The sequence below is a fragment of the Arachis ipaensis genome, chromosome B5 (assembly GCF_059453495.1).
Source record: "Arachis ipaensis isolate K30076 ecotype BB chromosome B5, ASM5945349v1, whole genome shotgun sequence".
Taxonomy (NCBI): domain Eukaryota; kingdom Viridiplantae; phylum Streptophyta; class Magnoliopsida; order Fabales; family Fabaceae; genus Arachis; species Arachis ipaensis.
This window is the reverse complement of record NC_142440.1, coordinates 155,708,528-155,852,706: the sequence shown is the minus strand read 5'-3', so window position 1 is coordinate 155,852,706 and position 144,179 is coordinate 155,708,528. Positions and strand designations below refer to the sequence as shown.

The 144,179-nt window shown below is 30.0% G+C and overlaps 10 protein-coding genes, 1 non-coding gene and 1 pseudogene across 13 annotated transcripts; 7 read left to right on the top strand and 5 right to left on the bottom strand.

Moving 5' to 3' along the window:
* Positions 1 to 11,407: 11,407 nt before the first annotated feature.
* On the top strand, positions 11,408 to 17,084 carry ABCG11 (white-brown complex-like protein). Its single transcript, XM_088487870.1, has 10 exons — positions 11,408 to 12,192; positions 12,641 to 12,930; positions 14,288 to 14,459; positions 14,562 to 14,684; positions 14,846 to 14,974; positions 15,111 to 15,305; positions 15,426 to 15,512; positions 15,776 to 16,048; positions 16,285 to 16,392; positions 16,492 to 17,084. Exons 1-10 carry the CDS (start codon positions 11,812 to 11,814, stop codon positions 16,846 to 16,848), a joined length of 2,115 nt encoding a protein of 704 aa, XP_088343996.1. The 5' UTR covers positions 11,408 to 11,811; the 3' UTR covers positions 16,849 to 17,084.
* Positions 17,085 to 17,816: 732 nt separating this feature from the next.
* Positions 17,817 to 20,633, bottom strand: LOC107642199 (secoisolariciresinol dehydrogenase-like). Its single transcript, XM_016345502.3, has 2 exons — positions 20,494 to 20,633; positions 17,817 to 18,766 (listed from the first exon to the last, which is right to left on the bottom strand). The coding sequence occupies exons 1-2, from the start codon at positions 20,529 to 20,531 to the stop codon at positions 17,992 to 17,994; spliced, it is 813 nt and encodes a 270-aa protein (XP_016200988.1). The 5' UTR covers positions 20,532 to 20,633; the 3' UTR covers positions 17,817 to 17,991.
* A 19,824-nt stretch (positions 20,634 to 40,457) lies between these two features.
* Positions 40,458 to 41,923, top strand: LOC148566334 (uncharacterized; annotated as a pseudogene).
* Positions 41,924 to 47,734: 5,811 nt separating this feature from the next.
* LOC107644694 (3-hydroxyisobutyryl-CoA hydrolase 1) lies at positions 47,735 to 55,488 on the top strand. Of its 2 annotated transcripts, XM_088486417.1 has the most exons (14): positions 47,735 to 47,835; positions 48,669 to 48,749; positions 49,125 to 49,193; positions 49,688 to 49,751; positions 51,375 to 51,454; positions 51,533 to 51,616; positions 51,909 to 51,993; positions 52,717 to 52,802; positions 53,143 to 53,264; positions 53,996 to 54,056; positions 54,347 to 54,448; positions 54,570 to 54,671; positions 54,760 to 54,801; positions 54,881 to 55,488. In XM_088486417.1, the coding sequence occupies exons 1-14, from the start codon at positions 47,791 to 47,793 to the stop codon at positions 55,019 to 55,021; spliced, it is 1,164 nt and encodes a 387-aa protein (XP_088342543.1). In that variant the 5' UTR covers positions 47,735 to 47,790; the 3' UTR covers positions 55,022 to 55,488. The 2 variants fall into 2 exon arrangements, with proteins under 2 accessions (XP_088342543.1, XP_088342544.1); XM_088486418.1 differs by lacking the exons at positions 47,735 to 47,835; positions 49,688 to 49,751 and adding an exon at positions 49,752 to 49,828 and having other exon boundaries at positions 48,688 to 48,749.
* A 1,342-nt stretch (positions 55,489 to 56,830) lies between these two features.
* On the bottom strand, positions 56,831 to 59,292 carry LOC107644696 (secoisolariciresinol dehydrogenase-like). Its single transcript, XM_021103169.2, has 2 exons — positions 59,192 to 59,292; positions 56,831 to 57,632 (listed from the first exon to the last, which is right to left on the bottom strand). The coding sequence occupies exons 1-2, from the start codon at positions 59,227 to 59,229 to the stop codon at positions 56,855 to 56,857; spliced, it is 816 nt and encodes a 271-aa protein (XP_020958828.1). The 5' UTR covers positions 59,230 to 59,292; the 3' UTR covers positions 56,831 to 56,854.
* A 24,880-nt stretch (positions 59,293 to 84,172) lies between these two features.
* LOC107644697 (3-hydroxyisobutyryl-CoA hydrolase 1-like) lies at positions 84,173 to 90,011 on the top strand. 2 transcript variants are annotated; one of them, XM_088486413.1, is made up of 14 exons: positions 84,173 to 84,284; positions 84,991 to 85,071; positions 86,326 to 86,394; positions 86,554 to 86,617; positions 86,867 to 86,946; positions 87,064 to 87,147; positions 87,647 to 87,731; positions 88,013 to 88,098; positions 88,526 to 88,647; positions 88,794 to 88,854; positions 88,949 to 89,050; positions 89,150 to 89,251; positions 89,460 to 89,501; positions 89,627 to 90,011. In XM_088486413.1, the coding sequence occupies exons 1-14, from the start codon at positions 84,243 to 84,245 to the stop codon at positions 89,762 to 89,764; spliced, it is 1,158 nt and encodes a 385-aa protein (XP_088342539.1). In that variant the 5' UTR covers positions 84,173 to 84,242; the 3' UTR covers positions 89,765 to 90,011. The 2 variants fall into 2 exon arrangements, with proteins under 2 accessions (XP_088342539.1, XP_088342540.1); XM_088486414.1 differs by having other exon boundaries at positions 84,186 to 84,284; positions 88,529 to 88,647.
* Positions 90,012 to 94,845: 4,834 nt separating this feature from the next.
* Positions 94,846 to 98,897, bottom strand: LOC107644695 (secoisolariciresinol dehydrogenase-like). The gene is made up of 3 exons (XM_021103168.2): positions 98,817 to 98,897; positions 97,054 to 97,111; positions 94,846 to 95,738 (listed from the first exon to the last, which is right to left on the bottom strand). Exons 2-3 carry the CDS (start codon positions 97,095 to 97,097, stop codon positions 94,961 to 94,963), a joined length of 822 nt encoding a protein of 273 aa, XP_020958827.1. The 5' UTR covers positions 97,098 to 97,111; positions 98,817 to 98,897; the 3' UTR covers positions 94,846 to 94,960.
* Positions 98,898 to 101,372: 2,475 nt separating this feature from the next.
* LOC107641472 (3-hydroxyisobutyryl-CoA hydrolase 1-like) lies at positions 101,373 to 106,706 on the top strand. Its single transcript, XM_088486415.1, has 14 exons — positions 101,373 to 101,422; positions 101,679 to 101,759; positions 102,107 to 102,175; positions 102,908 to 102,971; positions 103,710 to 103,789; positions 103,901 to 103,984; positions 104,512 to 104,596; positions 105,043 to 105,128; positions 105,273 to 105,394; positions 105,546 to 105,606; positions 105,701 to 105,802; positions 105,898 to 105,999; positions 106,192 to 106,233; positions 106,364 to 106,706. The coding sequence occupies exons 1-14, from the start codon at positions 101,381 to 101,383 to the stop codon at positions 106,499 to 106,501; spliced, it is 1,158 nt and encodes a 385-aa protein (XP_088342541.1). The 5' UTR covers positions 101,373 to 101,380; the 3' UTR covers positions 106,502 to 106,706.
* A 2,518-nt stretch (positions 106,707 to 109,224) lies between these two features.
* Positions 109,225 to 109,533, bottom strand: LOC148566333 (signal recognition particle RNA). Its single transcript, XR_015884321.1, has one exon.
* Positions 109,534 to 112,596: 3,063 nt separating this feature from the next.
* Positions 112,597 to 119,532, top strand: LOC110272164 (putative 3-hydroxyisobutyryl-CoA hydrolase 2). Its single transcript, XM_088486416.1, has 14 exons — positions 112,597 to 112,638; positions 113,181 to 113,261; positions 113,664 to 113,732; positions 114,422 to 114,485; positions 114,636 to 114,715; positions 114,812 to 114,895; positions 116,369 to 116,453; positions 117,189 to 117,274; positions 118,343 to 118,464; positions 118,603 to 118,663; positions 118,790 to 118,888; positions 118,990 to 119,091; positions 119,253 to 119,294; positions 119,404 to 119,532. The coding sequence occupies exons 1-14, from the start codon at positions 112,597 to 112,599 to the stop codon at positions 119,530 to 119,532; spliced, it is 1,146 nt and encodes a 381-aa protein (XP_088342542.1).
* A 3,154-nt stretch (positions 119,533 to 122,686) lies between these two features.
* Positions 122,687 to 137,100, top strand: LOC148566332 (putative 3-hydroxyisobutyryl-CoA hydrolase 3). The gene is made up of 14 exons (XM_088487508.1): positions 122,687 to 122,725; positions 124,778 to 124,861; positions 125,026 to 125,094; positions 125,254 to 125,317; positions 125,556 to 125,635; positions 125,974 to 126,057; positions 126,169 to 126,253; positions 127,404 to 127,489; positions 134,844 to 134,965; positions 135,057 to 135,117; positions 135,220 to 135,321; positions 136,393 to 136,494; positions 136,625 to 136,666; positions 136,960 to 137,100. The coding sequence occupies exons 1-14, from the start codon at positions 122,687 to 122,689 to the stop codon at positions 137,098 to 137,100; spliced, it is 1,161 nt and encodes a 386-aa protein (XP_088343634.1).
* Positions 137,101 to 139,901: 2,801 nt separating this feature from the next.
* On the bottom strand, positions 139,902 to 143,467 carry LOC107644692 (putative oxidoreductase At4g09670). Its single transcript, XM_016348619.3, has 2 exons — positions 142,871 to 143,467; positions 139,902 to 140,687 (listed from the first exon to the last, which is right to left on the bottom strand). Exons 1-2 carry the CDS (start codon positions 143,336 to 143,338, stop codon positions 140,061 to 140,063), a joined length of 1,095 nt encoding a protein of 364 aa, XP_016204105.1. The 5' UTR covers positions 143,339 to 143,467; the 3' UTR covers positions 139,902 to 140,060.
* Positions 143,468 to 144,179: the final 712 nt, after the last annotated feature.

Genomic DNA, 144,179 nt, shown 5'->3' with positions numbered 1-144,179 from the left:
TGATTCATAACTCCAATAAAAAATATAATCCGAAAAAGTGTTCGTATCCTCCTTCTTTATGCGTTCGCGTTATTTTTGTTCGGTACAAGTTAACGATGATGTAGCTCATCTTTTCCTTGAATTCGGCTAATTGAAATTCGAAGAGGCACATATGACTTCTGACGTTTTTTTCTTTAGCAGTTCTGTCAGAAAACTTCTCCAAAATTTTTGTTGATTCTGATTTCGTACGAAGGTAGGGGACTTCATGTTGAAATTAACTGTTTTAATTTATAAATGCCATGAAAGTCTAGTGGATATTTGTAAATAATTTATGATTGTTTGGAATGACCGAACGATAAGTTTGAATTGCATTTGTGACTGAATGTGATGAATATGTATTTGATTTCTTGATTGTTTAGGAATGTTGAGAATTCTTATTTTTGAGTTGGAAAGTCGGTTTGATTTGTTGGTATTGAACTAAAATTTGAAAATGATTTCTGATTTTGGAAATGTTTGAAAAGAGGTTGAGAATGGTTCGGTTGGGACCCGAAAAGAGTGGTAAAGTTCGAATTTTAGGGGAGATGCTGTCAAAATTTTATTATGAAACTTAAGACTTTATTTGAAATATTTAGAAAAAGGTTGGACTTGAGAAATTGTATTATTTGGCTTTTGATTTATTAAAAAAAAGATTTATGTTTGGGTTTGATTTATTAAGAAAGACTTTATGTTTTGAGTTTGATTGTCGTCCTCCCTAAAGTCTCAAGACCCTGCCGTGAGATTTATTTAATAAATGATTCTTTTAAAGAGGTTTAAATCTGAAATGATTTTGAAGTTGGGTTGAAAAAATCATGGTTAAGAAAGAACTGGTTTTTGTATGAAAGAAGAACTTGTTGTAAGTAAAGTGGTTTCAGAGGTTTGGAAAGGTTATAAAGAGAGGTGTTGGTTTTAAATAAAAATAACTTGAATCCGGTTTATTAAGTAAAGGAACCTCTGCCATAGAAGAGTAGAGAGTAGTGACTGAAAAGATACTGAGTGTTGTTGAGCCTTAGTGCCAAGTGTCTAGTGAGGACGGCGATACGTAATGCTCACTTGACACAATAGAGATGGCTCAGTGAGGATGGCGATACGTAACGCTCACTAGAGGCCGTGTGCTTTATGTGTGAATGATTGTGTGGGGATGCCCGTATGTATGGAATGGCTTCCAGGAGAAAGTGGCACATGCTTCAGCTGGAGAATCAGCGCCTGCAAGAAGTAGAAACTTGCAGAGGTTATGCCGCTAGAATGCCTTATTTGACTTGTGAGTCGGATTGCGTCGAGTGCAGGTCGAAACTGACAAATGAACTCATTACCTGCGATAAGACTAGACATGCATCACCATTGTTTGCACATTTGCATTTGATTGTGTTTGCTTATCTTGTCTCTCTGTGATTGTGGTGTTTGTCTTATTGTTATTTGTTTATGTGTTGATCTATTTCCTGTGCTATTAGTTTGTGTATTGAGGTGACTGAGAACTGAGGTTGTGATTGAGATTTGTCTTAAGTTAGGAAATTTAAAGAAGGTAATTAATTATATAAAGTAATAGTAAAAAGTATTTTCAAAAGGTTTGATAAAAATATAGTTTTATTGAGTAAAGTTAATTATTTGTATTTTATTTCATTACTCTTACAGCATTCCCATTCCTTACTGAGAACGCGTGGTTTGTCCTCACCCAAAATCTTCCACCCTTTCAGTGACACAAGTTCGAAGACCCAGTTTGAAGTTGCGGGTGATTATTAGTCTTATTTGAGTTAAGTTTATTTGTTGAGTCGCTTTTCTAGAATTCCCTCGCTTTGTTAGTTGAGATTTTATTTTATAGAGAGGGATAAGAGTTGTATCTAAGTTTCATTTGAATTCTTCTGTATGATATTTATTATTCGTACTAACTATGTGACTAGTATTGCTTGGAGATCTTTGATATATGATTTTAATTAATAGAAACAAAACTTTTTTGTTTTTTCTTAAAAATTGAGACGCGAAATCGAACTAAAGACTCAGTATTAAATAGTAAATACGAAAAACAGGTCAGTAGCGCCTCACTTTTGGTACGTTCATGACGTGCTGAAAGTTAGGTTGTTACATTTCGCAATCCCCTGATTACTGCATTTGTGGAGTGTTGGTGTCTAGAGACTCACACTTTCCACCTGCCTTATGGGTGAGTGCACCAACACCATATAGAATGTTGCATACCACCTTGGGTTACGCACGCACGGAGAAATAGTAGATGGGTGATTGCGTGACTTCTAGATATGGTACCAGCACCTGACCTGAGAGTGGGTAGAGGAGCTCCTCAGTGTCAGGCCTCCTCATACTCAATAGCAGGGGGCACAGAGGAAGGAACCATTTTCCATCAAATATAACTTCAGTATCACTGTTTCTCATATGACAATTGGGATACATACTTACAATAACATATTCACTAACACTTGCCATTTTGACTAAATTTATTAAAGAAATGGAGGAGAAGAATAAGTGAAATATTTGTAGAGAATACCAATGGTTGCAGATCCTTTTATAGCTGCTTGAAATGTATCGTACTTTATATTGTTTATAGTACAAACGAGTTAACTTCATTAATATCTCATTTATACTTTTAACGAATTGATGTTGACTGTACATGTTGATTGCTCTATTCCATGTTGTTAATGTTGCAAGTGTGAGGAGTGTATGAAGTTAGTCCTACATCAAAGAAAGTAAGGAAGAGTGAAGAATTCATAAGATAAGAGACCCATGAACTTACTACCTTAAAGTTTTGATTTAGATGTGGTGTTTTCGCATCTTTTGTTATCTCATTTGATTCCTCCCAAAAATCCTCCTGGTGGTCGAGAGCTCCCCACAGCGACCCAACAAGTGGTATCAGAACCGATGGTTAATCGGTCTGGTGGTCTTAAGGGGTATTCAAGATGAAGTATCGAAAGTCCTCCCGGCAAAGGTGGTCCGGGCGGTGTGTCCCGCGGTGTTTTACGGCAGTGTGATGGACGAATACTCATATGTGGTGGAGAACTCAGAGAGGAGTTGATGCTTGATGTGGAGGCTCACACTTGAGGGGTAGATTGTTAATGTTGCAAGTGTGAGGAGTGTATGAAGTTAGTCCCACATCAAAGAAAGCAAAGAAGAGTGAGGAATTCATAAGATGAACTTACTACCTTAAGATTTTGAGTTTGATGTGGTGTCTTCTCATCTTATGTTATCTTACTTAATTCCTCCCAGAAATCTCCCTGGTGGTCGAGAACTCCCTACATCGACCTCACACGTGATACGTGCAATGACAAACATGACTTATCTCGATTACTGTAAACGAAATAAGTAAAATAATACAAATCGATAAATACCCTACAAATGATCTACATTCATAAATAAAATATTTAAATTATTTATTTAAAAAATCCCATATTATCATATTACTAATACTTTTTAACTTAATTACTTGGATATATTTGAATTGGATTAACAAAATCATAAATGATAAAAAATAAAATTAAAAATTAAAAAAAAATTAAATATTATATATTCAACTTAAATAGACGTAACTTATTCTCAAATTCAAATGTAATTAGCATTTGGATTGACGAAATCACGAAAACAATTCGAGATTGGAACATTATGAATGCAATGCATTGTAAATAGTTGTGTAAAGGATAATTTCAATTGCAAGGACAAAAAAAATTGAGTAAGAACACCCATTATATAATTAAAAAATAAGGTTGAATTCATAAAAAAATAGCAAAATTATTATTTATACCTTTAAAATTATCAATTTCGATTAAAAGAAGAAAAATATATTATCATTATATAAAATAGTTAAGGAATAAAAGAAAAGAAAAAAACAAAAAAACAAAATACTATTGTTCAATTAAAAATCGAGCTCTTTCTTAAAAAATTAACTATTATCCACATTTTATTAGCTTGGTCATAATATCTGAATAAATTTAACTATCCTTCAATAAAATAGAATTCACTATCCCTTCATTTGAACTTTTATTTTCATGTAATTAGAATTCAGATCAATAAATGATACAACTCAATGTGATAATTAATGATTAAGCTAAGATTAGATAAAAAAAAAATTAGTAAGAATAATCATCAAATTATCAAAGAATAAGAGAATGATTGCATTAATAAAAGATTATAAAAAATTTGTAATTTTACCTTAAAAAATTCACTTCGATAAAAAATGAAGAATACTTCTTCTATGAAATAGTAAAAAAAAGAATAACAAATTAAAAAATTAAACAAAATATTTTAATTTTAAAACTTAGACTCAGAGATGATAAAAAACACTATATATAATCGTATGAAATTAATTATGAGAATATTTAATAATATATGTGTTATTAATATACACATGCATATCAAAGTTATAAATATAAATATCATATAAATGTATGATTGGCAATTAAATTAGAATGATTGACGATTAGTATAATTATTCATCAAACGTTAATTTTTATATAACTATAAAAAAATAATTTTCTAAAATAAAATAAATTGAGAAGATAGAGATCAGAATTGAATCAATTCAATTACATACTGATTCTAAATAAAACTTGGTTCGAAACGATAAAAGCAGTGTGCGGTTTGAAAGACATAATTAAATTAACTGTAAATTCTTCTATCTACTATTTTTTCGAGTATATGAAAATGGAAGTACTCTTGGCTTGACATCGCTTGTTTGTATGTATACTGATACCAAAACACACCACATCAATATTCTTGACGCTAAAATATAACCTGTTATAGAATAATATAATAATATTAAATTAAAATTAAAATTAATATATTAAAATTAAATTAGTTTTCTTTTTTATCCAACTTTGTGTAAGAGAATAATCAGACAAAGAATTAGTTTTAAAATATCAAACATGTCAAATGTTCACACAAAAAAGTTAATTAGCAAATTAACTATATAAAATATATATTAAAATATAAAATATATATAAAAAATAATTTAAATTATATATATATAAAAATAACATTTAATTTGGTGGTTAATTTTTAATATGATTATATTATTTTTGTTAAAATATACTTTATAAAAAGAAGAAATTAATTAGGTTATTTTTTAAGTATAATACGGCTAGTTAGAATTGAGAGTTAACTTGTATGAATTAGCTTGAGAGATATTATATTTAATTAATCTGTTACACTAAAACTAAATATGGTTAATTAGTTCAAATAAAAATGACAATAAAATAATTGTAGTAAGCACAAAAAAATAAATTCGTCTGTTTAAATAAATATTGGAAGATTTAAATAATGTCTTGTGTATGTAGTAATTTATTGGCCAATAATAAATTTTTAAATAAAATTTAAATTCGTAACAAATTAATTTTTGACATGACATATTGAGAGATACTTCATAAAAAAATAAAAAATAAAAAGCACAAAAATAGTAGATGTCAAATTGACTATGACTAATACCTTAAAATGGGTAAAGACGCATATTAACAGCTCATCACTTACTCTAATCAAATATGACCTAATTAAACTATTTAGTAAACTATATATGCTTACATCTATGTACTACTTTTCCTCTTACCACATGTTTTAGCCCATTTTTTCCCTTTACATATCTTTAGCACATTTTATTCATGTTTTACCTCAAACAGGGTGTATATGGAGAATTTACGCAGACATAAATAGAATTTTTTTTATTTTCATCTTTTTGTGGTAGCTAATATATAGGGCAGGCAGACTCTATCTCAAACAAATCAGACAAAAATAATGAATAGTACCATTATGGCACATGTATTATATTTAAATGAAATAAAATTTAAATGCGTTTATCTTTGTACCGAATATATCAAATTTGTTTATTTATTTAATTCTTGTATTCCTCTGTTGCTTAAACTTAGATATTGCGATATTTCATCGTACTAAGTCTAAATGTGATTGCAAGAATGTCTATACGGAACTCGGTGAAGGGAAATTTTATTTTTCTAATTGATGTGCTACTATTTTTTGAATGCATTACTAAAGTGCGAGTAATAATTGAGAATATCATATTAATCTTTTAATTATCTTCATAACTTTTAAATAACGAGTGTTTTATTTTTTCAACTTTTTATATTTTTGAAAAATAATATATATATTTGAATTTTTATTTACATAAGTATTAGGAGAATGAAGAAAATACAATAATAATTCCATTAAATTTACAAAAAAAATATAAAATTTATTAGAGATAAATACTGTTTTGGTTCCTAAGATTTAAGATCAAAATTAAATTCATCCCCAACTTTATTTCGGATTTAAAATCATCCCCACCGTTATTTTTGGTATTAAAATCGTAATTTTTAATAAGATTTTTAATTTTATTACTAAATTATTCTTAATAAAAAATATAAATTTACAAAAAAAAAAAAAAAAAAAGAGGAAAGAATGCCCCGGAGGGAGAAAGGGAGAAGGAAAGATGAGCGGGTGTTCATCACAACCCCTTCTTCTCATAGACATCTCCAGAAGAGAGAAAAAGAGAAGTAGAAACTCAGAGAGAAGGAAGCCTCACAGCACCGCGATTCAGCTTTCGCTTTTGCAGCGCTGCAACTCCCCCTCGCCAGCACCACGACTCACTCTCGCAACAATGCGCCTGGCCCTCGCCCTCCTCGTGTTCCTCGTCATCGTCGGGGAGGTGATGGTGGTGGTGGTGTTGTTGTTACTGACTTCGCTGCCACTTCGCATCCTCGTCGCTACACTTCGCCGATTTTGCTTCGGCTTCTGCTTCCAATTCGGCTTTTGCTTCTACTTCTGATTCTGCTTCTACGTCTACTTCTGCTCTTGTTTTTGCTTCTGTTATTTTTTTATTTCACTGTTGTTATATGTTGATTTTGTTGTTGAATTTGTTGTTGTTGTTTTTGAATTTGAATAATGTGTTATTGTTGGTGTTGAATATTGTGTTTTTGAATATGATTATTGGTATTTAGTGGGAGTAAGGGAGATGGTGGTGGTAGTAAATGTGGTGGTGGTGGAGGGTATTTTTGTCTGTAAAAGGTCAAAAAGACGATTATAATATCAAAAATAATGTTGTGGACGATTTTAAATCCAAAATAATGTTGGAGACGAATTTGATTTTTACCCTAAATCTTAGACCAAAATAATATTTATCCCAAATTTATTTGTTTTCTCTTGTAACCATGGATCTTTTTTGTCCTTTTTGGTATTGTAGCTTGTAAACCAATAAGCTTCTATTTACATGTTTGCCCAAAAACATTTGTAACTGAAAAAACATCATAAGGCCTAATTTTTTTGGTATAGTCCAATTAAGGCCCAGTACAAAGTCCAAATATTAGGTTTTCGTCTTTTATTTGGGCTTCGGTTTAGTAGGCTTAAACAAAAAATAGGCTAAGCTTAACTCACCATAAATAGGCCGGGTCAGTTCTCTGGCCCAAGGCCATGTCCAAAAACAACTTCACCATATATAGGTTTCCGAAGTCCTAATTAGAATACTATAGACTACCAAAAAAAACTCTAAATTTAAATCAACAAATCTTCACCCAAATACTCATCTACTTTTCACCCAAAAAAAAAAAAAAAAAAACCTCATCTACTAAAAGAAAGGGAAAAATGTCAGCGGCAAACCCTTAAATGGAGCTCAGTACCGCGACGGATTAGTCCTTGACCTGCCGGGTTGGGGGATACCGTGGAAACCAAAAAAAAGAAAGGGAAAAATGTCAAAACATACACACAGCCAATATTCAATCTATGGGGATTATTGTCAAACTTAAATTCTATCTTTCTTGAAAACCAATTGCATTGATTGTGAGAGATTAATTGGATAATAATAAATTAATAATAATGCATTAGATCCAATATTTTTCTTTTATATATTGTCAGTAGTTAGATACTTAGATACACAATCCTTGCTTCTCACTTATGATCAACTCTACTTTAGATACAATTTTTATATAAAAAATATCATTAGTATCACAAAAATATTATATGTAAATAAAAAAATAAACCAATATATATTTCTGTATATTTATATGTATTATATGTTTATTTATTTTTATTGTGTATTTTTTAATTTAATATATATTTTATTTAAGAGACTAATTAAATAATTGATTTTGTACGTGTATGTAGTATATTGTTATTGTTGTTTATTAGAGGTTTTTCATGTCTAGTATCTATTGACATAAAAATTGTATATATTCATAATGAGATATTCAAAATGTGATTAAAAAGTTGTTGTTAAAATTAAAATAGATATATATTATTAATCAGTCATATACACATTAAAATATAAAATATATATTAAAAATAAGTTAAACTACACATATATTTATACATAAATATACGATAATTAATTTTAATGTGCATATAATATTTTTTATTATCAATAATAATTAAGGAGTTATATAAATCTTTCAACCATTATAAAAGCTAGTTGATCTTGACTAATTAAGTATCTTAGTTACATATTACAAAACATGCATGTTATATTCATATATAGCTAGCCATGACAATTGACATATAAACAAATCATATTATATCCACAGTTGAATAATAATGAAGCAGATGCTTTCCTTTAATTAGAATTAAATGTAAACTAACCTCTCTCTACAACTGATGTGGAGATGGACAAGACAAATGTTAAACATCTCAATCAAATTAAATATCACTCTTTCTTTAATTTCTACAAGCAGGTTACTAGCTACTTACTAAAATCTATCTCAATTCTCAACTACACTTCTCTTCTCTTTTATCTTCCTTTCTCTTATCTAAAGAAGTTTTGGGACCACTAAATGATGTTATGACTAAACGAACCTTTCTTTTTCTCACCCCTCCTTTGCATTCATGCATCACATGGAATATAATAATATCTAAAATCTTCTCCATTTTTCTTATTAACTACACACCCATATATATCTACCCTTATGAAATGATTCAGTAAAAAGTCATATATATATATTATTGGATCAGTAATCAAAATGTCACCTTCCTAGCTAGAACTACTGTATAATAATTACAGTAGTTTGCTTCAATAATTAAAATAGCTAGTCTCTATTCAACCAAAAAAAAAAGTACTAATTAATTAAGTTATGGCTTTAGCTAAAAAAATTATCTATATAAGAACACTGGTTAAGAAAATAATATATTTTCTTTTGGTATATTTAATATATTAAAAATATAAAAAAAATATCTAATAATTTGTCTACAATCTATGATAAAAAAAATTTAAAATATTTTTTTTATTAGCAAGATCCTTTAAGTTGAAACAATGAACGACTTTTTCATGTTCTGGCTAACGAGCAAGTAGTTAGGCATACATATTGTGTCAATTCTCTAGCTATCAAATATTAATTTATTTATTTGTATATTCATTATTCATTTAATATTAAATTACTTATATGCTAAGAAAATTCCAATCATCAATCATAATTCATAACTACTTGGGCTTCAGTATGACCTTTGCCTTTACTAGCTTCTTTGCCATACCTAACTCATTACATACATGAGGCAAATGTGGTTGCCCTTCAATTGCAACTAACCCTATACATACCTATATATGGTGTTTATTACAATAATTTAACAAGTGTTTTTCACTCAAAATATACCCATATATAAAAAGTAAAATATAAATTACAAAAAAAATGTGTATGAAATAAAATGATACATATATATTATAATAATAATTTTATCAACAACACCATACAAAAATTCATGACATTTTGCTCTCATCACCATTACATATCTGATAATAAGCAGAGACACTAAAATGTGAATATAGCAGAGACATAAAACAGATAAAATATAAATAAACATATTATATTTTAAAATATTAATTAGTATATTTTGCATCTTTTTTATACAAAAATACTCAACAATTTAATTTATCTTTTTTTTTCTTTTGTTGTCATTCTCAATTTTTTGTAACTACATTTTTTAAAAATTTTGTGTAAAAAAATAAAAATAAATTAAAATTTTTTATAATTTATTTTATTTTATATTTAATTTATTATTAAATAAAATATAAAATACTAATTTTTATATTTCAATTTTTTATATCTTATTCTCTTCATGTTCTCCAAACCAATTATGCATAATATTCCTTCTTCTATATCTATCATTTATATGTGGTTGTAACACTTAACCAATTCTCGAGTCCCAACTCCTTCCAACCCTAGTTAATTACTTGAAGAACAAATTAAAATAAAAGCCTTCATACGAAGGAAAGTACGGAATTTCAAATGAAAGTGATAAGGCTATTGGTTCATTCATCAAAACAACTCGTATATTAATTGGTTCATTATATTGGCCTCACGTGGATAGCCCTCTTCTCAATCAATCCTCATCTTTCAACGATAACTGCTACATACATTTGCATACCCATAAAATAAACTAGATTAAAAAAAAAAAGAAAAAGAATGTTGGTTTCACAATCCAAAAAATAGTTGTTTTTTTACCTTTTTAACTGTTATATATATATATAATGAAATATTTATATTTTTATGACTTTAAAATTAAAAAAGCATATAAAATATTTTTAATTTACTAATAATTTACTAATAATGAGCTAGGGCATGGCAACTAGGGGTATTCAAATCAAAACCGATCCAAATTAAACCGTTCATCCAATCCAATTCAGATCGAAAACCGATTAAAACCGCACTAATTCGGATTTGATTGGATTATATTTTTTGCAAACTACTGGATTGGATCGGATTTCGGATCTACTTTTCATAACCGATCCAATCCAATCCAAACCGCACAATGTGCTATAATATTATTATTTTATTATCATATTTACAATTATACTTATAATATGTTCAATTTGTTATATATTTTTCTATTATTCATGTATTATTATTATTTAATAAATATTTTATGTTCAAAATGTTATTTATTTATTTATTTTAACTAATCTATAATTTTATTTCTATTGTTATGTTATCGTTGACCTTTTAAGATATTGCTAAGACTTGTTATGTTATTGTTGATTATTTAAAATTTGATGTTGAAATTTGTTATATATATATATTTAATTTTTTTATTTAAAAAACTGCAAATCCAAACCGATCCAAACCGTTTGTAATTGGATCAGATCGGATCGAATTTCCAAAAAAAGTTCATCCAATCCAAATTGCACCACACATAAAGTATTCGGATTGAATGACTTTTTTCCTTAAAACCGAACAAAATCGCATCGTGAACACTCCTAATGTCAGTCATAACTACCATACCATGCATGTTGATATTACACGGCACAATATTAGTACATATAGATTTATGAATTATGAATAATTATGTTAATTAGAAAGAGTAAAATGTGAACGGAGGATGGGACAGATAGAGTCATACAGATATGCTTACTGAAAGAGGGGGCGCACATACACACAGTATTATTGTTATATAGACGGATTAAAAAATATATATTAATAATAACACATGCCTTGAGTTAAATGGGGGTCGGTTTTGGCATTAAATGTTAGCTACCAACAACTAGCTGTATCCATTAATTGCTCCATAAAATGGCTCAACCTTCAGCACCTCATCATCTTCCTCTCTCTCTCTCTCTAGTTAATTATAGTGGTTCATTCATATTCATATTCATATTTGCATACCATAAACTAAACCCTTTTTGCATGGGACATCATCTCTCTTAAACCCTTCATCGCTTCCTACTCAGTCAAAGCTTCTCAACACACACAACTTTCTCATTCACCCTCACAAAACTCATGTTACTCCTTTTAGGTCTATAAACATAAACATACACTTGTAATTACCCTTTTATCCTTTTCTTTTGCTTCTATATTATATGCAGTTTCTGATCAATCGAAAGTAACTAGTGAAGTGGTTATGGAGATAGAGGCAAGTAAACCTTCGGGGAATAATAATAATAATAACAATGGAGGAGGGGTGGTTCCGGCGTTGAGTCCTCTGAGTGAGACTCTTTGGAGGGAGAAGACGGACACGGAGTTCATCGGAGACGTATCGGCCAGGCTGACGTGGAAGGATCTGACGGTTATGGTCACTCTCAGCAACGGAGAGACGCAGAATGTTCTAGAAGGTTTAACCGGTTATGCTGAGCCTGGAACCTTCACTGCACTCATGGGCCCCTCCGGCTCCGGAAAATCCACTCTCCTCGACGCTCTTTCCAGTCGCCTTGCCGCCAATGCCTTCCTCTCCGGCACCATCCTCCTCAACGGTCGCAAAGCCAAGCTCTCCTTCGGCACCGCCGTAACTATATTTCTATCATCACACTTATATATATTTTTTCTATTTTATATTACAATCTTAATTTATTATTTTAATTTTTTAAATATTAGAAAAATGAATTAAAATACTAATCATTACCCATATACTTTAATTATTACACGGCAAATACTCAATTGTATCTATCTTTGTATTAAGTTATTAATTGAGAATCTTTAAATTATTACCGTAACCAAAAACAGGCTTGTTTCGTTAGTCTTACTACTAATCATAAGTAATAATACTTGTCTTTTATCATTTTTTATGGTTTAGATTTTGTTAGGTATTGAACTTTGAGATGAACTTTTTGTTAGATTTAATCCATATCTATGTACATACCTAATAACCAACCAGCATATAATAAATTTTGACATGTGAGTTGGGTTAATTAGTTGGAACTTTATTAATTATTATTTTAACTTGGAATGATTAGGCTTACGTGACACAAGATGACAACTTAATTGGGACCCTAACAGTAAGAGAGACGATATCATATTCAGCAAGGCTGCGGTTGCCAGATAAGATGGCAAGGTCGGACAAAAGGGCATTGGTTGAGAGCACGATAGTGGCGATGGGGCTTCAAGATTGTGCTGACACAGTGATAGGGAACTGGCACCTGCGTGGGATCAGTGGTGGGGAGAAGAGAAGGGTTAGCATTGCATTGGAAATATTGATGAGGCCTAGGTTGCTCTTCCTTGATGAACCTACTAGTGGCTTAGACAGGTAGTTGGATTTCACTTTAACTGCATTTATTTTCTTTGTCCATCTGTCTATTTCTTCCTTCACAACTATTTTATGCTACAAATAATATAAATATACTTTATTTTTAAACATAAAATTACTCATCAATTCCATCACTCATATAAAAATATTGTAATTATATGTGCTTTTTATCAAGCTGGAAAAAATATTGTAATTATAACACTTAATATGTGGTCTATGTCTCTTTGAATACTAAAGCTTTAATTTGCAGTTAACTAGAGGGTTTGTTGGGAGGTTTAGGATGGGGAGATAATTAATGTAGTTGGGTTGACTAAGATACACTCCTGTAAGAGTTGAACTGGAAAGCATCAGGACAAAAACTATTATTTAATATATATAGTGAAAAATAAAAAATAGATACTCATTAGGAAGATGTAGTTGAAGATCCGTAGCCACTACTTTATTTCGTATTCTTCTTGTCCTGTTTCTATATTAGGTTATTTATTTAAACACAGGATTTCCTATTCTTGCAGAAAAGATAAAGTTGATGCAATAAATAATTAAAGGCTCATTTTAATATTTTTCTACATCATCATATCATCTATTATATATATGAAGTCACGATTAAATAGGCACATATGACATATTATAAATTCGTAAAATTGACCTTTGTCAACTAAATCATCTAACACTACTACAATGATTTCTATGGGTTTATTAATTTAGTATCTGTATTTAGTATTTATTTATATTTTTATAACCACAAAGCCATGATAATATTAAGTGGAAAAAATAAAAAATTAATTTTTAGTTAGCCAATATCAATTAATTTTAATATTTAAATTAATAATTCAAAATTTAAGATTAAAAATTTATGATTTAGAATTTAGATTTAGGATAAACAAAATAATTTAAAAAAATAATATTAAATGAAAAAAAGGTTCATTATTTAATATTACTCTAATTTATTTTCCACCTTCTTGATGAGACACAACAGTAGTTGTAAGATAAATTAAAAAGCAGAGTCTTTGTTGGTTACGATAGTTATACGATTTTAATAACAAAATTAGATTACACTTTTTACTTTATATGATTAAAAAGTAAATTATACTTTTACATTTTCACAATACTTTTTACTTTATTTTTTAAATTAAAAAATATTATCAAATATTTAAGAAACCCCAGATAAATTTTGACAATATTTTTTAAATGTTGATAAAAGTTGTATAGCCACATTAATTATAGACATAGTAGCATGCATAAAAAAAAAAGTCTGTATGTGCTGAATTCATATGTTCTCTGTTTTGATTTTCTCTTCTAATTTTGTATAGATTTTCTTATCCCAATTAAAACTTTACATGTGTTGTTGTTTTTGCAGTGCTTCGGCTTTCTTTGTGACTCAGACACTGCGTGCATTGGCAAGAGATGGAAGAACAGTAATAGCTTCCATTCATCAACCAAGCAGTGAAGTGTTTGAACTCTTTGATCAATTGTACTTGCTCTCTGGTGGCAAAACTGTTTACTTTGGCCAAGCTTCTGAGGCATATGAGGTACCAATCTACCAATAATAATAATACTATTTCTAAATTCTTAAAATTATTCATTTTTATGTGATTGATTCTGAGCATTATTATGCTGCATGCTTTCAACAGTTCTTTGCACAAGCTGGTTTTCCATGCCCTGCATTGAGGAATCCATCAGATCATTTCCTTAGATGCATCAACTCTGACTTTGACAAAGTCAAATCAACTCTTAAAGGGTCCATGAAACTCAGGGTACTATTATTCTACTCATCTTTATGCATGTCATAATCTTGACTATTGCAACATTTTAGTTTCATTCTTTTTAAGATTGTGGTTATGATCAGTCCCTATTTATGACAATTATGAATTTATATATGTTCCTTTGCTAAAATGTTTTAACTTTGTTATCTCAGTTTGAGGGAAGTGATGATCCCTTGGATAAGATCACTACTGCTGAAGCTATCAGGACTCTTATTGATTACTACCGCACTTCTCAGCATTCTTATGCTGCAATACAGAAAGTGGATGAGATATCCAAAGTTGTAAGTACAGAAAGTACATAAATTTTGTTTTTAAAACAGTATCCAAACACAGCCTTATTGCTATTGATATCAACTGCACCAAACTTAGCACTATGCAAATGAGTAATCTTTTTTTTTTCTTCATAATTTTCTGCAGAAAGGAACAGTGCTTGACGCAGGAGGAAGCCAAGCTAGCTTCTTAATGCAGTCTTACACTTTAACAAAGCGCTCCTTCATCAACATGTCTAGGGACTTTGGTTACTATTGGCTTAGGCTTGTGATCTACATTGTGGTCACTATCTGCATTGGAACCATTTATTTGAACGTGGGAACAGGCTACAATTCAATTCTGGTACTTGGTTTCTTTAGATTTGAAGCAAATTCAAAGTTGGTTGCGGTGAATAAATGATGCATGTGGATTTTAGTTTGGCAAGAAAGTTGATTTAACTACCTATGTTATTGTTTTTCTTAGGCTAGAGGCTCATGTGCATCATTTGTGTTTGGTTTTGTCACATTCATGTCAATTGGTGGATTCCCTTCATTTGTTGAAGACATGAAGGTAAGTCATTAAGCCCTATGTGGTTACTATTTCGCCACAAATATGACCTAATATAATACTCTCTCAGTTTCACAATAATCAGTTGTTTTGACTTTTCTGATACGTTCATGAATCAATGCTTTCCGGTACAAATTGCATCGAGAATTATTGATTCATGATAGTATCAGAAAATGTTAAAACAATTTATCATTGTGGAACGAAGGGAGTAGTACTAAGTAGGTATAATTTTCATAATGTGATTATATATTGTGTGTTAATTACAGGTTTTCCAAAGGGAAAGACTGAATGGGCACTATGGTGTGACTGCATTTGTGATAAGCAACACATTATCTGCAATGCCATTCCTGATATTAATAACTTTTCTGTCTGGAACAATCTGTTACTTCATGGTTAGGCTTCACCCTGGTTTTTGGCATTACCTCTTCTTTGTGCTGTGCCTTTATGCAAGTGTCACAGTTGTTGAGAGCTTAATGATGGCAATAGCTAGCATTGTCCCCAACTTCCTCATGGGCATCATAATTGGAGCAGGGATTCAGGTATGCACATGCACATTCAATCATATCCTCCCTATTAAATAAATCAATGCTCTTCTTATAAAGTTTTAAAAATACTATGCTGACATGACAATTGTATTTTATCTTATATGGAAACGAATCATGTACTTGTTCACTTACTAAACATAGCATTTGCTCAATTAATTTGTTATATAGATTCCATTTAACTAAAACTTATGGATGAATTTTCTTTTTCATGATTGATAAACTACTCTTAGGGAATATTCATGCTGGTGTCTGGCTACTTTAGGCTTCCACATGATATTCCAAAGCCAGTCTGGCGCTATCCAATGTCATACATCAGTTTCCATTTTTGGGCACTACAAGTAAGAAAGTTTGTGACACTTCAATTCTTGTGAATGTCTATTTATTATTTCTCAGTTCAATTTTTTAGACTATTGAAAGCAATGAAAAAACTCTTGCAGGGACAATACCAGAATGATCTAACTGGCTTGATATTCGACAACCAGACGCCGGATCTTCCAAAGATACCGGGCGAATACATCCTAGAGAATGTTTTCCAGATTGATGTGAACAGATCAAAGTGGATAGACCTAAGTGTGATCTTCAGCATGATTATAATCTACCGCATAATTTTCTTCATAATGATCAAGATCAATGAGGATGTGACACCATGGGTTAGAGGGTACATTGCTAGGAGAAGGATGCAGCAGAAGAGTGGAACTCAGAACACAACTATTGCACCTGATGTTCTTGCTCACTCACCATCTCTTAGAGCTTATGTTTCTACTCAAAGAAGAAATGGCACTTCCAAAAGTTGAAAACAAAAAAAAAAGAGTTTGAAATGAACAACGAATGAAATTCTTATGATTTTTATTTATATACATATTTTTATCTTTTATTACAATGTTGACATCCCTCTTGGTTAGAAGAGGGTACTAAAAAAGCTGAAAAGAAATTCGGTGTGTTTATGATTGTTATCAGAGTCTTCTTTTTTTTTTTTTTCTTTTGTAATTTTTCTGACCTAATTTATGCAATATATATGTATCTGCTGCTATTTTGATAGTGTTGGATTCAATTCTGCAGGAGGAAAATACTACCCTTTTGAATGTCAATTGAGAGGGTGGTGAAATCCATGGTGATAAGAGAAAACAATGGATAGAATGAAACTAGAAAATTATAACTTAGAAAAGGTAATTACAATGAGTCTATACAGCAACTTGGTAACTAAACCTGATTTACAATTTGTAACAAACTCAAAAGGTTCTATCTAAAGTCTCTAACACAGGGCATGGAAAGTTGGAAATGCTTATTGAGCTAACAATAACTTTTTTTTAACAAAAAAAAGAAGAAAAAAATTGTGTCCTAATGGTCAATTTGTCATCATGATGATGGCAAAGCTAATTTTAACAAATGTGAATTTAGTGATGAAACTCTCTAAGTCAAACACTTAACTGGAAGCAGAGTGTGAAAAATTCAAGAGTGATGAACTACAAGGGCACTTTGGTGGAGCAAATTAAATTAACTAGTGATCATACTCCATTGATATTGATTGATACACAAGCTTAATCATTCTTAATTCATGTTGTGGAGTATATATGAAAAATGAGTCATATCAGTCATTCTGTGCCTGTGTATCCAACTTATTTAGATGTTAGACAATCTCATTTATTAGAACAGTAATATTAGGGAGACAATAATTCGAAGTTATCTTATTTAACTTAACATCTATAATTTCATATATGTAACATTCATAATCACACACTTATTACATTTTATCAGATTCTAAGCAAAGTGTACGCTGAAGTTACGATTTTACATAGCAATGCAATAACCTAATTTTAAATCAAGTTTACTTATATGTTATTAAGTACTGCACTTATTAATTATTTCATAGAAAACCCAATTGCACGTTTACAAAGATTCCATAAACGATGAGATGACGATGAATCGAAGATTCCAATTTAAGATTGTGAGAACACACCAAAAATTGGATTGATTGTAGTGAAACCACCATCCACAGCTAGATTATGACCACTGATGTACTTGGACTCATCACTAGCCAAATAAAGTGCAGCTTGTGCTACATCTTCTTCCATCAAATGAATCCCTTTAAGATTGGAATAAACATTTAAACACCCTTCATCATCAAGTTTGAAGAACTCTTTAGCTGCATCATTTGCAATAAAGTAAGGAGACAAGCAATTCACTCTTATCCCAAATTTTCCAAGTTCAGCAGCAGCATTCTTTGTGAGTCCAATTAAGCCATGCTTGGAGCTTGTGTATGCATGAGTTGCAACTCCTCCAATGCTTGAACATACACTTCCCACATTTACAATACTACCCTTTTTCTCTGGGATCATCACTCTAGCTGCATGCTTGATTCCCAAGAAAGGCCCTGTGAGGTTAACTCTAAGAACGCGCTCGAATTCAGACACATCATTATCAAGAATGCTAGGCTTAGCATCATCTATTTGCATAGCATTGTTAACAATTATGTCTAGTTTTTGATACTTTGATATTGCTAAGTTAACTGCATTTTCAACATCATCTTCTTTAGTTACATCACAATGTACATAGGTTGCGAATTGAACTCCTATGGTATCTTGGAGGGCGAGTCCTTGTTGGTCTCGAATGTCGGCAATCACAACCTTGGCGCCATTTTTGCAGAACAGCCTTGCCATGCACTCACCAAGGCCCCTAGCGCCACCGGTAATCAAAACCACCTTTCCTTCAAGTCTAAGCAAAAATTTACAGAGCAGTTCAAATTCTTGAAAAGGAACTATAGCATCACATTTATCAAATTTATATTTCTTTACAATTCATAATTCAATAATGTACCTCAAGTCCTCAATAGCATATATTCAACTAAAGAATGCACAACATTTATTCCAAGGCGGACTCGAACTCGAACTAGATACTTATTTAAGCACGAGTGATTAACTCATTCGGTCAAATTAAATCGGTTAACTATGTTATGAATTTACTTATTATAATAGTTGGATTTAGGACAGTTAAATGGGTTTAGTCGGATTAAACTGCAAAAATTTTTCATTAAATGGATAATCCGTTTACAATTTTCTTGGTCCATTTAATTTTTTTTTGTTTTGTATTTTCAAAAAGATTCAGTTCATTTCTAATTTTTCTTTTTATCCAATTTAAAAACTCAATCCACTGCTAAAAAATAGTTTATATAAATTAGACCCAAAATATTGATTTTTTTTCAAAAAAACAAAAAATAAATATATTAGCGCGTATAACCTGCTAAACTAGCCATAATTAGTCCTAATCTAGAAATTGAGACTAATAATTGAATAAAATCTAAATGGACTTGCCTGTATACTTCTAGGTTTACACAGCCCGGACTTAAATAGGTTGGGTTGTCTCGTTCAACAATCTTAAACCCCTAATTGAATTAATTATGTTACGTGTACATTAAAATTAATTATTAAAATTAATTATAGTATAAAATAAATATTGATATACGAATAGCATTTTTATATGGCTAGTTAGATACACTACAGTGACTAGGCTAGTCTAGAATTCGAGGGCAATATGTTCAACTAAAGTCTTAGCTGTACTTTTTTTTTTGGTTCATGGAGTCTTAGCCGTACTTAACTCTATTTTATAATATGTCATTGGCTCATTGGCTGTGTTATTGTTTTGGGCCTTGACCCATTCCATAAATGAAAAAAAGGTCTATGGACTAAATCAAGCCCATATTATGTTTATGCTTTTGTTATTAATAATCTTATAAATTTAATTTCAGTCCGGTGACAAAAAATATTCAATCCCAAAAAGGGGGTTCATGTAAAATTAATAAGAGATAATATTCAATTTGGTCCCTAAATTTACATGCAAGTTTTAATTTAATCCCTAAAGTTTCAATTGCTTTTATTTAGTTCTCAAATTTTGTGAACATAACTCGTGTTAGTCCTTGACGTTAACAGAATACTGTCGTGAATAGCCGGATGCCACACTAAACTTTGTAAAATGATGTCGTTCTAGTTTTGGCACTCAAATAACTCAAAAACAATATCGTAAATGGTGTTTATTAAAATTACCTAATAAAATAAGTGATACGATGTCGTTTTTGAGTTATTTAAGTGCCAAAATCAAAACTACAACATTTTACAAGTTTTAACGTGATATTTGATAGTTTATAACAGCGCTCCATTAACGTTTTTATACTAAAAATCGTCTCAGAGACTAATATGAGGCACATTTATAAACTTTAGGGACTAAATAGAGGTAATTAAAATTTCAAAGACTAAATTGAGACTCATGTGTAACTTCATAACCAAATTGAGTATTAACTCAATTAATAATATTCTGATTGATATTCATGCAGAGATAGATTTCAATATTGAAAAAAAAAATTAAGCATTTTTGCCTATGAAAGTCACCCCAAAACAATATGCACATACACACATAAGTTAGATAACATATTAGTTCATAATTAATACCTTTTTGCAGCATGTGGGAGATGTGAAAAGCTTGCCATATTAACAAGAGATCACTACAAAATTATTGAACGCACAATCTTTAATTACAATTGAAACCATAAGCAGAACCTCTCCAACTTATATAGACAAACAAAGTTTTATCCACATGCGTGCATATACTAAAACATTTGAGTTTTTAATTATTTAATTAATTAGCACATTTATAGCTCTTAGACCAAGTATTTGCAATAATTTAATTTTAATTCATAACTATTTATTATTGTGACGTACATAAGCATCGGTATTCATTACGAGAAGGGACAATTCGATGTTAGATTACTTAACAACCAACTATTTCAAAGCTTATTATATTATCTATTTAGGGAGAAATGTTATATGTATCACTTTTTTATATATTTTTTATTAAAATTTATCGAAAGAAAGTGAGATTTTAAAAAAAAAAAATGACTTTTATATAATAAAGAAATTATGTACTGAAATATATCTAAAAGATAATACAAATATCATTTTCTTGGAAAATCTGAAAATAACTATTTGAATTAATATTTAATTTGCATGTGATCTTGTGTTATAATACGGAGCAATGCTGGTTAGTTACGTCAACAGCTGATGTCAGCTTTACTCTGAGAAAAATAGAAAACAAAATCTAGCTGCAGGTGGGAATTAATTATTAGATCTAACAACCAACATATATGTACCGGTGAAATCATCCTCAAGTTTATTATTCGGATATTATTAAAGATTTTATTATTCTATTATAATATTTTTGTGTTATTGATAGTTTATTATTTAATTAAAAGATATATGAATTAATGTAAATAAATTAAATATATATGTAAATATATGATAATTAATTTAGTAGCTATTTTTTAATATATATAATATTGTTGTTTATCAAATTTTTATTAATAATCTCATACTCAACTATCAATCTAATTATTTTTATAAGTAATTTAATGGTTTTCTTAGATTTTGAAAAGAAAAATCGAATTAATGTTATATAATATTTTTACTTTCTTTTGTTGGAAGTGTAGTATGTAGAAGTAATTGTAAAAAAAAAAAATTGTTTTATTTCATATAAAAAAAAAAAAACATCTCATAGCATGCATCAACGTTAAATTTACCAAATCTAATAATTTTCACGTGCTAATCTAATTCAGGAAAAAGAGATTGTATATAAACTAATTTTCAGTTCATACTTCTAAGATTTAACATTCCAATAGGTCAGATTTTAATTTTTCTTAACTTGTTTTTTTTTTTTTTTTTGTCTATCTTCACTCTTGGTGTTTTTTTTTTAAATTTCTCACAAGAAGATAATTTTTTTTACAAAAAAATAGACTAGTATAAAATAAAATAATATTTTCTATGTGAACTAAAAAGTATCATACCCCAGAGGCGCAGGTTTCAGAAGAAAAAGATTAAAGAGTAAAAAAAAAGGAGAGAGCAGAGTTGAGAGTGAATGGAATCTCATTGAACTGAAAATTTGAGCCGCAAGTTATAGAGAGGAAGAGTATTTATAGACAATTGAAACCTAGCACAAGGACTAACTGACTTAGCATCCTGCCAGCTCAGCTAGCATCTAACTGCAACCGACTGAAAGTTAACTAACACACATTTCTAGAAGCTTTTGCAAGTACAGCTTAACAGCAAGCAGAATAACCAAAAGCTAGCTAACTGAAAGTGGGAAAGGCAAAAATAGTGAGCCCTTTGCTTGTTGCTTGCTCCACATGACCTCTACTATTATCTCTAGTTTTCTTTTCTTCTGCTGCTCATGAAGCAATATAAGAAGGGACACTATCCTCTTACATCATATCAAGTTTCCTTCTTCTTTCTATTGCTAACAATTCTAATTAATGCTATTGGCTTCCTTGGTAACTGCTTGTTGATCATTGATATTAAGCTTGTCTCAAAAGTTAAGAAAGGCTTCTGAATGTATTGCCTTGGTGAGGATATTTGCTACTTGTACAGCCCCTGGGATATGGCTCACCTGGATTTGTTTGTTGTTGACATGATCTCTGACAAAGTGGAGGGCTATCTCGAAATGCTTGGATTTGGAGTGAAGTATAGGGTTTGCTGCTAGGAGCACATCACTCAAGTTGTCACAATAAATTGTTGGTGCTTCAGGGGTAGGTTGCTTCAACTCAACCATCAAGTTTCTGATCTAGATTAGCTCAGCCACTGTGTCTGCCATGCTTTTGTACTCAGCTTCCGTACTAGACCTGGCCACAACTATTTGCTTTCTTGGGGCCCTGATAAATCGCTATTTTACGGTTTATTTTGTATTGAATTGAGCAGATTTTATCAATTATTTGCACACCTATGCATATAAATTGCATATTTTACATTTTCCTTTCTAATTCTGTGCTTTGATTGAAAACATGCTTCTTTGGCCTTAAATTTGCTAATTTTAATCCCCTCTTATTACCATTCGATCCCGTGATATGTTTGCTGAGTGTTTTCAGGGTTTATAGGACAGGAATGGCTTAGAGGACGGAAAGGAAGCATGCAAAAGTGGAAGGAACGCAAGAACATGATGTTTTGAGAAGCTGGCAGCGATGCGTACGCGTGACTAGTGCAGCAGACGAGCGACACGTACGCGTGACCAGGTTTTTTTCTAAGCGACGCGTACGCGTGACAGAGCGTCACGTGCTGCATTACACAGAAGACGTTGGGGGCGATTTCTGGGCTCTTTTTGGCCCAGTTCCAAACTCGAAAACACAGAATAGAGGTTGCAGAGTGGGGGAATCATTCATACAAACACTTCATATAACATTAATTAGGTTTTAGATGTAGTTTCCTAGAGAGAGAGGCTCTCTCCTCTCTCTAGGTTTTAGGGTTTTTAGCTTTAGTTCTTCTCAATTTCATATTTCTATTATACTTTAATTTAGCTTTCTTCTACCTTTATTTGTCCTAGTACTCTAGTTTATCTATCTTCTCTTGTTGATTTATTTATTCTCCAATTTAGTTTATGAACTCTTTATGTTAGACTCAATTTCCTTTTTAATGCAATTTGGAGTATTTTATATTTATGATTGTTTTCTTTAAATTGTGTTATTGATGCTTGCAATTGGTTGTTTAGATTTATTATTCCTTGTTAACTTTCTATGCTTTTATTTTGTACCTTCCAAGTGTTTGATAAAATGCTTGGTTGGATTTTAAATTAGCTTTTTATGTTCTTAGCTTAGATTGAGTAATTAGAGACTCTTGAATTGTCAAAGTCTCTTGTTGGTTGGTGAATGAAACTTGCTAGTTGGCTTGAGCTTCACTAACTCTAGTCTTTGATTAGGACTTGTGAACTCAAGTTGATTTTCTCACTTGACTTACCTTCAATTGTTAGAGGTTAACTAAGTGACAGCAAAAGGCAATTACCATCACAAGTGATTATGATAATGGGAATAGGAATTCCAATTATCAATCCTTGCTAGGACTTTTCTTAATTGTTATTTTATTTTCTTGTTATTTATATTCCTTGTTCCTTATTTCAAAAACCCAAAAAGATACTTTTCCATAACCAATAGTAACATACTTTCCTGCAATTTCTTAAGAGACGACCTGAGGTTTAAATACTTTGGTTGATTTTTATTGGGTTTGCTTAAATGACAAACAAATTAAATTTGATTGAGGTTGAATTGTCGGTTTAGATATATACTTGCAACGCGAATATTTTTGTGAAATTCTTTACCGATGATTTTTCCCCCCATCAGGCCCAGGAGACTAGGTTGGAGCAAAGGAATACACAATAGCCACTAGTTGATTTTCTGTCATCTCGGTCCCCAACCCAGTCAGAATCACTATAGGCAACAATCTTCATAGCCGTATTCTGGTCAGTGTCCCTCTTCATATGTAGGCCATAGCTTTCTGTGCTACTCAAGTATCTCAGCACTCATTTTACCATTCTCCAATGAGAGTCCAGAGGAGATTGGACAAATTGTGCTAATTTGTTAACACAATAGCAAATTTCAGGCCTTGTGATGGTAAGGTACTGTAGGATTTCAATGACAGACCTGTATAGACCCGGATCATTAAAGCTTGCTCCTCCAAGGGCTGTGATCTTAGTTGTGGAAGGGAGTGGAGTGTGACAAGCTGCACAGCCCAGCATGCCAGCTTTCTTCAGGAGCTCGCCAACATACTTCTGCTGCGTGAGGACTAAACCTCCAACTTTTGTCTTGGTTACTTGTATTCCAAGAAAATAGTACAGATCCCCTAGGTCTTTGAGAGCAAACTTTGAATTTAGCTACTGTATCACTTCCTGAACACTCTCAGCTGATTCACCAGTTATAATTATGTCATCTACATATACAAGGATGTAGTTTTTATATTGGCAGCATTTCGAATGAACACTGCTACATCTAACTTTGTGGTTGTAAATCCAAGCTCCTTGAGGCCATTAGCAAGCTTACAGTACCACTCTCTTGGAGCCTGTTTCAGTCCATAAAAAGCTTTGATGAGCTTACACACTAGTGAAGGATCTCCTTGTTCATAGCCTTGGGGCTGCTTCATGTACACTTCCTCAACTAGATCACCATGTAGGAAGGCATTGTTTACATCTAACTGCCTGATTGTTGATGACTTTGATAGAGCAACTAACAGCAGCACTCTTATATAAGTGGGCTTCACCACTGGGCTATAGGTTTATGAGAAATCAGAACCTGGCTTTTGAGCAAACTCCTGAGCAACCAATCTTGCTTTATGCTTTTGCAGGGAGCCATCTATATTATACTTGTTTTTGTTCTTGATCAAGGCTTCATATTCAAGGTCCATTGCTGCCTTCCATTCAGGTACCTTGAGAGCATGTTTGACACTTCTTGGTTCAACACTTGCCAAGAAGAGTTTTGGCTTAACAATTCCAGCTTTGTCTCTGGTTATCATAGGGTGGATGTTATGTGGAACTGTTGTGGGAGCAGGTTTAGGTTCACAGCTAGGGAGGACAATTTCAATGTCATTAATGGGAATGGGGACTGGTATTGATAATGCTGCTACAGGAGCTTGTTGGTTGTGTTGGTTGGGTGAAAGGTTTAGAGATTGGAGGGTGCTAGTGGTACTATCATTTATAGGATTTTGTTGACTGCTTGAGGACTGGTTTTGTCAGGAGGGAGATTGATGGTGATTGGCTTCAGGTAAGTTTGGTGGCAGTTTTGGTAATGTTGGAATTGTAGGCATTGAGAGTTCATTCACTGAGGGTTTTGAGTTAACTGTGATGGTGTTTTGCTTACAGGGAAACTAATCTTCGAAGAACACAACATTGGGAGTAACTATGACCTTGCCTTGTTGAGTAAGGCATTTGTATCCTTTATGTACTGTTCCATAGCCAATGAAAGTGTAGGGGGAGTACCTGAAATCCAACTTATGCTTGTTATATGGTCTTTGGTGTGGGAAGCACAAGCAGCTAAACACATGCAGGTTTTCATATGAGGGCTTTCTTCCAAATAGCTTCTCTGTCGGGGATACATAATTTAGAACTAGTGTGGGAGGATATTAATCAACTTTGCAGCAGTACAAAAGGCTTCTCCCCAAAATTTGGTAGGCATAGAGGCTCTAGCTAGTAGGGTGAGTCCCATCTCTACAACATGCCTATGCTTCCTTTCTGCTGATCCATTCTGTTAGTGGATATGGGGGCAGGAGAACCTATGCAGCACTCCCTTTTTCTACAGTGTCTTTGATAGACTAATGTACTCAGCAGTATTATCACTTTGTAACATCTTAAATTTAGTGTTTAGTTGCAGTTCAACTTTTTGTTGAAAATTTTCAAAAACTATTTTCAATTGAGCTCTATATTTGATTAGATAAAGCCAGGTATATTTTGAAAATGCATCAATAAAGTTGACAAAGTACCAGTTTCTATTATTATCTGACATAGGAGCAGGCCCCCAAATGTCTGAATACACAAGTTCTAAAGGGTGGTTATACAAGGTTTGTGAAGGAGGATATTTTGCTTTTAGGACTTTAGAGACAACTAAATGGTTGGCATGGCCTAATCTAGCATGCCACTTTACAAGTTCATTCTTGTTTCTTACTGAAGAGGCATAGGCAGCTGGTGTTTGTAGGCTGTGAAGATTAGTAAATCTATAGAGACCTTTGTTTATAGTACCTTAAAGCACCACTTCTTCTATCTCTTTAGTCTTTATACAACACCTATCATCATGGAATTCAAAGAAAATTTGATTGTCACAACATAGTTAATGCACACTCATTAAATTCTTGGTAATTTCAGGAACACACAACAGTTTTCTCATGTGCAATAATCTAGAGCTCAAATTAGTCTTGAAACATGATTTTCCAACAAAAGAAATTTGCAAACCTGTGCCATTGCCGATTACAACATCCTCTTTGCCATAATATTCTTCTTTCTCCATCAGATTCTTTGCATCATGTGTCATGTGGTGTGTAGCCCCTGGATCAGGATACCAGCTGGGATCTTGCACTGTTGCTGGTGTTGCTAACATGTTGCAGAAGTTTCCTTCAGGTTGAGATACCTGATTGTTGCTGCCATTGTAGACTTCTCTTACATAATCCTCCTCTTCATACTGATCTTCATTGTACCTATACCAACAGGTTCTTGCAGTATGTCCAACTTTATTGGATAATTGATACTGTGGCCTATTTTTCCTTGCATTGTACATTCTTTGCCCTCTATTGTATTGACCTCTTCCATTTGAAAACTGTCCATCATTGCTATACTATCCACTGCTCATTCCTTCTTGCATCTGTCTCCCTTTAGAATAACTCCTTCCTCCTCTGAATGTTCGACCTCCTCTTCCTCTGAATCTGCCTCTGAGGCCTTTCCTTGCTTGATAATTTTGATCATAGTTCCTGAACTGTGCTATATTAGCTCATGAATGTCTCAGATTTTCTAAATTTTGCAAGCATGCTTTCATGAGCAAGCAACAGTGCCTCTAATTCTACCATAGTTTTGGTTTAAGATCTAGCAAGTACTGATGTATATACTGAAAAATACTCCTCAGTCAAGCCATGCAAAATTACATTAACATGATCACTTTCCTTCACTAATTTACCTACAGAGGCCAATGTATCAATCGTACCTTTGATCATCAAGACATATTCAGTAACCGATCCTTCAATTTGGAGAGTGCTAAGCTTGTTTTTCAACTGCATCACCTTAGCTTTGATCTGTGAGGAGAAATGATCTTCCAATCTCTTCCATACTTGATGTGTATACACACAGCCTACCATTCTTATAGTGAAAGGTTTGCTCATAGAAGCCAATAACCAAGACTTAAGGAGTGCATCTTGCCGTTTCTATTGTTGATAATTTGGATTAATTGCTGTGTCTGTACCATTCTCTGAAGCTGCAAACTGCTGAGGAATTCCTCTCCTTGTGACGTGACTTAGCATATCATTTTTTTCTATAGTTGAGATTGCTTGATCCTTCCACTGCAAGAAGTTGTCCTCATCCAGTTTCAGGAAGATTGGTGTTGCGACGAAGCTTTGTGCCATTGCTGATTGAACGGCTTGTAGTTACTTGTGGTGTATTGAATTTTGTGAAGCCAATGACCCTGATACCATGAAAGGTACCAGACCCCAGAGGCAGATTTCAGAAGAAGAAGAGTAAAGAGAAAGGAGAGAGTAGAGTTGAGAGTGAATGGAATCTCATTGAACTGAAAATTTGAGCCGCAAGTTATAGAGAGGGAGAGCATTTATAGACAATTGAAATCTTATAACACAAGGACTAACTGACTTAGCATCCTACCAGCTCAGTTAGCACATAACTGCAACTGACTGAAAGCTAACTAACACACATTTCTAGAAGCTTCTGCAAGTACAGCTCAACAGCAATAGAATAACCGAAAAACAGAATAGCTAGCTAACTGAAAGTGAGAAAGGCAGAACTAGTGAGAACTAGTGAGCCCTTTGCTTGCTGCTTGCTCCACATGACCTCTAACATGAACGATGTGGAAAAATATGAAGTTTCCAATTAAGAAGAATAATGTTAGATATCAATAATTTTTTTTTTCTACTTTTATTGAGGAGTGATAGGAGGTGAGTAGGTTTGGTGATTTATAAAAATTAATTAGTTATCATTAGTATTTTTAATGGTGTGAGATTATATTATCTAATTGTGTGAACTTATTTACCTTTTTTTTACTAGTTAAATATTGGCCAAATTTTAATAAAAGTGCTGACCCACTATATATATATAATGCGATAATATTAAAAAAACAAAAAAAACAACTAAAATTTGTCTTATTTAGTATTTATTAATTGTTGTAATAATTAAAAAATATTAAATAAGATAAATTATGACTATTTTTAATTAATTTTTTTATTATTAAATATTTCTGTATCATATATATATGTGGGTTGTTGTGAAATAAGATATATATATATAATAAAGATGTATAAATAGAAGACTCTATTATTATAATTAGCTCAATAATTATTATATATATATAATAATATTATATGTTGTATTGTGTATATATATACAAAGATAAGAAAAAGTATTAAAAATAAAGAGAGAGAGATTTGCATTTGATACTATCTCAATATAATAAAGATGGTTAATATTGCTATTAATATTATATGTAAAGAGTAATAGAAAATAGAATTTAAAATACTTATAAAATAAAAGAAGAGAAAGAATTGTAATAGTAATATAAGGAGAAGGGTATTTGATTGCATAAAAGAGGATTGATTTATTTGTATGAAAAGGAAGGAAAAATAATATTTTTGTTCTGTTGTTATTGTTGTTTATTCCTTTTGCCCGTACATCCTTTTATAGGTATACAAAACTAGCTTTTTCAAACCTCATTAAATCCATTCTCTCTTGAGAATGATTCCTTCAATATTGAGAAGGTGAGTCTACGTGGTCATCCATATCACAACACTCCCCCTTGGATGACCATTCAGGATTATTGCCTCGTTAAAACCTTACTAAAGAAAACCCAGTGGGAAAAAAACTTTAGTGAAGGAAAAAGAGTACAATATCCTTTAGTGATGGGGACTGCCTCATTAAAAACCTTGTCAAGAAAAACCCAATGGGAAAAAACCTGACCAAGGGAAAAAGAGTACAGTCTCCCCCTCTTGTCGACATCATTTAATATCTCGAAATCGACGCATCCCAATCTCATGTACCAATCTTTCAAAGGAGGATTTCGGGAGTGGCTTTGTGAATAAATCTGCCAGATTGTCACTTGAACGGATCTGTTGGACATCAATTGTCCCTTGATTTTGAAGGTCATGAGTGAAAAAGAATTTGGGAGAAATATGCTTTGTTCTATCACCTTTGATGTATCCGCCTTTAAGTTGAGCAATGCATGCTGTATTATCTTCAAACAGGACAGTTGGAGCTATCTTATGATCAATCAGTCCACATGATGACATAATATATTGAATCAAACTCCTTAGCCAAAAACACTCGCGACTAGCTTCATGAATCGCTAGTATTTCAGCATGATTAGAGGAGGTTGCTGCAATCGTTTGTTTCGTGGACCTCCATGATATAGCTGTACCACCATATGTGAACAGGTATCCTGTTTGAGATCTCCCTTTATGTGGATCAGACAAGTATCCAGCATCTGCATAGCCAACTAATTGTGACTTGGATCCATAGGGATAAAACAAACCCATATCAACCGTCCCATGAAGATATCGAAAGATTTGTTTGATTCCACTCCAATGTCTTCTGGTTGGAGAGGAACTATATCTTGCTAGTAAATTCACAGCAAAAGATATGTCAGGTCGCGTATTATTAGCAAGATACATTAGCGCTCCAATGGCACTAAGATATGGTACTTCAGGACCAAGGATATCTTCATTTTCTTCTTTAGGACGGAATTGATCCTTTTTCACATCTAAAGATCTTACAATCATTGGGGTACTTAATGGATGTGACTTATCCATATAAAATCTTTTCAAGATCTTTTCTGTGTATGCTGTTTGATGAATAAAGATCCCACTTTTTATATGCTCGATCTGCAGGCCGAGACAAAATTTAGTTCTTCCAAGATCTTTCATCTCAAACTCTTCCTTTAGAATTTTTATAATTGTTGGAATCTCTTCAGGAGTCCCAATGATATTTAAATCATCAACGTACACAGCAATTATAATGAATCCAGAAGCAGTTTTCTTTATGAAAACACACGGGCATATATCATCATTCTTGAAACCGTTTTTGGCCAGATACTCAGTAAGACGATTATACCACATTCGTCCAGATTGCTTTAGACCATATAAAGATCTTTGCAATTTGACTGAGTATAACCTTTGCGAATATTCATTGGATGGTTTAGATATCTTTAGTCCTTCGGGGACTTTCATATAGATATCCCGATCTAATGAGCCGTATAAATAGGCTGTTACCACATCCATTAAATGCATATGCAGTTTATGATATGCAGATAAACTGACCAAATAACGCAATGTTATCGCATCCACTACTGGGGAATACGTTTCTTCATAATCTATACCGGGCCTTTGTGAAAAACCTTGTGCCACAAGTCGGGCTTTATAGCGCACAACTTCATTTTTCTCATTTCGTTTTCTCACAAATACCCATTTGTATCCAACAGGTTTTACATCTGCAGGTGTACGGACTACAGGTCCAAAGACTTCACGTTTTGCAAGTGAGTCTAATTCAGCCTTCATGGCTGCTTCCCATTTTGGCCAATCACTTCTTTGTCGACATTCTTCGACTGATCTTGGCTCAAGATCCTTACTTTCATGCATGATATCTAATGCCACATTATATGCAAATATTTCATTGACAATTGTCTTATTTCGGTCCCATTTCTCTCCTGTAAAGACATAATTTATCGAGATCTCGTCATTTTCACAATTTTCAGGTACCTGAACGTCTTCTGGCGTTATATCAGAATTTTGGACAACTGCGGGTGTCTCTACTATGTCTTTTTCAACAGGAATAGTATTTACCTCTTTTCTCTTTCGAGGATTTCTATCTTTAGAACCGACAGGCCTGCCACGCTTCTGGCGTGTATTTGCTTCAGTGGCTATTTTTCCTACTGGGACATCAATTCGAATTGGGACATTTTCCGCTCTGCCACGCTTCTGGCGTGAATTCGCTTCAGTAGCTACTTGTCCTACTGGGACATCAATTCGAATTGGGCATTTTCCGCTGGTATATAAGATTTGGTTATCCTCTTTGTATCGGAAAATGCATCAGGCAATTCATTTGCTATTCTTTGCAAATGTACAATCTTTTGAACTTCTAGTTCACATTGCGCTGATCGAGGATCTAAATGCATCAACGATGATGCATTCCAATTAAGTTCCTTTTCAGGAAACTTATTCTCTCCCCCTAATGTTGGAAATTTTGATTCATCAAAATGACAATCGGCAAATCGGGCTTTAAACACATCACCAGTTTGTATCTCAAGATACCTCACTATAGAGGGAGAATCATATCCAACATATATCCCCAATTTTCTTTGGGGTCCCATTTTGGTGCGATTAGGTGGTGCAATGGGAACATATATCGCACACCCAAATATTCTTAAATGGGAAACATTTGGCTGCTGGCCAAAAGCTAATTGTATAGGAGAGAATTGATGATAACTCGTTGGCCTCAAACGAATAAGTGCTGCGGCATGTAAAATAGCATGCCCCCAAACCGAGGTTGGGAGATTTGTTCTCATAAGTAAGGGTCTAGCAATTAATTGGAGGCGCTTAATAAGTGATTCTGCTAACCCATTTTGTGTGTGAACATAAGCTACTGGATGTTCAACACTTATTCCATTAGCCATACAATAAGCATCAAAAGCTTGGGAAGTAAATTCACCAGCATTATCAAGACGAATTACTTTGATTGGATTTTCTGGAAATTGTGCTTTTAATCGAATAATTTGAGCCAGTAATCTCGCAAACGCCAGGTTGCGAGAAGATAATAAGCACACATGTGACCATCTCGAAGATGCGTCTATTAGGACCATAAAATATCTAAAAGATCCACATGGTGGATGAATAGGCCCACATATATCACCTTGAATCCTTTCTAGGAATTCAGGGGACTCAAATCCAATCTTTACTGGTGATGGCCTTAAAATTAACTTCCCTTGAGAACATGCAGCACAACAAAATTCACTAGATTTAAGAATCTTCTGGTTCTTTAGTGAATGTCCATGAGAGTTTTCAATAATTCTCCTCATCATGGTTGTTCCCAGATGACCCAATCGGTCGTGCCAAGTTATGAACTCATTTGAGCTAGTAAACTTCTGGTTTACAGTGGCATGTGATTCAATTGCACTAATCTTGGTATAATACAACCCAGATGAAAGTGAGGGTAATTTTTCTAATATAACTTTCTTATTTGAATCATGAGTTGTGATACATAAATACTCATGATTTCCCTCATTCATCGTCTCAACATGATATCCATTTCGGCGAATATCTTTGAAACTCAACAAGTTTCTCAGAGACTTGGTAGATAATAGTGCATTATTTATTATAAATTTTGTTCCTCCAGGAAACAAAATTATAGCTCTTCCGGAGCCTTCTATCACATTGCCTGAGCCAATAATAGTGTTAACATATTCCTCTTTTGGCACAAGATGGGTAAAATATATATCACTTTTGAGAATAGTGTGTGAACTTGCACTATCCGCAAGGCATACATCTTCATTACATATCCTTGCCATTCTTCAAAAATAAATAATAATAAAATGAGTAGTATGCATAGTTAAATTGAATACTTGATCATAATTATTTTTCTAAGAAACACTGTACATAAAATAATGTCATATACTGAAATTTTATTTTAAAATTTGACACAATTAATAATTTCAAAATTCATAAATATTAATATTTCATTATTTATGTACATCACATTTGAAACTTAAATACATAGAAAATAAAACTTAACAATAAGTTCTTTACATTATTTATTTACATATATACTTCACAATCCCACAGATTAAACTATTCCATCATTGATCAAATGACCAATATTTCCTTCAGGATCCTCAAAGAAATCAGATACATCATAATGAGTGGTGGAGTTCTCAGCATCATTTGAAACAAAATTTGTTTCCTTTCCTTTGTCGTTCTTTTTCAAAGATGCCTGGTAAAGATCGACTAGGTGCCTTGGGGTACGACAGGTACGTGACCAATGGCCCTTTCCACCACAACGGAAACACTTCTCCTCGGTTGATTTATTCTGCCCGATATTCCTTTCTTTGTCCCACTTCTGGTGAGATCCTCTCTTTTGAACATAATTCTTTTTCCTTCCATAATTTTTCTTATTGTTAAAACCTTGCCATTTACCTCTTCTGGGGTAATTTGCCACATTTACTTCAGGAAATGGGGCAGCGCCAGCTGGGTGCGCTTCATGATTTTTCAATAACAACTCATTGTTGCGTTCAGCAACAAGAAGGCAAGAAATTAACTCAGAATATTTTTTAAATCCTTTCTCTCGATACTACTGCTGCAGGAGCACATTCGAGGCATGGAAGGTTGAGAAAGTTTTCTCCAACATATCATGATCAGTTATTTTTTCCCCACACAATTTCATTCGTGAGGTAATTCGAAACATTGCAGAATTATATTCATTTATAGATTTAAAATCTTGTAAACGCAAATGCGTCCATTCATACCGGGCCTGAGGAAGTATCACCGTTTTCTGATGATTATACCTTTCTTCAAGGTCTTTCCAAAGATCTGCAGGATCTTTTAATGTAAGATATTCATTTTTCAATCCTTCGTCAAGATGACGACGGAGAAAAATCATGGCTTTAGCTTTATCCTTCTGGGATGCATTATTTTCAGCCTTAATGGTATCTCCAAGATCCATTGAATAAAGATGGATTTCAGCATCTAATATCCATGATAAATAATTGTTTCCAGATATATCAAGAGCATTGAATTCAAGATGAGAGAGCTTCGACATAATGAAAATTTGTTACCTGAGTCTTCCTAAAAATTTGATCAGAGTCTCGTGCTGATAACGTGTTGTGAAATAAAAGATATATATATAATAAAGATGTATAAATAGAAGACTCTATTATTATAATTAGCTCAATAATTATTATATATATATAATAATATTATATGTTGTATTGTGTATATATATACAAAGATAAGAAAAAGTATTAAAAATAAAGAGAGAGAGATTTGCATTTGATACTATCTCAATATAATAAAGATGGTTAATATTGCTATTAATATTATATGTAAAGAGTAATAGAAAATAGAATTTAAAATACTTATAAAATAAAAGAAGAGAAAGAATTGTAATAGTAATATAAGGAGAAGGGTATTTGATTGCATAAAAGAGGATTGATTTATTTGTATGAAAAGGAAGGAAGAATAATATTTTTGTTCTGTTGTTATTGTTGTTTATTCCTTTTGCCCGTACATCCTTTTATAGGTATACAAAACTAGCTTTTTTAAACCTCATTAAATCCATTCTCTCTTAAAAATGATTCCTTCAATATTGAGAAGATGAGTCTACGTGGTCATCCATATCACAACATGGGTGTGCGTGTGGAAAAAATTTAAGAATACTCCTATTTATTAGAGAAGTATATACACTAACAACTATTAATTATATTTAGTCGTACAAGTTAGTATATAAATCCTGTTAATTTTGTAAAACACTTTTCTTGTTTATCACTCACATATATATATACATATATATATATATATATATATATATATATATATATAGAGTAAACTATATATAGTTGTGTCTATTTATTGTTATTGTTGTTACTGTTTTCACATTCTAATAAATGCTGCTTTAATTTATTTTGAACGTGAAAGATACATAAAAATTGATAGTTTACGGAGAAAAGTTAAAAAATATTATGGTACACATCATCATTAGAAAGGATAATGAGAGAATCAAGACAGCACACTACTTGCCGACTGTCCTAGGACCAATAGACGTTAGACACCAGAGTTAATACTTAATAAGAATAAAATAATATAATTAAAATTTGTGGACAAAAAATAAATAAAATCGAACAAAAATATAAATAATAATAAAAATAATATGATAAAGTAGTAAAATTATAATATTTCACAATATATAAAAAAATTTATAATACTCTCTTATATATTATGAAAATTTATGTAAAAGATTTCACATATAAAAAATTTTATTATTTTTTTCTTTAAGTTTCATTCATTAATTCTGTGTAAAACATGACATCTATTAGTAAATATTGTAACTCTTTATATAGTATTTTATGGAAGTATATTTAATTTATAAGTTGATTAAAATTGTACATAAATTATATATATAATGTGTACTAGAGTCTTCTTTGACATTTATCATTATCAAATTGTATGACAAGTTGATAAATATCAACTTATGTAACAACTCATTTTTTGATTAAGTAAAAAATTGTAACTAAACTAATACTTTCAAGTTGCAAATTTTGACTAAAACTTTGATTATGCAAGTTAGACAACTTTTAAATAATTTCATGCTGACTCTTTTAATTTGATAAAAACCATTTACATCATACTTGATCCTAGACCAAATTTAAATTGTATAATATTCTTTAATTTTTTTAAAATTTTATTATGCTCCATTTGTATCACTTGTAATCTCTAGTCATTTTTGTTAACTTCAAATTAAAAGAAGAATTTTTAAAAGTAAACATTCAAATATAAAATTTTTATTATAATACTATATATCCAAATTTTTTTTATTAATAATCAAGTTAAGTTAAATTGGTCTAACATAATAAAAATTATTTATAATTAATATTATTTTAAATTTTATTTTTTTAATTTAATTAAATTTAATTCATAAAATATATATATATTCTTTCCACGCATTGTTAATATGAAGCTCATGAGACATAAATGTAAGGAAGAAAAAAATATAATAAAATATTAAAGAATAGTGCCTATAGCCGCTATAGGTTCTTAAAAGGTATTACCAATATCTCTAACTTTTAATAATTGCATCTAGATGGGGATTTTTTTTAGATTTTCTACTGTATTTTTCAATTTATTATCATAAATCTAAATTTTATTTAAAAATTTATTATTGTCAATAAATTATTATATACATAAGATAAATTTTAAATTTTTAACATTATTTGCTTAAGCAAACAAGTGAACTAATCTTTTGACTAATTTAAATTAATTTGATAGGAATTTGTTTATATATAAATAAAATAAATAATTTATTTAGTACTATACATAATTCTTAGACTATTTACGAATTTAAATCCTAAAAACATCTCAGATATAATGGTTTCAAAATGAATAAATACATATTTCGAATGTACTACATTTAAAATATGAAAAAAAATTGAATGCATATTGCATAGCATTTGAGATGTATGTATTTTAGATATGAAAAAATTTAGATAATTACATCCAAAATCAATATATTTTGTTACAATTTGAGTTCTTATCGATTTGATTTTTATTTTTTTATTTAATCCAATTGAGTTGCGGTTAATTTACACTTAAACATGTTTATTTTCTATTTTTAAAATATGATATATTTTAATTTATTAGTTATTTAATATATCAATAATTAATTGTGATGATATAAATTTGCAAAAATCAGTAATTAGTAACTGCTATATCCTCAATCATAATTAGCGGTGAATAAGTGAATAACACACTTCAGTTTCAATTCGGTTACGTTTTCTTAGTTATTCCAACTCATAATTTACACATGTTTATTTGATTAAATTAAATCATTAATTTAAAAAAAAAAATACCATTTTCCTTCCTATGAAATACTAAAATGACATTCTCCTCCTCTCTATTTATAAAATATATATTTCCCTTCTTATAACTTTTAAAAAATTTTCTCTTTAATCCATTTTAAATTAAGTATTAACATATATACGTAAATTTGTCTAGTATTACAAATATTGGTATTCAATATGACTTCTTATTATGTTTATATTTTCGAATTTAATTTTTATACAATACAATGAAACAGGATTTTACAAAGTCATTTAATAATTATATTTATCACATAAATAAATATAACTAATTTTAAATTTTTAATATAAAATATTATTTAAATACATGAATTCGATTAGATGATTATGTAATTTTTTTACACTGTTAATATATTAAAATTAAATTTTATATAATTAATTTAAGTTAGCTTAATAGTTAGTTTAATATATAATCCGTTCAAATAAGTGTTGGATTGAAGAATAAATTGGAAAACCAAAAACTTAAACTTTATATTCTATTGGGTTCAACAAAGAATTTAAGGAGTATTATTTTAAGAAGTCATGCGGGGATATATATATATATATATATATATATATATATATATATATACTTGGGTACAACTGATTCTTTTTATCTAAATAATTTTTTTATTTTAAATTATTATGGAAGGAATTATATTTTATATATTAGTTTTTAATTTCGCAAGTAGTTTAATTTTACATGGTGGTGCCAGTAAAATTAAAGTAAATTGAAATTTGCACTCACAAATTATGAAATTAGAAACATTTTTGTTTACCTCAAATTCACATCCACTACTAGCAAAATTGAAAAATAATAACGTAATTTCATCATTAATGTCAGTAAAATTAAGAAAGAATATTTGTATAATAATGACTTTAAAGTAGGTCACCTTAAAAAAAATTGTTTACAATTTTGCAGCTAGTGAATGCAAATTTGAGTTGTTACGAAATTAAAAGATAATATACATAAACATAATTTTGTCTACAATGATTCAAAATAGAAAATAAATAAAAAAACGCTTACAACTACCCGCTCATTGTCGTTTTCCAGTTAGACCCGACATAATTTATCTACAATGATTTAAAATAGGAAATAAATTTATTTATTTAAATAAAAATAAAACGCTTACAACTTAACTACCCGCTGATTGTCGTTTTCTAGTTAGACCCAATACAATTTTATCTACGATGAAAATACTAAATAATAGGAACAATGAATAGATCGAATATTTAATTTACTAGGTGTACAGATGATTATCCTAATATTAAGATTTAAGTGGATAATTTAAAAATATAGTGCGTTTTTATTTTATTGGGCCAATTTTAGAGCTTATTTTTTACAAAAGTCAACACACAATTTCACGTTTCGGCATCCTCTCTCCGTGTCGGGTTTGCTTCTCGTCCAGCACCAAACTTCATTGTGTAGAATTGCTACGCAAAAACGCAGAGCCGCCGGAATCGCCTTTTCTGCTGCGATGCTGCGTTCAAGATTAAAGAGGCTCTTTTCTTGGTCCTGAATCCCTTGATTGCAGCCCAATCCAATCCAATGGCCCAATCTGAATAGAAAACTATGGAAGATGGAGGAACCCTAGCAGACTAACAGTAAATTTTCTAATCTCTTAACCTTTCTCACTTTACAGTTTATCTCTATGGCCAAAATTTTAAAATTTCACCTTTCTCAAGTCTCTCAATCTCCGACTTTCTTTGACTCTATCTTTCTAGCTATCCCTCTGAAGTTTAAATTTCGGGCGACCAAAATTCTCAATTTGGAGTGTCACCGACTCGCCGTAAGGTTTGCTATCGTTGTTGTCGAATCAGACTGGTGGTGGCTGGACTGTGTGAGCGTCATTCTGAGATTGCGATTTATGGGACTCTCTGACTCTGCCTCTTTATCTCTGGTTCTACCTCTGGAATCATGATTGCTAATGCTCTTCTCCTCTCCTTCACTGGTAGTTCAGGTAAATTAAGACCTCCTTTTTAATTTTTATCCTCTTCAATATTCAATCTGTTGTTGTGCTTGTTTAATTTATTATTGATTATGTTGCAGGTTGAATTGCTATTGCCTATCTTTGTTGGCTTATTGATTATATTGCAAATTGATTATATTGTTCAATTTAGAATATGGTTTTATGTGAATTATATATAGGCTTTCAAATTGAGGTTAACTTATCTGTTCATGTTTATTGCAACCATGTATTTCATATTAGTATGTATATTATATAGCTTTCGCATTGTTTATTGATTTTTCTTCTTTGAGATCTGCAATTTTAATGATTTAGTAATTTAAAAATAGTATTGTAACTGTTTTTGCTTTATGTATTAAATAATCTTTGAATTTTTTTTTGTTTAGTTGGTTCATTTTAGATATGGAATATGAAACTCCTATTGTAAAAGTCAAGGCTCATTTTTTCTTGATTTCACCTCTTAGCCTATTTTAACAGTTATCATTTGATATGCTTCGGTTACTTTTTAGTTAAGGATAGTTCAATCATCTTTATTTTACATTAAAGAATGAAATCCAATTTAGTATTTCTTTTAAACAAAGGTGCAATTCCATTAAAAGTTATTCTGCTATCAAGATAGAATTTTCTATCAAGTATCAACACATAAAAGACATGAGGTATCAAATTTAAAGGGCATTATGTGAATTAAAAAGAAATAATAAAACTTATAAATTAAAAAAAAAAGTAAGTCTGCCTAGATAGAGGTTCAGAATTTAAATTGATTGCGTTTTATTAAGAGAAAAATAAGAAACAGTGAGAAAAAGAAAAAAAATAAGAAAAGTGCTCCATAAAAGATTTTGAAAACAATCTGATACCTTCTATTGCACTAATAGATAAAAAGTGAGAGGTGATAAGATATTTAAAAATATTGCTATACATGCTAAGAATTTGTAAATTGTTACTCTTTTATTTAGTTACTTTTTTTATTGTATTATTAATATTGTTAATGCTAAGAATTGATGAAGTATGGGTTGAACTGAACTAAAATAAATAATTGAATCTTTTAAAAAAAAATTTGTTTTGTTCTATTTTATTCTAAATTACTTAAAATACTTTGTTAATTTTTTTTGGTTGAATTTCTTTTAACTGAATGGTTAAATTGTTGTTGTGGCATTGAAGACAATTTTTGAATTTTTGTTATGTTCATATTTTTTGTTCAGATTGGACTATTAAATTTTGTTGTTGAACTTGGATAATGATTGTAATTGGCATTAAACATAATTTTGTAATTTTTGTTAAATTATTAAATTTTTTATGTGATACTGAACTGACTTGTTAAATATTTATTGTTTGATTTTTTTTAATAGAAATGGCGGCGAATCAAGCTAATACAAGTGAAAATTCGACTAACAATTCAACTTCTCAATCAGGAAGTACAACTAGAATTACTAGTAAAAAAAAAGTTATTAAGGATGCTCTTGGAAGTAGAACTGATATAGGATGGGAGCATGGGATATATGTTGGAGAAGATGAGAAAAAAATACAATGCAAATATTGTCATAAGATTTTTTCAGGAGGAGTTTATAGATTGAAACACTACTTAGCGGGAGCTCAAAAAAATGTTGGAGCTTATACAGCTGTTACTGATGAAGTTAAAAAGCAAATATGGGATGTTGTAAGTGGATTGCAAGTAAATTTGATCAAGAAAATAAATATGGGTGGAGCAAGTCCAACTGGAGCTACTGCAAAAGGTGACATTGGTGTTGAAAAAAGAAAGAGAAAAGAATTGGAGGGCAACATATTCAAGAAAATGCACATTAGTACTCAATCAACAATCAACAATATATTTAAGAAGAATTTTAGGGAGGAAATATGTTTAGAGATTAGTGCTTTTTTTCTACAATAATGGTATCCCCTTCAACGTATCAAAGAGTGAGAAATACATCAGAATGTTTTAGAAAGCTGTAAAATATGAAATAGGATTCAAGCCACCCTCCTATCATGAAATAAGGGTTCCTCTTTTAAAAAAATATATGAAACTTGTTCAACAATCACTAGAGAAACATAGAACATATTGAAAGCAAGTTGGTTGTACAATAATGACCGACGGTTGGATAAATAAGAGAAGATGGACCATTTTAAATTTTTTGGTTAATAACTCTAAAGGGACTATATTTTTGAAATTTATTAATACCTCTCATATTACTAAGACAGCTGGCAAAATTTTTAAAATGATAGACGATGTGGTTAAAGAGGTTAATGAAGAAAATGTCATTCAAGTTGTCACCGACAATGCGGCTAATTACAAAGCTGCAGGAGAAATGTTAATAAAAAAGAGGAAAAAGTTATTTTGGACGCCTTGCGCAGCATATTGCATTGACTTAATGTTAGAAGACTTGGAGAAAAAAGCAACACTTCACAAGGACACGATTTATAGAGGTAAAAAGATCACTACTTACATATATGCTAGGACTGCTCTCATTTCACTACTACACATCCACACCAAAGAAAAAGATTTGGTGAGGTCGGGTATGACCCGTTTTGTAACTTTCTACCTTACTTTGGGATGCCTCAATGACAACAAAACTTCCTTAATAAGAATTTTTTTTTTCTGATCAATGGACTTTTAGTAAGTTTGTAAAGATAAAAGATGAAAAAATAATTGCAAGTGTGGTGTTGGATAAAATGTTTTGAAAAGAAATGGTGATTTGTTTGAGAGCTGTCTACCCTCTTCTTCATGTGCTTCGTACGGTGGATTTAGAAGAAAAGCTGGCAATGTGGTTTATTTATGAAGAAATAAAAAATGTAAAGAAAAAAATACGAAATGCATTTTAAAGAGTTGAGACAAGATAAATTACTTAATTATTTTTTTTATTTTATTAATGCATGAATAATATTTTTTATTTTGTAATTAATTTATTAATTTTTTTATGTGTTAGTTACATACCTATTTGAAATATTATTGATGTAAGATGGGGCAACCAATTTCATAGGTTATTGTATGTTGTAGGCTATTATTTGAATCCTCAAATTCATTATAATTCTGGTTTTAAAATTGCTTAAGAGTTGAAGTAGCAGTTTTATGATTGTATAGAAAGGATGATAGAAAATCCAGATCTAATTACTAACATGGATGTTCAACTTAAAAATTTTAAGACCCGAAAAGAACTTTTTGGTCGTAAAATAGCTCAAAATGCAAATTCTACTAAAACTCCAACTCAATGGTGGGATTCTTGTAGGATCAGCATCTAAAACTTCAACAATTCGTAATTCGTGTCTTGAATTTGATATGTAACTCATATGGATGTGAATACAATTGGAGCGCCTTCGAGATGGTTAGTATTTAAATATAGTTTGTATTTTTTCTATAAATTTGGTTGTTAGTTCTTTATTTCTATCTTATTGTTTGACTAATGTTTTTTATATACTTTTGAAAGGTTCACACAAAAAGAAAAAATCGTTTGAAGGCTAAAACCATGAATGATGTTGTGTTTGTGATGACAAACTCAAGATTGACAAAGAAAAAATAAATTAAAAAAAGTCTTGATTATGACGATAGTCTTGTTGAGTTAGACTCTGATGAAGATTAGATTGTTGCTGATGAGGATGGAGAAGAAGAAGATTTGGATGCTCTGATTTCAGATCCTGATTTAAATAATGGAATAAATGGTAATAAAGTTGTTGGTGCTTATAAGGATCCTTTAGCAATTTCTTATCTTGACGATGATGAGTTTGAAGAATTTTTCCAAAGATCTCCTCCTCCTGTTCTTGAAAATGAAGATTATAATGCGAAAGATTTTATGATTAATGAAGAATAGAATGATTATTAAATGACTTATTTAGACTTTAGTTAATTAGTTGTTCATTGCTACTAGTTTGGTTAGTTTATTTGCTATTTGAATTTCTTTTGGTGTCGTATAAATTCGTGAGTTGTGAATTTGTGTTTTGATTTGTAAGTTGAGTTGTGAATTGTAACACCCTAATGCTTTTAAACTGAGTTAAGCTTTATTTGGGTTATACTTAGTAGCTGATATTCAAAATCTTGCGAAATTTTTCTTTTAAAACAAATGTGAAATATTTATATAAAATAATTTATAGATAAAAATATTGAATAACTAGTTTTTATTAGAATATTTACTAGTTGAAAAATATAAGTGGATTTGAAAATACTAACATGAAAAATCGGTGTGCTAAACTATGAAGGCACAACAATGACAAGCTTTACTCATACCAAATAAAAAGGGAAACATAATAGTTACAATTGCAATAAGTCAATAAGGATAAAACAAGACACATATGAAATCCTAATTTTCTTAATTTGTTTAACTATAGCTAAAACAATCGCATATTCTTCCTTTTTAAGGTAAACGTTTAATGTTTTGTATCTACGTCCTCGATGGCTTGCTCCCACTAGTGCACCTGTCTTTTCACCTCAACTGTATTACTTCGTACTACATCGTTCCTGAAGATGGTACGGAGAGAGGGGTGAGAAACAAAAGTTTCTCAGTAGTTTTTATCTATATGGTGTCATCGTATCCATCCCCAGCCACTCCGAGTTTTTAAAATAAAAACAGTGATGATGCAATGTTGTTCAATTATTATTTTTAAAAGTTCTTATTTATTCGGAGTGGTGTGACTTTTAGATGCTTCTCGTTTACTTATGTTATGACATGTGTAATGCATACAAAATGCCTATAGCGTTAAAACATATAAATGTAAACTCATAAACCTTGGTATGATATTCTCATAGGCCATAAAGCAAGGCAAAATAAATAATAAACAAGAGAAGAATAGTAACATTGCCATAGGTAAGTCAAACAAAATAGATCTGAATAAAATAAAGACCTTAAACAGTATCATACATCATACAAAAAGGAACTTTGGATAAAGAAGGATCTTTGAATGAAATAATAAACATAATCATAAATTAAAAAGGATAAAAGAAGAACAATCATGATCACACTTTTCATTGCACTTTTCATTACTTTTTCTCATAGCTTTTATGGAAGGTATTGAGCTCAAACCGGTATAAAAGGTGGGAGTCCCCTTCCCTTACCGAAGGTTCTTATCCCAAACGTTTTGGCGATCACCTTCCCTTACCGAAGGATCATCTCGATCGATCACCTTCCCTTACCGAAGGATCATATCGATATCTTGTCTTTGGGGGTCACCTTCCCTTACCGAAGGATCATTCCCTCAGTTCAATTTACAATCAAGGTTATTTAGACATACACAAGAAAAGAGTTATATCAACAAAGGTATCTTTATTATATAAAATTGATGGGAGTCCCCTTCCCTTACCGAAGGTTCCCACAAGTTTGCCGATCACCTTCCCTTACCGAAGGATCATCTCGATTATCTTGTCTTTGGGGGTCACCTTCCCTTACCGAAGGATCATTCCCTCAGTTCTTTAATGCACATAAAATTGTTATTATAATACATAATGCGTATGAAGGAAAGAGACATTCTACCATGACATGCAAATAAAGCTAACATCTATGTTCGAAAACATTTAAAACATGACATATAAAAATTAGCACAAAAATCCCCTACCTCGAGTGAAGTTCCGCTAGGTATTCCGATGTAAATAGATGCAGTTTGTTAGTGAAGAGAGACTTGTTTCATGGCTAGACTTTGTGTATACTAGAATATTTTTTATAGAAAAAGGGAATAGAATGAGAAGGGAAGGATTAAATAGCTCTCAGGTATGTGCAGATTATGTTAGGAGGCATTTAGGTGAAATCTTCAATCTGGATCGTCACTTTGTGAGCCCTATAATTTTTTCTACGTTTGGAATTTGGAATTAGCTATTAGAGACAAATTTATAGAGAATTGAATTAGCTTTAAAACGAATCTTAAACGAAGTCAATCGGATAACCACAGCTTGAGATATTCTCGAAATACTGTTAGTATGTCAGGCTGGCTGATAAGAGCGCGATTTTCTACTCTAAACTTGTAACCGATTTATCTACCTAATTTAATTTAAATTTGATTTTATACTGAACTTAAGGGATAGAGCTAGTGTTCTTATCTTTTCATATAACTAAATATCATTCAAATATAATAAATATAGAATTAATTATGGCTATATTTTAAAAGGTTGTTTATTGTCGGTTAGAGATTTACTACCACTAGTGCTTTCATGTGTTTAAATTTTAAATTCAAATCTTAAATCATTACCATTTTAATTAATTAATTAGTTATTAAATAAATGACTTGATTCAAAAAGTTGGGATGTTACATGAATTTATGTTATGAGTTGTGACTTTTAACTTGTTATAGTATATATAATATATTAGTTATAGTCTTTTAGATAATTTAGTTTATTTGAGATTTATTTTATTATCTGTGAAATTAATTTTTGCTATCAACATTTTCATAATTTTTATATTTTATGAGTCACATTTACGTTCCGTTTTACGATTCAACGAATTACGATTCTGAACTAAATTAACGAATCGAGATAAAAACTACTATTTCATTACCTTGTCTACCTAGCAAAATTTTAAATTTACCATTTTAAATTAAAAGAAAAAACGCTTACAACTTAACTACCCGCTGATTGTCGTTTTCTAGTTAGACCCATGCAAGCAATTTGATGATATATTTTTCTTTTTCTTTAGCTTTCATGGCTTACTCAATACTCATAGCTTTCTGTATGTAAGTTCCCACCATTTAATTTTATATTGCTTGTGTGTTTGAGTGTTGAACTGGTAATAAATATCAAAGAAGAAGCTTACTTCTATTTTAATTTTTTTTTCTTTAAATAACAGACAAAAATCATTCATAAATAAGTAGTTTGTCGGCACTTCTATATTAAATTTGATTTAATAAGAATCAAAGCATTCTAAATTCTAGACTAATTAATTAGTCATTTATAACTATTCCTTGTTAGCAACAACATACATACATATACTCATTTGTGTGCACGCATCTAATAAATAAATTAAGAATTTAAATTTAGTAGATATAGTTACTCATAACATGGTATCAAATAAAACTTATATATATGACAAAAAAAGTCTAATATTTAATTATTTTTAATTTTTTTTTCCTGAACTATCAATAATATCTATATATCTTTCACGTCAAAAAGTCAGAAATTTTTAAGAGCTAATAATTTTTAGTAATTTTGACTAATATTTAATTAAAAATCTAAAACAAACATCAAATTATCTTTAATAAATAAATTTTATTAATTTATATATATAAATTTTAGTAAATATAAATACAAATTATATTAATTTATGTGTACAAATTTTGATAAATATAAATATAAATTATATATTTTTTTATATAAATTTCTATAAATATAGATGCAAAATATTATTAACTAAATACTAACCTAAAATAATAATATTTATTTGTTATATATCATTGCTAATTAAAAAGTAGCACTTATAATGTTAAAATGTCATAAAATCTCTTTTTTTTTTAAGTTTAAATCGAAAAAAATATATAAATAATTATATTTTTAATATGCTAAAATTTATTTATTTATAATAATAAGAATAAACTTTAAACTTTTCGTTTATAAAAAATTTACGAAAATATTTGGTAACTAAAGAAAATCAGCCAAAAATAACTATAAATTGCTTTATTTAGCATTCATAAATTATTGTGATAATTAATGAATGCTAAATAAGACAAATTTTAGCTGTTTTTTTTTTTTTTGTCTCTTTAACATTACCCATGAATGCTAAAAATTTAATACCATGTGTATAAGATAATATAACTTATTCCGCTTTAGAATTACTCACGCGGTATTGAAATTAAAGAAAGTTGAGAAAATGAACCACCAGTCATCCATCCGTTACTTTAGTAATCCAATATAATTCAATGCAATTGAATCAAATTTATTATATTAAAACATAATTCAAACACAAGTTTAATATGCATATGATACACATTAAAAAAAATGAAATTGAAATATAATTTCTAATAAAATAATATGACAATTTTTTTGTGAGAATAATACACCATTATTAAAAATTTGGTAAATTACCATAGGACGAATACCTTTAATTTACTAATAATATCTCCATTTCTATTTATTCACCGGGACAGATTTCTGTCCTATAAAAATTTTATGAATCTTCATATCCGTTTTTACAGATATTTTTTTGCCATTCCTATTCAAGTAATTTAAGAACAAAATATCTCAAAAATAAAATAATTATTAAGGTAAAATCATTCAAAAATCTTAGTTTCTTTTTATTATATATACTTTTTTTTTTCCATCTTCGTTAATTCTATTATCTAGGACCTCTAGAAACAAAACTTAAAAAACGAAGAAAATAATGGAACATCAAGATAATACATTCTCCAAATATAAATTAAAACACAAAATTAATAAATAAAATAAAGATCAGAAGAAGCTAAGAATAAGAAGGTTCGTTGCACGTGACTTATAGCTAGTGCATTGAATCTTTCGACGGTGTTCTTTAATTTAATTTTCTCATCAACCAATAACGGTTCATATCGTAGACAATTTGAAAGCTCCGATCCATTGAAGCCTTGTTATTTTATATTTTTATTTATCGTTTTGCGTGTTAGTTCACGAGCGTTTTTTTCATTATTATTATTATTCTTGTGATTATTTATAGAGATGGAGAGAGTTGTATTGTGCTCAAACATGCACTTCTCTATATATCACATTCACAATTGTCTCATTATATAGAACAGAACTAAATTATTGCACCATGGCTCTCATGAGTTTTAAGTTTGATACACAACCAATAAACCAGGTTGTTTTTCTCTCTTCTTCTTCAAGTCTTTTGTTTTGAGTAATGTTATTAAGAGTTTTTTTTTTAAATATTTTTAAAATATTTTATTTATTTTAAATTCTAGATCTTAAATGATAATCTCTTAATTCTAGATTATCCTAAATTATAATTCTTAAAATAAAAAGTTAATATTGATTAATTAAAAGTTATCTTTTCTTTCCTATTATGATATTCCTATTACCATATGTTGTAATGGTTAGAACCCTGGATAAGATATTAGAGATTAGAAAATGAAAAAATATCTATGTATTTACTATATGTATCATAAGTTACAAACTAATTATACATATAAATTCAACTATAAATTAAATTTAAGTATCTAAATACTATTTTAATTAATATTTAAATAATATTTCAACAGTAATAATGATTGATTAAATTGTTCTTATAGTCACCAAAAAAAAAAAAATTGTTCTTATGATTTTACTAAAGAAAAGTATGAGGAGCCAATAGAATATTTGTATAATGTGTACAATGGAGGTTTATAGAGTATTAGAGATATAATCATTAGTGCTACATTTTTCCATCAGCGGAAGCTTTTGGGATGAGTGGTATCATGACATGATATTAGAGTTCTAGATCCAAAAGGTCAAGAGTTTGATCCTTGGTGAACAACAACTATTTTTTTTATCTTCTCTATATAAAAAAATTTTACAAAATAAATTCAGTTATGCGTTTTATATTAATAAAAATATTTGAGTCAACTATATCTATAGAAGTGTAAGTACACATTATGAATTCTGTAATTTAGTGATATATAGTTCAACTATATGAATATGCATGTCTCCTTGCAGGTACTTTCCGCTGGAAATTCTGCTGTGAAGTTGGTGATACTAAATAGGCCTCACAAGTTAAATAGCCTTAACTATGAAATGGTAAGTAATTTAAATATTAATAATTTGCAAATAAGTATACTACATCTACACGTATAATTTATAACATATATTAGTATTTTCTTAACCATCAACATTCGTTTTTTATTAATTAAAAAATAATTTAAATACACAAATAATTATAGCAATTCATATTATATAATGCACGAAAGTGATTTTAATTTGCGCACTCTCTCCTTTTATTATTAGACCTCAGTACTTGGGAACTAATATTTTGCCTGTGATTTCTAACCCTTCAGCAATTGAACTATAAAATATTTTTTTCATACTTGTCTTTTCGTAACACTTTGGAGCCACTATATATTGTCTATAGAAAATAAATATAATAAGGGTATCTTTCATTTTACTATTTTTCAGGTTTCTCAAATTTTAAAGAATCTAAGGATGTATGAGACTGACTCCTCAGTTAAACTTGTAATATTGAAGGTAATTAAATCGTCATTTAAAATATATATGTACTTTCTTGTTATTAATAATTTGAATAAAATATGTTTTTTATTCATAACATATGTATGTAATTTTCTTTAAAAATATTTTTAATATTTAATTATATTTAATTTTATCTTTAATATTTTTAATTTGTATCAAAATTATCTGTAGATGCTAGTTTTATCATCTAAAATATTATGAACAACATAAAAAACGGCTAAAAATAATTTTGACACAATTAAAAAATGTTAAGAATAAAATTAAAAAATTAAAAATATTAAGGACAAAAGATTAAATGAAATTAAACATTAAAAATATTGTTTAGAAAATTATAAATGTTAAAAATAAAAATATATTTTACCAGTTTATCCTAATAATTTTATTATTATGTTTACTTTTATAATTCAAATTAAACAGTATTTGCCATTTATATATTGATGGTGGACTTATATATATGTTTTTGTATTAATATATTTCCCAATGGTAATTAGGGAAATGGAAAAGGATTTTGTGCCGGAGGTGATGTAGTATCTGTAATTTCTTCCTCACTCACAGGTATATATAACTCACCTAGGATCTACGGATACTGACACGCGAGATGGGATATGACACGATACGGGATACGCTAACACGTAAATTCTAAAATCTTATAAGATACGGGACACATATATATAAAATATAAAGTATTTTTTAGATAAATCGTAATAATATTTTGATATTTTATTGATACTAAAATATAAATTAATTTTTTTAATTATTTTTAATATCTTATTTTAATTATATCAAGTATTTAAAATATTTTTTATTTTAATAAATAATAATATATACTATATCTAAATTTATTTCAAGAATATATGTTAAGAATAAGATTGGACACGCTGACACGTGATGGTATTTAGGTGTATTCAAACGTGTCTGGAGAAGAATTTTTTACTTTTTATTAAGACACGGTTGGATACAGCAGACACGCGTGTTAGACGAGTGTCGTTTCCAAAATGTGTTCGACACGCGAACACGACAACTCAGCAAAGTATTCGTACTTCATAGTAACCCACAAATAAAAACCATCAACATACATACATAATCAAAATAGGTAAAATTTCGATTTAATTTTTGATATTATGATTTTGATTAAATAAGACGGTTTTCATTTATTTTTTAAATTTTCAAATTTCAATTTTAACCATATTGAATATATAACGTATAGAACAAAACCATTTTTTTACAGTCAAATTGAATAAATACTAATAAACTCGACTCTTATTCATTTTTTTTAAAGATAAAACGATTTTTATAAAAAAAGATACTTCGGTCTCTAAAATATTATTTTAGCACAATACACTTCCTTTGTTAAAAAAATTATTTAATAATAACAAAAAGTAATTTTTTAAAGAATTTTATTTATAATTTATGAGGGTTTAAACTCCTCTCTCACAAATTTTTTTAAAAACTATATATTAACAATTACCACCTTCTACATCATTATTATTATTATTATTATTTTTATCTTTATTATTTTAATTGTACAATCATATCTTGTCATTATTATCGTTATCTTTTTTACTGCCATCAATACTAATATTAATACCATAATATTTGTTTCTTTCATTTTTTTATAATGCTATTTTTTCTTTTTAAAAAGTATGATCTTTATACTGTAATTATTTTTTTTTTTTGACATCACTGACAATAATGATCTTTCTTCATTTAAACATTCTTAATAAAATAATTTTTCAAAAATGAATTTATATTAATAGTTTGTTAAACTCAACATATTATAAATAAAATCCCTACAAAATTTCTAATTATCTAGTAGACTTTTTTAACAAAAGATTTGCATGTCCTAAAATAATAAAAAATATTTGGTAATCAAAGAAAATCAGTCAAAAAAGCCATAATTTACCTTATTTAACATTCATTAATTATTGCGATAATTAATTAATACTAAATAAAGCAAGTTTTGACTGTTTTTTGTGTATACCTAGCATTACCTTAAAATAATAATGCTGTAGGCTAAAGTGTCCCTTTATTTTAGATAATATCGCTGTGTCTTTCTAAAAAATAACAAAGACCGAGTTTGATCTTTATTTTAGTGAAATTCATAATGAATTATTAGGTGGTTTAAATTTTTCAAGAGATTATATTATTTTGTAACCCTTACTTGTTGAATCTAAGCAGGACACTGGACCTATCCTCTGAAATTTTATGGAAAACAACTCATTTTGGACCATTTGGCAGCGACCTACAAAAAGCCTCTAGTGAGTTTTTAATTATTATTATATATTCTTCTCCTTATTATTAATACACTACATTTTTATATTCAATTGTTGAAACAGGTATCTGTGATTAATGGAGTGGTTATGGGAGGAGGAGCGGGTCTTTCCATGAACACAACCTTTAGAATTGTAACTGAAAAAGCTGTATGTTTCTCTAGAAGATAAGATCAATTTCAGTCCACTTACACATTCTTAAAATTTTAATACAAATATAATAAAAAGCTATATAAACCTAAACTAAAGTTTCACTAATTTAACTTGGCATTGATCTATAAAAAAACATGTATATATTGACATTTGATGATGACGACGATGATGATGAACTATCTTAGCATTGATCTATAAATAAATGTAATGACATTTGATGGATGGCGATTATTATTATTATTATTATTATTATTATTATTATTATTATTATTATTATTATTTGTTGTAGGTATTTGCTATGCCAGAGACATATATCGGCTTTTTTCCAGATGTGGGTGCAAGTTACTTCTTATCTAGGCTTCCTGGCTATTTTGGTAATTAGAAGCTTACATGATTCTCATTATAAAAAATTACCTGAATAAGGATTGATTTTTTTTTAAATTGATTATTAAACTTTTAGAGACCGATTGTGGTCGCTAAGCTTAAAAATAATTAGCGACCGATTTTTGTCCAAAACTACTAAATTAGCATCAAACAATATTGATTACTAAATAAATTAATCACTATTATATTACTTAGTAATTGATTTAGCGACTAATTATTTGCATGGAACAATATCTTTTTAGTCTATTTTTATGTTGGTTGCAAAATTAATAACTAAATTAAAAATAAAAATCGATTTAGCAACTGATTGACCCGTAGCCTAAAGTTTTTTTTTTAATTACTAATTCGGTCGCTATGTTAAAAAAATAGCAACCAATTTTAGTGACCAATTAAAATCGATCACTAAATCGGTTGTTAATTTCTGTTATAGGAATTAATTTGACTATCAATATTTTGTTGGTCCTAAAAAATAAATCAATTGTTATTAACGATTGATCTTATTGATCATTAAAATCGGTCCCTATTTTAAATATAATTCATATATCTATATATAGTGGATTATAATTCATATATATGTGTAATATTGTTATAAAATTACTCATTTCAAAAGTTTAGAAGGATAGGTATAAAATGTCTACAATAATTTTTAATTTTTAATTATTTTGATTAATGAAAAATTTTAATTATTTATTTTGCCAAATTATTATATGTAGGGGAGTACCTAGGATTAACTGGAGCTCGTTTGGACGGAATAGAAATGGCAGCATGTGGATTAGCTACACATTTCATCCATTCTACGGTGAAATTATGAGTTAAATTAGGAAAAAAATTAGTTAATATCAGTTAGTTCTTTTTAAATGATTATTTCTTTTATGCTAAATTTTAAATTCTAAAAGTAGTCTTTTTTTTACAATTTTTTTTTTACTTTTAATCAAATTAAAAAGTATTTTTAAATATTAAAAAAATACTTTAATTATTTTAAATTCTTTTATTTCAAAGCTTCTCCAGAATGGAAGATTTGCCTGTAATTATTGGATTCGTAACGTAACCATATATTTATTTCAATTTTCACATTGTAATTTGAAGTATCATATTTTGTCATCAATGCTATATTTTTTGTTTTTTATTCTATGTAATAGAAGCTTAATGCATTGGAAAATGCCCTACAAGCTATTACTTCTTCAAATGTATCAACGGTTTCTGCTTTAATAGAAACTTTCACAGAGAAACCAACTGTGAAAAAAGATAGCCCTTTCAAGAGGTAATTAATTAAGTCAACAAGAAAATGTTTATTCTAGTTTTAGTTAAGATATTTGAGAATTGATACAATGCATGTTAACCGTTAGAATATATTCAAGATAAAAATGGTTAATTGCACATAAAAAATTAGTAATAAGATCAGTCACAATATATTTATATTTAAATATACGTGTATATATGATTTTATTTATTTTTAATTTTGTAAGTAATTTTAAATTAATTTTTTCATAAAATAAAAAAATTGAATATTCTCTATGACTTATAACACTTGTTTAATTATTATTAAAAAAATTTAAATATATTATCGTAATGATAATACAATTGAGTTTTTTTAATGACAATTGAATAAGTAGTTATAGAAAATACTCAACCTCCTATTTATGAGACAGTTAATTAAAAATTATTTATTCTATATTTCAATTCGTATTTTATATGAGTAACTAATTAAGTAAATAATTTTTTGTGTACATATAATATAATTATTTTTTAAGATATTATAAATTAATATAATTTCTAGATATATTTCATATTAATTTCATGTTTATTATTTAGTTTGATATTAGGATGATTTAATCTTTATGATCAAATTATATCATTAACTTATAAGTACATACTTTATTTTTTATTATGCATTCAGACAACATCTGATAAATATAAATTTAATTTATTATTCTTGAGTTATTATTATAAATTCTAATATGTAATGAATCCTATTTCTACTATGAAAAATAGATTGGAGATTATAAACAAATGTTTCTCAAAAGGGACAGTAGAAGATATAATTCAATCTTTGGTAAGTACAGTAAAAATATTATCGGTATACTAAAATTAATCATTAATTTAATTAATTTATATATAAATACATAATTATTAATTCTATTTTTTGTGAGTAATTATTTAATTCTATTTTAATATATATTTTATATTTCAATGTATAATTTATATAAATAATTTATTTAATGGCTTTTTTTAATCCTTAGCATAGTTGATTTATAATACATGTGCATGTATATTATTTAGTATATCTGTTACGTTGAAATTAAACTTGGAACGGAACTATAATTTTTAAAATTATTTATATAGGAAAATGAATTAGAAAATGGAGCAGAAAAAAAGTGGATAACAAATGCATTAAACTCTATGCGCTCTTCAAGTCCCATGAGTCTCAAGATCTTCTTAAAATCTGTAAGTATATATTACGAGAAAATATTATATCCAAAATAAATTCTTTGTTATTGAAATTTTATTTTTTGCACTAACTATTAATTAGTGACTGAAATCATGAATTTGCATTGATATTTTTCAGATCAGAAAAGGTAGAATACAAAACATTGAACAATGTCTTTACAGGGATTATAACATTGCTAGCCATCTCTTTAAAAGAACAGTGAGCAACGATTTCTACGAGGTGAATATTTGAACAATTTTCCCGCTGAATAAGCTAAACAATTCTCTCTCTCTCTCTCCAATTTATTCAAATTAAAACATGTTAATAGGGTTCAAGAGCAAAGCTGATTGACAAAGACAACAAGCCTAAGGTATTAGATAAATAATTACTTGGCTTATAATTTTTTCCTCCCTTATTAAGCTAAGTGTGATTTTCATACTTTGAACTAGTGGGAGCCTTCAAAGTTAGAGTTGGTTAGTGAAGAAATGGTGGAGCAACACTTTACAAATATCACTGATGATGATGCATGGGAGCCTTTACAACTTCCTCAAAGATTCCATTCTCCAATCATAACTGCCAGCAGATTATAATTATTAAATTCAAGATATAAGCTCTGGTGGGTGAAGGTTAAGTGAGAAAAAAAAAAAGGGATAAAAATTGAAGGTTAATTTTAGTTATATCCAAAATCTTGTGCTCATATAAACTAAAGCAATTTATAATACCATATGATAACAAGTAGAATGCTAGGAAGCCAGTAAATTTTGTGATTTGTAGCCATTAATTAATTATTATTGGTGATTTTTATGGTGTGAAATTTTATCAAAGGGTGTGAGATTACTCACTTTGCTTTTGCTAGTTAAGTGCTAGCCAAATTTCAATAAAATTGCTATCTAAACTTTTTCTGATAATAAAACAGTATACTATAGATTGAATTATGCAACTAATTGATAAAGTTACGTTGTTGTTATATATATATATATATATACTTCTTTTATTCATCTTGGGGCTCAATTTTATGGAAATAGAACCTATATGTGCGCTTTTCATCGATATGGAATCAAGGGGGGCTAAACATGTATGTGGGGCAGATTTTTGATAGCTTTTGGGAGAAGAACTCGGACCGTCCGAGTTCTTCGTTAGTGAATTTCTCTCTCCGAAAACGCATGGTCCGATTTGGGATGGTGGAGAAAAAAATTTTGGTGCATATAAATCGGACCCTCCAATATGCTTGAGTTGGAAGATGAACTCGAACGGTCCGAGTTGCATGTTGAGAGTGTGAGTTGATGAAGACTGAAGTCGGACCGTCTGTTTTGACTAGGGATGGCAATCTTCTTCATGAACCGGGATATGAAAACGCTGGAACTCGGAGGGTCCGAGTAGTGAGACCCCTGACACCACACCCTGGTGAAGTCCCTCCCTACCCCATAATGCTGTCCAACTCCACTCGAGCTCCAATAACGAAAATAAAAAACGTCATCTTGGAATGTGAATTATATATATAATACTATTGAAAAAATTATTTTTAATGATTATTTATTTATTTTTAACTGTAATAAAAATAGTTGTTAATATATTTACTAATAATTAGATATTAATTATTTTATATTTTTATCATTAAAAGATTTTAACGATAATTATACAATTATTAGTAAAGATTTTTTAACTATTGCAAAAAATATATAATTTTATTATAACATGCAATAATAATGACAAATATATAACTATCACTAAAATATACATTAAATAAAATATACAGTAATTATTATGTTATTGTCACTAAAAATAATATTTGTTGTGGCGTAATATATATATAAGTTTTTACTTGATTTCTAATGTAATGCATTAGTTTAATAATATTTAACGTAATAAATAGATAGCTATTATAAAGTGTTATATCCGTTAGAAATAAAAGTAAGGATATTGTCACTGTTAGAGTGTTGAACAAGAAGGTAACTATAACACAACACTCTACACAGAGCACCAACTCTCTCATTCCTAAAGATCTGCAACTGGCTAACTTAACCACTCTCGTCCAAGATAGCTTGAATATGATCATCTTCTTAAAAGAGATAATCAATTACAAAGAGTGAATCAACCAATTTTCAAATGGAAGACTAATATTTAGCAATGGTAGAGGTTTCTTTAACTTATTTAATTTTAATTGAGTTTTGAGATCTGAAAAATATAATTAAGTAATTTGAGATTAAGCACCAATACCCTTCATAAAGATTAAACTAACTATGATATAAACATAAAATTTACTTAGTGCCAGGAAATATGAATATTAAGTAGCTGGAAGCAGAGACAATAAAGATTTCATAGGAAGAGTGAATCAGTTATTACATTATTGACTGACTCATCAGAACGACATTAGAAAGATATATATTTCATAAAAGAGATGACTATGAATTGAAGATTCCAATTTAAGATTGTGAGAACACACCAAAAATTGGATTGATTGTAGTAAAACCACCATCCACAGCTAGATTATGACCACTGATGTACTTGGACTCATCACTAGCCAAATACACTGCAGCTTGTGCTACATCTTCTTCCATCAAATGAACTCCTTTAAGATTCGAATATACATTTAAGCACCCTTCCTCATCAAGTTTGAAGAACTCTTTAGCTGCATCATTTGCAATAAAGTAAGGAGACAAGCAATTCACTCTTATGCCAAATTTTCCAAGTTCAGCAGCTGCATTCTTTGTGAGTCCAATTAAGCCATGTTTGGAGCTTGTGTATGCATGAGTTGCAACCCCTCCAACGCTTGAACTTACACTCCCTACATTTACAATACTACCCTTTTTCTCTGGAATCATCACTCTAGCTGCATGCTTGATTCCCAAGAAAGGTCCTGTGACGTTAACTCTAAGAACGCGCTCGAATTCGGACACATCATTGTTTATAATGCTAGGATTACGATAATCATCTATTGTTGCAGCGTTGTTCACAATTATGTCTAGTTTTTGATACTTTGATACTGCTATGTTAACTGCATTCTCAACATCGGTTTCTTTTGTTACGTCGCAGTGTGTATAGGTTGCGAATTGAGCTCCTATGGCATGTTGGAGGGCGAGTCCTTGTTGGTCTCGAATGTCGGCAATCACAACCTTGGCGCCATTTTTGCAGAACAGCTTTGTCATACACTCACCAATGCCTCTAGCCCCTCCAGTAATCAAAGCCACCTTTCCTTCAAGTCTAAACAAACATTTACAGAGCTGGTTCAAATACTTGAAAATAAACTATGGTACCACATCTACCAAATCATGAACTGGAAATACATATATAAAAGATAATAAATTTGCCATCATGATGACAACACACTCCAGAGTAAACTCTTATAAACCAATTTGGAATACAAACGATTACTTAAATTTGATTAATTTTATGCTCCAACTCTCATCAGCCTAAAATAGTAATTGGCTCAAGAACGTCTCTCAGATGTATGCTAGTCTATAAAAGATATAACTTGGATCATATTTACGAAGGTTTTTAGATGAATTTATTCAAATTCTTCATCCAAATACTATAAATAAAAGACTTAATATATACACTATATAATCATAATCTTTATATCTTTTGGGCCTTAATTTGATCTTTAGAGTCTTTACACAATTCGTCTTAAGGGTGCTCATGCAAAGACCCAACCCAAACTTAATCGATTTGAATCAAATCTGATTTGAACTCATTCGAATCTAGTCAACCATAAAACTAAAAAAATTGATTTGGCTAAATCATTTAATTAGATTAGGGACAAAGTTCAGGCCACCGGATCACATTCAATTAAATGGCCAAAAATTAAAAAAAACACAGATTAGGTCTTTCGGGAGTTAGGTTAAAATTAATTATATTTTTTAAAATTATTTATTTTAACTAAATTTTAATTGGTATTGATATTTGTGTTAATTCAAGTGAAAAAGAAATTAAGCCCACATTTAGGGTTGAAAATGGATCAAGCCAGCTCGAGCTCGACTCGTTAATAGCTCAATAAGCTAAATTTGTGAGCTGGTGAGCCAAACTTAAGATTGAAATTGAGCTCATAAATTAAATGAGTCGAGCTTGAACTTGGATAAGTTCAGCTCATTAGCTCGTAAAATGGCTCGATTATATAAATATATACATTTTATATGTATTTAATCTATACTTTTAATATTATATATATATATATATATATAATCTTAATTATTTGAAATTTTATATTTATTTTTTATATATAATTTTGATGTAAGATATAAATAAAAAAGTTATAATTTATTGATCTGATAGATAAATAATATATAAAATTGATATTTTTAAATAATTTTTTTAAATATATAAGTTATAATTTATAATATAGAATTATAGATTATATTCCTATTATTTGAGCCAGTTCGTGAGCTTTTCGGTGAGTCGAACTTAAGCTTAAAAAATAGGCTCAATTGTTAATGAGTCGAAACGTGAGCCAAACTCAAATTTTGTGAGCTGAGCTTGAGTTTGGTCTAGTTCAACTCAACTCGATCCACTTTCAACCATACCGACATTCATTTTATGTTTTTATTATTAATAATCTTATAAATTTAATTCCAATCCCAATAAGATAAGTTCATGTAATTTAATTCTGATTGATATATATGCATGTGGAGATAGATTTCTCTGTTGAAAACAAAAATTTAAGAAATCAAGTTTTTATTTTTTTTCCTATGAAGAAATTCACCCCAAAACAATACACACATACATACATAAGCTAGATAACATACATATTGGTTCCTAATCCATACCTTTTTGCAAAATGTGGAAAATGTGAAAAGCCTGCCATAATAAGAGATCGCCGCAAAATTATTACAAGACTTCTTAAACACACAAACTTTAAATACAATTGAAAGTTGAAACCATGAGCAGAACCTCTCCAACTTATATAGACAAACAAAATTTTATCCATATACGTGCATGCATATACTAAAACATTTGAGTTCTTCATTATTTAATTAATTACCATATGTACAGTTCTTAGACCCAGTGTTCTGAGAACCGGACCGGACCGGCCGGTTCGACCAGGTTAACCAAAAACCTGCCCTCTTACCGGTCCGGTTGATGGCAAAAACCGATATGCAAAAATTGGTCAAAAAACCGGTCAAACTGGTAGTTAACCGGTAAACCGGATAAACCAATCCGATTTTCAGGAGTGCCGGTTTGCTATTTCTAACCAAAACTGCACCATTTTGATTAATAAAAATTGGGGAAAACTGAAAAGAAAGCCCAAACGGGCAGAGAGATAGACACCCCCCTTTCCCTTCTCTCTCTCTCTCTCACCAAAATCCAACCCTAAAGCCAAAACCTTGCTAACACACACCAAAGTCGCGCTGAAGGAGAAGGCGGCGAGAGGCAGAAGACGACGATAGAGCTCACATAGTGGGGGACAGAGGAACTCGCAGCTTCAATCTCTGGGAGAGGAAGCGCATGCACCGTCGGAGATGAGGGAGACGATCACGACAGAACAGAAAGGACGGCAGAGTCTAGAGAAGAACTGGACGCTGGTGGCTTCTGCAGAACGGGACGGTGTTGGCCTTCTGGGAGTGTGACGGACTGGAGGTGGCGACTGGACAGTGAAGAAGAAAGGGTATTGATCGAACTGAACTAGGTTACAGGCGAGACGAAAGGTTCGAATTGGTGGCGCTCAGTCGCGGAAAAAAATCCGATAAACGGCGGTGAACGATCGCCTCGATCACTGTCGAGTGACCAAATTGATTTGGGGATTAGGGTTTCTCTGTCCATCGTTGCCTCTCCGTTTTTTGTTGCTTGCTTCTTCGACGTCGTCAACGGTAAGCTCCTCCAGTGCTTCTTCAGTTTGATTTCTGAGAGTTGATTGCTATTTTTCTGGAATATGTTGATAGTGAATCGTTGTTTTTCTGGGTTATATGCTTGTTATGTGACTTAAGTTTTTTCATTGTTCATTGTTGTTGTGAAGAGAGCTGGATTGTTGGTATTTGATCTGACTTTTGGACTATTATTGTTGATTATATATAATGTTCTGAGTTATTTTTGTGTTGTTGTTATGATTTTTGGACTATTATTGTTCTGACTTGGTATTTGTTCTGATACTAAATTAATTTATTAGTTATTGACTTGTTGCTGAGTAAAATTATTCAGGAATTTTTCATTTTGAAGATGGAATAACGAGACAGTGATCACCAAGTTAAAAATTTTAATATATTTATTTTAATATTTAATTAAACCGGTTCAATTACAATTTAACCACGATTAACCATTAAACCATTGAACCAATACCTCTATCGATTTATTGACCGGTCCGGTTCTCAGAACCTTGCTTAGACCAATTATTTGTAACAAATGCAATAATTTAATTTTAATTTTAATAAATTTATTTGAAAAGTACTTGTCAAATAGGCATAACCATTTATTATTGTGACCCGAGTGAAAAAAGACATACCCCACAAAACCAAGTTGGTTGGGCGTTAATAATTATTAAGTTTAACAATCATGTGTATTAATATTTTAATAGTAGCAACTAGGGCGGCAAAGCGGGCCAGCTCGCTTTGTTTTGGCCCGTTACATATGGGCTGAGTTTGTTATCCCATCTTGTCAAAAGATGAATTGACAAAAAAACAGATCGACCTATTTTTTTATTTAATATTTGATTCAAACTTTAAATTATAAATCATGAAGTGGATTCACAATGTATTCACAATCCCTCACTTCATCAATTACATAAATTAGTACCATCATTCTATTAATTAGAAATATATACATAATCCTTCAATAATCAGCATCATCATTCATCAACAATTCACCATTCAATAGCATTTGAGTTCAATAAAATTATTAAAGTTTTGCATCACAATTTATTAATTTTACAATAATTTTTGTAAAAAAATTTAAATAAATAATAAAATTAATTAAAATTATTTAAAATTAAAATTTTGCACCACAATTTATTAATTTATTTACTGTTAAGTTCGTATGATTGACGCATGATGAATATTTATGTAAGGAATCTGGTATTATAATTGCAGATAGTTAAATAAGAATGATGAAGATGAAGAAGATTAAGGAACAATGAAGAATATGAGAGAAATGGAATTTTATTTTTTCTACTATTTCTTATACTACAAGATGTATATAAGTGCCATTTATAAGAAAATTGATAACCAATTCTATTACTTTTATCACAATTTTAATTCTAGCAGAATTAGTAGTTATTTAAAAATGCTACATATGTGCTAAAAATTACTCACTAAATAAATTATTACGTGTATATATATATATATATATATATATAAACTAAATAAATACACTAGCATAATTAAACCTGTCATATAATATAATAACTAAACATGTAATAAAACAATAATTAAAATTGTCTATAATAATATAACAAAAAAAAATTGAAACATTAAATACGTATTTTTATATGTGATAAATGATTGATGGCTGATTTTGTATACATATATATATAACGTGATAATTGGTAATTATTACTCTAATTATTAGTTTCAACAACCAACATGTGTATTACTAGTAGAAGCAATATTATTTATTTATTTATTTATTATTTATGAACGCCAATGAAAATGATGGATAAAATGTTTTATGCCTCTTATTTTCTAGCTTTTATTTAATGCTTTATGCCTCTTGCATGCTTATCAAGACTTAATTTGATAAAGACAAAAGGTGTTATGTTTTTTAAAGATATAAATTTTGTCTTTAGTGTTTGATAATTTATGCCTCTTGCATGCTTATCAAGACTTAATTTGATTGCATGCTTATCAAGACTTAATTTGATAAAGATTTTTCAAAAGGTGTTTATGTTTTTTAAAGATATAAATTTTGTCTTTAGTTTGATAATTTATGCCTCTTGCATGCTTATCAAGACTTAATTTGATAAAAAATTTTCAAAAGGTGTTATGTTTTTTAAAGATATAAATTTTGTCTTTAGTGTTTGATAATTTATGGCTCTTGCATGCTTATCAAGACTTAATTTGATAAATAAAAAATGTTATGTATTTGTATTTATAATTTTTAAAAAATAAGATGTTTTAATTTTAAAAGTACTTAAAATAAATTTTTTTAAGATTGACTTATATTTATTAAAAATTAAAAAATCTAATATAATTTTATATATTAATTAATTTTTAATTTTAACTCTTATATTTATTTCTATTGTAGTATATTTGTATTTTAAAAATTATTTTACTAAAATTAATTATTATTGTTTATACTCATTAAAAATTATTTTTAATTTAATTTATCGAATATAAATGTTATAATTTTTTAACTTATTAAATAAATTATTATATATATATATATATATATATATATTAATTTATATATTTTTTAACTAAATAAATACACTAGCATAATTAAACCTGTCATATAATATAATAACTAAACATGTAATAGAACAATAATTAAAATTGTCTATAATAATATAACAAAAAAAAAACTGAAACATTAAATACGTATTTTTATACGTATGTGATAAATGATTGATGGCTGATTTTGTCTACATATATATATAACGTGATAATTGGTAATTATCACTCTAATTATTAGATTTAACAATCAACATGTGTATTGTAACACCCTAACACACAGAACCTTACGCTTAAGTCGTAAAGCAGATGTGGCAAGGTATTACGATCTTTAAAAGAGAAGGATATGTACATAGATATAGTTGAATGAAATCATATCTAGGAGCCTTGAAGGATAAGTTAATCAAAAACGATAAACAGAAAATCGTGTCACATTCGCATGGGTATTTGTAAAACGGACAGGAAAGATCAAAAGGAAGCTGAAAACATATATACATATCAGAGTTCCAAAACTTAGATAACAAGCTCCAGATTCGACCTGCGAAGCTAAGGCCGGCCAGAGTATATGATTATATATATATACAACCCAAAATAAAACTCAAACCACAAAGTAAACCCCTGTATCTCCAAGTCGACCTCTAGGAGGGACAAAACACAAAAAGTACATGTGGAGATTCTATAAACATTTATACATAGCCCAAAATCAAGATATAACAGTCAAAAAGGTAGTTCTTCGCTTGAAAGGAGGATATCCAGACGCTCAACGAGGTGTCTCTCGACCTGCATCTGAAAAACAACAATATAGTATGGGATGAGAACCGGAAGTTCTCAGTATGGTAAAGGTGCCTGCATAGTTAATGTAAAAGGTCTCGGGAAAGCCAGAGGCATTCCTAGAACTCCGACACTCAAAATCATTCTTAAATAAAATAAACTAAACCAAAAGTTAGATAAGTTATCTAAGGTGTTCTAGTTATGAATCTAACTTTAACTTAATACTTCACTTTCTGTCGCCTCCAATCCTCCGAATCACTGGTGGAACAACCCTCTCCCCTCACACCTTCGTCAAGAGGAATTTCTCAGAAAACATACACATACATTTCAAGCAAGGAAAGCACAGATAGAGAAGCATTTACAGCAAGTAGAACAAGTAGCGGATAAGCAGAATTAAACAGTTAAGCAAACCAAAACAATGCACACGCAAGCAAACAAACAAATGCATATGATGTATGCCTATCCTATGGCTGATGAGTCTCATCTGTCGGTTATACAGCCAACCCGACATGTTCTGGTAGTTAACCATTGGACAGTCCCTCTGTGCGCGCATCCCCAAGCTCAATAATATTTCATGGAGTTAAACTCCAAACTCAAATATAATATTCAATGGAGTCACACTCCAAACTCAATAATATAGTATTCCATGGAGCCAAACTTCAAGCTCAATAATATTCCATAGAGTCAAACTCCAAGCTCAATAATATAGTATTCCATGGAGCCAAACTCCAAGCTCAATAATATAGTATTTCATGGAGACGAACTCTAAGCTCAAATATAATATTCAATATATATATATATATGCCCATGGGAGAATCCGGGGAGTTAAAGTGCTCGGTCACATCTTGCGACAGAGGGTCAACAAATAGTCTCAGATACACAAGCCACATAATAATCTCTTTCCTTTTTAGAATAACACCTCAAATCAAAACTCTAATTCTTATAGAAACTTTGGCAGTATCTCCTCTGAAACTCGAATTTCTGCCACCCTTCAAGGGTCCCAACTACAAAACCAAACACCTCTCAGTCATTCAAATCATTTCCAGTAACAAATTATTTCAAAATCAAACAAATACCAATATTAAATCTTTTCCTAAAACCAACCAACTTCAATAGCAAATTATTGACAACAGCTAAACCACTCATTTTATACCATATATACATTCAGTTCATTCCTATCTTAAGGTCTTCTAGCCTAAGTTTTCACGTGACATTAAACATTAACTACGAGAAACCAAAACCATACTTTCGTACGGAATCAAAATATTCAAAGCTCTGGAGAAGCTTTCTGACCGAGCTATCGAAGAAGAAAACGTCCAAAATCGTCTGTGCCTCCTAAAACTCTCGTTGGCCAAACTCAAAGGATAGAAGAGCTACGTCACCTTCAACTTTCACCGATCAAAAGTGGTGCCAACGTGTAGAGGAGGAGGATACGAATACTTTTACTAGATTAGATTTTTTATTGGAGTTACGGATTGTAAGAAATCGAAACCGAAAGTTTAATGAGGTTTACGTTATTTCTCTCGCTCCTCTCTCTATTACTCTTCTCTCTCGCCTCTCATTCCTGTATATACATACATATATATATATATGGCGGCGCAAGTATAATAATGATAATGAAGTAAATATTACTTAATTCCTTCCGTTGATACTATTATATATAAAACTAATGATATAATAAGACTATAATGATACTCATAACTAGATATTATACATATGTGTATACGTATGCAATGGTTTTCCATTGAGTAAATGGCTGCCGCCTTATATATATATAGGGATACAGGTTTCACCGTACTTATAATCCATCTTTCATTATATGCTAATTTCTGTCTTTGAGTTGAGTTTATAGTATAGCGAAGCTCCAACAAGTGTGTGATCCACTGATTCACTGAATGACTCTTTCAGAAGTAGCAGTCTTGGACGAAGTAGAATGGCCGAAGTGAGCCGAGGAGCCGAGTGACGCGCCAGCGCTACTAATTGCTCTCGATTCTCCCCGGATTTGAGCCTTTGACGTCTAAGCCCACAGTAAACATATGATGAGCCCAAACAAAAAATCCAAGAACACCTATACTGATCATGGCATAAACCATGCCTAGATATATATATATATATATATATATATATATATATATATATATATATATATATATATATATATGAGCCCATAATAATAATAATAATAATAATATAATTAGAATAATATACATATATATAGTAATGCATAATCAACACCGCCTTTTGTTTTTGTGCTTCATGATTAATAATAATAATAATAATAATAATAATAATAATAATTTATATATAAAGTTAATAATATACGAGTTATTAATTTAAATGACATTAGTAATTTAAGGGTGAAAAATATTTGGTGAAATATTAACAAAACTAAGCTCAGTAAAAAGTACTAATATTTACGTATATCGACAAATATCGAACTCGATGATAAAATAATTTCTAAGTACAGAAAACTCCAATTTATAAAATAAATTTTAACTTATTTATATTTATATTTTTAAAACTGAAGGTCGCTACATGTATCACTAGTAGCAGTAATATTATTTATTTATTTATTTATTATTTATGAACGCCAATGAAAATAATGGATAAAATGTTTTATGCCTCTTATTTTCTAACTTTTATTTAATGTTTTATGCCTCTTGCTTATCAAGATCAGACTTGATTTGATAAAGATTTTTTAAAAGGTGTTTATGTTTTTTAAAGATATAAATTTTGTCTTTAGTGTTTGCTAAATAAAAAATGTTATGTATTTGTATTTATAATTTTTAAAAAATAAGATGTTTTAATTTTAAAAGTACTTAAAGTAAAATTTTTTAAGATTGATTTATATAAAAATTAAAAAGTCTAATATAATCTTATATATTAATTAATTTTTAATTTTAACTCTTATATTTATTTCTATTATAGTATATTTATATTTTAAAAATTATTTTAATAAAATTAATTATTGTTATTTATACTCATTAAAAATTATTTTTAATTTAATTTATTAAATATAAATATTATAATTTTTAAAAAATTATCTTTTATAAACTATTTTTAAAAAATAAAAGTTTACGAAACCAAGTCTAACTGTAAATGAGTTCTGTGTAGGAGGTCTTTATTTGGACTGGAATCCTATATAGTTATGCAAGACTTGTTTAATATATTATTTTTGCATTTAACTATATTATTATAAGAGAAATATTAGAGGATCAATAAAATTTATTGATTTTGATTAGCAGTTAATTACTAATGTTTAAAAGTTAATATTTAAAAATATAGATTAATAAAAATATGTTGTTAAATTGTTAGACAAAAAAAATTTGGTTCTAAGTTAGTGATGCTCCCATTGCTTTTAAAAATTTTGAATTAACCTTAAAATATGTTGTGTTTCTTTGATTTTCCACTTCTCTCTCTCTTTTGTCTTTTATGTGACTCTTTTATACTAAAATGAGTTGAATATAATTATGAAACTCTATCCTTGTTTGTTGTATTTTTTTTATTTTTAATAAAAAATATTTTAAAAAGAAGGTAATAAAAAGAATGATGAGATTTTTTTTATAAAGGATAGACTATAATAGAATGAGTTGGTAGATGAAGTTAATGAATTACCATTATTGCGGCCGTCTTTTAGTGTCTTTTGTATTATTATATCTAAAAACAAACAAAAAAATTGATGAAAAGAACCGCATACAATAAAAAAAAAAACAAATATTTTATTAAAAATTTTTTAAAATTAAATGATTATTTGTTATAAATATGATAAAAAGAAATTTTTTATTGAAAAATTATGATAAAGGTCGTAGGAGTGACGGGTGAAAGGCGATGGTTGGTGGTGGTGCATGATGTCACTGATATAAAATGATATTCAAGTTAGTTAGAATTCAGTTTTTGTTGGTTAAAGGAACTGACATGTGAAGAAGTTAGTTTGGAAGTTTGCATGAAAAGCTGGCTTATATAAATTGGTTTCTTCATTCTAAGGGAGTTGAATCCTCTAATTCTTGTATCAATGCCTAAGCAATAACAATTTTCTTCCTCTTTCTCTCCACATCTCTGTTTTCTCAATCTTCGATTCACACTTTTCACATGGTGCGGTGAGCCATTGCCATTGCAATGCAGCTACACCAAGCTCTCTTCCTCTTCTAATTCATCTATCTCTTTCTTCCATTCTCTCACTGACTTTTCTTTCTTCTCTTCTCTTCGACTCATACAATAGAGATGAGAGAATGTTATCATCAATGCATGCTCCATTAGCTTGTTGACAAGTTTCAATTACGAGTTCTAGAGAAGGAGATTTTCGGAATCGATCACCTCAATTGCAAAGAAATAGTAGCGATTTGATGGATCCGAACCAAATGAATCCGAGTTCCTTTGCTCCAGGCCTCGATTTACATACAATAGCTATGATCGTAGCTCAGATTAACGCGATTTAAGCGACAAGCTCGTGTAGTTCAGTGAATCTGATTATGGATCCTTCCAATACCTTCTTTTTACACCTTGGTGAATATTCAGGTAACTCCTTGATCCCTTTAGCTCTAGATGCCACAAACTATGGTTCTTAGTCCTATTCAATGCAAAAGCACTAAAATCAAAGAATAAGCTGGGTTTTGTGGACGGTTCTTTACCGAAATCTGCCGAAGATGATCCTGTGTTCGATTCTTGGAACAGATGCAACAATTTAGTAGTTTCTTGGATTACTCACTCGCTAAGTCCAGAGATTGTAAATAGCGTACCTTGGAATGGAGTCGCTTCTGATATTTGGGATGAATTGAAGAAAAGATTCTATCATGGAGATGTATTCCGCATAGCCGAATTAGACGAGGTGTTGTTTTCGACGAGACAAGGAGATTTCACCGTCACTTCGTATTTCATGAAATTGAAAGGGATATGGGAGAAGTTAGAAAATTTTTGGCCTGTCCCTGCCTGCACATGCTCACCTATGTGCGCCTGTAGCCTCATCGGCATCTTGCGCAATTATCACCAAGATACATTTGTCGTAAGGTTCCTTAGGGGACTCAATGATTAGTACTCAACAGTAAGAACAAATATCATGATGATGAAGCCTTTACCTTCAGTCGATATTGCATTTTCCTTAGTGCTACAATAGGAAAGACAACTTCTTGGGAATGATTCATTTGATTCCAAACCATTATTCAATGCTGTTGAGAGGCAAACCAATTATGCACCTCCTTTCACTACTCGAGGCCGAGGAAAGGATAATAGAGGTGGCTGAGGCAGAACTTTTGGTGGTAGATATAAAACAATGCTTCTTCTGCGACAAAACGGGTCATCTAGTTGATACATGCTATAAAAAGTACAGTATGCCTTGACACATCAAGCAAAAGATGATCCAATCTGCTAACAACATCACTGTCGAGATTGATGAGAATGAAGGCAGTGACACTCTAGAGTTGTACAAGGATAGTAACAATGCAGGTCTTTCTTTCACTTTGGAGCAAAAGGAAGCTATACTAGCCTTACTATAACAGCAAGGGGCCACCAATCATCATAATGTCAATCAATTTTCATTGACCACAGATCCCCAGCCATCATAGACACTTGCACCAAATTCCATTGAAGGTAGATCACTTTTCTCACGTAAACCTGCATCAATGAAGTCAACTTCCTGGATCATTAACACAGGAGCAACAGTACATGTCACATTTATCCTTATAGTTTTTCATACTTAGCAATGCATAAGTCCAATCAGAGTCAAATTACCAAACAAATGTATTTTAATTGCCACAATTTCAAGCATTGTCAAGACTTCTAATTCTCTATACTTAACCAATGTGTTGTACTTACCCGACTTTGCTCTAAACCTCATATCAATTTTGAGCCATTAATTTAATTGATTGTCAATTTGTTTTTAACAAATTTGGTTGTGAGATCCAGGACTACCATACAATGAAGAAGATTGGAGCAGCTGAGATCAATGGAGGTTTATACAAAATAGCACAACCACATGATTCTCACTTAACGGCACACACATTAAGCATTGCAACAGCAACACAATCAGTTTTAGAAACTGATCCCACTGTACTTTGGCACCATAGGCTAGGTCATGTACCATTTCATAAGTTGCATGATATTTCTCATTTGTACCCTTCAATTCAACATCTCAAGTTCAATAAAAATATTTTTAGTTACCCATGTGATCCTTGTCATTATGCCAAGCGTAAAAGAAAAGTTTTTCTTTTAAGTACCTCTAAAACTTTAAATTGCTTTGATCCAATTCATGCGGACAATGGGGGAAGGCATCAATATAATCTCTACTATTGGCCACAAGTATTTTTTAACATTAGTGGATGATCATAGTAGGTTCACATGGATTTTTATAATGAAACAAAAATCAGAAACTTCTATCATCATTCAACAATTTTTCATTTTTGTCAAAAATCAATTTGAAAAGGATATTAAAAGTATTAGGACAGACAATGGCAAAGAATTTTTTCTTGAACAATTTTACAAATTAAAAAGAATACTGCATCAAACATCCTATATCCAAATTCCACAACAAAATAGTATTGTGGAGTAAAAACACCAACATCTCTTGCATGTCACAAGAGCCATATTGTTTCACTCTCTAATACCAGACTGTTATTGGCATCTAGCTCTAACGTACGCCACTGAAATTATTAATTGCCTTCCTAGTACTTCACTCAAATACAAGTATCCTTTCCAAATGATTTACAATACTTTACCTGTTTGCAAAATTTAAAGTCTTTGGAAGTCTCGTTTTTATATCCACACTTGCTGTCAATAGAAAAAAGTTGGAACCAAGGGCAAAGAAGTGTGTATTTCTTGGCTTCAAACAAGGAACAAAAGGTTACTTAGTTTTGGAAATTAAAACAAATGAAATTTTTGTTTCAAGAGATGTTACATTTTACGAACACATTTTACCTTTCAAGGACATCACCTCACTACCAAGAGCTAACATACAACTCAATGCTGCACATGACACTATCTTACCTCACACAAACCAACACAATACATTTGATTCATTATTTAATTACAATCCAACCTCATCAAATTTTACAGATTCTGCATTACACTATATCACCAACTCCCTGTATCACATAACCAATTCACACAATCATCCTCACTAAACACTCACAATCACCTTACTTCACCACCCCTAGTCTTAGAAGGTCCACAAGAATACGAAAGCAACCTTGCTCTTTAAAGGACTTTCAATGCTACCAAACCTCCATTGAATCAGAATCTGCTATACCAACTATAAGGTATCCAATCTCAAACTTTATTTCTTATAATAACTTGTCACAAACACATCATGCATTAGCTGCAGTCATTGAGTCATCATCCAAGCCAAGACACTATGATGAGGCGGTCACCCAACCCTGTTGGAAAGAGGCAGTCTTAACTGAACTATCTACTCTAAAGGCAAATGATACTTGGATTCTTACTTCTTTACCTCCTAAGATTAAACTAAAATTAAAGCTGGATGCATCAATTGAACGACACAAGGCAAGACCAGTAGCCAACGGATATACACAACGGGAAGGCTATATTTTTTTGATATATATAGCTCTGTCGCAAAGATGACAACACTCATATTGTTATTATCATTGGCTACTGCCAAGAAATGGCACTTGCAACAATTGGATGTTAATACAGCATTTCTTCACGGTGACTTGGATGAAGAGGTTTATATGAAAATTTTTCAAGGGCTCACTGTTCCTAAACCAGGCCTTGTGTGCAAGCTCAGAAATCCCTATATGGACTCAAACAAGCTAGTAGGCAATGGAATATCAAGCTGACTTCCAAGTTGCTTAGCCTCAGCTACTCCCAATCCAAGAACAACTACTTACTATTCACTAAAGTTTCAAATGGGAAATTCACTACAATCCTTGTTTACATGGATGATCTCATTCTTACTGGTGATGATATGCTTGATATTGACCACATCATGGCAAAACTCCATGAGGCATTCAAGATCAAAGATATTGGTAGCTTAAAATTCTTCCTAGGATTGGAAATAGCAAGAAGCAGCAAGGGTGTTGTAGTCAACCAACGCAAATATGTCCTCGACTTCTTGGAAGAGTATGGGATGACTAATTGCAAACCCGCGACTACTCCTATGGATTACACTACTAAACTCAGCAAAACATCAGCTCCAGCCTACAATGATGTATCATTTTATAGACGTCTCATTGGTATATTGGTTTATCTAACTACGACACGACCATATATCTCATTCGCAGTTGGCAAGCTCAGCCATTGCTTAGACTGTTCTACCACAAACCACTTTCAATATGCAATTCGAGTCCTAAAATACCTTAAGCATGCTCCAACCATAGGTCTTGTTTTCTCTTCTTCATTAGACTTGGTTCCATCAGGATACTCAGACTCGGATTGGGCTTCTTGTTCTGACACTAGACGTTCAGTTTCAGGTTACTGTTTTCATCTTGGCACTTCAATTCCCTTATCTCATGGAAAAGTAAGAAACAACCAACTGTTGCAAGGTCCTCTTCCGAGGCGGAATATCGATCACACGCCTTGGCATTCACCTCTCAGCTCCAATTCCTCTTTATTGTGACAGCCAATTAGCTAGATACATCGCTGCTAATTCAGTTTTTCATGAGTGAACAAAACATATTGAGGTAGACTACCATGTTATGAGAGAGAGATTTGCATCTCGACTAATCAAGCTACCACAAATTTTATCTAGGGACCAAAATGCTGATATTCTTACAAAACCTTTAGCCCTTCAAAGCTGGCTTTGCTAAGCTGTGATTGTTGGACATCTATTGTAAAACCAAGTTAATTAATAACTAATTAATCCATAAATTAAAATTTATTCTAGAAAATTAGAAATGTGATTTTTATGGTTTAATATGGTAGAAAAAATTAAAACAATAATTTCGACACTAATTTTAAAGAATTTAGCCCAAGATTGGGCCAAACAGACCAAACCGGCCGAATCGGACCCGTAGACCCAACCAACCTCAATCTAAAATCCTTAAACAGCACTCTCTCTCCTTTCTTAAACCCCAAACACATTGAAGCAGTCATGGAAGGGAAGAAAACTCTTCCAAAAACATAAATCCTCACTTGATCTTCAAATCACCATATCTTTTTATTCGGAGTTCCGATTGCCGCACCTTTTGCGGCCACGCATTCACCGCGTTAAGCTCTAAAAATCCCACAACGTTGTTCTTGAGCTAAGCCATGATTTTTTCTCTGAAATTTCAGCCTTAATTTCGAAATTTTGGGTAAAAAATATTGAGATTTGTGAGCTTTTGATGTTATAGGACCCAACTAGCTTGAAGGAGAGGCTTAATCTTGTCTCCTTGATACTTGGGTGTGGTAAGATTCTCAACCCTAGTGAAAATTATTGGTTTATGATGTTTGGGTATTGAGTGGGTATGTTTGAATGTGGTATTGTGGTTTAGGTAGTGTATATATGTATGTTGAGACTTGATTGAAGTCTTGGAAAGCTTGGAAAAGGAATTTTGTGTGCTAAAAATCTATTTTTGGAGGTGTTAAAGCCTTGAGAGCTTGTGAAAAAGTGAATTGGAGGTGTTCTGGGTTGAGCGGAAAATCAGCCAAGGTATGGTTTTAATTTCCTGTATCTAAAATATAATGTGGTGTGAAAACTTATACTAGAGACCCTAAGATAGGATTTGGACTCTTGATGTTGTTGATTGGTTGAGATAAATTGTGTTGTTATGTGTGTGATTAGTGGATTTTTGATGTTTTGATGGTATGATGTTTGAGAGATATGCATGCTTTGATATATGCTTAATGTTGGGTGAGATTGAATTATGGGTGAAACTATGTTGATGGTGAGGATGATATTGATTGTATGTATTGATGGTTGATGGAATTGGTATTGTTGGAACTTGGGATGGGAAAGATATATGATATGATGTTTTGTTTGAAATTGAGTTATTTGATTGAGATTGGTTAAAATGGTGGATTAGTGGGTTGTGAATTTAATAAAATGTTAACATATGAGTTGAAGAGGTTTGAGATTGACTTTTGGTAAGTTTTGGTTGGTTTTGAAAGGGGTTGAAATTGGTTTGTTTTGAAAATGGAATTTTGTGGGTTTGTATGAAATTGTGGTATTTGGCCTATTTTGATGGAGCATATCTTGGTCTCTGGATCCTTGATTTGTGTCAAACTTATTTAGAAATAAAATTGGATCCGGGATGTTTATGCCGTTCGAAGAACAGATGAAAAATGATTTGAAACGAAAAAGTTATGCTCGTAGGAAGTTTAGGATTTGAAAATGTAATTCTGCAGTTTTTTAAACTTAATAAAATTTTTGACAAGTCGTGCTCTCACGCGCACGCGTGACTGACGTGCACGCGTCACTCTCAATTTTTACTCCCCCACGCGTGCACCTGGCTGATGCATACACGTTGTTGTATTGATGCAGGTGCGTAGTAGAAAATCCAGAGAGTTGTGATGGTAGCGTGCTGGTTTTGTGTGAGGAGCACAAAACGCACCCACGCGTATGCGTGGCTGACGCGCACGCATCACCCTACCTTTCTGCTTCCCATGCGTGCACATGGGAGATGCTCACGCATCACTCTACTTTTTCTTCCTTCCACGCGTGCGCATGGGCAACGCGCACGCGTGACCCTATTTTCACCAAAAAACTGATTTTTGAGTTTTTAAAGTCAAATTTCAGACTTCTAAGCCTCCATTCTCATCTTTTATGTCCTAAATCCATATAGTATTCCTAGTGATGAGAAGAATTTAGGAATTGTGGTAACTCGTGGATGAAGTAAGGGGAGAATTAATGATGAATTATGATTAATGATAATTGTATGGAGTGTTGATGATGATGGTGGAAGTGCTTTATATGCCATGAGTCGAATGGCTGTAATTGTTAATAAATTGTGGCTAGTTATGGATTGTATTATGAGTCAAATGGCTGTGTTATTATTGAATTATGGCTGAGTTATTATTAAATTATGGCTGAGTATGATTGCATATATGCTTATTGAATGAAATGTAAATGTTGCACTTTCACTATCTGAGATACGAGTTTCCCTGGGTGAAAGAAGTGGCTAGCCACCACGTGCTCCAGGTGGAGACTCGATACTCTGTTGATCCTGTGTCGTAAGTGTGGCCGGACACTGTGAAAGTTCCGGATGAGCTCGCCCCCGTGGATAAACACTAGTGTGGGTGTTATGAATATGTATTGATGATTATGATTGAGAATAACTCGAGTTGGGGATGCACGACAGAGGGACAGTCCAATGGTTAGCTACCAGGACTTGTTGGGTTGGCTTTATAACCGACAGATGAGACTCATCAGCCACTAGGATAGGCATACATCATATGCATTATATGTGAATTGTTTGGAATGTCTAATTGACCTCATATTACTTACTAATTGTCTAACTGCCGTATCTGCTTTCTATTTGTTCATTTCCTTGTTTGATATAATTGTGTTTGCGATATCAAATTACTGATAGCGGTTGGGAGGTTCGAAGGATTTGGAAAGAGGAGTGTTAGTTAGACTGAAGATCTTTAGCTAGTTGCCTATTTCATTTATGGTTTAGTCTATTTATAAGCTTTGATTATCTGTTAGGAGTTCTAGGATTGCCTTCGACTTTCCCAAGATATTACATGTTAGATATTTGGACACTATTACTATGCTGAGAACCTCCGGTTCTCACCCATGCGGATTTTGTGGTTTTCAGATGCAGGACGTGAGATTCCTCGTTGAGGCATGTTGGAGACTTCTGGATTAGCGAGGATCCTTAGTTCTCGGGACTTTATTTTTGTTTTATGTACTTACTAAGATACTTATTATCTCCACTATATATATATATATATATATATATATATATATATATATATATATATATATATACTGTATTAACTCTTTTTAGAGGTTATTTTGGAGAAATAGGTTCTGTAGCTTGTCTTTTGGGTTTCTTTTAGATTCTTTTACTTTATATATGTATGTATACTTCTATGCTCGGACCGGTTATCTTCGCAAACCGAGTCTTGAGCTTGGATATTCGTATTTTTGGCACTCTCTTATTTATATACTCGTATTGGCTTATCCTTTATTTGTTTTGTTACGTTATTGATCGGAGTGTCGCGCTTTTCAATTTAACGATTTTGTTTTACCCCTTTTTTCTCAAAGGCTCCTAGTTATAAACATTTTTTACACTACTATATATACTAAATTTTATTTTTAGAGGTCGTAATACCTCGCCACCTCTATTTTATGACTTAATCATAAAGCCCAATGTGGTAGGGTGTTACATCTATAGCCCCAGCTTAAGGGAGAATATTTGACCTCTTCACAGTTTTTTATTTTAATTATAATGATATTTATTTGGTGCAAGTGTATATAATTTTTCTTTTCTTTCTTCATTTTTTTCCTTTTGGATCCTTTCATGTAGTATAATTCAAGTTGTAAGTTGTCAATTTTATTCAAAATTAACAATTTAAGGAGAAATGTCACTGATATAAACTGATGTACAAGTTAGTTAGAATTCAATTTTCAAATTAGTTAGAATTCAGTTTTCACCGATTAAAAAAACTGACACGTGAAAAAATTAATTTAAAAGTTTGTATAAGAAGTTAGTTTATATAAACTGGTTCCTTCATTCTAAGAGGATTGAATCCTCTAATTCTTTTATCAATGCTTAAGCAATAATAATTCTCTTTCTCTTTCTTTTTTCACATATCTATTTTTTCAATCTTCAATTCACACTTTTTCACACATGGCAATGAGAGGTAGGGTGGTTTGATGGGGATAGAGTAAGGCTGTAAGGCTAAAGAGTAGTGGATAGAAAAAAGGAGGGCGATGATGATGATATGCATAAAAACTAAAAAGGAAGGGTAAAATGGAAAAAGAAATACCCATCATATATTGATTGTTATTTGTTCAGAAATAACGATAGGAGTAGTATTACTTAACAGGAAAATTGTTCAAGTTAGTTGCAGAAAGTAGTTAGAGATTAATTGTGTAGTTTGGAGACTTGGAGCTAATGTGAAATGCATGGATGTATAGTAGCTTGAGTTTTAGAGTAGAGTTGAGTTACTTATAGACTTATAGCGTAGGCATATATATATATATATATATATATAGGTATAATATTTTAAAAAATATTGTTAAAATTAAAATAATATTTTTTTATTATTTAACAATGTTTTTTAAACAATAAAAAATATTATTAAAAAAAAGTATTGTCAAATAAAAAAAACTGTAACTTTAATCTTAATAATACTAGAATTATATATATATACACGAAAAATTACTAAAAATACTTATAAAATTTATCAATGTTGACAAAAATACTCATAAATTAAGAAAACTAACGCAGTATTCATGAAAGATGATTTCGTACGACAAAAGTATTCAAATCTTAATTTTTTGTTGATTTTTTAATAAAATTTTCAAACTACCCTCACCCTCACCTACCCTCTCACGCAAGCCTCCTTCATTAGCACCCTCCTCCGCCTCAGCGTTGCCAGTGTCGGCACAGCTTCCGACGCCACCAACTTCTTTATCCTCCTTTTTGGCCCCGGTGACAAAGTGAAAGTAATCAGAAGTCTCCTCAATGGCAACATCAATGTCAGATCGAACAAGAGCTCCAGGATGCGACTGAAGACGTGCGGCAGGCGACACAGTTTCTTTTCGGCGGCGGCTGCGGTGTCGACACCAAATTGAGTAGTGATATTGCGTTTTTGGGGACAGACGAAATAAATTTTTATGATGGGAGCTCTGTATAGTAACGCAACAAAAGATTGCAGCGCCAAGATTAACAACATAATTAATCACTACTGATAAAGAATTAGAGAAAGAACTATAAAGAAACAGTTTTTAATCGTTTCAGTTATTTTTTTTCTTTTTTTTTCCTTAATTTGGGATTTTTTATTTTTGTGTGAAGAGATGTGGTGAAAAAATTGGAAAGAGCTCACTATCGTGAATTTTTCTGCCAAAAATCAGTCGAGGTCCTTCACTACTATCATCATCATTGATTTCGGTCTCGTCTATTGTAGGAGACTAGGAGTAGTTTTGGATTCTATGATAAGAATTTTAAAGGTGCAAGTTGGGTTGTGGAAAGGTTGAAAAAGTGAGTTGAAATTGATGGTGTGAGTAGTTTAGAAATTTTATCAAGAAATTAATAAAAAATTAGGGTTTGGATACTTTTATCGTATAGAACCTATTTTTTATAAGTACAACATTAATTTTCTTAATTTATGAATATTTTTGTCAGTGTTTATAAACTTTATGGATACTTTTAGTAGTTTATATATATATATATATATATATATATATATATATATATATATATAGAAGTAGCTCAGAGTTGAATTGGGTTATTTATAGATTTACCTTGTATTAATAAATTTATGGTTAAAATATAATGTAGTGTGTATTGTATAAATTTCTTCCTTCGTATAGGAACGACGGTAGAATATCTCAAAAAGATAGTTGTTGTTGGAGTATAGTCATACAAAAATCCCTTAGTTTGTTACTTTATTTCTTTTCCATTTTCGTTAAATTGTATTGTCCTGGACCTTTAGAAAATAAAGAAAATCAATAATGCAACATCTAACTAATACTTCTCCAAACAGAAAAAAAAAATAAATAATAAAATAAAATAAAAAATTACAGATTTACAGTTGATTTATCATAAAGTTTTTTTTTTCAAAAGGTCAAGATGAGAGAAAAAGATATATAAATAATTTTATCAATAAATCAGGTTGTTTCCCCTCTTCTTATTTAAATATTTGTTTTTCTTCTTTTATTTCCTATTATTACCATCTGATTTGTTGTAAACTTGTAATAGTTAGAAACTGAGATGAGAGATTAGAGAAAATAGATCTTTATATTTATTACGGCAGATATATAGAAAAATTTTAAAATATTAATTTTTAGTTAGTTAACATTAATTAATTTTAAAAAGTATACGTATACAATTTAAAATTTGTGAAGAATTTATAATTTAAAATCTAAATTTAGTAAACACTAAATATATAATTTTTATATGTAATAACTATTTTTTTTTTATCAAAGATAGAGAGACTCGAATCTGCGACCTCTAATATGAATATGAAAAGATTATACTATTTGAGTTATAACTCATTGGAATATGTAATAACTGATTTTTATATATATATATAAATATTAAATAATAATTGGTAATTATTACTCTAACGATTAGCTATACTCTTAAAAAAAACAAAATAGAATAAAATCTAGTGTTGGGAAAATTTAACAAAGGTTTAAAATAAGAACCTGTCTAATAGCGTAAGCAACAAAAATAATTTTTCCACAACTTATGCGATTAAATAGGCAATACCAAAGATACTCTAAGCAGCAATTATAATGGCAGAAATTAAATAATCAAACACCAGAATTTTAACGTCGGAAAATGTCCAAAAGAGGGACAAAAAATCCACGGGACTTAGTCCAGAAAAATCTTTCACTATCAGAATAATGGGTACACAAACAGTCTTCCTAGCTAGTAGCACTAGGGCATCTCAACAATCAACAAAATACATCATCAAAACTAATGGAATCAACATAAACCTCCACAAAGTGGGTATCCCAAATCAGGAAAAAGAGAAGGCAATACAACTAGTAAGTTATATCCTAATGTTCATCTCTACACCAAGAATAACATACTAAAATTTTATAAGAAATGGAACAAATTTACCAGGTCAATGTAATCAAGATTGGCATGCCCTTTTTCCCCAAATTTCCTTCTTCTCTCGACGCCGATGCTCTTCTCCTTTTACTGTTTCTTTCTTTCCTTTTGAAAAGAGAGGCTTCACTTCTCTCTCTCTCTCCCTCGGTGGCTTAATGCCACTTCCTTCATTTATTTTTTTTCTTTTTAAAACTTGGGGATAGGTTGCTCCACCAAGTCCGCCTTCTCTTTGTAGGAATCAAACTTCACTGTAGGTAAATTTTTAGTCATCATATCTGAACCATTATCATTAGTATGGATTTTTTCAAGTGCATATGACTTCATCTCAAGCGCTTGACGTATCCAATGATACCTCACTTCTATGTGCTTCGATCTAGAATGAAACGTCGGATTCTTGCTAAGATGGATAGCACTCTGACTGTCATAAAATAACACAAACTTCTCTTGATTGATGCCTAACTCTTGTAGAAATTTCTTCATCCACAAGAGTTCCTTAGAAGCTTCAACAAAAGCAATGTATTCTGCTTCTGTAGTGGACAAAGCAACACATTTCTGAAGTCGAGATTGCCACGACACAGCTCCCCCTGCAAAAGTCATCATATAGCCAGAAGTAGACTTCCTTGAATCAAGATCCCCAGCCATATCTGCATCTGTGTAACCATCCAACACAGGTTGGCCACTTCCAAAGCATAAACAAACTCTGGAAGTACCATTAAGGTATCTGAGAATCCACTTCACTACTTACTAGTGTTCCTTGCCAGGATTAGAGAGAAACCGACTAACAACTCCAACTGCATGAGCAATATCTGGTCTGGTGTAAACCATAACATACATAAAACTGCCAACTGCAGATGCATATGGAATCTTCTTCATTTCTGCTTTCTCTTTCTCATTTGTAGGACATTGCTGCGAACTCAGCTTGAAATGACTAGCAAGTGAAGTACTAACAGGTTTAGAATTACTCATGCTAAACCTCTCTAAAACCTTCTCAATATACTTCTGCTGTGACAACCACAGTTTTCCATTCTTCCTGTCACGAGTGATACTCATGCCAAGGATTTTCTTTGCAGAACCAAAATCCTTCATAGCAAAGGATCTATTCAAGTCTTTCTTAAGACTTTCAATCTTCTTAGTGTCATGACCAACAATCAACATGTCATCAACATAAAATAAGAGAATTATAAAATTACCATCAGAGAATTTCTTAATATACACACAATGATCAGAAGAAGTCTTACTATACCCATGACCTTCCATGAATGAATCAAACTTTCTGTACCACTGTCTTGGCGCTTGCTTCAGCCCATATAAGCTCTTCTTCAACTTGCATACAAGGTGCTCCTTTCCTTTAGCCTCGAAACCCTCTGGTTGCTCCATATAGATTTCTTTATCTATATCACCGTGAAGGAATGCAGTCTTCACATCAAGCTGTTCAACCTCTAAATTCAAGCTAGCTGCCAATCCAAGCACAACTCGAATAGAGGACATCTTCACAACTGGAGAGAAAATCTCCTCAAAATCAATACCTTTCTTTTGTTCAAAGCCTTTCACAACCAATCGAGCTTTGTACCTTGGTCGTGAGACATTTTCATCCGCTTTCAACTTGAACACTCATTTATTCTTGAATGCTCTCTTACCCTTCGGTAACTTCACCAATTCAAAAGTATGATTCTCATGCAAGGATTTCATTTCTTCTTGCATGGTTCAACTAATCTTCCTTATACTCATCAGACATAGCCTCCTGGTAGCTCTCTGGCTTCCCAGTCTCAGTGTTCATCACATACTCATGAAGAGAGTATTTCTGAGAAGGATGACGCTCTCTAGTAGATCTTCTCAATTCAGGCTCAACTGGTGGTTCAGGTGGAACTTCAACATCTGGCACCTCAGGTTGAGGTGTAGGTTCATCATGCAAATCATCACCAACATTATCAACTTGAACATCTCCCCCATCAACAGGAGGTCTAGTGGAAGGGCCAGGTTCATCATCAGCAGAACGTCTAACAGTTACTGTTGGCTTATCTGTCTTCTCAAGATCTTCAATTGTTTGGTCTTCAAGAAAAATCACATCTCGGCTTCTAATTATCTTCTTGCTCACCGGATCCCATAATCTGTAACCAAAGTCTTCGTGACCATAACCCATGAAGATACACTGCTTTGACTTTCCATCAAGTTTAGACCTTTCATCTCTTGGAATGTGAACCAAAGCCCTGCAGCCAAATACTCGCAAGTGACTATAGGAGACATCTTTCCCTCTCTAAACTTTCTTTGGAACATCACCATTTAGTGGAACTGAAGGAGAAAGGTTGATCAGATCTACTGCAGTCCTCATCGCTTCACCCCAAAAGGATTTAGGCAACTTTGCATGAGAGAGCATACACCTAACTCTATCATTGATAGTACGATTCATTCTCTCAGCAACTCCATTATGTTGAGGAGTCTTAGGAACCGTCTTCTCAAACTTCATCCCATGTCCTTTACAATACTCTTCAAACAGACCCCTGTATTCACCACCATTATCTGCTCGAACACATTTTAATTTCCTTCCTGTTTCTCTTTCAACACTTGCATGAAAGTGTTTGAAGATTCCGAGAACCTGGTCTTTAGATTTCAAAACAAAAGTCCACACTCTTCGAGAATAATCATCAATAAAAGTAACAAAATATGATGCACCACCTAGTGTCTTGGCATCCATAGTGCAAACATCAGTGTGAACTAAATCTAGAACATGTGATCCCCTATGAGGTCCAGAATTATGAAATGATACTCTAGCATGCTTTCCAACAAAACAATGAGTGCAAGTATTTAAAGTTGTACCTTTCACAGGAAGTGAGTGCTTCTTGGCTAAGACGCTTAGTCCTTTCTCACTCAAGTGACCAAGACGTATATGCCACAAATCAGAAGAGGAATCATCAGCTATATTCACCTCTTCTTTGTACAACTTTGCTTGCAACCGATAGAGAATAGTGAGACTATTATCTTCTCTAGCGACAATGAGAGCCCCTTTGGTAATCTTGCATTTTCCACTACCAAAGGAAATGCAATACCCCTCTTAATCCAATGCCTTCACTGAAATGAGATTGAATCGCATATCTGGCGCATGCCTAACATTCTTCAACTGCAACTTGCATCCCATGTTAGTTTCAAGCCACATATCACCCATACCAATGATATCACACACTCTTTTATCTCCCAATTTGATCTTGCCAAAATTTCCAGCAGTATAAGAAGTGAAAAATTCACGCCTCGGAGTGACATGACATGAGGCACCAGAGTCCATAATCCAAGTGGAATCATCACAGACAAGATTCACATAATTTTCATCATATGTGATAAGAACATCTTCATAAACAATAGCAGCAGTTTCTTTATCACTATCTTTACCTTTGTCTTCGTTTCTTCCCCTTGATTGTTCTCTTTTCAAGAACCTACAATACCTCTTGATATGCCCCGACTTGCCACAATGGTGACAAATGAACTCCTTTGTTGGCTTGTACTTTCCTCTTGACTTGCTTCGACTCTCTGACTTATCAGAACTGTGAGGTTTTCTACTTTGACTTCTCCCCCGTGACTCTGAAACAAGTGCTTCTGACTGGGAGGAGGCATTAGTCAAACCTCGCTCTTTTCTTCTGACCTCTTCATTCAACATGCTTTCTTTAACCATTGCTAACGTCAACTTCCCATTTGGAACTGAGTTAGTCAGTGTCACAACCAGAACTTCCCAACTATCAGGTAAAGAGCTCTACAACAACAAGGCTTGCAACTCATCATTTAAAGTGATTTCATTATTTGTCAGTTGGTTCACCGTCTCTTGAAAAATGCTCAAGTGCTCCAGCATTGATTTACCTTCAGTATACTTCATATTGACAAGCTTCCTAATCAAGAATGCTTTTGTTTTGCACATTCTTCCTCTCATATAACTCCTTCAATTTGTTCCACATCTTCTCAGCATTCGTTTCGGTGTCAACATGTGGATACACGCTAATATCAAGCCATTGCCTAATCAAAGCAACTGCCTTCCGATTCAACTTTTTCCATTCAGCATCGGATTTAGTGCCTTTGGATTTATCTCCCTCCACAGGATCATACAAGTCCTTGCTATACAACATATCTTCCATGAGGGTCTTCCAAATTGAATAATTTTGGGAATTCAATTTGACCATATTCGGTCCATGAGTATTTTCCTCTATTTAATCAGCACAAAGATAAACAACCAAAGCTCTGATACCACTTTGTTGAAAAAACTCAACAAAGGTTCAAAACAAGAACCTGTCTAACAGCGGAAGCAACAAAATAATTTTTCCACAACCTGTGCGATTAAATAGGCAATACCAAAGATACTCCAAGCAGTAATTATAATGGCAGAAATTAAATAATCAGACACCAGAATTTTAACGTGAGAAAACCTCCAAAAGAGGGACAAAAAATTTACGGAACCTAGTCCAGAAAAATCTTCCACTATCAGAATAATGGGTATACAAATAGTCTTTCTAGTAGCACTAGTGTATCTCAACAATCAACAAAGTACATCATCAAAACTGATAAAATCAAAAATAAGTCTCCACAAAATAGGTATCTCAAATTAGACAAAAGAAAAAGTAATACAACTAATAAATTATATCTTAATATTCATAGATACACCAAAAATAACATACTAAAATTTCATAAAAAATAGAACAAATTTATCAAATCAATATGATTAAGATTGGTATGTCCTTTTTCCCCAAATTTCTTTCTTCTCTCGACGCCGATGCTCTTCTTCTTTTATTGTTTCTTTCTTTCCTTTTAAAACTTGTGGGCCCACTTGGTTGGGGACCCACCAACATCTAGTAGGTTGGACATTACTTACTAATGATGAGATTTAACAACGTGACAAACATGAGTGCTAATAATAGCAGTATTTATTTATTATTTATGAACGATAATGAAAATGATGGATAAAATGCTTTATACCGCTTATTTTCTAATTCTTATTTAATGTCAGCTATATTTATAAAAATTTGTCTCTTAAATAAGCGTAAATGAATTCTGCGTAGCATGCAGGTCCTTGTGGATTAAAACTAAATTGCACCATGGCTCTGAGTTTTAAGTTTGACACAGAACCAATAAACCAGGTTTTTTTTTTCTCTCTTCTTCTCGAAATCTTTTTTTTGTTTTTATTTTTTCATTTCTTATCATTACCATATATTGTAATAGTTAGAAATTAAGATAATAGATTAATTAATTAGAGATTAAACAATAAAGCTTTTATATTTATTATGTCTGATATATATAATACGGAAAGTACAGAGAATTAACTTTTAGCTATTAATTCTAAAATTATTTATTTTTTTGAAAAATATAAAATTTATAATTTAGAATTTGGAATTAAATATTTATGATTTAGAATCTAAAATATAAAATAAACAGAATCATTTTAAAAAAATTAGCTGATCTTGGCAAAAAAGTTAACTTCCAACTAATATTCATATAATAAAAATTATAGTCTGTTTAAAAAAAGAAAAAATGTTTTTTAAATTCAAATATAAATTTAAGCACTTAAATGCTATTTTAATTAAAATTTACATTTAAATACTATTGCAACAGTAATAATGGTTTACTACAATGTTATTATGAATTTACGAATTATATATATGTACAAGAACAGCTAGCTTTTTTTTTCTTATATAAAATATTTTCAGTTAAAAAATATATAAGACTCAACTATATTTATAGACTATAGAAGTGTAAGTACAATTATGAATTCTGTAATAAGAAGCATGCAAAAATAACAATAAATAATTCAACTATATGAATATTTATATATATGTCTCCTTGCAGGTACTTTTCGCAGGAAATTCTTCTGTGAAGCTAGTGATACTAAATAGGCCTCGCAAGTTAAATGCCCTTAACCTTGAAATGGTAAGTAATCCATGCCAAGACGTGGTTTGGGTCACTAATTTCAGTGAGATTAACAATTTTTATTATGATAAAAAGTAGCTAAGAATTTATTTTAATTTAGTTCGCTAAGTCAAAAATGCACTTTATTTTTAAAGAGCCTAAAAAAAATAAGCACACAACTTATTTAATATATAACTCAATTAATTCAATTTCATAAATAAAAAAAATACATATATACATATTTATATTAATAAGAGAAAAAACTTTCAGATAATATAAAATTAACTCATAACATAATATAATAATGCGTGCCACTCAAATAAAGACGTCTGAAACATCTTTTTTTAAAGATGTTTTCTAGTAATTAAAATTTAACACATATAATCAATTAAACCGTGTATTATTTTTGTCTAAATTAGTCCAAATAAATTAATTTAACCGAAAAAATAGTGAATTAAATTTTGAACGGTTTAAATTAATATTATTTTTTATAAAAGATGACTACAATATCTTTATTATAAAAAATAACTAAAATATTCCTATATATATATATATATATATCGAAAACTCTAAATCCTAACCCTATGACGATAGAGAGGTAAATGGCTAGAATTTAGGATTATTAAAATTAATATATATAATAACAGTATTTTAGTCATTTTCTATAATAAAAGATATTATAGTCATTTTTTATAAAAAATAATATTAATTTAGACTAGTTTAAAATTTGATTTCATTATTTTTTTTGTTAAATTAATTTGTCTAGCCTAATTATAACAAAAATAGCACCGCTTAATCGATTATATGTATTAAATTTTAATTATTAAAAAATATCTTAAAAAAAAACGTTTTATTAGGTGTCTTTATCTAAGTGATTCCTTATAATAATATATGCTAAAATAAATTACTTTAATTAACAATACAAACGTAATGATATATGTTTGTGTATCAATAATTTAAATATTACATTGCATCCTTTATAATAGGATCAAGTGTGAATACTATTTTTATTTTTTTAATAATTTATAGCAATCGGTGGTTAATTGAAATTCATACTATAATGCACGAAAGTGATTTTAATTTGCGCACTCTCCCTTTATTTGACCTCAATACTTGGGAACTAATTTTTTGTCTGTGATTTCTAATCCTTCATCAATTAAACTAAAATATTTATTTTCATACTTGTTTTTTCGTAGCAACTTTTTGGAACTATTATCATATATAAACAATAAATATAATAAGGGTAATGAGGAAGGTCAACTTTAATTTTTGCAGGTTTCTCAAATTTTAAAGAATTTAAGGATGTATGAGAATGATTCGTCAGTTAAACTTGTAATATTGAAGGTAATTAAAGTGCCATTTAAAATGTATATGCACTTTCTTAGTTATTAATAATTTTGTTATTATGTTTGCTTTTATAATTTAAACTAAACAGTATATATATATATATATTGGTGAACTTATATCTTATATGTTCTGAATTTCTTTTCCAATGTTAATTAGGGAAATGGAAAAGGATTTTGTGCCGGAGGTGATGTAGTATCACTAATTTCTTGCTCACTCATAGGTATAAAATTACAATTTTAATTAAAGCAATTGTCATTTTTCATTTATTCCAAAATTTTATGAAATTTCAATTTTAACTACCTACTTTGTATACAACATATAGAAATAAACTAGATATTTTCTTGTAAATAGTCAGATAAATCAATTTTACATGCAAATGTGATAATTATGTTTATCATGTATTATGTAGTTTAAATTTATCAAGAGATTATATATTCTAATTTGTAACCCTTACTTTTAATCTAACTAGGACACTGGACTTACCCTATGAAATTTTATGGTAAACAACTCATTTTGGACCATTTGGCAGCAACCTACAAAAAGCCTCTAGTAAGTTTGCATTCCCTAGCTATAATAATAATTAAAAATTAAAATTTTCAAATTAAATATCATTTTATAATTCTTAATTATTATTACACTCTATATTTTTTCAATTGTTGAAAACAGGTATCTGTGATTAATGGAGTGGTCATGGGAGGAGGAGCGGGTCTTTCCATGAACACAACCTTCAGAATTGTAACTGAAAAAGCTGTATGCTTCTCTAGCTAATAAGATCAATTTCAGCAAAAAAATTTGTCAATAATATAACAAGAATAAAATCATGTTTAGCAGTATTTGATATCATAAACTAGGAGTTAAATCCTATTTTAATTTTTAAAATTAGCGAATTACGTTGATTTAGTTTCTAATGTTTCAATTGTTATAATTTGATTTCTAAATTTAAAAACGGCACCAATATAATTTTTCATGTATTTTAATTTCTATTGTCAGAATTTAATGTCGTTAGTGACATAGCTGAAATATTATCAAACTGGACATAATAAAATAATGTCGTACGTATTTTAGCGTTAAAGAATGTACTAAATGATATGTCATTTGATGGTTTGAATAATATTAAAACATTATCCCTCCCTTTTAAACAACACTAATTGTTCAAACCTTTAAACAACACTACTACTACTACTATTATTATTATTATTATTATTATTATTATTATTATTATTATTATTATTATTATTATTATTTGTAGGTATTTGCAATGCCAGAGGCAGAGATAGGGTATTTTCCAGATGTGGGTGCAAGTTACTTCCTATCTAGGCTTCCTGGCTATTTTGGTAATTAACTAAATAACTCACATGCTTCTTTTATATATATTATATATGTATATATCAAGGTAGTGCATGTATAACACTATAACTAATATAAATAAATTATTCATTCTAAAAATTTAAATTAATAATAAAAATATGTAAATTATTATATATCTAACGCATCTTATATAGACATGTCATATATTTATAAAAAAAATATCTACAATTCTTAATTTTTCATAAAAATGACCTTATTAATGAATCAATATAATTTTTTATTTGTTTTACCAAATTATTATTTGCAGGGGAATATTTAGGGTTAACTGAAACTCGTTTGGATGGAATAGAAATGGCAGCATGTGGATTAGCTACACATTTCGTCCATTCCACGGTAATATATATATATAATGAAAGATTTTCCTATTATTGGATTCATAATAATGTAACCATATATTTATTAGTATATTTTTTTGGTTTAATTACTCTGTTGTTTTCTATAGTTTCGTGAAATTTTCAATTAGGTCCCTATATTTTTTTTTTCTTTTTAATTGGGTCCCTGCACTAATTTTTTTTTTCAATTAAGTCCCTCTTAGTATTAATTGGCTTAATTTTATAGGGATCCAACTAAAGAAAAAAGAATTGGTATAGGGATTTAAATAAAAGAAAAAAAAAAGTGTAGGGACCCAATTAAAAAAAATTAGTACAAGGACTCAATTAAAAGAAAAAAAAATATAGGGACCTAATTGAAAATTTCGCGAAACTATAAAATTAACGGACTAATTAAACGTATTTTTTTTGTTTTTCATTCTACGTACTAGAAGCTTAATGCATTGGAAAATGCCCTACAAGCTATTACTTCTTCAAATGTATCAACGGTTGCTGCTTTAATAGAAACTTTCACAGAGAAACCAACTGTGAAACAGGATAGCCCTTTCAAGAGGTAATTAATTATTACGTCATTAAGAATATTATTGTTCTTCTTTTAATTAAGAAATATATTATTATATATGTGTGCTATTTGATATAATTGACTAATAATAATGCATTTCAACTAATTAATCCTGTTCTCATCACTACGAAAAAAAGATTGGAGATTATAAACAAATGTTTCTCAAAAGGGACAGTGGAAGATATAATTCAATCCTTGGTAAGTATATATATTATTTATTATACCCATAATTATATATCTGTTATTTTAAAAAATTGGAATGGAATTATAATTTTTAAAATTATTTATATAGGAAAATGAATTAGAAAACGGAGCAGAAGAAAAGTGGATAACAAATGCATTAAACTCTATGCGTTTTTCATGTCCCATGAGTCTCAAGATCTTTTTAAAATCTGTAAGTATATATAAAATAATAATATATCTAAATTAAAATTCATCGATATTGCAAATTTTTGCACTAATCTATCTCTATGTATGCATTGATGTTTTTCAGATCAGAAAAGGCAGAATACAAAACATTGAAGAATGTCTTTACAGGGATTATAACATTGCTTGCCACCTCAATCGAAGAACAGTAAGCAATAATTTCTACGAGGTAATTAAATATTTAAATAAATATTTTTTCCTCTGAATAAAGCTAAGAAACTTTAGCAAATAAATAAATAGTTCCGGGATTATTATTTAATCAATATGAACTAATATATATGAAGAGATTGAGATTGACTTTATTATTTGCCTCCTAATGATTTTCTCTCTTTTTATCTTTGGCAAATTATATTGAAATTAAAACTTTTGGTGAATAGGGTTCAAGAGCAAAGCTGTTTGATAAAGACAACAAGCCTAAGGTAAAAGTGATATTAATTTTATCTATTAGATATAAATAATTACTTGCATAATATTTCTTGTACTCCTTATTAAGCTAAATAATATATATTTTAATTTTTTCATACTTTTTTTATTTTTGAACTAGTGGGAGCCTTCAAAGCTAGAGTTGGTTAGTGAAGAAATGGTGGATCAGCACTTTACAAATATCATTGACGATACATGGGAGCCTTTACAACTTCCTTTAAGATCCCATTCTCCAATCATAACTGCCAGCAGATTATAATTATTAAACTCAAGATATAAGCTCTAATAAGCTCTGGCGGGTGAAGGTTAAGTGAGAAAAAAAAAAGGATAAAGGTTAAAGGTTTTAACTTATATCCAAAATCTTGTGCTCATATAAAGTAAAGCAATATATAATGCTATATGATAAAACAGTATACTATCGATTGAGTTATGTAACTAATCCTACTTAGTGTGGGGGATAAAGTTATGTTGTAGTTATTATATATATTATATATATTTGTTGTGTATAATATGCTTCTTTCATTCATCTCTTGGAATATGAATTATATGTATATAACTATTGACCAAATTAGAGTAGAGAAAATGAGAGCAAAGACCTAACGCAATATGATGAATCGATATATATACAGAGCAATGTACAGGAATAGATTTTTTTAAGTGGAATAACAAACTTTACCTACTCAATAATATAATTCTAACTAACTAGTCGACTTATTTATATGATTATCCTTAATACTCTCCTTCGAACTTAGAGTGGATGCATTACTTATTCTAAATTTGGATTGAAATTTTGCAAATAATGTGATAGAGGGACTTTGTTAGTATATCGACAATTTAATCTTGTGCTGAGATATGAATAATATAGAAAAATTTTTGATTTACCATATGTCTAAAAAAATATAAGTCAAGTTCTAAATGCTTACAACGGTTGTGTAAGACAGGGTTAGCAGCTAATTGGCAAGAACTCAAATTATTATAATAGATTGTTGGGAAAAAGGATGAGGAATCTGAAATTCTTGCAACAATTATGTGATAGAAATAAGTTCAGACAGAGTAGACGCAAGTAAATAGAATAATCAGTGACTAATTTGCAGTCATCCATATCATCACCCCAATCTACATCTGCAAAAGTCAAAAGTCTGAAATCAGTGCACTTATTGAAGATTAATCCATGATGTACTGTACTTTTTAGATATCTAAGAACTCATTTTGTAGCTTTCTAAGGCAGAAGAGTTGGGACATGCATGAACTATGACAATTTATTAATGGAGAAGAATAAATCGAGTCTTGTTGTAGTGAGATATTGTAAAGTTCCAATAACTAACAGAGCGATATAATTTGGGATTTTCAAATAGTTCTAAATCATTAAGAAATAATTTCTAATTAGAGAACATAGGAGTAGGCACTGGGTTTGTTTCTAGCATTGAAGCTTTCTTAAGAATTTCATGAGTATACTTTTGTTGAGATAATAAGATCTTGCCATCAGATAAGTAGTTAGCTTCTAAATCAAGAAAATAATTAAAAGCTCCCAGATCTTTAAGAGGAAAAATAGTATTTAATTGTTTGATCAAAACTTCAATTTCTTGTTTATTGTTTTCTGTAAGTACAATATCATCAATATAGACTAAAAGGTAAACAACTGAATTAAAGATTTTTTCTCACAAAAAGAGATACATCAGACTTAGTATTAATGAAATCAAACTGGTTTAAAGTGATAATAAGGATTAGAAACTAAGCTCTTGGAGCTTGTTTCAAACCATACAAAGCTTTATTCAACTTACAGACCAAAGACGTATTTGGATGAGAGTAGCCTTCAGGTTGGTGCATGTAAACTTGTTAATTCAATTTGCCATTGAAATATGCATTGTTGAAGTTGAATTGCCTCAATGGCCAACCATTTTAAAGAGTAATTGTTAATATAATTCTGACAATGAAGGGTCTAATTACTGGACTAAAAATGTTATCATAGTCCACACTCTCAGTTTGATGAAAATCTTTTCTATCAAGTCTTGCTTTATATCTCATCACCTTTTCTTTATTGTTCTTCTTTACAGCAAACCTTTTCTTTATTGTTCTTCTTTACAGCAAACACCCACTTGCAACCAATGATGATTGCAGTGGGTAGTTGTATCACTAAATTCCAAATTTTGCATTGCATGAGGACTTAAAATTTTTTATCCATAACTGCTTTTCAGTTAGGATTGGCTAAAACTTGAGTGACAACTTTTAAAATTTGTTCTGATAATTCTGAAGTTATTGAAGTAGTGAGAATTTGGAGAGGTTGTCTAATAGACTTTAATTTTATAGTCATGGAATGTGTATTAGTAGTAGTGCTAGGTGGTGGTAGTAGTAAGCATATCTCAATATTTTGGATTAGAATTTGAGATGATGGACATACTAATGAGGATTCTGAAGTGTATGGTGATACAGAGGGTTCTGATCTAAGAGATTCACAGATAGCATTTGTTAAATTTTTATTAGAAATGGAAACACCACACTGTCTTAAGACTCTTAGAATATTAGGCATAGCTGTATGACCCAACCATTGGTGTCAAAGATTAATAGAATTTGTATTCAACATATTTGCAGATAAAAGAGTTTTAATAGATATATCAGACTTAATAGGAGCAAGAGTAGTAAGATTAATAAAACTTGAATCAGAAGTTTGAGGCATACACAAATTATTTTTATTTATTGATGTGGATTGAATGTTTGCATTACAATTGGAGGGCTTACAATTATTCTCAATATTGAAGCTAGTCTTAGTATGTAAGGAACTATAGGTAGATGAGTTACATTATTTAGAATACAAGAAATTAGAATTATTATGCATCGAAGGTAAAGGTTTAGGGACATAGATATCAAAGGCATAAATGCCATCTTTAGAAGTTCCCTAAAAAAGGAGTTTTCGAGATACCTGATCACGAATAAGGCAGTGCTTAGACCAGAATTAAAAAAAAAAAAACACAATTATCTTCTACAAACTTGGACACACTTAGAATATTTTTGGTTATTTCAGGCACATAAAAAAGATTAAGTAATTTATAATAAACATTATTTTTGTCAATTAAACATGAAGTGCCAGAATCTTTAATAACAATAACTGTTCCATTACCTATGAAGAGATGGTCATAATCACGGTTAGAGTTAAGAGAAGAAAGAAGATTGCTTGGATCATTAGTCACATGATGGCTTACACCTGAATCAAGCAGCCAAGCTGAAGCATTAAGAGAGAAAGGTGCTGTAAGGTAAGCCTGAGATTGGTGGAAAGATGAAGAGGGTGGTGGAGGAACAATGTTGGAGTATGGAATTGGTATTGCTTGTGATGAGGATGAAGATGAATTAGGTTAAAGTGTTGATCAAATCAAAAGAAACAATTCCAAACAACATGTCCATTGTGGCCATAGAGTTGGCAAAAAGGCCTGTGATTGTTCCAAGAAAACCTTCCTCCTCTTTGAGATCTGCTTCTACGACCCCGTCTTGTTGAGCTTCTTCATCCAACGTTGGTGTAAAAAGTTTGTGAGAAATTAGCCATAGCCATACCTTGAAATGGAGTTTTAAAACGCTCGAGCATATCATCGAATGCAACTAGAAAAGATTCTGCTTCGCTAACACTATAAGTGCCTAGTCTTGACATAATAGAAGTTATATATCCACTATTCTCTTCGGATAAACCATCTATATTTGATTGAATATAATCATCATCTTGCAATTTGTATCCAATTGCAAGCAAAGAATCCACAAGTTTGCGGATCTTGTTCAAATACTCAAAAATAGAACCAGTTTTTTAAAGAAATTTAAGTTGAGCCTTGAGACTTTGAACACAAGTTGTAGAGGTTATAGAAAAGTAATTCACCATGGTATTCCAAATATCAGCAAAGGTAGTGCAATGAAGAATCTTATTCTTGAAGTTATTTGTCATTAAAGCCATAAGCCAAGTGGTGAGGGCCAAGTCATTTTGGTACCATTGTTGATACTTTGTAGATTCTTTTGTTGTGGTTGGATTTGAACTCTTTTGAGAAGTCTCACCAGGTGTTGTGCTAGTAGAGGCAGCACATTGTTGGAGCTTGGATTGAATTTTGAAGGTGCTTTTGAAGCATTCATGTGATCTTCCATACTAAGAAGTTGAATAGTAAGCCATGCTTAATGCTTCCAAGTATTATAGTTGTTATCATTAAGTTTTTCTGCAATAGAAACTAGAGCAGATTTTGTTGAAGAGGAATAGTCAGATAGCATAGTAACACTATTGTTGTGCAGCAAAAACAATGAATGGAGTTTTTGTCAAAAAGAAAAAAAAAAAAAAGAAGATTCAAGAAGGTTCAAGATGAGGCTCTTGATACCATATTGAACAAACTAAAGCAGAGAAAATGAGAGCAGAGAGCTAACGCAATATGATGAAGGTTTTGAATATATTTCTCTATTGTATTGTACAAGAGTAATAGATAGATATATATAGCAATGTATAGAAACAGATTCTTCTAAGTAAAATAACAAACTTCGCCTAGTCCGTAATATAACTCTAACTAACTACTAGACTTATTTACATGATTATCCTTGATAATAACATTACTGAAAAAATTATTTTTATTCGGTCATTTATTTTATTTTTAGTCACAATAAAAATAACTGCTAATGTATTTATTGGCAATTGAGCATTAACTGTGTTATGTTATTGTCACTAAAAAAAATATTTGTTATGGTGTAATATATGTAAGTTTTTAATTGTTTTCTAATGTAAATGCATTAATTTGATAATATTTAACGTGATGATAAGTAAATAGCTATTATAAATAGGGGTGAGCACGAGTCGGGTTGGTTTGAGTTTATAGTGAAATTAGAACCGAATCAAATGAATTATAATTAGTTTGATTTGGTTCGAATTTATATTTTTTTGTGTCTGTACCTGAACCAAACCAAATCGATTAAGAACGGATTGGATCAGTTTGAATTCGGACGAATAATCGGGTATTCGCTAGTACCCGTGCTCACCCCTAATTATAAAGCCGTTATCTCCGATAGAGATAAAGAATAAAACGTGTCTTATGAAAGTATGGATATCTCTTTGTTAGAGACTTGAACAAAAAGGCAAAACTATATGATCAATGGTTTTCTAAGAAAGCAATTGAGATAGAGAGGATTGAATGAAAGTGTAATTTGATCTCAAGTAAGGTGAATTACAAAATGGATAGTTGTTTGAGGCATTACAAGATATAACACAACACCCTACACAGTTAAGCACCAGTACCCTTCATAAAGATTAAATTAACTATGATATAAACATAAAGTTTACCTAGTGCCAGAAAATATGTATATATATTAAGCAGCTGGAAGCAGAGACAATAAAGATTTCATAGGAAGAGTGAATCAGTTATTACATTATTGACTGACTCATCAGAACGACATTAGAAAGATATATATTTCATAAAAGAGATTACTATGAATTGAAGATTCCAATTTAAGATTGTGAGAACACACCAAAAATTGGATTGATTGTAGTAAAACCACCATCAACGGCTAGATTATGACCACTAATATACTTGGATTCATCACTAGCCAAGTACACTGCAGCTTGTGCTACATCTTCTTCCATCAAATGAACACCTTTAAGATTGGAATAAACATTTAAGCACCCTTCCTCATCAAGTTTGAAGAACTCTTTAGCTGCATCATTTGCAATAAAGTAAGGAGACAAGCAATTCACTCTTATCCCAAATTTGCCAAGATCAGCAGCTGCATTCTTTGTGAGTCCAATTAAGCCATGTTTGGAGCTTGTGTATGCATGAGTTGCAATCCCTCCAACGCTTGAACTTACACTCCCTACATTTACAATACTACCCTTTTTCTCTGGAATCATCACTCTAGCTGCATGCTTGATTACCAAGAAAGGTCCTGTGAGGTTAACCCTAAGAACGCGCTCGAATTCGGACACATCATTGTTTATAATGCTAGGATTACGATAATCATCTATTGCTGCAGCGTTGTTCACAATTATGTCTAGCTTTTGATACTTTGATATTGCTATGTTAACTACATTTTCCACATCATCTTCTTTAGTTACATCACAATGTACATAGGTTGCGAATTCAACTCCTATGGTATCTTGGAGTGCGAGTCCTTGTTGATCTCGAATGTCGGCAATCACAACCTTGGCGCCATGTTTGCAGAACATCCTTGCCATGCACTCACCAAGGCCCCTAGCACCACCGGTAATCAAAACCACCTTTCCTTCAAGTCTGCATAAATTTTAAGGTACAGAGCAATACAATCTTGGTATGAAATATAATAATGATTAATAATAATTTATGAGTTTAATTAGATTTTTTTTTAATTATTTTTTAAATTTTCATTTTCATTTTCAAATTTTAAAATTAATTAATATTAACTAATTAAAAATTAATTTCCTATATATATTATTAATCAATACTTTAAGTTCCTAAATTTATTATAGGTAAAGTGTATTTTTTGTCTTTAAAGTTTGACAAAAATTTTAAAAATATCCTTAAGTTTTACTTTGTTTCAATTTTATTCCAAAAGTTTTTTATTTGCATTAAATATACCACTGATGGCTAATTTTTCAAAAAATTTAAGACCAATTCAACAACAATTTTATAAGAACAACAATCCTCAACACAAAAAAATCAAGCATTATTTTTATGCATTATTGTTAGATTAGTCTTAAATTTTTGAAAATTTAACCGTCAAAATTATATTTAATATAAATTGAAAATTTCTGTAACAAATTTAAAACAAAATAAAATTTAAAAATATTTTTAAAATTCTTACAAATTTCAAGGACAAAAAAATACTTTAATTACCCTTTATTATATATCAATCTCAACAGGGAATTAATTTTCAATTTGCCAATATTATCAATTAAGCCAACTTTTTAAAAATGATTTTTTTATCTGTCTCACCTTTTTTTTCTCCCTAAAACATCATTATTTTTTTTTTACTAAAGATAGGAGACTCGAACCCGCAACCTCTTAATTGAGTATGGAGAGACTATACCATTTGAGCTATTACTCATTGGCCCTTAAAACATCATTATTATTTCATTAAATTTTAAACTTTAAACTCAAAATATTCTAATAAATCCTGAATCCTATAATTATGTTATATAATATGAATTTAATTTTGATACATTATAGTTAGTGTAAAAATTTTTATATGTATATTTAATTATATAACGCCACATTAATAAAAATAATTATCTTTTATATTGATCGTATATAAATGGTCATTTAAAAAAACGAATGTGATTGCACGATCGTATAAAACGTTTTACACTGTCAGTACATCAAAATTAAACTCTTTATAATATATTACTAAAAGTAGATAAAAACTAAGTGGTCATCAATAGTATCGTTAGTGTGTGTGTTGTGCGTATAATTGAAATATTTTGTGCATATATATCGTCATATATCTCGTATCTATATATTAATTAATATTCATTTTTGTAGCTTTTGATGGTTAAAACAAATATATAACAACAAAAAAGCATACTAGCTAGGTTTACATGTATTGGTAGTTTTAATTTGTTTGTCATACCTTTTTGCATCGTGAGCAGTATCTGAAAAGCTCGCAGTTGCCATAACAAAATATATCTCTGCAAGATGGACGATTTATGTACTTTATATAATAATCCAAATTTTATAAATGCAAGACAATAATTTTTAAGATTATCAAATTGAATTATATATAATTTTATGCAGTTTTCATAAAAACTTGCAAATTAAAATTTTAAAGTAAGAAAACTAAATTACACCAATATGACATTATCACTTAAGATTAATTGATTTTGCATATATTAGAGATATAATAATTTATATTATCCTTTTTTATCAGTTTAAACTTTTGTGAGAAGTAGTTTTATGATATAGTTTTGGAGTTTTATGTTCCAAAAGTCTAGAGTTTGATTTTTGGTGAATGGCAAAAGATAAAAAAAATAGTATAAAGTAAATAAAAAGAGAAAAGAAAATCTATGTAAAAAATTAAACAAATTCAAAAGAGATTATTTTTTGAGGGAGCGTATTAGAGATATAATCATTCATGTTGCTTGTCACCAAAAAAAATCATTCATGTTGCTTCCTCTTATCACCTTATTTTTAGGAGAAGTAGTTTCATGACAATGATATTTTTTAGAGTAAAATAATTTAGTCCCTAATATTTAAGGCAAGTTAATTTTATTCGAAACATCTTATTTTTATACGAAACATTTTATTTCGTTTTATTTTAATTTTTTGGTTAAAATTAAATTTTTCTTCTAAAAATACCCTTTTTGTCCATTGTGATTTTTTTATAGATAACAACAAAAATCGTAATTGTAGTGGTCATAATAATTATTGTAGTGATTTGAGAGTGAAAATAGATAGAATAATAACAATAAAATAACAATAAAAAAAAATAGTATTTGAAAAGAAAATATTTTAATTTTGATCAGAAGATTAAAATAAAATATTTATCATAAAAATATGACGTTTTAAATATTAGTGACAAAATTAGAATATAATCTTAAATAAATATTAAGGATTAAAACAATGATATAATTTACTCTATTTTTATTATATATAATTGCTGAAATTTAAGTGATATAGTGACAACATCACTGCTATTTTTTTTTTTATAAAATATAACATTATCATTTCTCTGGTGAATATGATGTTAATATTAATCTCTTAAAAGATTAGTATAAATAAATCTAACAGAGCATATTTTATGTGCACCCAAATAATAATTGAGCACCAATAATAGCTTGGCTGATTGGCTCTTTAATAAATAAATAATTTGGCTTAATTTCAAAATTTAAGTATACCAAAAGTATACGAATTGTTTTGACTAGTTCACGAGTTAGTCTTATATAATATAATATATATAAAGAAAATTATGAATTATATTTCTTGCTTTTAGTATATGCATGTTCTGTATGATTATGATGATAGCTCATTTTTTAAATATTTAAACTTAAATTTTAAAAGAAGTGATTACATACATATATTATGATATCAAGATTTTTATAATTGAAAAATTTAAAATTTAATCTTTGTTAAATTTCAAAAAAAAATAAAATAGTATAAGATAAAAAAAAAATATCAATACAAAAATTTATTTAAATTTAAAAATATTTTTTTAAAAAAATATATTAAAATATAATTATTTATGTATTTTTTTTATCAATTTGAGGTTTTAAAAAAAATAGTAATGTGAAAAAAAAAACGTAACATAAACCTTATAATAATATAATAAATTAAAATTATATGTATAATCGAGTGATATGTCAAGACCGCCAAAAATGTGAGGTTAGTTGTTCTTACCTTATTAATTACTACTATACGGGCGAGGAAATCCACAACTCTTTTATTCTCAAATTATTTGATAACTCATCTCTCGTTTTCTTTGCAATCTTTGTGTTAGGCTGTTAGCTCTTGCTTGGTATTTATTGAGCAGCAGTGAGTACTAGGGCTGTCAAACAGGTTAGCCCAGTCTATTTAGGTTCGGCCTAATAAATTTATGGGTTAAATGGGTTACATCGTTTAAGTCCGCTTTATTTGCGGGCTATAATTTTTCAATTCGAACCATTTATAGTCAGCTCGTGGATTAAACGGGTCAGTCCGTTTATTATTTTATTTTATTTTTTAAAAAATATTTTGACAACAAATATTATTTTTAGGTCAAAAATTTTTAAAAAATAATATTTTTTTTAGTTGATTGGTCGGATTTTCGGGTCGGATCGAGGAAAATATCGACTAAAAGTGTTTTTTTTTAAATGTAAAAAAAAATTAAACGGACCACCTGTTTAGTCTGCGGGCTAGCCCGTTTAACCCGCCATTTTTTGCGAGTTAATCGGACTCAGCCCATTTAGTCCGAAATTTAAACGGACTTAATTTTAAAAACAAAACCCGCCTATTTAAATAGATAAACAGGTTAGCCCGATGAGTTTGGTCCATTTTAATGGTCCTAGCAGCGACTATACCAACAAGAGAGTTCCTAAGCATAGAGTGATATACATTTTTCTAGCTACCTAGCTAGGGTGGTTAGTTTGTGTAACACGTTTAAAAATCATAGCCATATCTTCAAAAGCGTGACACAACTGCACAAGATTTAAAAATCAAAGCCATATCTTTAATTATTAGTATGTTTTTTACTTTTTTAAGCGTAATTGTATATTCACCAAAGAATATGTTTAAAAAACGTAGTTATAGGATTATCCGATTATGTATACAACCACTTTTTTAAAGGGTGACAATAATTAACCGCGTGACAACAAAATAAGCGCAGTTATAGTTCAATAAGAACGCTTTACGTAACAAGTACGACGCTGGTGGATGTAATCTCTGTAAAAATATGGCCATAGCTAAAAAAAATTTGGCCAAAAACTATGACTATATTTTTTTTCATTTTTTTGACACGTTTTAAAAATGGGACAAAAATTTATTTTTTTTTATAATAAATACATATTAAAATATAAAATATATATTAAAAATAAATTAAAATATATATATATATATATATATATATATTCATAGTTTCATACACTACTATGTTACAAAAATGACTTTGCTAGGTTTAATAGACCACGTGTCAAAAAAATTTTCTTTCGTTATTTTTATTAATTTTTTATAATTATATTTTTTTCTCGAATTTTTTTATAAAAAAGATAAAAGTAAATTAAATTTTTATGATTTGTTTTACTTTATTACCAAATAAAATATAAGAACACTAAATTTTATATCTTCATTTTTTATATTTTATTCACAATATCTTGTCTTATTCTATTATAAAAAATATAATTCTGTTACGTTACCAACAATATTTCTGTCAACTTCTGCTGCCAACTCTTATTTATGACGGTATTTAATAGAAGTGTCTTTATAAATGTGTCTAATAAAAATGTTTGTTTTATAATTGTATCTAATGGAAGTAATTTTATAAATATATTTTTTAAATATATCTCTTTATACATGTGTTTAAAATATAATAATTAATTATTATTGACAATAAATTACAGATAATATATTAATACTCTATACTTTTTCTAAAAAATATAAAGGCAGTTTTAATAAATGGAGGTATAGGAGCCAGCTCCGTCCTATAATATAGAGTCAGAGAGGGATTTAATGTCATAAAGAAAATTGCAATTTGGACATATGATTCAGGGGTTTTTTAAGGGTAGGTTTGGTATTAATGATGTTTTTCAAAAGTTGATTGTTTCTCTTACTTAGTTTTAACCAAAAAAAATTATTATATATGTATATTAAAAATTACTTAACAAACTAGTTATTTTGTATTTACATATATTGACATGTATTATATTATATATTTTTAATATATATTCTGTAACCGTAATTATTGTTTTTTATATACATGTTTAGACCTTTGTTATTCGGTAAAAACTCAAATGAAGTCGACTTTACGTAAAGTTAATATCTGAGAGCCGTTAAATGAAAATTTAGTCAAATTATCTAACGGCTCTCAGATATCAACTTCACGTGAAGTCGACCTCATCTGAGTTTCCACCTCGTTACGGTCCCGCTACGTTACCAATAGCATATCTGCCAACTCTTATTTATAACTGTGTTTTATGGAAGTGTCTTCGTGGATGTGTCTAATAAAAATGTCATTTTTATGGTTGTGTTTAATAAAAGTATTTTTATAGATATATTTTCTGGATGTGTCTCTTTATATATGTATTTAAAATATAATAATTAATTATTATTGACAATAAATTAATAGATAATATGTTGGTACCCTATACTTTTTCATATATATAAAGATCGAGAGCGTCGTATTTTGCTCAAACATGCACTTTTCTATATATCTCATTCAAAATTGTCATTATATATAGAAACGAACAGTAGTAGTAGAACTAAATTGCACCATGGCTCTGAGTTTTAAGTTTGACACACAACCAATAAACCAGGTTTTTTTTTTCTCTCTCTTCTTTAAATATTTGTTTTTCGTATTTCATTTCCTATTATTACCATATGTTGTAATAGTTAGAAACAAAGATAAGAGATTACAGAAAAATATATCTTTATATTTATTATGATTTATATATAATACAAATTACAGTCTATTTATAAGTATAAAATAAATTAAAAATAATAAAATAACTGTTTAAAATTTAAATTCCAATATAAATTTAAGTATTTAAATACACTACAACGTCATTGCAGGTACTTTTCGGAGGAAATTCTTCTGTGAAGTTAGTGATACTAAATAGGCCTCATAAGTTAAATGTCCTTAACTTTGAAATGGTAAGTAATTTAAATATTACATTGTATCTTTTATATAAATAGGCCTCAAGTGTGAACACTATTTTGATATTAATACTTTTTATTAATTAATATATTTAGAAAAACTTCTAATTAAAAAAATAATTTAAATACACAATTAATTATAGAAATCGTGGTATATGAAATTCATACCATAATGCACGAAAGTGATTTTAATTTGCGCACTCTCCTTTTATTTGACCTCAGTAATTAAACAAAAATATTTGTTTTCATACAGCTTGTCTTTTCGGAGCAACTTTTTAGAACCATTATCTATATAAACAATAAATATAATAAGGATAATAACGAGGAAGGTAAACTTTTTGCAGGTTTCTCAAATTTTAAAGAATTTAAGGATGTATGAGGATGACTCGTCAGTTAAACTTGTAATATTGAAGGTAATCAAAGCGCCATTTAAAATATAAAAAAATATTAGGTGAATAAATTATTTTTGTAATAAGTTTAATTAAGTTATTTTTTTATATGATTTTTATTTTTTTAAGATTTAATTATTCTAGTAGTTTTTATGATTTTATCAAATTTTTAATTAGGTTTTTATTTTTTTTTAATTGGTTCTTATATTACTTTTAATTTTGTAATTAGATCATTCTCAGTGTAAAAGATATTAAAGTTAACTGAATATTTTTTTGTAAATTGAAAGTATCTAGAATTAATTAAGAACATAATTAAATCTTTTATCATATATTTTTTGAAAGAAATATTCTATTAATTTTAATATTTTTGACATAAAAATGATCTAATTACAAAATTAAAAACTGAGATCCAATTGAAAGAAAAGAAAAACTAAATATAAGAATCTAATTACAAATTTGACAAAATTATAAAGACTATATCGTAATTAAATATTTTTTTAACCAATTTTTATCATACTAATAAATTATTGGATTAATTTTGTTGAATTTAGCTACGGTTTCACTTCATTCACCACGGACGTCACACACACACACACACATATATATATATATATATATATATATATATACTTTCTTATAGTTATTAATAATTTTGTTATTATATGTTTGCTTTTATAATTTAAACTAAACAATATTTGGCATTTATATATATTGGTGAACTAATATGTTTCTGAATTTCTTTCCTAATTTAATTAGGGTAATGGAAAAGGATTTTGCGCCGGAGGTGATGTAGTATCAATAATTTCTACCTCACTCATGGGTATAATACACAAATAAAAACCATCAACATAGATATAACCAAAATAGTTAATATTTCGATTTAATTCTTGTAATATTTTAATATTACAATTTTAATTAAAGCAATCGTCATTTTTTATTTATTCCGAAATTTTATGAAATTTGAATTTTAACTACTTTAATTTGTATACAATACGGAGGATACTCCTATAAAGACGCATAAAACGTCTTTTTATAAAGAGACTTATGTGTCACATTATTATTGGACATATTAATGAATCGGTTATTTTTTAATTTCATAACAAACTAGAATAAACTAATTTTTTATAACAATAACAATAAACCCAATTGTTATCAGATTCGGTCGAACCGATCAATTTACATAACCCACTGGATCATTTTTTTTAAAAAAAAAAAACAAAAATCAGGGATATATTTACCTTTTTATCAAAAAAATTAAATATGATTCGGTTTAAATTGTGTAAATCGTTCGGATCAAATCGGGTCTAATAATTATAATGCGGACAATTGAGTTTATTATTATTGCTATAATAAATTGATTTTGACAATTAATTTTTACTATCTTTATCAAAGTGGTCTTCATACTACATATAGAACTAAAATATTTTTTTTGTAAATAATCATCAGATTAATCACTTTTAAATGCAAATGTGATAATTGGATCATGCATTATGTAGTTTAAATTTATCAAGAGATTATATATTCTAATCTGTAACCCTTACTTTAATAATCTAACTAGGACATTGGACTTACCCTGTGAAATTTTATGGTAAAATACTCATTTTGGACCATTTGGCAGCAACCTACAAAAAGGCTCTAGTAAGTTTGCATTCGCTAATAATAATTAAAAATTAAAAATTTCAAATTAAATATCATTTTATAATTCTTAATTATTATTACACTCTATATTTTTTCAATTGTTGAAAACAGGTATCTGTGATTAATGGAGTGGTTATGGGAGGAGGAGCGGGTCTTTCCATGAACACAACCTTTAGAATTGTAACTGAAAAAGCTGTATGCTTCTCTACTATTACCTAATAAGACAAATTTCAGCAGAAAATTTCATCATCAATATAACAAAAATAAAATTAGGTTTCTATTATGTGTTATTATAAACTGAATTACCAAAATATTATGTTCCAATTTAAATATATAGGATGCGACATAGATTATATATAATGTATGCAAAAGAATAAAATCGATAGTGAAATTAAAAAAGAAAAATTAATCTGTGATCATTTTAATAACCACTAATTCATCAACTTAGTTTGATAATTATATAATTTTTGTTTCAAGTTGATGCTAAAAATAACAGAAAAATCCAATAGTCTCGGAAAAAAATAGAATTGAGGGTTAAGTTGAAGTCAAAGCGTGTGTTCTTTTTTTTTTTTTTTTCCATTAGAAAATTTTGTTGCTTTTCGTAAAAATGGTCAAGAAAAAAGTGACATTGGATCTATACTTATAAAAAAAAGTATTGATATTTGATGAATTATTATTATTATTATTATTATTATTATTATTATTATTATTATTATTTGTAGGTATTTGCAATGCCAGAGGCAGAGATAGGGTATTTTCCAGATGTGGGTGCAAGTTACTTCCTATCTAGGCTTCCTGGCTATTTTGGTGATTAACTAATTAATTCAAAGAGAAATGCTAGGGACCAACAATTTTAGTGTTTTGTAACCATCAATTGGCCATCAATAATATTTTTAATGGTGTGAGATTACATCTAATAGTGAGAAATCTCTCACTTTTGTTTTGATGGTTAAGTAATGGCCAGAAAACACAAAAGTTGTCCCCTAGACTTTTCCTTATTAATTCAAATGCTTCATTTCATATATTATATATGTGTATATATAGGAAAAACATTACTAAATTATTCATTCTAAAATTTTAAACTAATAATAAAAATACATAAATTATTATATATCTAACACATATTAGACACATCATATATCTATAAAATAATAATTGTCTACAATTCTTACTTTTTCATAAAATTAAAATGGCCTTATTAATGAATCAATATGATGATTTATTTGCTAGTTTTACCAAATTATTATTTACAGGGGAGTATTTAGGGTTAACTGGAGCCAGTTTGGATGGAATAGAAATGGCAGCATGTGGATTAGCTACACATTTCGTCCATTCCACGGTAATATATATATATATATAATGAAAGATTTGCCTCTAATTATTGGATTCATAATAATGTAACCATATTTTTTTTTCACATTGTAATTTTGAAGTATCATTTCTCAACAATTTTATATTTTTTGTTTTTCATTCTACGTAATAGAAGCTTAATGCATTGGAAAATGCCCTACAAGCTATTACTTCTTCAAATGTATCAACAATTGCTGCTTTAATAGAAACTTTTACAGAGAAACCAACTGTGAAAACAGATAGCCCTTTCAAGAGGTAATTAATTATTACGTCATTAAAAATATTATTATTCTTCTTTAATTTTAATTAATAAATATATTATTATATATGTGTGCTATTTGATATAATTGACTAATAATAATGCATTTCAACTAATTAATCCTGTTCTCATCACTATGAAAAAAAGATTGGAGATTATAAACAAATGTTTCTCAAAAGGGACAGTGGAAGATATAATTCAATCCTTGGTAAGTATATATATTATTTAGTATACCCATAATTATATATCTGTTATTTTAAAAAATTGGAATGGAATTATAATTTTTAAAATTATTTATATAGGAAAATGAATTAGAAAACGGAGCAGAAGAAAAGTGGATAACAAATGCATTAAGCTCTATGCACTTTTCATGTCCCATGAGTCTTAAGATCTTCTTAAAATCTGTAAGTATATATAAAATAATAATCTGTCTAAATTAACATTTATCGATATTGCAAATTTTTGCACTAAATTATCTCTATGTATTCATGTTTTTTAGATCAGAAAAGGCAGAATACAAAATATTGAAGAATGTCTTTACAGGGATTATAATATTGCTTGCCACCTCAATCGAAGAACAGTAAGCAGTAATTTCTACGAGGTAATTAAATATTTAAATAAATATTTTTTCCTCTGAATAAAGCTAAAAAAGTTTAGCAAATAAACAAATAGTTCGGGGATTATTATTTAATCAATTTGAGATTGGCTTTATTATTTGCCTCCTAAATAATAATTTTCTCTGATCTCTTTTTATTTTTGGCAATTTATTGAAATTAAAACTTTTGATGAATAGGGTTCAAGAGCAAAGCTGTTTGATAAAGACAACAAACCTAAGGTAAAGGTGATATTAATTTTATCTATTAGATATAAATAATTACTTGCATAATATTTCTTGTACTCCTTATTATTAAGCTAAATAATAGTATATATTTTAATTTTTTCATACTCTTTTTTTTTTGAACTAGTGGGAGCCTTCAAAGCTAGAGTTGGTTAGTGAAAAAATGGTGGATCAGCACTTTACAAATATCACTGACGATACATGGGAGCCTTTACAACTTCCTCTAAGATCCCATTCTCCAATCATAACTGCCTGCAGATTATAATTATTGAATTCAAGATATAACCTCTGGTGGGTGAAGGTTAAGTGAGGAAAAAAAAAGAAGATAAAAGTTGAAGGTTAATCTTAGTTATAATTACTACAGTAATTTAATAATGCTATATGATAAGAATTTAATTTTCATCTACTGTTAGTATAAAGTAAAAATCTTATTTTTGAGAGATGTAAAAGTTGTAACAAAAATTATGAAATCTAAATTGTCAAAACAGATAATATATTCTAGTGATATATTCTAGTGAGTGGTATTATCACTAATATTAATTTTTTGTAGTCTTTTATTTAGTATTAACTTTATCTTTTGGGATTTGTGTATGTCTTTATTTAGTCTGATTAAACTGTTTTCTGTATATAAGGATTATTTTATTTTATTTATTTTATTTTTACTTTTTTCTTAAAAAACCAGGAAATACTGCTTAACTAAAGAAGAAAGGTGAAAACTCAGGTGCAGTCAACTTCACATGAAGTTGATAGATAGAAGCCGTTAGATGAAAATTTAGTCAAATCAGTCAAATCATTTAACGGCTCTTAACTATCAACTTCACGTGAAGTCGACTGCACCTGAATTTCCACCAAGAAGAAATAGCATGGAAACCCTGCAAACGAGAACAACCACCAAAAATTGTTTGTTTATTATTACATTGCAGAAACAGGACAATATAATATTATTGCACATTGGCACAATGATACAACAAGAATTTGAGATAAAAGTGTAAGGACTTCAAACATAAGATTGTGAAGATAAACGCCGAAGTACCGAACATTGGATTAATAGTAGTAAAGCCACGATCCACATTCAAATTATGATGACCACCACAATAATGTAACTAAATTCATCACTAGCCAATAATAGGGGTGGTAATGGTTACGATAGATTAAGGTTTGTAGTCAACTCTAATCCTACTCGTAGGTTAAAATTTTTATATAAACTCAATTTTATTTTATTTGCGGGTTGAGAATATCTCAAATCTAATTTTACTCGTTCTTAACTCGCAGGTATCCGACTACTGTATCCGTGGGTTACAAAAAAAATACAACATTATTATATAAATTGATGATAATTTAAAATAAAATTGGCTTTTATGTAAAAAAAAAAATAAAATTATCAATTAATAATATTCTTTTAGTGGCTAAGAATTTTTTGCATTTAGTGAGAGATCTTTGGTTCAACATCCACTTGAAACATATTTTTATATAAGTTATATATATAAGGTGCAGATTGGTCAGATAGGGTTGAGACTCAATTCGTACCCTACCCGACCCACACGAGAACCCTACCCGCACCATATCCTACTCGCTGCGGATCGGATTGACAATCCTACCCAATCAGGTGGAATCGGATTAAATACTCGCGGATAAGATGTATATTGCCACCCCTAACCAATAAGAGTGAGAATGGCTAGTGCTACATCTTCTTGTTGGAATATAATTACTCTTAGTTAATATTCATTTATATAATTATATTTATTTATGTAATAATAATAATACGGGTTAAGTATGATTTTGGTCCCCAACGTAGGGATTGAAAATTTATTTCGTCCCTCGCCTTTTTTTCGCTCAAAAATGGTCCCTAAGGTTTCAGTTTGTTTTAAAATCGTTCTTTTTACCAATTATATTTTTTTATTACCAAATTATCCTTTATTAAAAAATTATAAAATAAAATAAATATAAAATAAATAAAAAAAGAAAAAAAAAAAGAAAGGGGGATACAGAAGCGGGGTGGGAGGGGGGGCCGAGAGAGAAAGAAAGAAAATGAGGGTGGGGGAGGGGCCGAGAAAGAAAGAAAGGGGGAGGGGGGAGGGAGGGAGAAAGGTGGGGTAGGGGGAGAGACGCCATGCCGCCGTACCGCCGTCGCACCGCCGCTTCTTCTTCTTCTTCCCGCCACCGCATCGCCGCCCGTTTCTTCTTCTTCTTCCCGCCGACACCACCGCCGAGCCGTTGCCCGCCGCCCGCCGTCTTCTTCTTCTTCTTCTTGCTGATTCTGGGTTCTTGATGATGATGATAATTTTCTGATTCTGAGTATTATTGTTTGATTTTTCTGGATTTTCTGAGTTCTGGCTTTTGATGAGGATGACGATGATGATGTTGATTTTCTAATGTTTTGGTTGGTGCGATGGATGCTGGTGATGGAGTGGCAGTGGATGGGGGGTGGTGGTGGTGGTGGTGGTGGTGGTGGTGGTTTGCATAAATTTGGAGAAGAAGGGATAGGAGCATTTTGGTTCGAATAACGGTTTTAAAACAAATTGAAACTTTGGGGACCATTTTGGAGCAAAAAAAAGGTGAGAAACGAAAAAAATTTTCAGTCTCTATGTTAGGGACCAAAATCATACTTAACCCTAATAAAACACAATTAAAGTAATGTGATTTGGTGTTGAGGTGCATATGGTATTTTTGGTTGGTAATGTCGTGAAAATTTGGAATTTATTTAAATTTATGGACATTGTTGGAGATGTTGTTGGTTTGATAGTCTCATGACTTTCAGGTTTTTTTTCTCTGAACTGGTTTATCCCCCTAATATAATCAAGTCTTTGTCGTTGAGTACAACTTTTTCTTCAGTGAAAAGTGATTCAGAGACTCCATATTCATAGTAAACATGAACAATTTCCTTCTTTTTTTTGGGCGTGAAAGCACATTTTTATAAAGATTGTGTTTAATAAATCTCAAACCAAATAAAGAGTGTAGTTTTTTGAGGTCATAGGCATGAAAATTATAAAGAATGATGGTCCACGATAGCTAGGCCTACCAGGCCATATTGGGCCAGAAGAGCGGCGGCCTGTAATCCCTCCACTGTTGGGGACAGGAAGTGGTTGTTGCTCTGTTAAGCCAGCCTCACGCAATGCCCTCCATTCTAGGAGCCGAGAGGCCTTGGGCCTTCGCCCAGACTACCGGGCCCAACTCCAACTTGGAGTGGGCAGGCCAACAATTTGCCCTTGCAAGCCCGACCTAGCAAGGCCAGAAGCACTTGTTCCATCACCTTAGTTGCCCCCACTTGGGTCACAAGCTAGAGTTACACAGCTCGGCGAATAAAATATTACGATTAGAGGCTTATAAGGACTATGCTTTTCTTTTAACCCCCTATGTGCAGCTATAGTGGGTATAAATTTTAGGATTCTCAATTCATGGAAAACATTTTTGAGTCCTTGCAGACCTGAAACTTATAATAGAATTCAACTTTAAAATACCAAATAATAGAGAGAACGATTGTGATAACTGATATACATATTTTATAATTAATTGCAAGTATAATATTTACAGTACATCGAAAAGACAGACCAAAGGAAAAAAATATAAAGCTTGAAACTATCTTCCTGACTAAGATAAGATTAGCATTGTCAATTTTCATTTTAATCCTAAAATAAATGCTGAGATTTATCACTTCCGAATGCCGAAAAACCAATAGAGGCTAGCCATGACCCTATATAAATAAGTTTTTACTTTTTAAACCTTGTAAATTTACATTCCACTATAGCAAACCATTAATGTGTTAATGCAGACAAAGGCATTTCAGTTGACACGAACCGAGACAAAGGCATGATTGAACTCTTTATCAACATGAATAAGAGCTCGGATACCAGTCTTCAGAAACCTATTCGGAGCCAATCACCAACACTAAGTCACCTTGTCATAACGAATTTACTTGTGGTAGTCTCGAATTGCGAAGACATCAATAGTGTCTACATCCAATCCAGGCAACTCACAGGTCTGGCCACCAATGTATGACAAACTTCCATCTGGGTTTGGTGTAAAAAAATCCCATGGTGATATATGATAATGATCAGATCACCATCCATCTAAAATCCAATCAAAGGACATGATTAGCATCAGTATGATCAATCACCTCTAACAAAAATTGAATCATCAACATTTACTAACTAACCAGGATCTTATACCATATAGTTACACTAAACCCTAACAAACAATACAAATCAAAATAAATTAAATACCACTATTCAACACAGATGAATTGTAAAATACCATCTTTAATCAAACAAAAAATTATACCCTAATAATAAGAAACTAGTTCGCATAAACCTTAGCAAAAAATTCAAAGAAATCAACACACATATCCTAACAAAAACAAGAAGCAAGACCAGATTAAAAATGTTAACAAAATGGAGTCAACAAACTGAAGAAAAAACAGAGCACATTGAACTGCATCTTTCTCTTTTCCAAACCTTTACCTTAAGAGACAATGCAGGTCAACAAACTAGCACAACAACAATAACAATGATGACGTTATGCGCACCACGGTTTGTTCTTGAGAAAAATCACACGGCACAGCAGCTCAGATTAGCTCCATTGAAGAGTAGGAGAACAAGAAAAAAAAGTCTTTGTTTGTTAGTGGAGGAAAGAAGGGGGTAGAAGTTGGGGGTGGCTACTCCAATGAAAATTTTATGATTGTCATCACGTGAAAATACTTTATTTTGACTATTGAATAATAAGTTGTAAAGTTTGATTTTTATTTGAAATAAAAATATTACTTTTATTTAAAATGTTACTAAATAAATAAGTCATTTTTTAAATAATGGTCATCATGAGAAAATGATTTAAGCATCTTTATTGAAATTGTTGCCTCAAGTTTTAATGTTGTGGAGTGAAAGTATATCAATATCAGCAAACGATGCCGTTTTCACCAAAAGATGCATGAACTCCCATATACGTCATTCTTGGCATACTAATATGTGGCAGGTATTAAGTTCTCTCAGCTTTTGGATGGTCAGTGTTAGACGAAAATTAGTTGAGGGACTATTATAAATTTTAGAGTGCAACTTTAAAAATAAAATTGAGTAATTATAGATTTTGAGGACCACTTTAAACTTTTTGTATATTTTTAAAGACTATTTTAAAGCTTAACTCGATGTATACTGTACTTTTAATTAGGAAAATGAGTAGTGCTGGATTCTCAGTCACCGAAAATAAAAAGGTAGTGTTGAATTCTTGAATAGTTAGGCCTTTAGGACTTTAATTGTTGACTTAAGTCCCCGAAGCAAAGTGTTCTGTTCTTGAATGTTAGGCCTTTATTAAGGCTTTAATTATGGGCTTAAGGCTGGAAGCAATAATGAGACCAACTAAAAAAATTAACATTCCATAAAATAGTCCTGTATGTATACTAAAAAAAATCTATAAATTTTTTTTTTCTAATATGCAATCTTGTATAAATTATTAGTAAAAATTTCTTAAATAAAACTCAAATTTATAACGAATTAGTTGGTAACTATTGGACGGCAGAAAAACTTAAAAATTAGCATTCTACCGTCCTTTTTTATTTTTATGTTCAAATAGTTAAAGCTATTTTTTTATTATATTTATGCTTATTAAATTCATTTTAAATGTTAAAAATAATTTTCTAAAATATAAATTTTGGAACATATACTTATTAAACATTACTTTTGTTTTAATTTATTAAATATAATTACTACAACTTTTTTGAAAACCAATCTTTAAAAAGATTGACTTTAATAATAAACTTTATGAATCTGAACTAAACCAAACCTTACCATATATAATTGGTTGTTTATATTGAGAAAATTTAATTCATACGTAAGATGGCTAAGCATAGAGTATTAGCTAGGGCGGCTAATTATTAATTGAATACTTTTTATATTTGTTAGCTCAGTACATTTTTAATGAAGTACTTTTAGAATATTATTTTTGATATTTTTAAAAAATAAATTAATTTAAAATTAAAATTTATATATATTAAAATTTATTAATGAAATAAAATTGATATTATTTTAAAAATATAATATTATCTTAATAAAAAATTAATAAAATTTTATTATTTGTATAATTATATTGATGAAATAATTAAAAATAATATAAAATTTTAATTGAATTAAGATTAAGTATTGAAGAGATAAAATTTATTTTTAATTTTAAATTATTATTTATAATATATAATTTCATAAATATTTATATCTTGTAAAATCTAAAATAAAAATAAAATTAAAATTAAAATTAAAATCAGCAGGGCAGATGTTCTAATATTCGCTATAAAGCAAGTTATTATATTGTGCTAATTCCTAAAACCAGCAACTCTATATATCTCACTATAATAATATACAAATACGATTCATAACCGTAATGGCAATGACTCTGAATTTTAACTATGACACAGAAAACCAGGTTTACATATCTCTATCATGTTTCGGGTTTCTTCTTCTTCTTCTCTATCTGATCTCCCACATGCACCTTATTATGTTGAAATAAGATTGCAATATCGTCATGATTCTAGCAATTATATTTTAATTCTTCTTCATCATATCCATTTGCTTGTAACAATATGTTAATGGATTACAACACCAGTTTCTATCTAGTATCGTAGTCGCAGGGCTTCTTTGGTTTAATTTATTAACACTATTATTCTATAATATTATTCTTTATTTTATTAATATTTTTAACTACTATGAATAAATATCAATAAAATAAATATTTATTAATTAATTATTTTGAATATTTAATAATTATAATTAAAAAAAACTATATATGATATATTTTAAAAATCAATAGTTCTTTATGTAATAACATTAAATTGTTAAATAAAAATATAATCCTTGTAGCTATTTATCAAATTAGTTAAATTAATTATATCCAGCTAAACTAATTACATATCTAATTTTCTGACTATATATATATATATATATATATATATATGCCCCTTTATATAGGTGCTTTTTACAGGAAACTCTTCTGTAAGATATGTGATATTAAATAGGCCTGGCAAGCTGAATACCCTTAACCATGTAATGGTAAGTTCAAAAATTCATAAATTAAAATGCATGGTAGGTATGTGTAAACTGTAAATTAAAGTTTTCAAGCTACCTAGCTAGTTTAGCTATTACTCTTTCCGTTCTTAATGATCAAACATTTTTTTTTAGAAAATAAAAGACATTTCATAGTTATTTACAACCTGTTAATTATTATAATTTTCTTTTAAAAATATAGAACATTTTATTTATTTATTTAATTAGCCTGTTTTACTTTAATTTAAACGATTGGCACCTAGGAATATAATATGGAAGAAGTATTTGAAGTTGATCTATAACTTATGTCAAAAATCCAAAAAGAATATAAACAAACTATAAAGTAGTTATTTTAATTTGTTGCAAGAGTAGTGTGATAATATATATGGCTTCTTTACTGTTTTGCAGGTTTCTCAAATTTTAAAGAATCTAAGATTGTATGAGAATGACTTTTCAATCAAACTTGTGATATTGAAGGTAAAAAATGCCAATACAATATTTGTTTTTACCTCCGTAGATATGGACATATATATTAGGATAAAATAGATATTTATTTTGTCTTTAAAATTTATTAAAAATTTTAAAATATTTTTAAATTTTAGTTTGTTTTAATTTTATCTAAAATTTTTTAATTTATATCATATATATTTTTAGTAGAAAATTAAAAAAAAATAATTTAACAATAATTTTATAAAAACTATTTTCATATACATCACTGGCTCCTAATTGTTAAATTGATCTTAAATTTTTTAAAAATTTAGCTATTATTGATATATTTAATACAAATAAAAAAATATTAAGATGACTAATTTAAATTATTTTAAAAAATATATAAAGGGCAAGTTTTTAATATATTTATTACGTATTTATTAAAAATAAATTTTAAAAAAATTCTATTATCAGGAACCTTAATATGTACTAGATATAGGTTAATTTTACCAATTGAAAAGATTTTTATTAAAAATATATAAAATTTAAGTTTTTAATAAATTTATTATAATAAAAATTTTAAAAAACTTTTATTTATAATAATTTTAATATATGTTTTATTAGTTAACTTTTTTAATTTATTCTCTTTATATATGGATATAAAAATGACATAATTAAAATATAATATTATATTGGCTATGTTCTTTAATTTCTTTAATCTATAACTCTTTACTTAGGCTAATGGAAAAGCATTTTCAGCTGGTGGTGATATAGTCTCACTGATTGCATCTTCACTGGCAGGTATAACTGATTATCAAATACTCCATCCTTTTTAAAAATAAGAGATTTTTTGTTTTCTTTAGATTTATCAAAAAGTTTATCAAACATATAAATTGTTCAATAACATTAAAAAAAAAAAAAAAAAAAAAAACTCTTGAATGATGAAAGCAGGACATTGGACCTATCCTCTAAGCTTTTACAGGAAACTGCTCATGTTGAACCATTTATTTGTTACCTGCAAAAAACCTATTGTGAGTTGTTATGTTTTCTAATTAATTCCTAATCACACATTTGAATTAATGGTTTAAATAATTGCTCCAAATTTCAACGTTGGTTTTGAATTTCAGGTGTCTCTAATTAATGGAGTGGCCATAGGAGGAGGAGCGGCTCTTTCCATGAGGGCAACCTTTAGAGTTGTGACAGAGAATGCTGTATGCTTCTCTTTCCAAATCAAAATTGTAATTGGCATTAAAAGTTTTATTAGCGTCCTTTTATAGGGATAAATACTTTTTTTTGTCCCTAAGATTTAAAATTGTCTCCCACTTTTTTTGTTATTAAAATCATTTTCAACATTACAAAACGTTATAAAATCGTTCTTTTCTAGTGTAATTTTATTTTTTTACCAAATTACTTTTATTAAATAATAAAAATAATTAAAAAATTAAAACAAAACGTAACCCTCCACCCCTCACTTCACTCCTTCACCCCTTCATTGTAACCCCCCACTCCTCACCCCATTCCCGTAATCCTCTATCCCCTTCCTCATGCCCCCCTCTTCAAAATTCCAATTCTAATTTCAACCTCAATTTTTCTTCTCTCCGTTTCTGCCGTCCTACTTATTCGTTTCTAAGGTTTGCTGCCGTCGTCGCGTCGTCATCGAAGATCACGCCGTCGCATCGTCATCGGGAGGGGGACCTGCCGGCGCTGCTTCTTCTTCTACCTCTTCTTCTGCTTCTGCTTGAATTTTTGCTTTTGTTTGAGTTTATGCTTCTGTTTGTGATTTTTTATTTTTTTTTAATTTCTGTTGTTTTGCTGTTTTTGGATCTGAAAACTAAAATTATAGTTGATGATATTGAATTATTGTTTAATCTGAATTTTTTTGTTGATTTATTTTGTGAATGTTGCTATTAATTTATTTGGGACTATTGTTGGTGAAAAAAAAGTGTTGTGAGTAATGAATGACTATGGTGGCAGTGGTGATGGTGGTGAGGAAAGGGAGAGTGAGAAGGTGCGAAGGGGAAGAGGTGATGGCTATGTTGCTGTTAATTTAATTTCTTACTTCTACCTTTTGCTATGTTCTGTCTTCCCTGGTAAAATGAAGAAGAGTGAGAAGCTGGAAGGGGATTGGGGAAGAGTGAGAAGAGGAAGGGGAGGAGGGGTGGGTGTCCTTCAGCAGTGGTAATTGCCGCGGCAAAGATGAGAAGAAGAGGGTGATGGTGAAGAGTAGAAGGAAGGGGATTGGGGGAGGGGTGGGAGGAGAGACCGAAGAGATGCTAAGGAGTGGGTGGGATGGGGTTTTGTTCTTTTTTTTTAATATTATTTTTATTAATAATGAAGGGTATTTTGATCAAAAAAATATAATTGAAGTAGAAAATGACGATTTTATAACGTTTTGTAATGTTGGGGATGATTTTAATAAGAAAAAAAGGTCAGAAACGATTTTGATTTTGACCTCAAATTTTAGGGACGAAAAAAGTACTTTTGATTTTAGTTGATTGAGTGGTCAGCTCACTTGCTGTTTAAGCAAGTATCAGGAATTTGAATTTTACTTTGTACATGCAGCAATTCATTGACCAAATTCTTAAATGAAGTTATGATCTGTGACAAATTAATTCTTAGTATGTCGAGATGGGAAATACAGTAGAAAGAAAAAAAAGTCAATGTTAATGGAACAATATTTGCAGATATTTGCTATGCCAGAGGTACATATTGGAGTGTTTCCGGACTGTGGTGCATGTCACTTCCTTTCTAGCCTTCCTGGCTATTTTGGTACATTTTTTTAATTTTTATTTTTTTATGTACGCGTAACTTGATTCATTTATGTAATATATTTATAGGAGTGTTTGAGTCTTCAAGTTTAAAAAAGAAAGTAAAAACAACTACTTATACAAAGAGAGCAACTGCTGAAATAATAAGTTTAATTATTATATTAATTTATGTAATTTTACCAAATTTTTAATTAAATTATTAAATTTTAAAAACTGCAATTGGGTCGTTATATTAGCTAAAACTTTGTAATTAGATCTTCACTATTTTTTTTAGAAAAAAAAAATACAATAATTCTAAAATATTTACTTTAAAAATATTTTAAATTGTATTTTATATCAAATACAAAAATAAATATTCTAAAAATATTTTGTATATTTTAACAAAAAAATATCTTGTAATTGAGGTGACCTAATTGAAATTTTTTATTAATATAGAAACTTAATTATAAACTTTTAAATTATAAGATCTTTAATTAAAAATTTAGTAAAAGTAAAACTATAGGAACTAATCGAATAATTAAACAAAAAATTTAACATATTTTATTGTTTTATCATAAAAAAATTGTTTTAAAATTTAATTAAACAAAAGCATCCGATCCACATTCTTCCTTATATATGCTGACAATTTTTTCTTTTAAGAAAAACAATTTATTTTCCTTAGTGAAATCCATTGGTTAATTTTGGGTTTATTAAGAGAATTAAGAATGGCTTAGCTATTTGACTAAATTTTATGCAGGCGAATACTTAGGACTAACTGGTACACGTTTGGATGCAGCAGAAATGATAGCATGTGGTTTAGCCACACATTTCATTCCTTCAATGGTATATAGAGCAAATTCAGATTTTTTTTTTTTTTAATGTTTATAAGAGTATCGATTGTCAAAAATAAATGTCAATAAAAAGTATTATAAAAAATGATTTTTCTATTTTTTATTTTGTAATTTAATGAGCGGTTATCAATAATGTTTATTTTCAAACATACACCTTTATGACAATTAATAGTAGTAGAAAAAAATACGCTAATAAAGTAACTCGTCAAAATTGCTAACTTTTTAGTTGATGCAAATCAAATTTTAAAGTAATTTATTTTAAACAATGTAACAGAAAAAAAAAATGTACAATTAAAACACTTGAGTTTTACACATTGTAGAATAATTATAAGTAGTTGGACATAGTAGACTCATTATTAATTTATAAGCAGACGCAATACTCTATTCATATTTAATTTTATGAGATAATATAATATATACACCTATTATTCATAAAAGAGGAAAGTATCGTTTTTGTCCCTAACGTTTGGGGTAAGTCCTATTTGTGTCTCTAACGTTTAAATCGTTCTATTTGTATCCCTAACGTTTATAAAAGTGATTCAATGTTATCCTACTATCAATTATACTAACAAATCAAATTATATTTTTTAATTATTCTCACTTGGATGTATTCATTCTCAATTAGGTCTTTCTTGGATGTGTTCGATTTTAATATTATTATACCCACTATTTGTGTTTAGATTCAATTATGTCCCTAGAAAAGTGAATTTTATAAATGTTGTAGGAATTAGTTTCAATTTTTGATGAGTTATTTTTCGGAGTGGATCATCGCTTCTATCTCAGACATTTGTATTCTAACTTTAAGAAGAGATTTTTAAAACTCAAATTAAAGCGCTCATAATATGTAATTGATGGCAGGATAACATTGAATCACTTTTACAAACGTTAGAGATACAAATAGGACAATTTAAACATCAGGGACAAAAACGATACTTTACTCTTCATAAAATATATTTGATATAAGCTTATAATAAGTTGATAGTAGTTTATTTTTTAAAATTTAAAGTCTACAAATATTTGTCGATTGTCAAAGTATTAACTTTATGTGTATATATAACAGAAGCTAAATTCATTGGAAAATGCCCTACAAAATATTACTTCTTCAAATGTATCAACAATTGCCACCCTAATAGAAACTTTCACAGAGAAGGCAAATGTGAAAGAAGATAGTCCATTCAAGAGGTAATTAAAGATTTAAAGTCATTAAAAAGTTTGACTCTCTTTCATTTTATTTTATTTTATTTTTTAAATCTGAAATCTGAGAATTATTATATTGAGACTACTAATAATAATGGAACTAATTTTTTTTTTTAAAAGAAGATTGGAGACTATAAACAAATGTTTCTCAAAAGGGACTGTTGAAGACATAATTCTCTCCTTGGTAATAAGTGTATTATTTTTCAAGTAACATATGCTTTATATATATATATCCTTTCCTATATATTTATATATTATGCTGAAAATTTATTTATAGATTATCATTTTAAAAATGATTAATTATTTATAGGAAAAGGAGTTAGAAAATAGAAAAGAAAAGTGGATAACAAATACATTAAGTTCCATGAGTTTGGCATGTCCCTTAAGTTTGAAGATCTTTCTTAAATCGGTAAGTAGATATACTTATACATATATATAATATTATTATTTTTAATTAATTGTAAATTTTTATTAATTAGTAACAAAAATCAAATGATTTTTTTTTTTTAGATCAGAAAAGGTCGAACACAAAATATTGAACAATGTTTTTATCATGATTATAACATTGTCAGTCATGCCTTTAGAAGAACTGTCAGCAATGACTTTTATGAGGTAAATATTCTAATAACAATAATAAGAACACCATTTTAAAAGAAAGCAAGTTAATAAGAAAATGAATAAATTGAATAGTATGAACTAATTGTTGTGTAAATGGCTATAAATTAGTGTTATACTTTTATTCAAATTAAAAAGTGCGCATAAAATATAAATAGGGTTCAAGGGCAAAGATGTTTGATAAAGACAACAAGCCCAAGGTACGAAAGTTAGATATAAATTCTACATACAAATGATCAACTATATTTCTTTATTTTTAAACCGTGAGCTATGATTTTATTTTATTTTATTTTTTTTAAATTAATATAGTGGGATCCTTCAAAGCTAGAGTTAGTTAGTGAAGAAATGGTGGACCAATGCTTCAGAAAAGTCAACGATGAGGAATGGGAGTATCTGCAACTCCCTCATAGATCAAATATAATAATTCCCAAATTGTAAGCTCAAAATTGTAGATTGTGTTGTATATCGTTAAGTTCTTTAATCGTCCTACAATCTTCTATATTAGTAATCATTAATAAACATATGTAAGAGTGAAAACGTGTTTTTTTTATAAGCATAATTATATTTAAGAATTCGTGGTTAATTGATCTTGATTTATATTTTATTTAATTTGTCTTCTTCAACCAAAATTTATTGATGTTGTATTTTAATTATTAGAACTAAATTGGAAAAAGGGGGGGGGGTGGGGATTTTATATATATTTTGAGCCATTTGCATTGATTATTGGAGATTTACCTGAGATATACATCTAATTTTCCACTTTATTAATTACATTGTTTATTATTAAGTATGGATACTTTTTTGAATTATCATGTCTGTGTATCGAACACATTTTAGATACGACATTTATTTGACACTCATTCAATACATATATTTTTCGTATCTAACCATATCTTAATAAAAAATATAAAATATTTCTTTGACACATTTAAACTCACTAAAATATTATCACATATCAGTCGTATCTAATAATCTTATTCTTAATCTATATTTTTAAAATGAGTTTAAAAATAATATATATTATTATTTATTAACGTAAAAAATTATTTTAATAATTTATATAATTAAAAATAGTTATTAAAATATATAATTTATATTTTAATAAAAATAAATTATTAAAATATTAGCCTAACTTATTTAAAAATTACTTTATATTTCATATATAATGTTCATGTGTCTTATAAAAAAATTAAATTTGCATATTCGTATATTTTGTATTGTGTCTAATTGTATTTTATGTTAGTATCCATACTTTATATGATGATAAATATGACTATAAAATATTAAAATTTGTCCATATTTGTAATTGATGGTTTATTTATTGTATCTATGTAGCGTGCCCATTATAATCAATGTAACATGCCAACCTTACTAACAAGAATATATAACAATCAAGCACATTTATTTATTTTAAAAAATGAGAAATTAATTTTTAATTAGTTAATATTAATAAACTTCTTTTTTCGTTATAAGATTATTTTAGAATTTAAAATTTTAATATTTAATATTTAAAATTTAAGATAAAAAATAATTTAAAAAAATTTGACTGATATATATTGATTAAAAAAATTGACTTCCTAATTAAACGTTTATTATTATAAAGCAAAGTAAAAAAATGCATGATCAATTGTTGCATCCTTGGATATTTATAACTAGATTTTAGTAGGATGAAATAGTGTATATTGTAGTATGAAAATGTGCGATAAAAAAATTTGTATGGTTGTTCAAATAAAATCTTTCTAGTAATTAAAAAAAACTTTTATTATATAACAGTATTTTAAAACAAAATTAAAAAAAAAATCAAATCAAATCAAATATACTCCAACCCATTGAGTCCTAGCTCAAGAACAAGTTAAATCGAATTCACATTTTCAGATTTATTGAGGAAAAAAATTGTAGAAATTTGTTATTAAAAAAAACTTTTTAAAAATATCTAAAATATTAAAAATATATTCATTTATGTACCTCATCTTATCAATTTAAATTTTTTAAAAAATTAATTTCATATCATGATATCAAAACTTGATTAATCAAATATCCGTCGTAAGTCGTAACATCTAATTAATTAACAGAAATATTTGGTAATAAAAAATATTAGCTAAAAACAGCCATAACTTATCTTATCTAAATAAAGAAAGTTTCGACTGTTTTTTTTTTTTTTTGTCTCCCTAACATTACCCATAAGCTAACTAATCGGTTGAGTCATAAGCTAACTGATATTAACTAAATGTGTTCAATGAGCTATCGATGATCATGAAGTGAAATGAAGTTTCTATAATTTGTGAAAGTTGTGTTGTATAGAGACCAATAATGGATCTGAATTTAATGGATGGCCAAGATTTTAGCCATTATTGTCAAATAATAAAATGTTAGTAGCCATCCTAAAGTAATTCGAAGTTAAGGAGCTAGCTCCGTCCTAGCTTATAAAGTCATAGAAAGATTTAATGTTGTATAGAAAAAATTGCAATTTCAATATATGATTTAGGGTCTTCTTTTTTAGGGTAGGTTTGATTATTGCTCTTAGTTTTCAAAAGTTAACTTTTAACAAAACTTTTATCATATACACTAAAAATTAATCATCAAATTAATTATTATATTTTTATATATTATATATTTTTAATACATATTTTATATAAATAACTAATTTTTTGTATATATATTATTTGTTTAAATATTATAGTAATTATATTATAAAACCAAATAAATTAAAATTTGTTTACAATAAGCATGAACTATAAATAATAGTATTTGATGAAATTATTTTAAAATCTAAAATGACTATAGTAGTATAGTTAGAGATAAGTGTGAGAACTAAACAAAATATTGTATAAAATTATTGTCATGAAACCAATCATCCCAAAAGTTTAAGCTGATAGGAGAAAGTAACACTAATAGTTATATCTCTAACATTTCCTTTCAAGTGATACCATGTCATGAAACCATTCATCCCAAAAGTTTAAGCTGATAGAAGAAGATAACACTAATAATTAAATTTCTAACAATTATATTAGGGTTTCTAATTGTAAAAACATACAATTAACCAACCTTTAAAAAAAAAACTCCTTTTTTGATTATAAAATTAAAACACCCACAAACTTTTGAAAACCAAATAAAGCATAACTATATGAAATTCTTATTTAACTCTATAGAGGTTATTGATAGATAGTTTGTTTTTGATGTTGTGAAAATGTTTAATAATAAATTTTTTTTAGCTAAAATCAGTCATAATTTATTTTATTTAATATTTATTAATTATTATAATAATTAATGAATATTAAATAAAATAAATTTTAATTTTGTTTTGTTTTCCTAAAATTATTATTGATATTGTATGATTGTTTTTTTTTCTTTTCACATTTTTGTCCTATCATGAATGATGGTCCACATCTTAATTGAAATTTGAAAGGTTTGTTAAACATTTATTTTGTTTGAATAATATCGATCGGTTCATCCCATCTATAGATTCTCTTGGCTATTCTATTGTTTTGGCTATATATAGCAACTTATATCTATGCTTGAACTTTTATCATCTCTCTCTTCCAGAATTGTATTTGTATCTCTAAGCATTATATTATAATTGCATTGCAAAACCATGGCTCTAGTTTTTCCGCCCCATGACAGAGAAAACCAGGTTTTAATACTCGATCTTTCTTCCTTCTGAAAACTTTATGAAATAGTTGTGAATAAGGTGGAAACTCAGGTACAGTTGACTTCACGTGAAGTTGATAATTTCATCTAACGGCTCTCAACTATCAACTTCACATAAAGTCGATTGCACCTAAATTTTTATCTGTGAATAATCAGCACCTTAATTGAAATTTATTACAATTGTAATTATTCCTATAGTAAAAGGTAAAATATAAACCTAATTTTAAAATTAAATAACTCAAATTCTAAATTTAAATTTAAATTTTACCAAACTCAATTATTTGTTTTCTATCACAAATTAATTATACATCTCTCTCTTCTAGTACTAGTGTCCATGTTTAAACCAAAACAACCCCCTTCCCCCACCCCACCCAAAATAAATAAATAAATAAATGGTTAAATATTGTTTTCGTCCCTAACATCTTGAGTCAAAATTAAAATCGTCCCCGACTTTTTTTCGTTATTAAAATCATCCTCAACGTTCAGAAATGCTTTAAAAATACCCTTATCATTATCATTCTCCTCTTCACCTTTCTCCCCCCACCACCTCCAGTCCTCCACTGCCACCAACATTACCACCACCAGCACCACAAACACCACCACCAACACCAACCAACACAAACACCACCACCAACACCAACACCAAGAACACCAAACAACAGCAACAACACCAAACAACACCAAACTAAAAAGCAAAAACAGAAAGCAAGAAAGCAGAAACAAAAAAACAAGAAAGCAAGAAAGCAGAAACAAGATGCAGAAGCAGAAAGCGATGCAGATGAGGCGGCGGCAGTGGCTCGCGTCTCCTCTCTCTCTCGCGATCCCCAACGGCGACGGCCACGACGACGGCGACAGCGGCTCCAAACTTCGCCGCCGCCGTCCCCCTTCCCCCTTTCCCCCTTTCCCCCTCCCCCCATCCCACCCCGCGTCCTTTCCCCTCCCCCCCCCCCACACGCGTCCTTTCCCCTTTCCGCCTTCGCCGGCACCGTCCCCCCTCCCCCCTCCCTTCTCCCCTGCCCCCTCACCCTTCCCCTTTTCCCTTCTCACCTCTCCCCTGCCCCCTCTCGTGTTTTTTTTTTTTTAATGATGATGAGGGTATTTTGGTCTAAGAATTCGGGAAATGATGATTTTAAAGTGTTTTTGAACGTTGAGGATGATTTTAATAACGAAAAAAAGTTGGGGACGATTTTGATTTTGACCCAAGACGTTAGAGACGAAAACAATACTTAACCCATAAATAAAATATCATTCTTCATCTAGCATTATTCTCCAAACAATAACTATGTTAAGTATTGAGCAAACTTTAAACTATATTTTTTATCCTTAAAATTTGTATAAATTTAAAAATATTTTAATATTTAATTTAATTTATTTTCATTCTTAATGTTTGAAATATATAGATTTCAATTTTATTTCTATATTAAACTTTTTGATACTCAAATTAATTTTTTTAAAAATATTTCTATTTACACCTAATAATCATCATCCTCAAATTTTTTTTTTATCCTCCTTCATCTAGAACCGTGGGTTGAGAGAAGGACGGTAGTGATGTTAACAAATGATGAGAAGGATGATAATTGATAGTTATAAATAAGAGTAATAACTTTGGTAAAAATAAATAATTTTGACCATAAAAAATTTTAACAAAAAGATAAATAATTTTATTAAAATATTAGATTAAATAAAATCAAATTAAATGTTAAAAATATTTTGAAAAATGTTTACAAAACCTTTAGGAATAAAGAGTATATTTATACTTTACCCTAAGTATACTATCATATAAGAACATTTTATCGTAACAAAAAAAAAATTCTAAAACATGATAATCATCATTATTCCAAATACTAGAAATTAAAAACATGCTCATAAAATCCATAAACAAATATAAGAGACACCTATCTCAAATGAGATTAACGAACGGAATATTATCTACTTAAATCTTTAGCTAATTGCTCTACCTGCCTTATAAAAGAATTAAAATATTGTGGCTATTATATTTTTCAAATTAATTATATTATTATATGCCTCTTTACAGGTGCTTATAATCACAGGAAACTCTTGTGTAAAGGTGGTGATGCTAAACAGGCCTAGCAAACTAAATAGTCTTAACCATGAAATGGTATAAGTGTAGTTCATATTAAAATTAATTCTGTTCTTTTTAATATTACACAATTAAGTCTTCAATTGGAGCTTCCAGTATATTAAGGGATCAATTAGTTTTGTGAAAGGAAATATATAATCATTTATATGTCTATTAGTTTAGAATTTTGCGGTGTTTTGCAGGTTTCTCAACTTTTAAGGAGTTTGAGATTATATGAGAACGACTCTTCGGTCAAGCTTGTTATATTGAAGGTAGAAAGCAGGAATGTTTTATAGTCTTCTGATGAATTTAGGGGGATTAAATGCAAGTTTATATTTTGAATTAAAAAAAATATTATAATGGACCTAATTCAAATTTGTACTCTGATATAAAAATGAAATTACAAAATCTTATATGTTTGTGTTAAATAGGGTAATGCGAAAGCTTTTTGTTCCGGCGGCGATGTATTAGCAACAGTTACATGTTCATTAACAGGTAAATCGTATAAATTAAATGGTTATACTAGTTATTATTGGACTAAGTTGTTCATATAAACACAAAATTGGTTATGGTGATAATAACGAATAAGCTGACCCCTGACCAACAACTCAAATTGGTTATGGTGGAAGAAATTAATAATTATCTTATATTGAATGAGTGTTAAGCCAATATACAATAATGCTTTATGAAACCATTACATTAATTTAATCTCATGATCTATATATGAAACCAGGACATTGGACCTATCCTCTAATATTCTATAGGAAAGCACTCACTCTAAATCACTTGGTAGCGACCTACAAAAAGCACGTGGTGAGTTATATAGTTAATAGTTAATACTACACTACTTGTTCCTTAATAAATTTCATCATTTTTGTTTTATGGGTTTTGCTATCATATACATGTGCGGTAAAAAAATTGATTAAGTATATTATTGAAAAAATGTTTTAATATTATTTATTATAAAAATACTTTTTTACGTTTTTAGTTTTTAATACATTGAATATATTAAAAATATTAAAGTATTTTTTTTATGATATGGATTAATCAATACCATTAAAATACAGCATAGCAAAACTCTTGTTTATTTATTAGGTATATTAAACAATTAAAATTGGCTATCATTGTTTCTAATGATAATAACAATTAAGGTGTGTCTGATTGATGGAGTGGCCATGGGAGGAGGAGCAACTCTGTCCATGAACGCAACCTTTAGGATTATCACTGAAAATGCTGTATGCTTTTCTTCGCTTCTACTAAATCAAAGTTTTCATTATTCAATATATATATATATATATATATATATATATATATAATTATTTATATTGTAAATGAATTATTTGTAGATATTTGCTATGCCAGAGGTACATATAGGACATTTTCCGGATGCCGGTGCAAGTTACTTCCTTTCTAGGCTTCCTGGTTATTTCGGTACATTTTTGTACATTAAAATTAGTCACTAAAATCAGTCATTAATATAAAATATATGTTAAAATATAAATATATATTAAAAATAAATTAAACTACACATATATTTATATACAAATATAATAATGTGATTTTAATGTACAAATAATATTTTTGATAAATTTCTTAATCAAAGAAAAATATCAAGAGACCAATATTTTTTATCGATAATAGTTAATATTTTATTTTTATACTATTAAAATTTAAGATTTAGGGTTTTAAAAATATTTTTATTAGTTAAATATTAATCAAAATAATAAATTTTATTGATTATATATACCATTACTCATATAAATATTAGAGACTGTGAAATTGGAGAATAATACACTGACTGCAAAAATGAGAAATAATATATAAAATACTAAATAGTTGTATTTTTGTATAAAACGGTAAATATTAAAATTATTATTTATTAAAAAAACCATTATAATTAAATGTTATTTAACGGTTGGAGAAAAGAAACTATATCTTAAAAAAAAGGTAAAGTACTAAATTGGTCCTCTAGGTTTGGGTGTAATTCTGTTTTGGTCCTTAAGGTTTAAAGTATTCTATTTGAATTCAAAAAAGTTTCATTTAGCATCAATTTAGTCTCACAGTGAGATCAAAATTAAATAATTAACAAAATGTCCTACATAACAACAGTACAAGAACAAAATCGATAATCTGGAGAACAAGTACAAGCTCCAGAGGTATAAAATCAACTATTGATACATCAATACATTTATTTATTATTTTTTTATAATATAAATAAAATATTTTCTATAAAACTAAAGAAAATGATAAATAAATGTATTGATGCATCAATGGTTGATTTTGTACCTCTAGAGCTTGTACTTGTTCTCCAAATTATCGATTTTGTTCTTGAACTGTTGTTATGTAGGACATCTTGTTAATTATTTAATTTTGACCTCACTGTGAGACTAAATTGATGCTAAATGAAACTTTTTTGGATTCAAATAGAATACTTTAAACCTTAAGGACTAAAACAGAATTACCCAAACTTAGGGGACCAATTTAGTATTTTACCCTTAAAAAAATTAAACATATAAATAGGGTTGGATTATCTAACTTGATCAAACTTAATCATTTTAAAATTAATACCTTATTTATGCAGGGGAATACTTGGGGTTAACTGGCACACGTTTGAAGGGAGCAGAAATGCTAGCATGTGGTTTAGCCACTCATTTCATCCCTTCAATGGTAAAACTTTCACCATTTTTATTTTTGATGATGTTTTTTGAATCCACTTTTGTTAGATTTATTTATGACTTTAATTTTAATAAATTGTTCTTAAGACTACTGTTGGAGAAAGAAATTGAATATAGAAAGAATTAATCAAACAGAGAGGATTAGAGAGAAGAGTAAAGTATTGTTTTTGTCCTCAACGTTTGGGGTAAGTCTCAAAGTTGTCCCTAACGTTTGAATCGTCCTATTTAAATTCCTAACGTTTCAAAATTGACTCAATGTTGTCCTGCCGTTAAGAATCTGTTAACGAAATTGACAGCGGGACAAAATTGAAAAGATTTTGAAACGTTAAGGACTTAAATAAGACAAAAACGTTGGGGGACAAAAACGATACATAAAATTAAATTTTAATTTTATCCTTCACTAATATCAATCTTTTACGGTACATAGTTATTCAATTATTTTTTAATCACATTTAAGTAAATTACACTTAATCACATTACTTTGATTCTAAATAAATTTATTTTTTTATAATTTTACTCTTAAAAATTTTTACTCATCATGAAATGTTTGTAAAATGACTAGAATCACATTACTTTATTGTATAGGTATTATTTTTGTTCCCTAACAAGTTTATGTACTAGTCATTTTACAAATATTTTATGATGAGTAAAAATTTTTAAGAGTAAAATTATAAAAAAAATAAATTTATTTAGAATAAAATTAATGTGATTAAGTGTAATTTACTTAGATGTGATTGAAAAATAATTGAATAACTATGTACTGTAAAAAATAATATTATTGAAGGATAAAATTAAAATTTATTTCTATGTATCATTTTTGTCCCCAACGTGTTCGTTCTATTTAAGTCCCTAACGTTTCAAAATCGTCTCAATTTTGTCCCACCGTCAATTCCGTTAATAGATTCCTAACGGCAGGACAACATTGAGTCAATTTTGAAACGTTAGGGACTTAAATAGTATGATTCAAATGTTAGGGACAACTTTGATACTTACACAAAAACGATACTTTATTCTAGAGAGAATTAAGAGGAAAAGAGATAATTTCCTTCATTGAATTCCAAAAAAAAAAATACAAATTACTTTCTTTCCTATTATATTTTTACTATCTCTATTTATAGTAAATGAAACTATACTAATTGAGCTTGGCCAATATTTTACTCGTAACAACTACTTTACATTTTCATCTAATTAAATTCATATATTTGGATGAATATCTTTAACTAGTAAGTTTGAAAGCCACGTGAGAGACTCTGAGAGTACGAGGAGTACGTACTCTTTTAAATTGCTCTGTTAGGATTTTTTAATAGAATTTCTACTGTCGTTAAGGCTACATTGTTAACGTCAATTAAATCTCAATACAAGTTTACGTAATCTGCATGCCTGAGACAACTAGGGATGAAGATCGAATCGAGGAAGACAAATGGAAAGGAGGTAGGAATGTGATTCTATTGGAAGAGGCAGACATATAAGAAGGTAGTGGTGGTGGCCTCCGCATCATCGCCGCTCTTGCCCGAAGATCTGCGTTCGACACCGTTGCTTTCGCAAACGTTCTCTGCCTCCCCTTCACGGCAGCATCGTCCTCTACGCTGCGCTACCACCTCGTCGTTCGTCGCGTTCTTTCTCGCAACTGCTCCACCTACGATCGCCGCGTTTGTGAACCAGCAACGCAGCTTTGGTGTCGAGTTTCCGATCCGATAGATCCTCGTCCTCCACCTTTCCCTTCGCGACGGCGCCGTCCTCAGACCTGCTTATGCCCGTGAGTTCCCCATCGCCATCACCGTTGCCCCGAGTGGTGCTATAAGCATCATCATTGTCCAACGCCATGGCGGTGATGCTGGAACTGTACCTTGAAATTTTGATTGGATTTCTAGATCTGAGATTTAAAATTCTGATTCTGTTGAGTCTTCTTCATACGAACACGATTTGCGTAAGCTGTGAATTTGTCGTAATACTCACTCACACTGATAGTTTGGGTGATGTTTGAGTCCATCAAACCATTCCAAAAATTAGATAGAGTGGTCAATAAAAGCACCGTTGTTGGAGAAAGAAATTGAATATAGAAAGAATTAATCAAACAAAGAGGATTAGAGAGAATTAAGAGGGAAATAGATAATTCCCTTCATATAATTAGACTCTGAGAGTACGAGGAGTACGTACTCTTTTAAATTGCTCTATTAGGATTTTTTAGTGTTCTGTTAGGATTTTTTAACGGAGTTCCTACTGTCGTCAAGGCTACATTGTCAATGTCAATTAAATCTCAATACAAGTTTTCGTAATCTGAATGGCTGAGACAACGAAGGATGAAGATTGGACTGAGGAAGACAACCGGAAAGGAGGTAGGAATGTGATTCTATTGGAAGAGGCAGACATATCAGAAGGTATTAACGCTTGCTCCAATAGTCTCTATGGCAGACTCTTTGCTTCCAAAACCTTCTCAGTTGGAACCATGGAGAATGTTTTAAAGGCTATATGGGAAAACCTGGAAGGATTTAGTGTGAGTGACAAAGGGGATAATTCCTTCCAATTCTTTTTTAATAAAGAAGTGGATGTCTTGCGTATTGAACGTGGTTCTCTATGGCTATTCAAAGATTATGTGCTCAATGTCAAGAGATGGAAGGAAGATCAGAACTATGATGAAGAGATTATTTCCAATTTTCCAGTTTGGGTTCAATTTTGGGATTTTCCAGAATCGTTTAAAACTCTCGAAGTTTGACGTAAATTGGGAGAGAAACTGGGCACAGTGTTGGAGGTAGGTAAATTTCAGATGCGAGGCAGAGAAACTAGGATTGTGAAGGCCAAAATCAATATTGATGCTGCCAGGCAAGTGAGAGATCAGTTAATAGTGGCAGGACCTAATAAAAAGGAGGTAGAAGTGGTACTGCGCTATGAGAGACTTGAAAAGTTCTGTACCTATTGCGCAAAATTGGGGCACGAGGTGAAAAACTGCCATGATCTACTGAAGGACACAGAGAGTGATATGGTAAAAGAGGATGACATTGGCGAATGGGCTAAAGCCAGCCAAGTGGGAACGTGAATCTACTCTGAAGGAGAAAGAACATTCAATAACTCAACCCAAAATCAGAATAAGGCCACTCAACGTAAGAAAAAACCGGTCTCAAACTGCTTATTGGAAGAATTTGTAGGGATGTCAATGCAAGAAGGGAAACAAAGTTTGAAATCACAAGACACTGGTAACAGGGCAGCACCTGAGTCACCTCAATCAACCAATTCTAGAACAGAATGCATGGAGGTTATCATAGCTGGTCAGTCCAATACCAAGGAGGATGAAGGGCAGCTTATGCAATTTGCTATTGGGCAGTGTCTCACCACAGAGAAAGGTAGGAAGTGGAAAAGGTTAGCAAGAAAAGGTGCTGCAAAGTCAGATACTAAAAGTGAACCTAAAAGAAGGTTGATGAGTGGTATAGCTGAAGGATCTACAAAGAAAGCAAGAACAGAGGATGAAAATGCAGTTGAACAGATGGTGGAGGGTGCCAGCCTACAAATGACACCCAAGGCGCCATGAGAACTATAGTTTTGAATTGTTGGGGTTTGGGGAGACCCCTGACAATTCACACCTTAAAAGGGATCTGTAAATTCCACTCCCCCGAGATTGTGTTTATAAGTGAAACAAAGAATCAATCTCGTCAGGTGGAAGCAAAACTTCAGGTATGCAGCTACAAAAATTGGCATATTGTTAACCTGGCAGGAGTGGCAGGAGGACTTGTGCTAGCTTGGAAGGACAGCATCTGTGTTCAAATTATTAGCAGTGGAGAATTCTTTGTGTCAGCCGAAATTAAGGAAGTCAGAAGCAGTGAGGTATGGGCGTTCATTGGTGTCCATTTGAGTTGTTCAGAACAAATTCGATCCTTACAGTTTGAGGAGCTTACAACAATAAGCCAACACCTGGAAGAAAAAGTGGTAATAGCAGGTGATTTTAATGCTATAACAAGCCAACGAAAAAGGAGGATGGAGGCAAAAAATCAGCAACCACCATTGCAACATTCACTAATTTTATTGATAGTAACGAATTAGTGGATATTGGAATGGTGGGGCGCCCTTTCACGTGGACAAATTGAAGACAAGGAGAGGATTTGGTGAAGGAGAGGCTTGACCGCTATTTAGTTGGGATGGAATGGAAGTTGAAGTTTCCGAATGCAGTGGTGCACAGGCTCACAGAGTCAGGCTCGGATCATGCTCCAATTTTGATGGAAACCGAACCTCAATCCTGGCATAGTAAAAGGCGGTTTAAATACCAGGAACGTTGGTGTGGAGAAGAGGATGTCAAGAGAATTGTCAGTGAAGTGTGGAGAATGGAGGTTGTAAGCTCGGTTATGTTCTCCTTGGCCCAAAAGTTGAAAGTTTGTAGATATAGACTAGTTCAATGATAGAAAACTCACAAAGCAAACTCTCGGAAAGAAATTGAGGACCTTCAAGCTAAACTAGAGGAGTTGCGGGTGGCTGAAATCAATGGGGGAAAGGAGGTTACCTGTTTGGAGGAGAAGTTGGAGCTGGCATATTTGAAAGAAGAGAGCTATTGGCGAGAAAAATCTAGAGTCAAGTGGCTAAAAGAAGGAGATCAGAACACTAGATTCTTTCATCAGAAATTTCAATCAAGGATGCGAAGGAACAGAACTTGGAGATTAGTGGGGAGAGACAATGAGATTGCATCGAAACCGGATGATATTACAAAGGTAGCTAAAGACTACTTTTGCGATATTTTTATTTCTTCTTGTTCGGCTGATCTGAATCCATACTTAGAGGATTTGGAGCCTAAGGTTACAGCTTCCATGAACCGTAGGCTCCAAAGGCCAGTAACTATGGACGAGGTCAAAAGAGTTACATTTAGTGTTCATGCTCAGAGTGCTCCTGGTGATGACGGGTTTACAGCTAAGTTTTTTCACTTTTTCTGGGATATAGTTGGAGGTGACGTTTTTAAGGCAGTGAGAAGTTTCTTTCACAGTGGAAATTTTCTAAAAAGTTTCAATCATACTCAAATTTGTTTGATTCCAAAGGTGCCAGATGCCAGTGACATGACTCAGGTACGACCGATCAGTTTGTCTTCAGTTATGTATAAAATTATTTCTAAAGTTATGGTGCACCGATTACAAGGTATTATGAATAAAATTATAAGTCCAAATCAGAGTGCATTTCTCAAAGGTAGACTCATTTAAGATAATATTCGAATTGCCCACGTATGCACTATTTGAAAAATAAGAGAAGTAGAGCAGAATATGAGATGGCTATTAAACTAGACATGAGCAAGGCTTATGATAAGGTTGAATGGCATTTCTTATGGTATATTATGGATAAGCTGGGCTTTGATGCTAAATGGATTAACTGGACTAAGGAATTGGTAACGACTGTTTCTTACTTTGTCGTTGTGGAAGGTCAACCTTTTGGCTATTTTAGGCCAAATAGGGGCATCCGACAGGGTGACCCCTTATCTCCATATCTCTTTCTTTTTTTGTGCAGAAGGGCTTTCCTTCTTACTACACAAGGAAGAGCAAAACAGATTAATTCAAGGAGTTCAAGTTAATCGGAGATGCCAAACAGTTAATCACCTTTTGTTTGCTGATGATTCAATCCTTTTTTGCAAGAGCGCACCTAATACAAGTCAAAGTATTCTAGAATTGTTAGAGATTTATGAGGGTTTCAGTGGGCAAAAAGTCAATTTGAATAAGCTGGCTATCTTTTTCAGTCACAACACACCTCAGAATACAAGACTAACAGTTGCTCAGACACTAAATATTGAACTTATCGGAGCACAAGACAAATACCTGGGACTGCCCTCTATAGTTCAAAAATAAAATAAAGCAACCTTTGGAGCTATCAAGGATAAAGTTCAGAAGATGATTATGGGTTGGAAAAGAAGTCTATTGTCATCAGGTGGCAGGCACACGCTATTGAGAGCGGTGGGGGAGGCGATTCCTATTTATACACTCTCTTGTTTCAAGCTCCCGGACACGCTGTTGAGTGAGATTCATAGCATGCTCTCGCAATTTTGGTGGGGTCAAAAAGGCATAGAACGAAGAATGGTTTGGATTAAATGGGACACAATGACGAGACCGAAGAAAGATGGAGGGTTGGGGATCAAAGACCTAAAGGCGCAAAATTTGGCGTTATTGGGCAAGCAATGTTGACGTCTAATGAAATACCCTAATTTTACTCTATCAAGAATGCTCAAAGCTAAATATTTTAGATATACAGATTTTCTACATGCAGAGATAGGAAGCGTACCGTCGTGGGGCTGGAGAAGTGTTCTTGAAGGGCGCAAGGTGATCGAGAAAGGCTTGTTATGGAAAATAGGCTCTGGTACTAATGTTCGCATCTTCCATGACCCCTGACTCCCACCACCAGTGCCCCTTAATGTCCCTCAAAATACACTCACAAGCTCGCCAAATCTGCAAGTGTATTACATTAGTGCGTTACTAAATCCTGATAGAAGCTAGAATAGAAATCTGATTGAGTCAATTTTTCAGTTGATATATGCAATAAAATTTTTTCAATCAAACCAACAGAGGAGGAGGATGAAGTTAATTGGTGCTGGACAAAATCTGGTATATATGAAGTTGGGTCAGGATACAAAATTGTTTATGGATTCTTTCATTCTCCTACTTCATTGAGACCCAGAACATACAGAACAACAGAGTCTGGAATAACATTTGGGAATTGAAATTACCTCATAAAATTAAGGTTTTTCTATGGAAAAGTTTTCATGAAAAGCTTCCGGGGTTGCAACAAGTTCACAGCCGGTTCGCATCCACTCCTGCCACTTGTCCACGATGCATGTTGAAAGCTGAATCAATTTCTCATCCTTTGTTCCAATTCCCCCTGTCTTCAATAATATGGAGCCTAAGTTTAATAACCCCTGACCTATGGATGAGAGAAGAAGAGACCTTTTTCAATTGGTGGCAACTAGTCTTATCCTGGGCAGCGGCTCAATTCGACGGTAGACAAAAGACCCTCCTCATAGCGGCGCTGTGTTTGAGCACTTGGAAAGCGAGGAATCGGTGTGTTTTTGAGAAGGTAATAAACCCGGCACCAGAGATAGTGAAAGAAGCCAACAATTTAGTGCGTGAACTCGTAAGCCATACATGATAGATGCTGATAGATGCTGCTAATTTTCTTTGCTCTTACTTTACTCTTTTCTAAACTCTTAGTCTTTCAGTCACAGTTAATGATAAATGGAAATACCCAATTTTTTTTATACTTCTTTATGGAAATACTTTTATTTTATATTAATAAAATAACATTTATCTTTAAAAAAAAACTAATAAATTTAAAAATAATTATAATAATATATAATTAGATATTTGCATAAATTATTTATTTATTTTTGGTAATAGAGGCTACAATCTTTGGAAAATGCCCTGCAAGCTGTTACTTCTTCAAATGTATCAACTATTGCCACGTTAATAGAAACTTTTGCTAACAAAGCATATGCAAGAAAAAACAGCTCTTTTATGAGGTAAGTCAATAATTGGTATAAAAAGAAATTTTTTTTTATGATTTTCTGCACTTTGAGAATTGATAGTGTGAAGAGCAACAACTCAAAACAGATTGGAGATTATAAACAAATGTTTTTCCAAAGAAACTGTGGAAGATATAATCCATACTTTGGTAAGTATACGCATCAAGTTAATTAGACGTACAAAGTTTATACATTTTATCTTGGAATAAATAAAGTATTATTTAATTTTAAATGATTAATTATATTTATAGGAAAATGAATTATTAGAAAATGGAACAGAAAAGTGGATAACAGATGCATTAAGCTCAATGCGTTCAGCAAGTCCCATAAGTCTCAAAATAACTCTTAAATTAGTAAGTATGTTAGTCCTTAAAAAATATATTATTAGTTAGTTGTAATTTTTTAATTAGAGAAAATTCTATTCTCTTTTCTTGTAAAATGTTAAAATAACATTCCATTCCCTTCTATTTTATAAATGTACATTTTTCTCCCTTCTAACTTTTAAAAAACCTCATCTTTAATCTATTTTAAACTTTTTGTGTTAACTAATGTTAACTTTATCTATTTTTTAAGAAAAAAATTATTTAAAAAAAAAATATCCATTAACAAAAATTTTATTTTTTATTATTAAATTTTACTTACTAAAATATCCTTTAATAAATTATTCTTTTATTGATTAAATTATATTTTTAAAAAAATTTAATAATTATATTATTTTTTTTAAAATACCCTTCAATAATTTTTTAATTATTAAATTATAATTTTACCAAAATTTTCGTTAACAATTTGTTTATATTTTACTATTAATTTTTTGATATTTATATATATTATTTTAACATTAAATAAAATTTGTTAGTAAGATTATTAATATCAATATATATTAATTATTATACATATTAACAGTGGTAAAATTTTTTTATTTAATGTTAAAATAATATATATTGATATCAAAAAATTAATAGTAAATATAAAAATAATTATTAACAAAAATTTTAGTAAAATTATAATTTAATAATTAAAAAATTATTGAAGGGTAGGTATCTTAGAAAAAAATAATTTAATTATTAATTTTTTAAAAATATTTTGGTAAAAGTATAATTTAATCAATAAAAGAATAATTTATTAAAGGGTATTTTGGTAAGAAAAATTTAATGATAAAAAATAAAACTTTTGTTAATGGGTATTTTTTTAAAAAAATAATTTATTTTTTAAAAAAAATGGATAAAGTTAATATTAGTTAACACAAAAAAATTTAAAATGGATTAAAGAGGAGGTTTTTTAAAAGTTAGAAGGGAGAAGAATGTATATTTATAAAATAGAGGGGAGAGGAGTGTCATTTTAGCATCTCACATGGGAGGAGAGTAGAATTTTCTCTTTTAATTATTAATTATTGAAAAAAAATGCTACAATTTGATGTCTTTCAGATAAGAAAAAGTCGAATACAAAATATCGAAGAATGTCTTTATCGGGATTATAATATTGCCAGCCATGTCATTAGAGGAACCGTTAGTTATGATCTCTTTGAGGTAAATATTTTAACACCACTACAATTTTTTGTCCAAATAAAAAGGATCATGAAATTAACTTTTAATTATTTAACTAATAATTCCCTTTTTATTTTACAATTCACTCAAATTAATTGAATCATACGGACAGGGTTCAAGAGCAAAGCTCTTTGACAAAGACAACAAGCCCAAGGTAATTAAGGATATATATATATATATAATATGGGAAATATTTTAAGTGCATCGGAAGTTCCGGTGCTCCAATTATTTTAACCGTTGATCTGAATTATAAAAAATATATATAATATATATTAATTGAAATCAACAGTTAAAACAATTGGTGCAGCAGTACTCCCCAATACACTTGAAATGTTTCCTATAATATGCCATTTTTTTGTATAGAGAGAAATAATTCTGTTTTAAATTTCTTTTCATATCTGTCAACTAAATGTTGATTTATTTTCCTTTTTCTTCTCTTATTTTAAGTGGGAGCCTTCAAAACTTGAGTTAGTTAGTGAAGAAATGGTGGATCAGTGCTTCAAAAGTGTCAACCATGATGAATGGGAGCGTCTGCAACTTCCAGATAGATCCAACAATTCCCAATCCATAACAAGCTGCAAATTATAGATTGAAAACTATGCTTTTAGCTTAAAAGTTTATAATAAGGTTAACAATTAAGAATAATGTTGAAGGATAGTTTTACTTCAGGTACATATATTTAGACAGAATATTAATTTATGAAATTATATTGCAGCTTATTGAGGACTTTACCAAACATACACATTTGTTTATTTTACTATTAGATGGAAACAATTGCACATTGCCATATCCGTACACAATCACAACAAGAATAACAAATCAGTCCACGAAATATGACATCAAGTTTAAAGTCTTCAAACTTATTAAGATATTGAAAACAAACCCGACATTGGATTAATAGTAAAGCCACCATCAATAGTTAGATTCTGACCACTAATTATATCTGCTCCTTGCAAATGAACCCCTTTGAGATTGGCAACGAAGTAAGGAGACAAGCAATTAACTCCATTGTCCTTGTCCTCCAGATAGCTGTGGGATTCAAGTATTGCAAACGGAAAAAGCATCATACAGTTTCCTGATCATTGTAATAAAAAACCAAATTCATATTTGGGTATAACCTTTGGCCATTAACCTTGTCTTGTACCGTTTAATAGTGTCATCTGCCTTGTGTTTAATGGTGAAAACCCATTTGTACCCAACTGACTTTTTTTCTGTCGGTAAGATACATTTCTTCCAAATTCTGTTCTTCTCTAGAGCTTCCATTTCTGTATTCATGGCTTTTTGCCATTCAGCTTTCTCATTGGCTTCTCGTACAGTTTTTGGAATAACTTCTGTTAAGAGTCTGGTGGAAAAAGCCTTTGCAACATTTGTTATTCCTTCTCTATCCACTCTTATCGGATATCTTGAGTTACGGAAAACATGTTTTGGTGAGTACCGATCAAAAGGCATCCCTCTGTTTCTTCTTGGAGGAAGAATAAAGGTATTGGACTCTGGCTCTTCATGTTCCAATGTTATAGTGTTATTATTAGTGGCCTCATTAAAAACAAGGAGTAAATTATCAGATTGACAATTACTTACCTCTTGTTTGACATTCTCAAAAGGACTCTCACTGGTTGTATGTACCGAGTTATTTTCTACGTTGAGTGAAGTATGCTCGGTGGCTCCATCTACTTGCTCTGTTTGAACAGTTTCTGGGCAACAAAGGTTATTTAACCAACTTGGTGGTTCATTATTGTTCTCCCCTGAATGCCATGTTGGCGGCTGAAGTAAAATTCGGATTCTAAAAAATCACAATCCATGGTCACATGAATACGACAAGTGATTGGATTGTAGCACCTATACCCCTTTTAGTGTGTAGCATACCCAACGAAAACACATTTTTCTGCACAAGGATCAAGTTTGGTTCTATTGACTTTGGGGATATGGACAAAGACGGAACATCCAAATACTCGAGGTGGTAAGGTTAGAATAGACGGGATTGTAGTCTGAATAGCCAAGACTTGTAAGGGTATTTTGTAGTGGAGAACTTGGGTAGGCAGGCGATTCAGTAAGTAGGCAGAGGTCGCTATAGTTTCAAGCCAAAAAGTTTTTGGAGCTTGTGCATCAAAAAGTATGGCTCGGATCATCTCAAGTAACTTACGATTTTGCCGCTCAGCCACACCATTTTGTTGGGGTGTATTTGGACAGGAAGTCTGATGGATCAGACCATTTTCCATAAAAAAATCGCGCATTGATTGATTTATAAATTCTCCACCATTATCTGAGTAAAGCACTTGGATTTTCTTATTGAATTGAGTTTGAATCATTTGGTCAGATACTTTAAATTTGTGTTTTAAAAAATATACCAAAGTCATGCGAGAGAAATCGTTCACAAATAACACAAAATATTAAAAATTATTATGGAAAAATTATATCTATAATTATAAAAATTTGTACACAAAAAATATATAATTTATACCTATATTTATCAAAACTTATACACATTAATCAATACAATTTACATTTATATTTACTAAAATTTACATATATAAATTAATAAAATTTATTTATTAAAAATAATTTAATATTTATACGATTAAATATTAGCCAAAATTACTAAAATTTGGTGCCCGAGTTTCTGTTTTCAACCATAGCAAACAAAATATACAGTAGTTACATGTAATGAGCTAAATATTGAACCTTGCACAATATATAATTAGTATTATATATATCTACTTCATTCTAAGGAATGACCCAAACAAATAATTATAGACTCATCGTTCTTATAAAATTAATAAACAACAATTATGAAACGTGACTTTATTCAAGAAATGGATAATAAGTGTTACCAAGAATTGGATCACAAGAGTAGAATGCTTGCTATGATTGTATTTGTTGAGAGGAGCATCATCAAGTGAGAATAAACGACCATTTGCAACAAGATCTGAAGTAGTTTTCGTCTCTTCTTTTGGTTTATGTTTTGTTCGAGTAAGTTTGTTTGACCAATGCAATTCAATATTTGTTGGCTGAAATTAACTGCTATAGTGATAGTTCATAGTTGAATTGATAGAAAAAACACTTTCCAAAACTCAAGATGGACGCTCACAAACACAAGGGTATATTGCATTAATTTTAATTAGAATAAATTACTATCTGTATTAATGAAAGATATAAAAGTTGACAAATGTATCCATATAAGAATAAAACGACAATTGTATCTACGGAAGATAGTTTCTATGTGCCAAGAATACCTTAACGTACACGGAAGCCATCTTCTATGATTATAATTGTCATTTTATTCTTATATGAGTATATTTGTCAACATCTGTATCGTTTATTAATACAAATGGTAATTTATTCTTTTAATTAAAAAAAATTAACGTGTAATAATTTCACCTTGTAAAAACCAGTTGTAAACAAATTTCCATGTTCATTAACTATTAAACATAATAAACTCAAATCAACATTAACAATGAAGCAGCCTTTCACAGCAACGCAACAAAGTCCTTAACCAAATTAAATACATTATATACTACTACTCCAAGATCTAATATAATAATAATTCACAATTATTTAATTTCAACAGGCTGATAATTTCTCTGAATAGATTCTTTCACTGCATCCAACACAATTTGAGTCTTTCTACTCACAACACTCCATTCCTTCAGAGGCTTCTCTCCACAAAACTTGATATTATAAACCAACTCAGCAAATTTTTTAACCATCAAAACCTCTTGAGGAACCTCAGTCTCCACAACATGCTCATTAGGCTTAGGGCACCACCTTCCCGCTTCAATCTTCCCATAATCCATCTCCGAAGCCTCACAGAAGGTTCCATAACCGAAATTCTCCTCAAACGGAAGAGTGAAATCGTGAAGACGGAGACATCCTTTGGTTCCCAAAGCAGTGACGTCAAAGGTTACGTAAGATAAGAAGGAGCAATGGAACGTTGCAGATCTTCCATCTTCCCAATGCAAGGATGAGCCGCATGAGATTATTACACCTTGTTCGTTGAGAATGGCTCCGGGAAAAGCGAGCACTGAATTTGGAAGTTGGTAGTTCATGGCCCATAATATGGCGCGTATACAGTACCAGCCGGTGTCGCCGAGGGCGCCGAGGCCGTCCAGGTCCGGCTTTGCACGGATACTATGCTTTAGAAACTCCGGTCCGGGATTGTACGTCAGACAACTGTGTATCTAATTCATAGAAACCGAGTCCAGTTAGTTAATAGGTATTCATATCTTAGTTATTATTTTTACACAAAGACATCTTTATATACGAGTAAATTTTGATGTATTAATTTAAGATAAAAACTAAGTGCAGATATTTCACGTGAAGTGAAGTTGATAATTGAGAGCTGTTAGATGAAAATTTAGTCAAATAAATCAAACTATTTAAGCACTCTCAATTATCAACTTTATCAATTTTTCATAAAGTGACTACATCTGAGTTTCTACCTTAATTTAAATTTAACTAATTTAATACAATATTTTATGTGTCACTTTTTCATTGGTTTATGAATATAGTTTGTCATTAAGTATAAAAATACTACTTCTTGATAGTAATTACCTAGTTGAATTTAAATAAATTTAACGTAACTTAATTTATATAATAAAAATTTTTTTAAATGTATCTAAAAATATTGATATTATAATAATTTTAATAGTTAATTTTAATTAATATATTATATATTTTTTATAATTAAAATTAACTGTTAAAATTATTAAAATATTAGTATTTCAGTATATTTAAAATTCTTAAGCAATAATATAACATGTAGCTGACTTTTTAAGCACTATGTGGGGAAATTGAGCATGGAAATAGGTAAAATACAACAATCATGAATTTTTTTTTTTTTTGGACAAATTTTTTTTTTCTTTTGGGGAGGGGCAGTACTGATTGCAACTTTAAAGAATAATAGGGTTGTAAAGTCTTTTTTTTTTCTTGGCATGAGGGTTGTGAAGTCTATAACATCAAAATCTAATCACATTTGTAAGCCCATTTCAGTTCAATTTGAGCCCAATAAGCTGACTAACATGAGTGCAATGTTTGTCAACAGAAGCCCAATAAAAAAAGCCCAGAACATAAAGGAAGAAGCTTATTTAGAATGAATACAAATACAATCTTGTCCCAAAGAACCAAAAAAAAAAAAATAAATACAATCTTGTCTTTTTGGATACATTTCACAATTACTTTAAAAGCAAATGAATTAAATTATTAATATGTTGCAATATCTTCACATCTTATACTAATATGAGAGTATATGACTACTAATATAAAAAAGTGGCAGATAACTTTTCAAGACCCATTGAAAAGTACCCCACAACTAATACTGGCTCTATTTGGAATGTTGCCAACCTTAATTTATGCCTACCAAGACAAAACTATAATTTGTTTAATCACAATATATGGAAATGTTGTCACGTGTGTAAAATTAAGGAACTAATTTAACTAATAGCCAGCATTCTTATCGATTTTATCAATATTAATTCTAATTTTGTCTAATAAAGTACAGGCATAACTTTGGTATCTAAAAGGCAATTTAATTTAAATCTTGTTCATTTTAGTCTCTATTATACCGTCCATTCATAACTGTAAGTCACCTTTAATAAAAATACAAATATTATTTAAAAAAAATACTATGTATAAAAATCAATCACTAAATTAATTACTATATATTTATATATAAAAATAAGTATAGTTTTAATTTATTTTTAATATGTATTTTATATTAATAGTTAGTTTTAATGTATATTTAACATAATTGATTATTAAATTAAAAATTATTTAGCATGTTTAAATAAGTTTAATTTTAAGATTGATTAAACTAGAAGGCATCTAATGAATGAGGGGGTTTACAAAGACTATTAAAATATTCTAAAACTAAGAAAGGCTTATTATCAATGTAGGAAGTAGATAGAAGGTTTATATATATCATAATCAAATGTATTTTTATAATCAAGTGGACAAAAAGTTGACACACTTGTGATTATTATTATTTGAACATTTCTAAAGATGAAAAATAAGAAATGATAAAGAAAAGAAAAAAGGAAGATATATTTTTTAGTCCAAGGTATTGTTCTTTCTATTATCAAGAACCTAAGGGAAGCTAATAATATTTTTTCGAATATTATGAAAGTTACTCTTCAAATGGGATAATAGTGTTTCAAAAACAAAATCCTATTTGTGTTTTCGAATTAACTACATTTAAATCTTGAATTTCTACCCCCTTTTTTTATTTCAAAGGAATAAGGATTTGTCTTTCTATGTTGGCATATATGTATCTTCATGCATGAGTGAATCTAGGGTAACTCAAATTGTAAAACACAAGAAAAAGAACATCAACAACAATACATATATAAAATTGATTAACACATACCCATTTGAGTTGACCAAAACGTTGTTCATCAGATAAAGCTTCCTTCATTTTAGCCGTACGAGGGTGGTGCACCCACATGGTCCCATCCATGAATTGAACCCCATTACCCTCACAAGCCTCAAGAATTCGGTCAAGCTCCGCCGTGTTCATCGCCACCGGTTTCTCCAAAAGTATATGCTTTCCTCTCTCAGCAGCTCTTACTGCCCATGTCACGTGCAGAGCTGTTGGGAGAGGAATGTACACAGCATCCACGTGATCATCATCAAGAACACCTTCATAGTTACCATAAACCCTAACTGCCTCCGGCAGGCCGTTCTCGGCCACGAAGGCAGTTGCCTTCTCTAGAGAACGGCTGCCTATGGCCTGAAGAGTGGCATTTGGTGCTCTAAGTATGGCCTTGCAAAGTTTGATGGAGATGTGAGCACAACCAAGGACACCAAAACGCACTGTCGTTTTTTCATCGTCCATTATGTTGTGTGATTAATTTAGTGTGTGTGTGATTAGGAGGGGAGAGGGCTAATTAACAAGAATTTATCCATGATAATTATCATGATGACCTAAAGAAGCATTAGTTGTATTTGGGTTTAAAATAATATCATTAGTTTAGCATTAATAATTTATACAAGTGTAGGTGGTTGGATCCCAAGATATTATTATATTGTAACTTGACCTATAAAAAAAATTTTGTTTTTTTTTCCCTTGTCGATACCACATGTTACCTTTTTTTTTTTTTAAATATATATACATATATTATTAGTGCATATATACACGCGTTACTTTTAAAAGCGTTTGCATGTCTTCAGGAGAAAAGAAATAATTTAATATATTATATTTTACGTATTTCACCTAATATATTGAAATTTCCAATAGGATTAAGCCTGCTTTTGAAAATGTTGTCATCATAATTTGGTTTGCAATTTGTCTTTTGCAGTTTTATTATGTAACTTAACTACTTAAGGCCAATAATTGCAATAATAAACTAGTAAATTATATTTCAACTAGTGGAGATAGATTAAGATACTAAACCATATAGTTGACCTTCAAATATATCATGTGTTTTTCTTTTGTTGAATAATACAAAAAAGCTTCTAGAAGGAATATGTTTCTTATTAATTAGTTAGTTGGACGACATTGACAAAGTTAAAGTTAATTTAATTCAGTAATATGAATATATGATATATAATTTCAGTAATTAATTACTATGATGTTTCAAAATTAAGGAATTTATGCATTATGTCAAGCGAACGAATAATGCAGTATCTGTGCCAGCTTGTTTAAGGTAACATGACCTGTGTTCAGGCAATGAATT

Bases quoted from the DNA above. Each gene is read 5' to 3' on its own strand.
- ABCG11 (XM_088487870.1), top strand. From the start codon at position 11,812: ATGGAGATAGAGGCAAGTAAACCTTCGGGGAATAATAATAATAATAAC. The intron at 14,975-15,110 runs GTAAGTACAGAA...AATTTTCTGCAG, and splicing joins TGGATGAGATATCCAAAGTT to AAAGGAACAGTGCTTGACGC. The intron at 16,049-16,284 runs GTATGCACATGC...AACTACTCTTAG, and splicing joins TAATTGGAGCAGGGATTCAG to GGAATATTCATGCTGGTGTC.
- LOC107642199 (XM_016345502.3), bottom strand. From the start codon at position 20,531: ATGGCAAGCTTTTCACATCTCCCACATGCTGCAAAAAG. The intron at 18,767-20,493 runs GTATTAATTATG...ATTTTTGCTTAG, and splicing joins CTCCCACATGCTGCAAAAAG to ACTTGAAGGAAAGGTGGTTT.
- LOC107644694 (XM_088486417.1), top strand. From the start codon at position 47,791: ATGGCTCTCATGAGTTTTAAGTTTGATACACAACCAATAAACCAG. The intron at 47,836-48,668 runs GTTGTTTTTCTC...GTCTCCTTGCAG, and splicing joins ATACACAACCAATAAACCAG to GTACTTTCCGCTGGAAATTC. The intron at 53,265-53,995 runs GTAATTAATTAA...TATGAAAAATAG, and splicing joins AAAGATAGCCCTTTCAAGAG to ATTGGAGATTATAAACAAAT.
- LOC107644696 (XM_021103169.2), bottom strand. From the start codon at position 59,229: ATGGCAGGCTTTTCACATTTTCCACATTTTGCAAAAAG. The intron at 57,633-59,191 runs GTATGGATTAGG...ATGTTTGTTTAG, and splicing joins TTTCCACATTTTGCAAAAAG to ACTTGAAGGAAAGGTGGCTT.
- LOC107644697 (XM_088486413.1), top strand. From the start codon at position 84,243: ATGGCTCTGAGTTTTAAGTTTGACACAGAACCAATAAACCAG. The intron at 88,099-88,525 runs GTAATATATATA...TCTACGTACTAG, and splicing joins CACATTTCGTCCATTCCACG to AAGCTTAATGCATTGGAAAA. The intron at 88,855-88,948 runs GTAAGTATATAT...TTATTTATATAG, and splicing joins AAGATATAATTCAATCCTTG to GAAAATGAATTAGAAAACGG.
- LOC107644695 (XM_021103168.2), bottom strand. From the start codon at position 97,097: ATGGCAACTGCGAGCTTTTCAGATACTGCTCACGATGCAAAAAG. The intron at 95,739-97,053 runs GTATGACAAACA...AAATTTATGCAG, and splicing joins ACTGCTCACGATGCAAAAAG to ACTTGAAGGAAAGGTGGTTT.
- LOC107641472 (XM_088486415.1), top strand. From the start codon at position 101,381: ATGGCTCTGAGTTTTAAGTTTGACACACAACCAATAAACCAG. The intron at 103,790-103,900 runs GTAAGTTTGCAT...TGTTGAAAACAG, and splicing joins CAACCTACAAAAAGGCTCTA to GTATCTGTGATTAATGGAGT. The intron at 103,985-104,511 runs GTATGCTTCTCT...TATTATTTGTAG, and splicing joins GAATTGTAACTGAAAAAGCT to GTATTTGCAATGCCAGAGGC.
- LOC110272164 (XM_088486416.1), top strand. From the start codon at position 112,597: ATGGCAATGACTCTGAATTTTAACTATGACACAGAAAACCAG. The intron at 113,262-113,663 runs GTAAGTTCAAAA...ACTGTTTTGCAG, and splicing joins ATACCCTTAACCATGTAATG to GTTTCTCAAATTTTAAAGAA. The intron at 114,716-114,811 runs GTGAGTTGTTAT...TTTGAATTTCAG, and splicing joins TTACCTGCAAAAAACCTATT to GTGTCTCTAATTAATGGAGT.
- LOC148566332 (XM_088487508.1), top strand. From the start codon at position 122,687: ATGGCTCTAGTTTTTCCGCCCCATGACAGAGAAAACCAG. The intron at 134,966-135,056 runs GTAAGTCAATAA...AACTCAAAACAG, and splicing joins AAAAACAGCTCTTTTATGAG to ATTGGAGATTATAAACAAAT. The intron at 136,495-136,624 runs GTAAATATTTTA...TCATACGGACAG, and splicing joins TTAGTTATGATCTCTTTGAG to GGTTCAAGAGCAAAGCTCTT.
- LOC107644692 (XM_016348619.3), bottom strand. From the start codon at position 143,338: ATGGACGATGAAAAAACGACAGTGCGTTTTGGTGTCCTTGGTTGTGCT. The intron at 140,688-142,870 runs GTATGTGTTAAT...TCTATGAATTAG, and splicing joins GTTTTGGTCAACTCAAATGG to ATACACAGTTGTCTGACGTA.